Genomic DNA, 106,330 nt, shown 5'->3' with positions numbered 1-106,330 from the left:
CACAGCCAGCTTCATAAAATTGTTTTTAACCCTTTAATGGTCAACTCAACCATTTGGTAGAACTTACTGATATCTACTACATTCTATTGAAAAAATGTGAAGATGTTAAAGGGTTAAGTTAGAGGCACAGCTTCTTTAAATTACACAAAAATGAGCAAAACAAATCATGAAAATTACTTTTGAAAATTATATACTTTTTAAAGAAAAAACTAGAGTTGAAATAAAGTTTTGGCCAGCATGAGTTTTGAATATCTGCCTGTTTTGAGGCTTAATAAAAGAATATCTTAAAATAATGATATCATCAAGCTGTATGAATCAGTTTAGAACTATACTACATTTCACATTGTAGAGTTAACCAGGATAATGGGATTAATTTATCAAATATATTTTTAAAAACAGTTTTAAAGTAATGAAATGTTTAATCAGTTGATGAAAAAGGTTTGGATGACTGCAGACTTTTTGCACATGGCTCCTGCTACAGTTCTGGACTACTCGTAGGTTTTTTGTTTGTTTGTTTGCACCAACAAAAAGTAATAATATGAGAAAATTGGTGAATACAAGAAGTTTGCTTAATTCACTCTTACAAACCAGCAACAAACAAATGTGTTAGTATGAGTGGTTCTTGCATAAGGCTTGTTGTTCTTTGAGCTACTGTTTTCTGAGTATTTATCACACCTGTATCATAGTACTCGTGGGAATGAAGACAACCACCACGGCAATATGACATCTGACACCCATGAACCTGACCCCAATGGCCTGCACCCAAATGAGTGACCTTTGGCTGCCTTTTCCAGTACAGTTCTTCAATCCACATAGGTTTGTGCCCCATATGGTCCAAATTAGGTTGAAAATCATATTCTTTGACCTTGACATTTTGCAATAAAAATTTATGACAATTCCAGGGTCAACCTTCAGTGACATGCCGTTTGGTAGAAATCAGCATAAGGACCTTGGAGGATTACAAACAGACAGGCAGACATGACTTTGACCCCAATAATTGACCTTTGGCAAATTTGACCTTGCTGGGCAACAACAGAACCCATCCCAATGTGTAGTTTGGAAATTGGACTGAAAAAAAAAACACAATTTTTACGTTTGTCTTGAGGGCAATTGTTTGGTCAACCAACATGCACACAGAGATGAGCTACCCGCTATACAGGTGGCATGGTGGTTAAGAATGTAGTGAGAAACCTGCATTCACCATTAAACCTCCTAAGTTTACATTAAGCAAAAGTCATAAAAAGCATTCTTCAAACAATAACCCAGCACAGCTCAAGACCTGGGATATATCGAGTTGTCAAAAGGAGGCTTTCCTGAGGATAACACAGGATGGCCAGGTGTCATAAAACTGCCCCCCTACCAGGATTTAAGACTCCCCCAAAGTGCATTCCCTTACTGAGGAATTGAGTTCTTTTCAGATTCCAAAGCAAGATGGCTCCGACTCCTTTCTCATCTAAACACAGACCACAGAAAGACATATCTGTCCCCAAAAGTCCTAGAACTATGTCTTTACAGCACAATTCCTATAAAACCATACAACAGAAGGATTACCCTCAACGTTACAATCACAATGAAGTTCCTCTGGTCAAAATCGTCTACAGATTAACGGATTTCATGTTTTATGTTGAAATCCAAAAACCAGCCTTCCCAAGTCCGTGGAGCAAGAGTGACCCCTTGTGGACAAATTGCGCAGTATTATAAAGTGTAACCATATTTAAAAAGTTGTACTTTGTGTTGTAACCAGAAAACAAAGAAAGAGGAAAAGAAAAGAAAAGAACTAACCGTGATCATTTAATCTCACACATGGAATTTATATATATCCTGCATTTTTGCTCTGATCATAGATTGTAGAAAGTTTATCCAATGTGCTTTTTCACATAATGATGTTGTGTGGTAGTTCTAAGGAAATTGTCTACTAGAGTTTTGCAATACAGGACTTGCTTGGTTTTTTAAGAGGGAATTTAGGAAAGCAGACATTGATTCGTTATAAAACTAGACAAAAAAAAAAAAAACAGAAAAACTACAGTACCCAGAATTCTTGGGGGTGGAGTTTTTAACCCTTTAAAAGCATGCGCCCCTGAGAATCTCTCTCTCTTAAACTCTTCTTCTTACGCGCCGCTCTCTTCTCTTCCATTTTTGTTCTCTTCCGCTCTTCATCTTTTCTTGGGTCTAGACGCCGCCTCAGCCATCCAAAATTTTATGACCCTTTGTCTGCAACCACATGTTGCTTAAACGTATTTCTTGGTTGTGCGCGCCAAAAAAGGAATTACCTTTTTCATTTTTTCTACAGATAACTTTTGCTCAGCTTTTGTAAAGTTAAACGTGCCGGCGCATTGAACTTCCTTTGATGATTTGTCAAATTAAAACTTTTTTCTTCTTAAACTCCAAATTCCTCTCATGAAAATTTTTGATTTTGGCGAATAGAGAATAAAGACACTCAAACCTTTATTCTGACGATCCCAGACGACAAGCGCTGCAGAGGTAAAAACATCCAGGTCAGCCGAGTCATGCAGCGATTTGAACCGCCACCGTAAGTCACAGCCTAACAACAGAAAGTGTTCCCAGTAACCAACGAAACCGGGCGCAGTGACCAGCAGAGTCTCTTTGTCAAGGTCCCTAAAGCAGCTGTGGCGACGGACAGATCATCGACTGAAAACGAGACAATTCCCAGCATCTGACCTCACGGTTACCGATCTGCACTGCGCATCAAGTAAGACCTGGGTTTGGTATCAGAACTAAGCAGAGTGACTTATTTAACTCTATTCCCCAATATCTCACATTAATAAATACCAAAGTAAATTCCCTGCTGATTAGGACGAAATTCATTCTTAAATTCCCACAGCTAAACCAAACTACATAAACGTCATATAATCACTGCTCATTGAACTTTGTCATCATCAAATTGCTTACTGTGATATCTCCTGTTATTTAACTCCTGACTGAATTAAATAAATGTTTTAAATGCATGAAGTTCTCTGTGATTTTGTATGGTTTTACAGAGAGGGTCGGACGTGACCTGTAGAACTTACTACTGTAAGATTAGAGACTGATTTTAATATTTCCTATCAACTGACCCTAAAATCATAGATATTATAACCTTGTTATAATATCATTCAGTCATAGGTGGTGCCCCACAGTATTCGAGGGTAAAATTATCCACAAGTGATAATTTCAAAATATCCTAAAACACACATTCTTCCTGCTACAAGGAGCTGACCTGTCAATAACAGGACCTGGGTTCAGATAAATTGGACCCAGGGCCTATGCAGGACTTCTGCTACATGCACACAGCAGGTTTTGATGGAAACTGACCCAAGCATCTCAGGGCAGTAATGGAACAAATACACATACAAAGAAACAAACATTTCGCAAATTATAGTGTGATTATTTTGCTTATAGTTTCCTCCACCAATTTTCATGCTGTGTGTGCATGTGCGTGTGCATGCGCAGGTGGAGGTGGAATCACTGGAACTACTGAGAGTTACTAGCTGACCACCTCACCTGTCACCCTGACAGGCTGTTTGGTACCATCAGGAATAGTGGGTGTGGCCACAGGATGTTCTGCAGATAGGGTGCTTCCTGGGGAGTTCAGACTGGTGTCTGAAGGACACAAAAGAAGAAATAAAGTCATGTAGTTTGATTTTCTCAAAAAACTAACATGCAGCCTTTCTTAAAAGTATTCATTCTATTTAGTTCAGATACATTTTTGTTAGATATTTTTGATTTCAATGCTTTAATTAATGTATTGTTATATTCCTGCTAAGGTTATGTAAGGTTGTGTCTCACAGAAACGGTGCTCCCACCGTTTTTATGTTATTCTGCCTGCCAGTAAGTTTCTACTGTACTCTTGAGAAGGTCTCGACCTCTCTTATCTCTATGGGAAGACACAATCACTTCACTGTAAATATTTCTTCTGCACAATCTGATCAGAAAGTATAAACTAGTTATCTGAGTTGATTTCCATCTCACCCGCTATCTGAATGTGAACTTTGTGACTGATTGCGTTGGGTGGCTTAGTCATGCAGTGGTAAAAACCCATGTCTGCTTCTGTCGCAGAGTCAGTGTGAAGGATCAGAGTAAGATTGGGCTGGACTGAGGTGATATTGATCAAGCAAACACGGCCCTAGAAGAAGAAAAAAAAAATTATTATTCTTCAGTACCAACATTTCCGAAGACACGCAGCGTCTCAAGCATCTTGAAAAGTAATACCATCTAAGTTCAGCCTCAAAAACTGACCTTCAGAAACTGCACACTGCTGCATCCTTTAAAGTTAGTTTATATGCCAAACATATAATATCAATTGTGATTTTTTTTTTTTTTTGGCCTCTTGATCATCAGTGCATTAATTTTGATGAAAGTATCTGTGTAAAAGTGTAATGTACCTCATAGTTCTTCTCCCTCCACAGCTGGGCTGTGTGTTGGGCTCCCAAACATCTGAACTCACAGCTCAGTTTGAAGCTCTGTCCGGCTGATAGAACCATGGGACCTCTGTCAACAATCACAGATGTGTCACCACAACTACCTGCAGGATATACATAGAAAATGATCTCACACAACTATTTGTTTGTATATACGGCTGAGTGGATCCTTGTCATTTGATTGGTGGTTTGTATGTCACGTCACGTGACATGGATTATTCATCCCATTTGTGTTGCGTAGCATTTAGCAATGCAATTTTAGTTTTCCATTTAGCGTGCAAATTTGGTTCCATACATTTTGTACCATTGTACGAGGTCTGTTAGAAAAAGTATCCAACCTTTTATTTTTTTCAAAAACCTGATGGATTTGAATCACGTGTGCTTGCATGAGCCAACCTTGAACCTTCGTTGCGCATGCGTGAATTTTTTCACGGCCTGTCGATTGCGTCATTTGCTTGTAAACAGCCTTTGTGTGAGGATGGGTGGAAGTCTCGTCGTTTTTTTTTTTTTTTGCAAGGAAATGGCGGAACGACTGGAGCAGCGCGACTGCATCAAATTTTGCCAGAAAACTGGGCGACAGCCAGATGGAAACCCATTCGATTATTCAGACGGCTTTCGGTAACACAGTGGAATGTGCCGAAAAAGTGCTGATGTCCACCTCTTCCGCCAATTTCTCGGATAGTCACACGACGGTCCCACATCACACAAGCGTTCACTTTGGAAATGATCTGGTCATTTCACCATGTTGATGGCCGCCCGGAGCGGGCGCACTCTCCACCGTTGTGCGCCGTCTTTAAACCGGATATACCGCTCCTTAATCTGTGTGATGCCCATAGCATCGTCACCGAAAGCCGTCTGAATAATCTGAATGGTTTTCCACCTGGCTGTCGCCCAGTTTCTGGCAAAATTTGATGCAGTCGCGCTGCTCTAATCATTCCGCCATTTCCTTGCAAAGAAAAAATGACAAGAGACTACACCCGTCCTCACACAAAGGCTGCTTACAAGCAAATGACGCAATGGACAGACGTGAAAAATTCACGCATGCGCACGAAGGTTCAATGTTGGCTCATGCAAGCACACGTGATTCAAATACATCAGGTTTTTGAAAAAAATAAAAAGATCGGATACTTTTCTAACAGACCTCATACACTGTGAACCCTGCCCACTAGTGGGGGCAGTGTTTAGCTAAACATGCAGACCTTGTTTTGCTGACTGACGACGATTTGAAGGAGCTAACTGACAGTACTAATTCTTCTAAAACACACACACACACACACACACACACACGCAAACAAATCCACTGTAAGCCGCCTGGAGGCATGAAGAGCTGTTAGGAGGAAGTTAGAATGAAAAGCTGGACTAATGTGACATTTTTTCACTGCACTGACAAAGTACACAGTCATTTTTTTTTTCTTTCTTTCTTTTTTTGAAGTCAGTGCACTGCATCAAGGACTACATCATCAGAATTATTTTTGGACTCCTATTTAAAGTTTGTGTTTTATTGCCGATGTCAAATCAGCAGTGGAGCACCAAAATATAAGGCCCTTTTTCCGTTGCTTTGCCTCGTTGAATGGTATGTTCCCAGCTTTCATCTCATGAGATGTGCGTACCATTGAACTCATAAAACTTTCATTATTTGTATAATATTGTATTAAGAAGTAATATTCTGTCAACAGTTGCACAAAGGTGAGTTTTATACCTAAGGTGATAAATACTGTCTCCATCAAATTAAATTTGCCTGTGAGCTTGTTCAGGCAGACAACCCGAGCTGATTACGTTATATACACTGACATGCATCACCACAAAACTTCCAACAGAAACACACTGTGTACACATTTCACTAAACACTCCCTCCAAATTGGGTGAGCTATTTAAAATGCAATTTTCCAGCTCCTCTGCCTATCAAATGCTGCCACTACTGCTGCTCAGCCTTGTCCCCCACCCCACCCCAGCCATCCACCTGTGGGCTCCATTTGGAAGTTAATGTGTTTATCTAATCATTGCTCCCCAATTCACAAGCAAGCATCTGTGAGGCATAATGAGGTCAGCCAAACTAAAACTATGTATTGCTGCTGCAATAAATAGGGTAAAAACATAAGTGGAATGACTGAAATAAATCTCCTGAGACAACAATCTGTCATTCAGTGTCAAAGCAAAGAGTTTGTCTTTTTTTTTTTTTTTTTTTACTTTTATTTAACCATTTTAATTCCATATATGGAGTTGCGTCAAGAAGGGTATCCAGCATAAAACTAAAAAAAAAAAAAAAAAAAAAACGTAAAACATGCCAAATCAAGATGTAGATCCACCTTGGATCTGCTGTGTCGAGCCCAAGTGAAAACAAGGGAGCAGCTGAAGGGACTTACTTACTAATCCATTTACATAACATTTCCTGACACAGGACTTGCAATAAATGACATCATTATAAACATCAATACACAAAATAAGAAGGAATAAATAAATAAATATGTTGAGGGGTCATCTGTTATGGGGCTTTTGGGTCTTGTTTATGTCTGTCCGCTTATAGGCTCCTCTAGTCCTGTGCATGTTTGAGTCCAACCTTTAGGTCACCTTTGCTTGTGGTGTGGTATAACTGGTTATAGTTAATGTCTTTTGGTCTGTGTTTATTTCTTTATCAGTAGCTCATCAGGTTTCATGTGATATTTGCAGTTTCTTTCTCGGGTGTTATTTGGATATGAATTATGGTCAAGTGTAGTATTTCTTCTTCTGCTGACGTTTGTTCTCTGCTGCCCACTTGTGTTTTGGTTTTTATTATCACATGTTCTAATCCACCCTTGATTATGACACCTGTGCTATAATTGTGTACTTAAACCACACCCTTGTTCTCTTAACTTTGCCAGTCCATTGTTGTGTTTTACTCATCTCCTGTGAGCTTCCCTGGTTGTGAGTGTCTGGTTTTGGTTTTTTGCACTCCTTGTACTACTATTTAAGTTTTCTCTCTCATCTCACCTCCCTGATTTTCCCTCACCCTGAGTGGGTTGACTTTGTTTTTTTTTTTAATCTCCCAGATTACCCTCACCCTGAGTGGGTTGAAGATGTTTTTCTGTTGGAACCTGTGGCTTTTGTGTTGAATTCACCTTTTTGGAGAAATAAACTGCTGTGTTTTTTTCCTTCATACTTGTGTATGGGCTGACCTGCTCCACTCCACTGAAAGCCATCAAAAGCCGCCTGGATTTTACAAATGGTTATCAACACGGAGGTGTTTTTCCTGTGCCGCCACACCGCGCTGGCTGCATCCCGACGCACGGACACGTCTTCATTAAAAAAATCTCCTTTAACAGTGGAATATCCGGATAAAATGCTGAAACCGACTTCTTCTGAAACTTCTCTGTTCTCTCACGACGTCCTGGATCAATAGAGCCTGAAATGTGGAGGTTTTCAGCTTGAAACAGGCTGACGACTGCGCCTGGGAGCGCTGCGTGACGTCCCGCTGCGTGGGAAGTCCTTAAAGCGACAGTATCACCTCAAAATCTCTCATCAGCCGTTAACATTTTCACCGAAAACCAGCTTAATTTTTCGAACCGTGTCCACTTTGATGTGTCTCACAGGTTTAGAAAAAAGTTTGATCAAACAAAGCGCCAGTCTCTCAGCAACTTCTCAGACAAAGGAATTCCGACGAGGGGCTGGACGACTCCTCCCACAAGGAGTGCTCACAGGCGGATGACGTCACCGACAGGCGTGGAAAAACTCACACATGCGCACGAGGGTTCAAGCATGTCTGACGTAAAAATATATGAATGAAATCCATATAGTTCGTGAAAAAAATAAAAAGGACCTATACTTTATTGACAGCCCTCGTAAACTGCTTCCCTGAACTGTCCTCTGTAGAAAAACTGCTAAAATGAAAAGAACCCCTAGACTGTGAACCCCCAGTGTTTTTTCATAGACTGGACCACCAGGCATCACCTGTGCACAAGGAGCCCCCTGCCGCACCACCCAGTGTCACGTTGCTCTCCATGGGTTCATCTTCACTCATGCCGACTCAGCCCTCTCCCCAGTGGATGGCACTAGCCACCATCAGCGGCTCAGGCAGGGCCCCACGGATAAGGAAGAGGTGAGCACTAAGGCCATCAGAGGAGAGGCCCAGCTGGGAGCTGCGATGGCCACTGCCCCTCTTGTCCCTTCTTCTGGGCCAGCCCAGGGGAGACGTCCAGTCTCCCTATGGAGCCACCTCGGCGCTGCAGGGTGGGGGAGCCCTTAACAGCTGTGATTTATTTTACAGGTCTGTCAGTGAGCCTGGCAGCTCTGACAAGGAGACGGGAACACCCGTCGGCTCGGTTGACGCCACTGTGGGGAATCCCATTCCAACCCCTGATGATGTCACGGAGGAGTGAGCCACCTCCTCTACAGTGGATGCCCCTGAGGGGATGTTGTTTTTGTTCCCTGACAATGTCCTGGAGGATCCGCTGGGTTCGGCAGCCAAACTGTCTTCTGCCAGCAGGGTGGGGGCGGGGATAGATAATGGAGTTACACGGTAAAGCCATCAAGAATGGTGAAAAAGGTCAATTTCAGTTGGTACAGGGGTCAAAACATAAAGTTGCTTCAATTTTGGTGATGCAAATTATTGGTTGAGTTAACAGGGTTTAAAAAGGAATAGTTTGCACCATGTATCATGCTTAGTTATCATGTTACGGGGTAACATATGCCATAGAATCCAATGGATGTCGACATTGTTTGACCTTTACTTTGGAGACCAAACATTCAACGCAGTCAAAACTATTCCATTTATTAATCCAATTAGTTAAACCAATAATTTGCACCAATATTTACCAAAATTGGAGCAACTTTAATTTTCACCCCTGTATAAACTGAAATTGATCTTTGTCACCATTCTTTCTGTTTTTACCTCATAACATTAAGTCACAGATAGTGATAGAAAGGGAAGGCTGACTGAAGTAACTTGAAGACTGAGGAGGCCGGTTCTTCGGCCAGCAGGAGTTCGTTACCACAAACGGAGACCGGCTCGTTGGCTGGCTGTCAAGAAAATTTACCAAAAACCTTTTGACAAAAGACAGCAAATGAGACACCAAGGGAGTGATTTTCTTAAATCTTTACTATTTGAAGCTTCAAAGGTATAGTCATACAGATAACAGCATGTGCATTCTGCAAAGTACAAAAAACATCGAGTTTCACAAAGTTCATACCATGAGATTATTGAAAGCACAGTCACAATTTATATTTATTGCATGATCTTATGACAAAGTCCAGTTTCAGTTCCGTGTCCCTTATCCTGTATTCATCAAGAGGCAACAAAGTTGGGATATCTGCATATTTGCAGCAGGTTCTAAGGACAAAGGATCTAGTCTCAGCAAATTTCAGTCAATCATTAGGTCATGTACTTGTGAAAGTGTCTCGCCCCATTAATTATATCCATGGCCCTCGACCCACTTCAACCCACCTCAACGGCAGAGGACCCAGAGACACGAAGGTCACTACAGAGATGAGTGACATTGACAAGTTCAACACTTTCAACACATGTAGACTTCTGATGGCCAGGTCTAGGACACCATTGAAAGCCTGGATCTTGATCCAGGCCAATCGCAAACCCAGTCATGTACCCTGTAAAACATTTTGCTGTTAATTTACAATACGCCACTGGCAGCTGGGTTCCCAGCTTTTTATTGTTATTCTACAGTGCAACATACAACAGTTTCTTAATGTTAAAACATTACATTAGGGCCCCTTCACACATAGTACAAATGTGGTCAAATTGCGCATGAAGTGCAAATGAAGTAGGAATCATATGCAATACGTGTAAAATCGTAGCTGCCTCTAACGCTTCGTACACTTGTTCCTACAACTATTTGCACACACCAGCAGCTGAAAGACAGAGTGAGCACTGTGACAGCCCATCAAACCCTCTTGCAGCAGGTGTCGGCCAAATTCCAATTGACGGATGAACATCTAACACTGCTCACTTGGCACTTAGAAAATGTGTAGCCATTTGCACTATTAGCATGACAACAGTCAGTAGACAATCACTGTCAAGCTGGATGTGAAATTTACCTAAGTGCCCCATGAGTGTGGCTTTGCAAACAGACACAGTGACACATTGGTGTGTGCACTGAACTGACAGGAGTATGTCCATTGACAGTAGCGGCTGCGGAGATCTGTGTTTCTGAAAGTCACAGCTGGGGAGCACATATAGTGTTTGGATGGACATGAACTAACAACTGTCCACTGTGACGCACGTGTGTCTGCTTGCTGTCCTCATGTGGACAGTCATAAAAACATATATTGCTGTTGCAATGGGCTGCAGCGAGCGCGCGCAAGGCACGCACATTGACAGGCTACCCCAGGTGAAACGGACCGTCAGATCATAACATGCAGCGGGCGATCTGAATGTCACATCACCCACATGAGCTCTGTTCCACATGATGCGGTGTCTGTCCTGCAGCGCCGTTCACAAGACACGCGTCTCGGGCAGTACACATGCGTGGGGCCGGCTGGACATGCTGCCAGCAGATGTAGACATGATAAGAGCGCCCTGTTTCTCATTCATGTCATTTCATGACTGTACGTCTGTGACCATGGGTCATCTACAGAGGAACAGACAGATCATACTTGTATAGCCCGCTTGATAAGAGGGATTAAATAAAATGCGGTATTTTTATATGGTGTGTGATTGTATTTTTTATTAATACAACTATGTCCTTCTTGATATCAGACATTTTTCCACACCTTTCACAGGACAGCAATGATAGCTCAGTGGTAAAGTTTCTGACTAGCAATCAGAGCTTTTGGAAAGTGCAGGGTCGAATCCCGTGGGTGCCATGTATTTTTTATTTTTTTTATTTTTACAGCAGCACATCGCGCAGCTGCATGGTAGTTTTATAAATTCTTCATATTAACATATTAACATTAAGAGTTTTGGAAATATCTGTTTATAACTAATACATTGATTATTAATGTCATCCAGTAACAGGCGATGCTGTGTGTGTGTGTGTGTGTGTGTGTGTGTGTGTGTGTGTGTGTGTGTGTGTGTGTGTGTGTGTGTGTGTGTGTGTGTGTGTGTGTGTGTGTGTGTGTGTGTGTACTAAAATCAATGCCAACAGCTGCCATTGCTTACAGAACTATTCTGAAATGTCTGCAGGTGTTTCGTGCCAGCACATGAACCACAGGAAAACGATTGTCTGATATCCTTTGTGGAGTGTTTTTGACTTTTGGTTTTGCTCCCATTTTGTATGAGATGAACTCAAAGATCTAAAACTTTTTCCACATACACAATATCACCATTTCCCTCAAATATTGTTCACAAACCAGTCTAAATCTGTGATAGTGAGCACTTCTCCTTTGCTGAGATAATCCATCCCACCTCACAGGTGTGCCATATCAAGATGCTGATTAGACACCATGATTAGTGCACAGGTGTGCCTTAGACTGCCCACAATAAAAGGCCACTCTGAAAGGTGCAGTTTTGTTTTATTGGGGGGGATACCAGTCAGTATCTGGTGTGACCACCATTTGCCTTATGCAGTGCAACACATCTCCTTCGCATCATCCGTGAAGAGAACACCTCTCCAACGTGCCAAACGCCAGCGAATGTGAGCATTTGCCCACTCAGGTCGGTTACAACGACGAACTGGAGTCAGGTCGAGACCCTGATGAGGACGACGAGCATGCAGATGAGCTTCCCTGAGACGGTTTCTGACAGTTTGTGAAGAAATTCTTTGGTTATGCAAACCGAATGTTCCAGCAGCTGTCCGAGTGGCTGGTCTCAGACGATCTTGGAGGTGAACATGCTGGATGTGGAGGTCCTGGGCTGGTGTGGTTACACGTGGTCTGCGGTTGTGAGGCTGGTTGGATGTACTGCCAAATTCTCTGAAACGCCTTTGGAGACGGCTTATGGTAGAGAAATGAACATTCAATACACAAGCAACAGCTCTGGTTGACATTCCTGCTGTCAGCATGCCAATTGCACGCTCCCTCAAATCTTGCGACATCTGTGGCATTGTTCTGTGTGATAAAACTGCACCTTTCAGAGTGGCCTTTTATTGTGGGCAGTCTAAGGCACACCTGTGCACTAATCATGGTGTCTAATCAGCATCTTGATATGGCACACCTGTGAGGTGGGATGGATTATCTCAGCAAAGGAGAAGTGCTCACTATCACAGATTTAGACTGGTTTGTGAACAATATTTGAGGGAAAATGGTGATATTGTGTATGTGGAAAAAGTTTTAGATCTTTGAGTTCATCTCATACAAAATGGGAGCAAAACCAAAAGTGTTGCGTTTATATTTTTGTTGAGTATACTTTCACATTTTGATGGTAGAAAACCAGACATGTAGGTGGACAGTAATTTGTGATGTATTGATTGGAAAATTTGTTCATATTAACACCTTCTGCATTATATCACATAGAGTTTTTTGAACTTCTAACATGCAACCTTCAATCATGTTCACACTGTGCCCCCAAAAAAGGGTGTTTCTGTATTTTTATGTTTCAGGCGGCCTCAGGCAATTCATATCTAAAGTAAAATATTTATTTTTAAAATTAATCAGCAACAAGCGAACAAGAAGAGACATCAGATGGTGATCAGAATGTGAACATGATTTTTCCTAAACAGGTAAAGTGTAGCGGTTCATATTCATATAACTGCAAAGGATTCAGATGATGATTAAAAGCTGCTGGAGATCAGAGGTTTTTTTGAACAGTAACCAGTGAGCATCAAAATGAGGCTTTGAAACAACTAAAAAAGTGAGTGAACTGTTTGAATAGCAGTGGCACTTCCTATTATTACCTCAAATCTGTTGGTTTCCTGCTCAAGTTTCTTTCTTTTCCACTGCACTATTTGTGTCACAAGCAACAGATATTTATCAAGAGGAAAGGGTCAGCAGACGTGTGTTAGACAGTCAACACGCAGTCATTGTCATCAACATCATCATCATCATCATCATAGAATGGAAATCACCTTTTAATAATAATAAAAAGACTTTTTGTGTGTATTGGCTGTTTTTATGCAAATTTATATTACATTCAAATGCACATTATTATTATTTATACCACAATAGCACCAACTACATAAATTAAATTCATTTAAAAAAAGGTTAATATAGGAATCACATAAAACAAATGTAAATCATGAAGATAAAAAACTACTGATATTAAAAATTCAGTCCAGAAGACACTAATATAGATATCACCATAAACTGTCATAAAAAATGACTTTAATGAATAAAGTCATGAAGAAAAAGAAAAGCAGTACCTAAAAATAAAAGATATTGTCAGGGATTAATTTTTGTTTGTTTGTTTTGTGGATTCCTCAAAACTGACAAACTTGGTATAATATTTCTTGTTTGGATGTGTTGAGTGCATGAAGCTGAAATGTGTAACATCATATTTGACTGAAAAGAAATCTGAAATGTACAGCTTAGTAGTGCAGCAGATAACGGAAACAATCCTTCAAATGGTGATACAAGCACCAAATCCCCCACAAATACTCCTTAGATGTTACTCTTTTGAAAAAAAACGACTGTCCACTTCAATTTTCAAAGGCGGCTAGGTAGGGGTCAATTGAAGAATTACACAGAGTCAAAAATTGAAAGATGCTCCAATCATATTAAAAACTATACCACATTATTTGTCTGCTCACAAAGATTCCAAAAAGGTATCTGACTAAAATGACTATCTGTGACTGAATATTATGGGGTAAAAAGAGCAAGAATGGTGACAAAGGTCAATTTCAGTTTGTATAGGGGTCAAAGTTAAAGTTGTTCCAATTTTGCTAAAAACTGGTGCAAATTATTGGTTGAACTAATTGGATTAATAAATGAAATAGCTTTGATTGTGTTGAATGCTTGGTCTCCAAAGTAGCGGTCAAATAATGTCAACGTCCATTGGATTCTGTGACATGTGACATATGTTACTCCATGCAATGATAACTAAGCATGATACATGGTCCAAACTATTCCTTTATAAAACCTTATTAACTCAACCAATAATTTGCATCACCAAAATTGAAGCAACTTTAACTTTTGACAAATTGTAAATTGTGTACTTTAGATACAAACTGAAATTGACCTTTGTCACCATTCTTGCTGTTTTTACCCTATGACATTCAGTCACAGATAGTCCAAACTACGAGGGCTGTCAATAAAGTATAGGTCCGTTTTATTTTTTTCAAAACCTATATGGATTTCATTCATATGTTTTTACGTCAGACATGCTTGAACCCTCGTGCGCATGCGTGAGTTTTCCACGCCTGTCCGGTGACGTCATTCGCCTGTGAGCACTCCTTGTGGGAGGAGTCGTCCAGCCCCTCGTCGGAATTCCTTTGTCTGAGAAGTTGCTGAGAGACTGGCGCTTTGTTTGATCAAAATTTTTTCTAAACCTGTGAGACACATCGAAGTGGACACGGTTCAAAAAATTAAGCTGGTTTTCGGTGAAAATTTTAACAGCTGATGAGAGATTTTGAGGTGATACTGTCGCTTTAAGGACTTCCCATGGTGCGAGACGTCGCGCAGCACTCCCAGGCGCCGTCGTCAGCCTGTTTCAAGCTGAAAACCTCCACATTTCAGGCTCTATTGATCCAGGACATCGTGAGAGAACAGAGAAGTTTCAGAAGAAGTCGGTTTCAGCATTTTATCCAGATATTCCACTGTTAAAGGACATTTTTTTAATGAAAGACGTGCGGACGGGTCCACGCGTCGGGACGCAGCCGGCGCGTTGCAGCGGCACAGGAAAAACACCTCCGTGTTGATAACCATTTGTAAAATCCAGGCGGCTTTTGATGGCTTTCAGTGGAGTGAGTATATGAGAAATTGTTTAACAGCTGGACATGTTCCAACTTGTCCTTAAGGCTTCCAACAGAGGTGTTTTTCCTGTGGTGGAGCGTCGCGGCGGCTGCGAGCCGACGCGCGGACCTGTCCGCACGTCTTTCATTAAAAAAATCTCCTTTAACAGTGGAATATCCGGATAAAATGCTGAAACCGACTTCTTCTGAAACTTCTCTGTTCTCTCACGACGTCCTGGATCAATAGAGCCTGAAATGTGGAGGTTTTCAGCTTGAAACAGGCTGACGACGGCGCCTGGGAGTGCTGCGCGACGTCTCGCACCATGGGAAGTCCTTAAAGCGACAGTAATCACCTCAAAATCTCTCATCAGCTGTTAAAATTTTCACCGAAAACCAGCTTAATTTTTTGAACCGTGTCCACTTCGATGTGTCTCACAGGTTTAGAAAAAATTTTGATCAAACAAAGCGCCAGTCTCTCAGCAACTTCTCAGACAAAGGAATTCCGACGAGGGGCTGGACGACTCCTCCCACAAGGACGTGCTCACAGGCGAATGACGTCACCGACAGGCGTGGAAAAACTCACACATGCGCACGAGGGTTCAAGCATGTCTGACATAAAAACATATGAATGAAATCCATATAGTTTTTGAAAAAAATAAAAAGGACCTATACTTTATTGACAGACCTCGTATACCTTTTTGGAATCTTTATGTTAAGACAAATAATGTGGTATAGTTTTCAATATAATTGGAGTATTTTAAATTTTTACTCCTGTGTAATTCTTCAATTGACCCCTACCTGGCTGCCTATTGAAAATTCAAGTGGCCAGTCAGTTTTTTTAAAAGAGTAATGTCTATGGAGTATTTGTGCCGAATTTGGTCCTTACATCACCATTTGAAGGATTCCTCTGTAAATATTCTGTTGTCTACTGCACTATAGTGAACAAAATACATACATACATACATGTATACATACATACAGTAAGTTTATGCAATGGAGGAAAATGTTTGTGACTTTAGCCAAAAAACTAAAACCTATATGAGTAAACATCTTTCTATCATGATTATGACATTAACGTGATAAGGTTTCTAACTACTAATTGTGAAGTGAGATTGGTTGTGTTTTTAGACATGTCACTGGCTGGATTTTTGCATGTGCAAGTGCGTGATTGTGTAAGAAAACTTTATTTACAAAGTGAAGCACTTTTGAAGAACAGAAGTCACAGAGTGCTTCTCAATCAAAATAAACTAAAACAAACTAAGATTAAATAAATAACATAAAAATAAAACAACCACAGAATTATATGACTCAGTTAAAGCACCTGTACAACAAAGTTTTAAGATAAGATGTACAAACCCAAAATGTAAAACTCCCCAAAACATAAAATGCTGGCAAATAAAAATATCTTGCAAAATGTATAAGGGGTGTTTTCGGGGGGTCACCCCAACAGCTGCAAAATGTACAGTAATAATAAACTATGATGATAGGAAATAAAAATAAAAAGGTAAATTGTATACTTTAGGCAGATATCTCATTAAGCTCTTTATTTTTAATTACAGTTTATCAATTTTACATTTTGTGGTTGTACATGGCACAATGCAAAATGTTAACACAGAATAGAGTCTATACATGGGTGATTCTTTAACTACGGGCACTATTGGCCTTGTAAATGTAATTTCCACCACACCATTGCCTTACAATATAAAGCGCCTTGGGGCAACTGTTTGTTGTGATTTGGCGCTATATACATGTGCTCTGATGTCACTGTTTATCTCCATAGAAACTACCCAAACAATCTTTCATACAAACTGTTTAGGGACATTATAGTGTTGTGGTGGAAATTACGGCAATAGTGTGGGACAACTACATTTTGTTTAAAAAAATCACAACAGTTGTATGACATTGAATACCCCAATTATGTTTTGATTATTTTACTGATATTTTATTCAGAGATATTTTAAAACATTAGAAAAAATGTTTCTTTACCATTGATTTTTATCATTGAAGATCAAAAGTCTGGGTGTGGGACAAGCACAAAATGGCAATATTTGCATATAATGATGCTGAAAAAAGGTGAAAAAGTCATCATAGACTAATAGAACAAATGTCTTAACACACTTTCATTGTAAAGATAACTATAAAAGTGTAAAATTTCCCCTTTTTTCTGTTTTTCATACAATATGATCAAAGGACATAATAAGTGCCCGTAGTCTAAGAATCACCCACATTTGTCCAGCACTTTTACTTTTCTTGTACTGGAACTGTTAGAGCGACCCTAAAAATCTCCCCCTTTTACATTTTGCAAGATATATATATATATATATATATATATATATATATAGCATTTGAGGTTTTATGTTTTGCGGCTGCATATAAGATTTAAAGGAATTTACATTTTCTGCTGACCTAATGCCCAGATTATTCCAGGATCCCAAAGTCCAGGTTCAAAACTTCACTGACACAAATGGGCTTGTTTATGGAGAGCAAGATGCTAAAGTCCTAGTTGTGCAGTGAAGGCAGAACCAGTGTCACATCAATGGCAGGATAACCTTAATTGCTAACACTATATCCCAAAACCCCAACCCCTAATGTCCAGTGTGTGTGTGTGTGTGTGTGTGTGTGTGTGTGTGTGTGTGTGTGTGTGTGTGTGTAATAACTTGAGGAGAACCTTTGACCACCAAACATTACACATATAAGTAAAAAGGGTTTGTTTGGAAGGTTAAAGGTTTGAATATTAAGGTTAAGGCCATAGATGTCAAAGTTACATGGGGTATACTCATATTTCTAGGATTTAAATTTTTGATTCACTGTTGCTCTTAATTTTAGATTTCTACAGTGAAATATACAGTAACTCTGACCTTGAGCGTGGGTCCAGGACAGTACAATCATCAGTAGAAAAAAGACAGTTGTTTTTCTCTTCATCCTGTCTCTGTGCTGTTAATACCCATCTGTCACCTGAGAGTCAGGCTCAGGGTGCCTCTGGTTCCAGTCTTCGTTAACACCGACAGGAAGACTACAGACAGGAAGGTGTGGGACTAAAGGCCTACACAGGATGTACAGCTCTGCTTGTCTGAGCTGATGAAGACTGTGATAACCAGAGCAGAAAGGCTGAACATCAAGTGTTCAGAAGTGGTTGCAACCCATCTCTACATCTTCTGTAGTCTTACAAAACATCAGCACTATAAGTGCATTTCACATTTGTACAGGAACACAAAAACAGTTATAAGGAGACTAGGCTGAACAACATTTTTACTTGAGTCATGAATTGACAATAACAATTCTAATGTCAAGGTTTGGCTTCTTTTTGACAGCACATACTTCACCCAGTCCAGATGCAGGGAGCAGCTTTTCTTTATGTTGCTTTACTTTCAGGTCTACATTGTGATTTGAACATTGTCTACTCCCAATTCTGCATCATGTTTGGTTGATTTTATGGATCATATGTAAATTCAGGCATTTCTAGTTTGATAATTTGGTGCCTGCTTTGCCATCTCTCATTATACATCTATCTATATACAATTTTTTTATTTTGTGACTGTTGGGAAAAGTGTAGTGACACGGACCACAAACAGGGGGCGTAAATGAACGGACAATGGATCAGCCGAAATACAACAATTTAATGTTGTGAATGTGCACAACGGAAAAAACAGGACAAATGCAATTTAGAACAATAGTCAATAATACGAGGTGACGTGTGGGCAGACTCGAGGATAGAAGACGTCTGTCCAGAGAAGAGCCGGGGTCCCACACGATTTCCACTGCCCACGGATCTGGAACACACCGGAGCCGCCAAGTCCTGAATTCCCAGGTGGCCACCGTCTCCAGCTGTCAGATCGGTACTGCTGGCAGTGTTGTGTGGGCCACTGAAGAGGAGGTACTGCTGGCCCACCACCACCAGATGGCGCCCTGCTTGAAGTGCGGGCTTCAAGCACGAGAGGGCGTCATAGTAACCGGGAGTGACAGCTGTCACTTGTCATCAGCACCAGCTGTCACTCATCCACATCACCACCACCTTAAAAGCTGGACTGCAACTCCACCTCCCCGCCGAGAAATCAGCTACCTTGGAGGTAATTTCTCTGCTGACTTAAACTGAATAATAGTCTGAAACTCTTTTGCAGCCGTTTTCCTGTGGTGTTTCCTTATCTGCTGGATTGCGTTTGGTGTGATTAGCGACGGCTTTGCCTCACATCCCAACCAGATAAGTGGTTAAACAGGAGCTGCACGAGTGTGTGATTGGAGGTGGAGGTGCTCCCTCCCAAAAGAACACAGACTGTGGGATTACTGAGTGTGCGTACTCACACTCACCTGTGCTGTTTTTGTTCTCTGCCAGCAGTGCCAGGTCTGACAGCTGGAGACGGTGGCCACCTGGGGATTCAGGATGAAGCTCCTCTTCACCCAGGAGCGCTCTTCAGGTCCATAACCCTCCCAGTCCACCAGATACTGAAACCCCCGGCCCTTTTGACGGACGTCCAGGAGCCTGTGCACGGTCCAGGCAGGCTCTCCGTCTATGATCCGGGCAGGAGGCGGCGCCGGTCCGGGGATGCAGAGTGTTGATGTGCGGTAGGGTTGATACGGGAAACATGGAACACAGGATGAATCCGGACTGAGGACTTTGAGTATGGAGAATGGTCCAATGAATCGGTCCTTCAGTTTCTGGGATTCCACTTGAAGGCGGATGTCCTTGGTAGATAGCCAAACCTCCTGCCCGGGCTGGTATGCAGGGGCCGGGGAACGCCGGTGGTCTGCATGGCCCTTGGCCCTCGTCCGGGCTTTCAGCAGGGCAGAGCGGGCAGTGCGCCACACCCGACGGAGAGGTTGTACAGCCTGCTGGACAAGGTACTCAACGCCCGGGATCAAATCAATGGCGCAAATCGTACGGCCGATGCGGGGGGAGGAGTGAGTGCCAGATCTTTGCTGAAGACGTCAGCAAAAATCGTGGTACTCCTCAGGTACCGCCGTCAGATTGGGGGGGACTCTGACCTCCTCATTAGCTGGTCACACCGGGTGGAACCAAGGATCCTAAACATTCCCGGTTGGCAGGTTTTGCTCCACTGAGCCACAACCCCAGACGCCAGTCAATCCGGGGATTGTGTTTTATCATCCATGGGAAGCCCAAAATAACGCGGGAGGTAGAAGGTGTTACAAAAACACAATCTCCTCCCCGATGATTCCCAGACACAACCAATGTTACTGGCTGTGTCTTGTGTGTGATTAAAGGGAGAAGGGTGCCATCTAGTGCCTGTACCTTCAATGGTGAAGGAAGGGCCACTAGAGGGAGCCCCACTTCCTTTGCCCATCTGCTGTCCAACAGATTCCCTTCCGACCCCCTGTCCACCAGTGCTGGGGCGTGAAGGGTTAGATCCCCACTCAGGATCGTAACTGGGAGTCGTGCAGATTTACGTGCGCACCCCTCGTGCGTATTATGACCCACCCTTAGCCCAGTCTCTAAGGGCGAGTGTTGTCGTTTTGGCCGTTTGGGGCAGTTTTTCTGTATATGCTGTTTTGAGCTGCAGAGAAAACACTCCCTGCGGGCCAGCCTCCTCAATCTGTCATCTGATCTAATTTTGGCCCTGCTCGTTTCCCTAACAACGTCAGCAGGGGGAGCTGTTGCCACACGGAGCCCTCTGGCTGTGGAGCGTGGGGAAGACGGCTCCCTTTCGGACCCGGAAGGAAGAGGGACGGCTCGTGCCTGACCACGCCCTTCGCCCGCTCCTGTCGACGTTCTGCTAATCGGTTGTCCAACCGTATAACCAGGTCGACAAGCCTGTCAAAATCCCGTGGCTCATCCTTAGCCAGTACATGCTCCTTCAGGACCAGACACAGTCCGTTTATGAAGGCGGTGCGGAGTGCAACAGTATTCCAGCCGGACCTCGCAACCGCGATGTGGAAGTCGACTGCATACTCAGCTGCACTCCGACGCCCCTGTCTCATTGACAGCAGCACGGTCGAAGCGGTCTCGCCTCTATTGGGATGATCAAACACCTGTTTAAACTCCCTCACGAACCCAGTATATGTGGTGAGGAGCCGTGAATTTGTGCCTGAAGCCCGCCATTCAGGCAGGACGCCCTCTGGTGGTGGGCCAGCAGTACCTCCTCTTCAGCGGCCCACACAACAGTGACATATTTATAAACAAGAGCAATCTGAGATTTCTGGTGCCTGACACCAAGTCAAGTAATAATACTATCAGGCTGCGCGGAGGCGAGACACAGACAGAGGCTGGACACAAATGCAGGCTCTCAAACAGGACGTATGAGTAGAAAGGACTTTAATACAGGCAAGGGTTCGGTAAACAGGAAGGCAGTCCGGGGAGCAAAGGTACCAGGCAGGGACGAGACAGAGGACATGGTCAAAAACAAGCAGGGTCTGTACATGAGCAAACTAAGTTTTCAGAGCTGAGGCAAAAAGCAGGATCCAGTACACAGAGCAGAGTCAAAAACAGGGCTTGGCATGAACAGGACAAGACGAAGTGCTGGTAAGTGATTGAAATCAACAAACGAGCAGGGAGGAAGTGAACAGAAGCAATTTAAATAAGAACAGGTGGTAATAGGATAACGAGATACACGTGGTGGGAGAAGGACCTGGAAGGGGGGTGTGGTCAGGTGAATCCAAGCGGGGAAAAGAGATGCAAGAAAAGGCAGTGACAAGTGGGCAAGGAAATGACAGACAAATGGGGTGTGGCCAACAGTGATGAGGAAGTGCAGGTACAGGACATTAGTGTGCAGTGATCAGAGGGAGACTGTGATACAAATGAAACTGGGCGTGAATACAAGAGACCTGAGATGAGTGCAGACACGGGGCAGACAAAGACAGGAAGAGAGGCAGGTGTAAGTGAGCAGAAGAGAATTACTGACATGACAACTAATGATAAAGGAAACACGAACTGGTAATACAAACTAGAACAGGACTGAAAAGCAAACCAGAAGATAATAAACACATAAGATAAACTACATAAAAACTGAACAGAAAATAATGGGAAATTAAACACTGAAACAGACTGAGAAATAAACTGTAAGTAAAACAGAGACTAAGTGATAACAAAACCTGACATTAAGGTACTACAGATAACAGAAATGAGAGCAGCAAAAATAAGCAGATAATAACTAAATGATAAACAATGAAAACAAAGACTGTCTGAACCAAACACGAACACAACTGAAGCATGGCTCAAGTATGAAAAGAAACAAAGTGACAAAGCAAAACAGGTCAATAACTAAACACATGACAAAAAATAAAACAACTAAAACATCAAAGCAGGGGCAAAGGGTGGTCATATGAAAGGGGAAAATATGGAATCAAGGCCCAGATCAGGGCCAAACCGTGACAAACACAATTATTCAGCTTAAGGCATTCCGGCCTATTAGAAATGTCTGGAGAGTAAGTTCTTTGTTAAAAGTGGAAAATGAAGCAAACTTTTGTTCTGTAGAGATGTCTTTTTGGCCATATTTGCTACAGATGACAGCTGACTTTCCAAGCAGATCTTCTATTCCTAGCTGAGAAAATGAAAATGATCCAGAGGTGGGCAGAAGAAATGCTATAAGGACCTCCTGAAGCACAACCCCAAGAACTGCTCCATCGACTGGAAGACCTGGGAAGAACACATGAGGGAACAAGTCAGCTGGTGAGCAATGATCTGGGCTGGAGTGGAATCTCTTGAAAAAATGTGAATGGACAACACAGAGGAGAAGAGGAAAAAGAGGATGGAGAGAGAGCAAGATCCTGACTGGAAGAACCTGCCCACAGCAACTGTGTGCAGTGTCTGTAAGAAACAGTGCACATCAAGACTGGGCCTCTTAACTCATCTCTGCCTCTACCATCCTGTCCACGGATCAATCAAGAGACTATCTTCTTCACCACCGAGGGATAGCCACCACAACTGTGACATCACTGCCATTTGTGACTGCAGTCCAATCAATGTTTCCTAACACATTACAGTGCTTTACATAGTCTACATTATTATAATTATACCTATACACATCCTTATCCTACCTCTTCTCTATCTTTGTATGGAAATCCCACATTAATACACTGTGATCGGTCTTTCCACTCAGACATTATACCTCAGAATTACTAATATTGAACTCACTAGACAATATTACCACATCAAGGTAATTTGGTGTATCATCACCTCTTGTACATGTACAAGACGTGATGTACAACATGTACATGTTGGACCAAAATGATCAAAGTTTATCATAGGAGAGAGAGAAAGAATTCTCTGCATCATTTACAATGTGGTTTTCCCAGTCGATCCAATATAAATTAAAATCACCAGTAACTAATATTTTACCTTTACAGATTTTGCTTGCAATGCCAAATAACCCAAATACATTACCATTATGATCAGTATTAGCACCGCCATTTATCTCAACACCAAGTAAATTGTCATCCATAGATACATCTTTCATCCATACCCAAAGTTTATCGTCAGTGTTGTCTCATGAGTATTATGACACCACCTCTTATGTCAACAGTATCATTTCTTAAAAGCTTAGAAGTTTGGCTTTCATATAGTTAACACCCATTTGAAATGACTTTAGTTTTGTGTCATGTCTGTGATCTGCTTTTTTTTTCCTACAAAATTAAACAACTGAATGAACATCCTCCGAGGCCAGTGATTCCATAATTTTTGCCAGGGGTTGTATTGCTCTGTTTTGCCGCACACGGAGATTACATGTATTTTGGTAATTTAATTATGTAACTACACGTGATGGCAGTATTGCACCATCAGATTAGTTAGCTGTCATTAAACTTAAGAGAAGAAGTAAAAGGAGGAAGACGCAGCTATTCTTGAAGACATTCAGTGTAGTGTTCGTTCGTTGCTGCAGCTTTGTGCGCTGTATTTACGAAAATGGCGTAAGATCAGTGGTGAGACTTCAGCCAAACATTCACAGAAAAACATTCACAGAAAAACAAACGAAGCACACAAAGAAAGTCTGTTTGGGTATGTAAACTGGTTTTCGCGTTTTCAGAAATTAATTTGTTTCATTATTTATGTTTTTATGAATGACATTTTAAAGAAACTCGAAGTTGGGTAACACTAGCTCTAGCTGTTTTGCTAATGTTAAAATGTTTAGTTAGCTTCGCTCGCTAGCTAGTTGACAAGAAGACCGTTTTGTAAAAAGTATATAGTTAACAGTTAATGCTATCCATCGTCTTCATTGTTAACTGTAGCTAGTTGAAAGTAGCGTTGTGTTCTCTTACGTAGTTTGTAGTGAGCCACTTTCCCCTCATTGCAAGTGCATTTAATGGTCGCTACCGTCACTTCGAAATTTTATCAATGAAGCTAACATTATCGGGCTACAAAGAGGCCAAAAACGTACACTACACTGGATTAAATTCAGTTTGACATTTAATAAGTGTTTTAATGATTGGCTGCTCACTTAGGATTTGGTAAGATTCACAAATATCCAAAAGAGAACATCTTAAATTATTGACTGTAGAGGTGAGCCGTCTTGTTAGTTGGGTCATATTTGTTGTGGTTAACCACAACAATTTTCCTAAATTGTTTTATCAAGTGTAGTGAACTGGATGATAAGAGCTTGACGTTAGTAGAATGCCTGCCTAGTTTTTCAAGTGTCTACGATACTGTATGCAGTTGCACTCTGAGGAGCCACAGATACACAACACACATAACAGGAAGTCTTAAAAATGTGATAACGTTGTTCATTGTATTACATCTGATTACATACAAGCAATAGTGATCTTAGGAGCTATGACCCTGCAATGAGCAAGAAGACAAAACTGCATTCAAGCAAATACTCCTGCTTTATATGTGCCTGCCTGAACATGCCCAGACATATCCCAAAGTTGTGGCAACATTCCATTTTAAACTGTTATAATGTAATTATAATTAGGGCTACAACAGATGACTTTCAGAATCATTTGATAGAGAAAACAAGCAATTGATGAATCCATAAGTTGTACATCAGAGTGGTGGTCAAGTGGTTGGTTCAATTTATTTATGTGATGCCAAATCACAACATACGTTGCCCCAAGTCACTTTAAAATACTAGTTGAAACCATTAGAAAAGTTGAAAAAGTTGTACAAGTTTTAGCAACCCTCAACAATTTAGTGACAAAATTGACCTTTTATGATATCAAAATTTTTAATGCGATATCATGAGAGAAAATTAAGCTTCCCAGGATACCCTTTTGTATACATTGATACATAACCCATTACAGTGAATATCAAATAACTTTCTTAATTTATTATCATAGAAATTAGTAATAGTAAATAAATAAATAAATACAAATTTATTAATTCCTTTATGAGTAGGTATTTATAAGAATACTTTAGCACATGGTATCAGTGTGGAAGGTTCTCAGTTTAAAACCCACCCCTGCCACATTTCTCCATGTAATGTGGAGTTGCATCAGGAAGGGCATCCAGCATAAAACTTGTGACAATTAAACATGCAGATCCACCCTGGATTTGCTGTGGCGACCTCGAGTGCAAACAAGGGAGCAGCTGAAGGGACTTACTTTTTCTACATCCATAGGCTGTCATAAAATAGTGAAAAATGTGAATCAGTGTTTTCCAGAACCAAAGACCATGCCTTCAAATGTCTTTTATTTGATAGAATAGTTGATTAAAAATGAATTATTGTAGTTCTAGCTATAATACCGTATTTTCCGGACTATAAGTCGCACCGGAGTATAAGTCGCACCAGCCACTTTATGCATTATAAAGAAAAATAAACCATAAATAAGTCGCACCGGAGTATAAGTCGCACCAGCCACTTTATCCATTATAAAGAAAAATAAACCATAAATAAGGTCCCCTGGACTATAAGTCCCATGGACATACAGGTATGTTAACATGAAAAGTTCAGATGATAATATTGTGACAGCTACCGTTTTCGGATGCATATTTCACCAGTCACAACTTGTAATCTGCAGAGTATGATTTTCTTTTTGGTGGCATTTTTTCGGGCCTTCTCCGTTGTCTTGTTATGTTATCAGTAACGTTAAAATTTTTATTTTTCTATGGTAGTCAGAAGTCGGAGGAACAAGTCTGGACTTGAATGTCTCTACAGAATCGGACTGTTTTATCTCAGTAGGGAGATCATTCCACAAAGTGGGGGCATAATAAGAGAAAGCTCTGTGGCCTGCAGACTTTTTATTCACCCTCAGGACACAAAGTAGTCCTGTGCCCTGAGAATGCAGAGCCCAGGCCGGTACATAGGGTTTGCTTAGGTCAGCTAAGTAGGGATGTTCTAGTCTGTGAATAATTTTATAGGTTAATAACAGAACCTTAAAATCTGACCTCACAGAGACAGGAAGCCAGTGAAGAGATGAAAATGGGTGTAATGTAGTTGAACTTTCTGCTTCATCTCAAGATTCTGGCAGCAGCATTTTGAATCAATTGGAGACCCCTAATGTTGGACTGTGGTAAACCAGAAAAAAAGAACTTTGCAGTAATCCAGTCTAGAAGAGACAAATGCATGGCTCAGGGTCTCTGCATCAGCCATAGACAGGATTGGACGAATCTTCGCTGTGTTTCGCAGTTGGAAGAAATCAGTCTTTTTTTAAATTTTCATTTATATATACTCAACAAAAATATAAACGCAACACTTTTGGTTTTGCTCCCATTTTGTATGAGATGAACTCAAAGACCTAAAACTTTCTCCACATACACAATATCATCATTTCCCTTAAATATTGTTCACAAACCAGTCTAAATCTGTGATAGTGAGCACATCTCCTTTGCTGAGATAATCCATCCCACCTCACAGGTGTGCCATATCAAGATGCTGATTAGACACCATGATTAGTGCACAGGTGTGCCTTAGACTGCCCACAATAAAAGGCCACTCTGAAAGGTGCAGTTTTATCACACAGCACAATGCCACAGATGTCGCAAGATTTGGGGGAGCGTGCAATTGGCATGCTGACAGCAGGAATGTCAACCAGAGCTGTTGCTTGTGTATTGAATGTTCATTTCTCTACCATAAGCCGTCTCCAAAGGCGTTTCAGAGAATTTGGCAGTACATCCAACCAGCCTCACAACCACAGACCACGTGTAACCACACCAGCCCAGGACCTCCACATCCAGCATGTTCACCTCCAAGATCATCTGAGGCCACCCACTCGGACAGCTGCTGAAAAAATCGGTTTGTATAAGCAAAGAATTTCTGCACAAACTGTCAGAAACCGTCTCAGGGAAGCTCATCTGCATGCTCGTCGTCCTCATCGGGGTCTCGACCTGACTCCAGTTCATCGTCGCAACTTTGCACAGCCATTGAAGAGGAGTGGACCAACATTCCACAGGCCACAATTGACAACTTGATCAACTCTATGCGAAGGAGATGTGTTGCACTGCATGAGGCAAATGGTGGTCACACCAGATACTGACTGGTACCCCCCCCCCCCCCCAATAAAACAAAACTGCACCTTTCAGAGTGGCCTTTTATTGTGGGCAGTCTAAGGCACACCTGTGCACTAATCATGGTGTCTAATCAGCATCTTGATATGGCACACCTGTGAGGTGGGATGGATTATCTCAGCAAAGGAGAACTGCTTACTATCACAGATTTAGACTGGTTTGTGAACAATATTTGAGGGAAATGGTGATATTGTGTATGTGGAAAAAGTTTTAGATCTTTGAGTTCATCTCATACAAAATGGGAGCAAAACCAAAACTGTTGCGTTTATATTTTTGTTGAGTGTATATATATTAGCACCAAATCACAATAGAGTTGCCTCAAGGCGCTTCACATAAGTAAGGTCTCACCTTACTAACCGCCAGAGCAGCAGTGCTAAGGAAAAACTCCCTCTCAGGAAGAAACCTTAAGCAGACCAGACTCAAAGGGGTGACCCTCTGCTTGGTCCGTGCTACAGACATAAATTACAAAACAATTCACAAAACGAATATACAGGAAATGCAGTTGGTGCACAGGAAAGGAGGGTCTCCAGCACGAATACCACCCCCATCTCTGGATGGAGCTGCACCTTAAACAGAGAGAAAAAACAGAATCAGGCATCAGAAAGACAAAAAATACAGTATAATGTGCTAGCATTAAACAACAAGAAAAACAGGAAATACTAAGGTGATCGTCGGCCACTAGCCCTAAGCTTCACTAAAAGACCCAGAATTTAGGTAAAGTTGAGGCTGCGGCACGCTCCATTTCCTAATAAAATGAATTAAAAGAGCAAAAAGCATAAAACTATACTATGCCAGTATGCCAGCCATACGAAAGGGATAATAAGTGCATCTTAAGTCTGGACTTGAAAGTCTCCACAGAATCTAACTGTTTTATTGACGCAGGGAGATAATTAGTCCTCGTAATATCTCTAATGTCTAGGTCATAGGACAAAATCACCCCAAGGTTCCTCACTTTGTTAGTGATGGACTATACGTGAGCCTAAGTTAAGCAGGATTCTCCTCAGAAATTTTTAGTATAGCGGGACAGTTGCCAACTATCACCCGAAGCGGCGCGCAACGCTTCTACTTGGGGTCCCATCTGAACTTGTGTCCTGAATTCCTAAGACAAAAATGAAATCTTTTAGTGCTGTTTCAGGTCTGACTCTGTGCTGAATTGTTGATTAGTGAAATTAATCTAAAATGTTTGTGTTTCATTGAGACACTGTATACATGATACAAATATACAATGAATTCATTTAAAAGAAAACAGAAAGACATTTTAAAATGTGGGAGATTCCAGAGGGTTTTTTTTTTTAATACATTTCCCCTGCATGATTTTCAATTTGAAAAGTTTGAATTCCCAAGTCACAGTATCACCAGGCTGGGGGCATTCACTTCAAAGTGTGAAAATCTCACCTTGTGTCCCTAACATGTGGTGACGCTTCTGTCTGTGTCGCAGGATGCTGTTTTAATCCTGCCGTGAACATGCACATGAATGTCTCTATGACACTTTTTTACAGGCTGCGGACACGCAGGTGGATTTCTTACATTGGAAAAAAGTCAGAATACATTATTTTCAGGAGATAATGGACATTCTATGTAACGTGCCAGAATCCTGAGAGAACTTTGTGAGGAGCTCCGCGACACCGGCTGGTGATTGCACATGTTGGAACTTCTTTGGTGGAGTTGACTTTACATATTTAATCTTGGAAAACATTCTACAAGTGGGCGATTGTCCATTTTTTTTTTTTTTTTTTTTTTTTTCTTTTCAGTGGAGCTGGTAGGCTTTATTTTTATTTTACTTTGAGAGTCTGTCTTGATGTGAGTCTGTTCTGTAATGGAGCAACATGCACCGTGTCACGCACTGTATCACGCACCATGCACGTGCAATGTACATGCGGACCTCTCAGCTGTTTTTCAAGCTGATATGTCTGAGCATGCAGATGTATTTTAGTTTTTTCAGTTATATCAGTGACAACACTTATAAGCATGCGCAAAGCTGAGCCTCTAGCAGACTGTTTTTTACAAGTTGCGTTCATGATTAATGGACGTGCATATGCACTAAGTTTTCTCAAAGTGGAATGCGGCTGCTGTTTTTACCATGACTGTAACATGTATTTAATAAAAGTTGAAGCACGTTCAACGAGCCAGTCTGCACAGTGTGAATGGGTACCCCTAAATGCCTTATTTTCACATAAATTGATGCAATCCACTACTGTACACTCTTGGACCAGGACCAAGCCGACCAAGCGCTCCCCCCTAAAAATCTGTCCACCCTGTCTGCACTGCGCATGCATCAGTTCTTTGCGTCAGTCATGGTTCACCAATTATCACCTCTTTTCTGCTTAAAATTGCACTCCAGTCATCATCTATCTCAGCGACAGATATCTGAAGTTTTTGTACAACAATCATTTCCTCATAAATTCAGCATTATTTCATAATACGAGGTCTATTAGATAAGAAACCGACACTTCTATTTTTTTTTTAACTATATGGATTTGAATGACGTGCGATTACACCAATCATGCTTGAACCCTCGTGCGCATGCGTGAGTTTTTTCACGCGTGTCGGTGACGTCATTTCTCTGTTGGCAGGCCTTGAGTGAGATGTGGTCCAGCCCTCTCGGCTGAATTCCTTTGTTTCACACGCTGCTTGAGACGGCGCGTGTTGCTTTATCAAAATTTTTTCTGGACCTGTGAGGAATATCCGAGTGGACACTATTCAAGAAATTAAGCTGGTTTTCAGTGAAAAGTTTAACGGCTGATGAGAGATTATGGGGTGTTTCTTTCGGTGTAAGGACTTCCCACGGAGCGGGACGTCGCGCAGCGCTTCCAGGCGCCGTCGTCGGCCTGTTTCGACCTGAAAACATCCTAATTTAAGGCTTAATTCACCCAGGACGTCGTGAGAGAACAGAGAAGATTCAGAAGAGGCCGGCATGAGGACTTTATGCGGACATTCCACTGTTTAAGGACATTTTTTAATGAAAGACGTGCGCGCAAATTCGCCGAGTCATTTCCGTGACGACTCGGTGAATCTGTGTGCGCCGCGACAGGAAAAACACCTCCGTGTTGAAAACCATTTGTAATATTCAGGCGGCTTTTGATGGCTTTCAACAAGTGAATAACTGAGAAATTATTTAACAGCTTGGGCATGTTCCAACTTGCCTGTTAAGGTTTCCAAAGGAGGTGTTTTTCCTGTTGCGACCCACCGCGGTCGGGTCCGGCCCGACATGCGACTCTGCCCGCACGTTCTTTCATTACAAAATGTCCGAATAAACTCCTCATGCCGACTTCTTCTGAAGTTCTCTGTTCTCTGACGACTTACTGGGTCAACAGAGCCTGAAATGTGGAAGTTTTCAACTTGAAACGGCGAGACGCTGCCACCTCGAAGCGCAGATCGCCGTCAGGCGCCATGGGCCGTCCTTACGGCGACACTACCAGACCAAAATCTCTCATCAGCCGTTCAAATTTTTACCGAAAACCAGCTGAATTTTTCAAATGGTGTCCACTCAGTTGTGCCTTACAGTTTTGAAAAAATTTTGATCAAACAAAGCAGCAGTCTCTGAGCCATTCCTAAACAATGAAAAAATCGATGAGAGGGTGGGCCACTCCTCACTCAAAGACTGCCCACAGGTGAATGACGTAACCGACAGGCGTGAAAAAACTCTCGCATGCCCACGAGGGTTCAAGCACGTCTGATGTAATCACACGTGATTCAAATGCATATGGTTTTTGGAAAAAAAATAATAAGGTCGGATACTTTTCTAATAGACCTCGAAAAGACAGAGGAAGTGATCATAGCACAGCAGCCAGATGAGCTGCTGCTGCATTCACTGCGCCTCCGTCATTTCAAAACATCAGTAGCAGCTCGCCGATTACTGCCTTGCTTCTGCTTAAAACTGACTTTAAAATGATTTAAGAGGTTTTACCTTGTTATCTGATGATTAATAATCACATAATTCCCTTTGATCGCTTTGCGCAATGAAGGCAGGGCAGACCAATTTTTAGCAGGGGGGGCCGTTCAGTCTGCGATACTGGCAAAAATTCAGTGTACTTTGCATGTACTAGTAAGATATTTTTGAATTATTAATGTATTTAATAGGGGCATCATGGTGGCATAAGACAAGGTTCAAAGTTTGAGTCACAACTTTGTGATGTTTGTGTGTCAAAATTATTGTCTTGCTAAATATATCTATATCAGATACTTTCACTTTTTCTAATAGAAAATTGTGTGTACTGTCTGATGGTAACAATTACAAAGGTCTACTACGACTGCAAGCAGTCATATATGGGCCCTCGTGTCCACGCCACCGCCTCCCTGGGCCAGTGCAATTTCTGTTCAGGCACCAAACCTCTTCACACAGATCAGGTTTCAAGCAAATCAGTCAATGCATAAAGGAGTTATGACAAGTTGATGGATAATCGACTAGGTGGCGCTCACAGCACAAATAGAGGGGTCAGGTGGTTACGGGGCTGACCCTCATGACACATGTGAAGTTTCAAATCAATTAGTCAAAGCATGAAGGAGTGATCATGACTTGATGTTCCATGGTGAAGGGTCAAAATAACACCACCATAGCGGCCACACCCTTCGACATAGAGAAGAGCATTTGATAACCTTTGATCAGTATAGTCTCGATGTTCTGAAAGAAATTTGAAGTGCATTGGACAAAATCCCAAGGAGGAGTTCATTCAAATACAGTGGGCCTCATGTATCAACGTGCGTACGGCGATATTTGAGCGTATATGGGGTGTACGCCAAAACGGCTGCACTACTTGGCATTTATCAATGTGGTCGCTGGCGTACGCTGCGCTGAAAATATACACCAGGTCGAGAGGTGGCGTAAATTATACACCAAAAAGAACCAGCGCTGGAATCGACATAAAAATTAAAATCATCAACATGATAAACAGTGCCATCATACAAATCAATGCATATGTTACATACATAACACTTTCCTGATTATACTACATAATAATCAATATAAATCCCACTTTTGCGGGATTGCTGGTCTATCGAGCACGATCCGTGGCCACAGCTCTGACCGCAAAGAAAGCGCTGCTCGCCTTTTTCTCCAGAGCCTGGAGCCAGAGCACCGCTGAGCTTAACATTATGTGGTGTGATCGTTTTAGACAATGAAATCGATAATTACAACTGTAGTGTTGTCATTCCCTTAGCCCGTGCTGCAATCAGGTTTTGTCTTCTCCATTCGTTTGTCACAATAAAATAAATAAATACATTTTAAGAATAAAGAATTCCAAAAAAATAGACGTGTCTTATTATTTGAGCGAGCAAATATCCACATGTCAAGAATTATTGACATGTGAAAAGAGAATACAGTGGTCTCTCGCTATAACGCGGTTCGCCTTTTGCGGATTTCTTTAGTCCAATTTTGCATGCTTTTTTTACAGTGTTCTGTGTTCTGCGTGACTGTTTATAAGAATCTTCTCGCCCAGAAGAAAAAAGAGCGCCAACAACTACTCATAACTGTGTTTGGCACTCGGAAACAGACACCTGCAGCCAGGTGTGAGTGGAAAAAGGCGCGGTGTCAGGACGCAGAGGCGCGATCTGTGAAATACTGGTCAGTCACTATAATAATTTCTTATGTGTCCAACCTCGTAGGTTGATCGTTAAAATGAAATTCGTTAGTTCTAAAAGCCATCATAATTATTTATAGGAAAATGTTCTATTTTTATTTCTCAAACAAATGTTTGGGCCTGAAAACAGGTTGGTCTTATTTTTCTACTAAGGTTTGAACTTTGAGAGTGTTTACACATGAGAGAAAAGTGAGAAAATGTTCATGCCTGATTGAGAAAGTGTATAAAGTGGTTTTACAGGGCTTTTACAGCTTTAAAACATCTATAATAATTGTAAAAAAATAACGCTGACTACGTCACGGTTTCGCGTATTACGGGCTATTTTTAGAACGTAACTCCCGCGATAAACGAGGGACCACTGTAACACTTTTTTGATTATACTACAAAACAATTGATACGACAGCCGCTTTTGACGCTCTATTGGCACGCGTCGTGATTGGTGGAGTTCTTTTTCTTTGCCGTCTTCCTGGCTTCCATGTCGTAAAATGAGGGTGTGTCTGAAGCGGAGTCTGAATATTTATGGGAGTGTTTATTATAATTACGATTGTTTTCACCCGCCGCATTTATCAAGGTCACGTCGGGCGTACGCCGGAACTGGGCAGGTGCGCACTGCTTGAAACATGTCACGGCAACTTTGGTGTACTTCAAATTTACACCGTAAATTTACGCCACAAGTGCGCAACTTTGATACATGAGGCCCAGTGTGTGGAAATCACGCCAGAATAGAATAGAATAGAATCTTTGTCATTGTAGCATGTACAACAAAATAAAAAAATGCTAGATCAGTCAGTGCAACACGCAACAACATTCAGGTCATATAAAGCTACAAGACTCTAAAACTATAAAAGCATAAAAAATATATCTAAATAAATAATTATAATACAAACTAGCAAACACTCAACCAAACATTCAACATTAATTGAAAAATCCCTTAGTTGTACTGGCAGCAGTATCACACTTTGGCTTTATTGAGTGTGGTTATTGCTGTGGCGTAAAGCTGTCTCTGAATCTATTTGTCCTTGTTTTGCACTGGTAAAAGGACACCAGCAATTTCTGTGTGATGTTATTCTTCCTGAGCACCCCCCAAAAGTGCAGTCTCTGCTGGGCCTTTTTCAGCAGCTCAGAGGTGTTCACGCTCCAGGACACATTCTCCTCAATGTGGACTCCCAGGAAACGGAAGTCTGCCACCCTCTCCACACAGTCCCTGCACCTCGTTCCTGTCGGCAGACTCATCCCATCTGGAGATGAGGCCCATCACTGTGGTGTCATCGCAAACTTGACGATGGTGTTACTGTGGTGGGCGGGGGTCCAGTCATAGGTGTAAAGAGTGTAGAGCAGGGGGCTTAGCACACAGCCCTCTGGAGAGCCGGAACTGAGGTTGAGCGCCGTAGATGTGTGGTGGCCTACTCTGACTCTCTGGCTGTGTCCAGACAAGAAGCTGTTTATCCACATGCAGGTGGAGTGTGAAAGACCCAGGACCCCCAGTTTGTCCACCAGTTTGTGAGGGAGGATGGTGTTGAATGCAGAGCTGTAGTCGACAGAGAGCAGCCGCACATAGCTTCCCTGCTGCTCCAGGTGGGACAGTGCAGCATGGAGGGCTGTGGCTACAGCGTGCTCTGTTGATCTATTTGCTCTGTACGCAAACTGATGGGGGTCAAAACTGTGGGGCAGGAGTGATATGATGTGACCCCTGACCAATATCTCAAAGCATTTCATCACCACTGGGGTGAGTGCAACTGGCCGGTAGTCATTAATGCTGTAGATGTGAGGTTTCTTGGGCAGGGGGATTATAGTGGAGGACTTAAGACAGGATGGGATAATGGACTGGGACAGGGACTGGTTAAAAATCCTGATGAAGACTCTAGCCAGCTGGTCTGTGCAGTCCTTTAACACCCGTCCTGAGACGGCATCACGTCCAGCAGCCTTTCTTGGGTTGATGGCCCACAGAGTGCACCTGACCTCGTGCTCCTCCACTATGAGAGTAGGGCTGCTGTGGACCGTGGGGTGTAGTGTAGCTGCCTATGGTGGCTCCACCTCAAAACAGGCAAAGAAGAGGTTCAGCTCCTCTGCCAGTGTGGTGTTGCCTTGAGCAGCTCCAGGGTTGGTCCTGTAGTTGGCAAGATGCTGGACATCCTGCCACACCTGCCTGCTGTTATTGCTGTCCAGGTGGTCCTCAGTTTTCCTCCTGTAGTTCAACTTGGCCTCTTTGATGCCTCTCTTTAGTTCAGCTCAGGCCAAGCTGTAGAGAGCACTGTTGCCAGACCTGAAGGTGGCGTTCCTCTCCCTCAGCAACTACTGGACTTCCCGGGTCATCCAGGGCTTCTTGTTGGGATGGACCCGGATGCGTTTATCCACTGTGACAATGTCTGTGCAGCAGTTCTTAATGTAACACAGAACACTGTCTGCAAACACCTCCAGATCTGTATGTTTGAAAACTTCCCAGTTGGTCCTGTCGATGCAGTCCTGGAGCAGCTGAGAGGCACCTTCCGGCCAGGTCTTGTGGTGGTAAGAGCAGTTTTCCTGAAGGGGGGCATATGCAGGGATTAAAAGCACAGACGTGGTCCGACTGGCCCAGCTGTGGTAGTGGTATTAGCTCCTCTCGTAGTACACTTAACATGTTGAGGAACTTATGTTGAATTATGAGTGTTTTTTGCCAAAAACAGGCAAAATGGCTGATTTTGGTGGGAAAAAACTTTTTCATGTCACATGTTAAGCTCTGTTCATCAGATGTTCCATGTGTATGATTAATGCTGCTTGTACACATTGGCAGGGCACATTCCTGACATTCTTAACGTGACTTAATGCATCTGAATAGGTTTTTTAATAGTGCGTGTTGGTGTGTGATATTCATGATTTTCATGGAGCATGTTTTTGGCTGTCAAAAAAATCTTCCACGAATGTCACGCACCACCCTCATTTTGCCTCATGTCGTGGAGGTCGCAACTGAGCGTGTTGATCCATCTTGATTAGTGGTGATCCTTAATAGAGCATGACAGTGTTCTTCTCTGACATGCGCACAATTAAACCCTGTTGCACCGCATTCAGTTTCAGTGCTGCAGTATGCTGAAGGACAGTGACGCCAAGTCAACTAAGTCTTGTTCCAGTGCTCATCAGCGCACTCCTGCAGGTGTTCCACCTGCTGCTGCTGCTGTGCCTAATGTTTGGGAAAATGAGCGAGACGAGCCGTGTGGAGCCACACATCTGGCTCTCTCATCTCCTCCTCTCTGGGTCACTCCATGGCACAGAGCCCAACTAAGCATGCAATCATAGTTCTTCTGCTGTGGATAATCTAGATTTTGAGGAGCAAACTGGAGCAATCTGAATTGTTCAGCAGCTGATGGTAGGATGTGTGTGTGTGTGTGTGTGTGTGTGTGTGTGTGTGTGTGTGTGTGTGTGTGTGTGTGTGTGTGTGTGTGTGTGTGTGGAGACAATTTGCCTCATTCACCATGTGACAAAACGTAACAATGCACTGTTCCGTGCAACAGCACGGAACATTATTCTTGACCGTGCGCAATGGTTCATGATAATTCGCCAGCAACACATGCCATTAATTGTAATGTGTGGTAAGAGGTTGCAGCAGTTCCTGTGGACACCTGACGCCTCTGCCTCACATCATCGCATTTGTGATCAGCAGCCAAGAATGTATAGTTCATGGCGTTCATGACTTGTTGTCTTTATGTGTAAGTGCAGCATAAAATTGGCTATACAGTGGTCCCTCGCTATATCGCGGTCTCGCAGTTTCGCGGATTTTTTTTAGTGCAATTTTGCATGCTTCTTCTTTTTTTTAACTGTCTGCTGTGCTTAGTTGCAGCCAAAATCTGGCAACAGGTCCAGAGACTACACTCGCTGTTTTGATGCAGAGCACTCCAGCAGCGAAGAAAAAGCACGCACATTGTGTTCTGCGTGTGTCTGTTTATAAGAATCTTCTCGCTCAGAAGAAAAAAAAGAGCGCCAACAACTACCCATAACTGTGTTCTTCACTTGGAAAAGACACCTGCAGCGAGGTGGAAAAACACGCTGCGGAGCGGCGCCACGACGAAGAGGCGCGATCAGAGGAATACTGGTCAGTTACTATTAATAATTTCTTATGTGTTCAACCCCATAGGTTGATCGTTAAAATTAAATTTGTTAGTTCTAAAAGCCATCATAATTATTTATAGGAAAACGTTCTATTTTTATTTCTCAAACAAATGTTTGGGTCTGAAAACAGGTTTTGATCTTTGGTTTCATTCTATAATACTGGACTTATTTTTCTACTAAGGTTTGAACTTTGAGAGTGTTTACACAGGAGAGAAAAGTGAGAAAATGTGTGTAGTGAGGGGTTTTACAGCCTTAAAACATCTATAATAATTGTAAAAAAATAATGCTGACTACTTCGCGGAATTCACCTATCGCGGGCTATTTTTAGAACGTAACTCCCGCGATAAACGAGGGACCACTGTAGCTAATGTGCTTGTGATTTCCTCTTTCGAAAAAAAAAAGTATACTAAAGCTTTTACAGGATGTCATCATGTCAATCCTCAGAAGCCAGTGGGCATTTTTTTTTTATATCTTCATCACAGGGTGAGAATCTTAATTTCAGTTCCTCCTGTAGTCATAATTTTCAAGATAGCTTTATGTGCAATACATAATTCTGAAAAGATTTTAATGGAGAAGAAAATGATACCAAAAACATCTATATTATTAACATTAGATAAGAAATAAATACTTATTTACTAATCCTACCTCCTTATTTTTTGCAAATGTCTCAAAAATACATGACATTGTAAAAACAACAACAAAAAAACTTACTAGGCTTCATTTTTTTTTTATCACAGAGTCTCCAAATTTGAAGTGGATAACTACAACCCTGGCAAAAATTATGGAATCACCGGCCTCGGAGGATGACCAAGCAGAGGGAAAAAAAATATGGAATCACTCAATTCTGAGGAAAAGATTATGGAATCATGAAAAACAAAAGAACGCTCCAACACATCACTAGTATTTTGTTGCACCACCTCTGGCTTTTATAACAGCTTGCAGTCTCTGAGGCATGGACTTAATGAGTGACAAACAGTACTCTTCATCAACCTGGCTCCAACTTTCTCTGATTGCTGTTGCCAGATCAGCTTTGCAGGTTGGAGCCTTGTCATGGACCATTTTCTTCAACTTCCACCAAAGATTTTCAATTGGATTAAGATCCGGACTATTTGCAGGCCATGACATTAACCCTATGTGTCTTTTTGCAAGGAATGTTTTCACAGTTTTTGCTCTATGGCAAGATGCATTATCATCTTGAAAAATGATTTCATCATCCCCAAACATCCTTTCAATTGATGGGATAAGAAAAGTGTCCAAAATATTAATGTAAACTTGTGCATTTATTGATGATGTAATGAAAGCCATCTCCCCAGTGCCTTTACCTGACATGCAGCCCCATATCGTCAATGACTGTGGAAATTTACATGTTCTCTTCAGGCAGTCATCTTTATAAATCTCATTGGAACGGCACCAAACAAACGTTCCAGCATCATCACCTTGCCCAATGCAGATTCGAGATTCATCACTGAATATGACTTTCATCCAGTCATCCACAGTCCACGATTGCTTTTCCTTAGCACATTGTAACCTTGTTTTTTTCTGTTTAGGTGTTAATAATGGCTTTCGTTTAGCTTTTCTGTATGTAAATGCCATTTTCTTTAGGTGGTTTCTTACAGTTCGGTCACAGACATTGACTTTTTAGATGCAGACTAATGAGCAGATCTGATTTGATGCAGGTGTTAGTTTTGGGGATGAAAATTTACAGGGTGATTCCATAATTTATTCCTCAGAATTGAGTGAGTCCATATTTTTTTCCCTCTGCTTGGTCTACAAAAGTAACCGTTACTGACTGCCACAATTTTTTTTTTTCTTGATTTCTTATAGTGTTTCTTAAAGCCAGAAAGTTGCCATTTGAAATGACTTTAGTTTTGTGTCATGTCTGTGATCTGCTTTTTCTACAAAATTAAACAACTGAATGAACATCCTCCGAGGCCGGTGATTCCATAATTTTTGCCAGGGGTTGTATATTGTTTATAACAAGTTTACTTTGAATTATTTATTAAAGTGTCCAAGTTGGAGTGTAAGTTTTTTTTTTTTTTTTTTTTTTTTTTTTTTTTTTTTTTTTTTTTTACAGCATATTTTGCTAATTATAGTGTTAAGCTCATCAGTATATTTCAAGACTTATTTAAATTTTAATAGCAGAAGAGATGCAGAGGTGCCCATTTTAAAGTTTCCAGTTTTGTATTTAAGTCCACAAAGGTATACACAATTAAAATCAAGTATAAAATAAAGTTCATTTTTATTTTATTTTACAGAATGATTGAAAGCAGACACCATGCCAAGACAAATAGGTTCATACCTTAAAACCTGTCAAAAAATACTGTTAGCAAGTCATATGCAAGCAGTTTACATGATACAAAACAAAAACAAAAATATCAATCCTATCTTAAATCAGAGAGGGCAAGCTGATAATAAAGACTACCTATTTGGAGGGAAAAAAAATTTTTGATACCATGCTATTAAACGGCTTGTAACTTCATGATAGTTGGAGATTTTGCATTTTTAACTACACCTTCTGATTCCTGAGAATATTTTACTCTATAATAACATATTTTTAATAATTTAATTGAAATTTGATTTTTTTTTTTTTTTTTTTTTTTTTTACCAAAATGTCACAAAGTTGTGAGTCAAACTCTGAACCCTGTCATAAGCAGTTGGCATGCTTGCCTGCTCAATAGAATGTACCAAGTTCAAGAGCATCTGTGCCACATCCTCCATGTAAATCTGGGGTTGTGTCAGGAAGTGCATCCAGTGTGAAACTTATTCCAAATCAACATTTGGATCAGTACCAGATTCACTGGCATGACCCTGAGAAAAATAGATGTAGCCAAATGAATGTTTATTAACTAAATTAATAAGCTTATCCTGTTTGTTGTGTCCACTTTGCAGGATTCCTTTCACCCAGTGGCCAAATCCTTCACTTGGTTTCCTGCAGGAGCAAGCAGTTTTGTGTTTATGATGGAGTCCTGGCCTCGTTGCAAAAGTGGATAAATCTGTTGCAAAGGCTGAAGCATTAATTGGAAAGTGTTCTGAATCCAAATAAACTGGCTTTTGAATTTACCTGTTAAAGTGAAAAAGCTGAAAATCTGACAGACCAAAGGCAGTGTCGTATATTAAGCAATATTTGGACATAAATGATTATCAGAAAAGGATGACTTAGGCATTTATTTATTTAAATTATATGCCAACCAGATATGGCTTTTCTTTATACTAAAGGTGTATGCGTATTCTGCTGATAGTAAGTTGTCATGGTGGTCTTGTATGCCTGCCCATCAAGCTTAGCTTCAAAGTTTCAAATAACATGTTTGCATATAGATAGCTCAGTACATCAGGTGAAATATTAGTTTTTTACTGTTCTTTCCATCATCACATCTGACCCCTTCATGGGGGTACAAAGTAAATCATAGAACCCCCTCACCCCCTTCTATCTAGTTTCTCTTTTGTCCATTTATTCATCAATCTACTCTCAAATCTTTCTAAAACTATCGGGAGTTAATTCATAAAGCAGTTTTTTAATCAATCATTCACTAAACCCTGGATTTAAGCATTTGTCTTGCCTCATGTTTATTCCTCAAACAACTTGTCCTGAGCCCCCTTCACTTTATTCCGTGCAGTTTTCCTCTGAATTCATCTGAGTTGTAAATTGCAGCTTGTTAGCCACTGTCATTTCTCCCCAGTCAAACTCTATGCCTAGCTTATCGTATGCTGGCTCAGTATAAGCCATTCTAGTATCTAATCATCAAGCTCACAGGCAGCTATCTGTTTTAGTAGTTGTGTGTGCATGGAATTGGCTTAACCGTGGAGAGGCCAGGCTACCACAAGTTAATGGACTTTGACAAGCGAGGAGGAGGAGGAGGTGGTGGTGGTGGTGGAGGAGGAGGAAAGGCAGAGACTGAGGAGGGGAAGAGGATGTCTGGAAGGCCAAGCAGCCGATCAGGGCATGGTGGGCGTAGTGCTGGCTCTAACTCTGGAGTGCTGATGGTTGGGCCAAACTTCCGGGTTGGAAAGAAGATTGGCTGTGGAAACTTTGGAGAACTGCGACTTGGCAAGAACCTGTACACCAATGAATATGTGGCTATTAAACTGGTAATACGCCTTCCCCTATGTTTTTGTAGGATTGGTTGATGCCACAGTTGTCTGTTATTTTTAGATTTATTTATTTTTAAGATCAGTTGCCTATCTCAGTTATATATCTCAAATAAGTTGTTATGCATAGTTGTTATGTAACAGAAGTAATCTTTTGTTTCATTACAGCTAAATCAATATGTTGACCTCTAAAAGGCACTGCAGATAATCACATGTTTGACAAGTGACTGATGGTTTATCCATCATAATTCCATTTAAAGACCAAGGATATTCTCTTTTTCTGTCTAGGAGCCAATTAAGTCACGAGCTCCACAGCTCCACCTAGAATATCGTTTCTACAAACAGTTGGGGAGTTCAGGTGACAGCTACTCTCTCAGTTCATGCACTTTATTGTTCTGCTTTTAGTGGAATGAAATGTATTTGTAGATTTGTATTCCATTACTATTAATGACGATTAAGTAATTTTATAAATGTGATGTAAAGTTGAATTTTGAGATCCTGTGTATTTTAATCCACATGTATTGTCTCACCTGAGTCTATAAAACGTTGTGATCAGCAGTTGTTACCATCCTCTCTTGACAATTTGATATGTCATTTCTCCTAATATGCAAGGATTACATCAGTTCTGTTTTTGTGTTCATCCAGAAGGTATACCCCAGGTGTTTTATTTTGGGCCATGTGGTAAATACAATGCAATGGTTCTGGAGCTATTAGGACCAAGTCTAGAAGATCTGTTTGACCTCTGCGGCAGGACATTTTCTCTAAAGACTGTACTCATGATAGCCATACAACTGGTAAGACATGCAAACATTCATATGCCTGTTTTAAGATTGGACATGATGTACTGACACTTTGTGTTCATCTATCACTGTTGGTTTTGGAGTCATACTTTGTCTTGAAATCGTTGTGATTGAATAGGATGAATTTTACCCAGTTTTCAGTACCCAGGGTTGCAATGATGCTGATCTACTTTTCAAGGTTCCAGGTGACCATCTCAAGAATACATGGTGTATTTATACCCCCTGCAAATAAAGTTTGGATGGTGGGCATTGGGGAGAATGGAAACGGAACCATACGATCAAATAATCAAATATGTACATACTTTTAACCCCCCCACCCCACACACACACACACACACACACCTTGCAAACCATTTTGTGGATACTGATGAGCTTTTCACACTGTGGTAACACAGTGCCCTCCAAAGGTAATGGCGACACTTGGTATTTCACACATTTTAAATTCATTTGTTTGTCATTTCAGATACTAAAAGTAAATCAGGCTTCTCAATATAAAATTTCCTAAAATTATCTTCCTTAAACTCAAGCTCAAAGCAAATCTCTACAAATCTCATACTAATAAAAAACATTTTATTAGGAAGACATTATGACAACATTATGAAGAAATACAAATATTATGGCACTCTATGGTAAATCTGCATGGAGTAGACAGTTATCAAAAACTGAGTTAATGTGCAAGAAGAAGAGTGAGGAAAGCCACCAAAATACCCAGGCAACCCAGAAGTCTGAGATCTTCAATGGGAGATAATTGGAGTTTTGCTGTTGTCCCCCTTCCCCCCCTTTAAGTGTATTTGTCAGTTACATGTGCAGAGGTTGACACGTTTGTTAATTCAGGTTTTTCATCACAAAGGATTTACTGCTGCCTTTATATAATGCATGAAAGTAACTTAACTGCACCTCTCTTTGAGAACTGGCTGCTCCAGACAAATTTACCATACAGGAAACAAGCATGAGTGTTTTCTGACTTCTGGCAGAATTCTGTCTTTTTCCCCCTCCCAAACTATCATTTTTGAAATCAGTGTAAATCTGTTGATAAATTTTAAAATGTGGCGGTGAGATTGGGCTCAGCATTCACTGTTGATGATCACATATTCAGCAGTGGGGGAGTGCTTGTACTGTGAACATGCCAGGGAATTGGCATGTTCACAGTATCAATCAGCAGTATTTTACTGTAAAATACGGTTTCTACTTCTGAATAAAAAGGGTTTTTTCCTTCTCTGCCCTTTTTGTGAGTTGATACAGGAGATTTAATGACGATTTGCAAATTGATTTTGCATATTTTACACTGGATGCCCTTCTGACCAAACTCCACATGACATGGAGAATGGATATGGGTGGTCTACTGAATGGCTGATGTAAATAAAAGGGGTTGGGCAGTGGGGTTGTTTGTTTTGTTGATCTTATTCATGAGATGGAGTGATTACTGTTTTTTGTCTGCATGTTTTCTCTGAAGACGACAAGTAACTGAGGTGGATATAGAGTTGGGCTGCCAATTTGTAGACCTGGGTTTGGTTACCTGTCATGCTACCTGTCTGTGTCCTTGGATATTATCCCAGTCATCCATCCATTTTTAAACCTGCTTATTCCAGTTAAGGGTCTAGCTGTGCTTGGTACACCCTGGACAGGCTGCCAGTCAATAGCAGGAGATGTGACACAGCTCTAAATGGATACCAGCCTTAGATGGAGAAATGACCATCATTGGACTGGCATGCCATCGAGTTTGAGTTCAAGACTGTCATCCATTTCATGTTTACTTTACTTTGTTGCTCTGCTACAAATTTTTCACAAAATGCTTCAGTTCTGCCATCATGTACACCACCATTCAAAGGTTTGTACGCACTCTCCCATTTAGTTGAAACCTTTGACTGGTAGTGCATGTCTGATCTGGTGTTGCATAACAAAAGCAATGCCTTGTGCAACACCTGGCAAAAATTATGGAATCACCGGCCTCGGAGGATGTTCATTCAGTTGTTTAATTTTGTAGGAAAAAAGCAGATCACAGACATGACACAAAACTCAAGTCATTTCAAATGGCAACTTTCTGGCTTTAAGAAACACTAAAAGAAATCAGGAAAAAAAAAATGTGGCAGTCAGTAATGGTTACTTTTTTAGACCAAGCAGAGGGAAAAAAATATGGAATCACTCAATTCTGAGGAAAAAATTATGGAATCATGAAAAACAAAAGAACGCTCCAACACATCACTAGTATTTTGTTGCACCACCTCTGGCTTTTATAACAGCTTGCAGTCTCTGAGGCATGGACTGCTTGCCAGATCAGCTTTGCAGGTTGGAGCCTTGTCATGGACCATTTTCTTCAACTTCCACCAAAGATTTTCAATTGGATTAAGATCCGGACTATTTGCAGGCCATGACATTGACCCTATGTGTGTTTTTGCAAGGAATGTTTTCACAGTTTTTGCTATATGGCAAGATGCATTATCATCTGGAAAAATTATTTCATCATCCCCAAACATCCTTTCAATTGATGGGATAAGAAAAGTGTCCAAAATATCAACGTAAACTTGTGCATTTACTGATGATGTAATGACAGCCATCTCCCCAGTGCCTTTACCTGACATGCAGCCCCATATCATCAATGACTGTGGAAATTTACATGTTCTCTTCAGGCAGTCATCTTTATAAATCTCACTGGAACGGCACCAAACAAAAGTTCCAGCATCATCACCTTGCCCAGTGGAGATTCAAGATTCATCACTGAATATGACTTTCATCCAGTCATCCACAGTCCACGATTGCTTTTTCTTAGCCATTGTAACCTTGTTTTTTTCTGTTTAGGTGTTAATGATGGCTTTCGTTTAGCTTTTCTGTATGTAAATCCCATTTCCTTTAGGCGATTTCTTACAGTTTGGTCACAGATGTCGACTCCACTTTCCTCCTATTCGTTCCTCATTTGTTTTGTTGTGCATTTTCGATTTTTGAGACATATTGCTTTAAGTTTTCTGTCTTGACGCTTTGATGTCTTCCTTGGTCTACCAGTATGTTTGCCTTTAACAACCTTCCCATGTTGTTTGTATTTGGTCCAGAGTTTAGACACAGCTGACTGTGAACAACCACATCTTTTGCAACATTGCGTGATGATTTACCCTCTTTTAAGAGTTTGATAATCCTCTCCTTTGTTTCAATTGACATCTCTCGTGTTGGAGCCACAATTCATGTCAGTCCACCTGGTGCAACAGCTCTCCAAGGTGTGATCACTCCTTTTTTAGATGCAGACTAACGAGCAGATCTGATTTGATGCAGGTGTTAGTTTTGGGGATGAAAATTTACAGGGTGATTCCATAATTTATTCTTCAGAATTGAGTGAGTCCATATTTTGTTTCCCTCTGCTTGGTCTAAAAAGGTAACCGTTACTGACTGCCACAATTTTTTTTTCCTGATTTCTTACAGTGTTTCTTAAAGCCAGAAAGTTGCCATTTGAAATGACTTTAGTTTTGTGTCATGTCTGTGATCTGCTTTTTCTTTACAAAATTAAACAACTGAATGGACATCCTCCGAGGCCGGTGATTCCATAATTATTGCCAGGGGTTGTATAATGCTTTTAAGAATTGTGTTGTTTTGAAAGAATGCTACTTTAATAATGAATGCCCCTTTAAAAACGCACACACACTACACTACCGGCAGTTGTTATGTTTTAAGATAAATCCACATTTGTGTTTTGCTATTTGACTATTTTTCTCATTCTGCCTTCTCCATTAGATAACGCGAATGGAGTTTGTCCACACCAGGAGTCTGATCTATCGAGATGTGAAACCCGAGAACTTTCTTTTGGGAAGACCTGGATCTAAACGTCAGCATACCATCCACATCATAGATTTTGGCCTGGCTAAAGAATATATAGATCCAGAGACCAAGAAACACATCCCATACAGAGAACACAAGAGTTTGACTGGAACTGCAAGATATATGAGTATCAATACGCATCTTGGGAAAGGTGAGTCTTATCGTAATACTCTAATTATGGAGTGTTACTGGTTACTATACATGATTTGTTCTGTTTGATATGGTGCACAGTAAACCTACTTGTATACCAGTGTACTGTGGGGTTATGACAAAGCTGCTGTTGCCTCACTGTCTCTTGCCTTTTGTGCCATTAGTACAGATGGAGTCATACGTGTTTAAAGGTACTGCTAATAGCACATTTTCCAAAATTTACTAGCTCTTTATTGTGACAGGTTGAGGGTGCCATTGTGAGGCTTTAATTATTGTTACCAAGCTAACAGTAATCACCTGAAAACACACTAGAGCAATGGCAACACAATTTGTCAAGAAGTTCTTTGAAAAACTGCATGTCTACAATAGATTGCTCACTTACCTTTACAGTTGTGATAAAGGACTCTAAAGGAGAATGGCTCAAAACATTGATGTGACTTGGTAACATCATCATGGGTTAGTAGACCTGTTTACTTCAAAGGGCACTATCCACATTCACGTAAAACAACACATACACACGTGGAGTTCAGTTCTTTGTTTTGACTACTCCACTTGCTGCGTTTTGTGGAGTTCAGTTCTTTGTTTTGACTACTCCACGTGCTGCGTTTTGACTTGACACAAGTTTTAAACTGGATGGCCTTCCTAACGCAACTCCACATGTACATGCAGAATGGGGCATATGTGGCCTAACTAACTAACTGGTGATCTTCTATTTGGGCAACAAGCGTGCTACCTGCTTGCATCACTGTGTTACCATGAGTGAAGTCAGGATAAACACTCAGGATGTAGCTGAAAAAGTTGAGCAGTATGTTTTCCATGCTCTGTGTGTACAGTATTTACAATTCAGGTTGTTGTCGGCAAGTTTAATGGAGGAATGTTTTCAGAGTAAGACTAAGGATGTCAAGATAGGCTCTGTAGATGAGTGCTTTACTTAAAACACATTTAAAGACAAAAGGGAAGGAAAAAAGGCAATAATGTGGATGATCTGTCAGAGACGATAAGACAAATTAGTGTTGAAAATCAACACATCAGTGATGCTTGGTTCACCTATCTCAGAGAAGGGATAAGAACTTCCCAAACTTCATCCAAGAATTGAATTACTTTGGTACCTCTGGTTTGATGACATCTACATAAGGCACACGCCAGTTGTTGATACCAACACGCTAGCCTAGCAGCTTTCTTCAGTACAAGTGTTCCAGGCCCTCTCTAGGATTTTGTCCCCACCCCTACGGTAGAGGTGCTGTGGAATGTCTCTTGCTTTGCAGTCTTGACTCAGATGATGGAAAGAGGCTAACATTCAGTGTTTCGCACTTGTGAATCTTGCGCCGTTTAGCGGTCCGTGACTCACGCAAGGGATCACTTTCAGGAGAGTTTTGGTTCAGGGCACAATGTAAACAAAAGGTCATGAATTGTGGACAAAAAGACAACATCGGGACACGGCAGAAGTTCATCACAGGTGCTGCACCTCCTCTAGATAACCCTCTCAATTTGGGAGAATGTGTCATCGTCATAATTGCCTGTGAACTCGCTGGATCAATGCCATCGTTGTCCTCATTAGTCATTGTTTACATGCGCTGTGAGATGCTGGAACTCTGCTGGCACTGTGGTGCATTCTGTGAAGTGCAGGGGGCCGCCAGGGGCATTATGGGAAACGGTAAAGTACCGAATTAAAGCACTTGCTTATGGCCCAGTCACACAGCACACGACGATTCCTGAATGAAGGGGGAAAAAGTAAAAAAAGTCACAATTCGTTGTACCTCAGTGCTCTGGATACGAAAGACATTCAAGCAGTTAGATTATTTACTATAGATTTGACTAAAACCTTTGGCAGTGTGAAGCATAATTAAAGGAAACGGCTTTTTTTTTTTTTTTTTAGAAAATGGTTCACAAAGGGTAGTGTTTAATGGAACGACCTATTTGTTTGATTTATTTACAAGTGACTTGGAATTGGATGGATGTAATGGTCACTTACAAAGTATGCAGATGATTGTACTGTTATACAACCCCAATTCCAATGAAGTTGGGATGTTGTGTGAAATATAAATTAAAAACAGAATACGATTTGCAAATCCTCGTCAGCCTATATTCAATTGAATACACCACAAAGACAAGATATTTAATGTTCAAACTGATAGACTTTTTTTGTTTTTGTGCAAATATTTGCTCATTTTGAAATGGATGTGTGCAACACGTTTCAAAAAAGCTGGGACAGGGCAACAAAGACTGGGAAAGTTGATGAATGCTCAAAGAACACCTGTTTGGAACATTCCACAGGTGAACGGGTTAACTGGAAACAGGTGAGTGTCATGATTGGGTATAAAAGGAGCATAAGGCTCAGCCATTCACAATCAAAGATGGGGCGAGGATCACCATTTTGTGAACTGCGTGAAAAATTTGTCCAACAGTTTAAGAGCAATGTTTCTCAACGTTCAGTTGCAAGGAATTTAGGGATTCCATTATCTATAGTCCATAAAAATTCTGAGAATCTGGAGAACTTTCTACTCGTAAGTGGCAAGGCCAAAAACCAACATTGCCTGCCCGTGACCTTCGATCCCTCATGCGGCACTGCATTAAAAACCGACTTCATTGTGTAAAGGATCTTACCGCGTGGGCTCAGGAACACTTTTGGAACATGACTCTGAAAATACTTTAGTTCCTTGTTGTGGCTGAAGAAACGCAACATTTTAAAAAGCAGTCCCACTGTGTTTGTCTGCTCTCTGTGCATTTCTCAGTCTGAACCAGAGGATGCTGGCGCTTTGTGCCACAACAAGAAAATTAACTTATTTTGAACGTTGAAAGAGTCACAGCTCCTCATTCATTCATATCAGCGTTTAACACAGGTATCAGTCAACTCTTCAGCATTCTCCATGTGATGAAAATCCCATGATTCACCAAGACAAAAATTAAATTAAAACTAGAGCACCTCACTCACAGCGCAAAGCTCCACCAACACTCGTCAGGTTTTTGTTGTTGTTTTGATGTTTTTAAGTTTAGGAATTGTTTTCAGATAATTTTCACAGGACATTGCTCTGCTATGCAAAATTCGTCATTGCTTTTTGGCACTTGGTTTCTTTATTCTTCACTTTGTTTTTTTTTTTGTAAAGGGACCGTGTACTATAAGAAAACATAAATGTTTCCATTTCATACAGGTGTAAAATTGGAGCCTCCATCAAATTTTGGTGGTGTAGGTAAATCTATAACAAAAAAATGAGTGTGACTGTGGCACTTTTGTTTGAGATATAATGCAAAATATACATTAAATGGGTTTTCAAAGTTAAATTTAAATGGCCCCAAAATCTGTAATCCAGATAAGATCCAGTTCAAACTTTATCAGTCGATGAAGGATGCCATCCTACTTAAAGTGTCCCTGCCACGCTGTGACGTTTTTACATATTCTTGAAGAATAAAAAAATATTTTTCCACGTTGTCTTTGTTTTTTTTACCATAAAATTACACTGAACAAGTATTTAGACGTTTCGTTACCCATCTGAGAATTTGAATTTTCCGCCTCTGAGTTGACCTACTTTTTCGCTGCGACGGATGTGACGTCATTCGAGTAGATGTCTCGCAGCGCCGCTGTTTACCAACACGGCAGACACGGACAGCGAAGGCATAGTGCGCGATTATAGCGAAGATTTAAGTGATATATCGATTGTTTTTGAGGAAGTTTCTGATGAAAGGAAGCCACGGTAAAAATAATGGACGGCTCCAAACCGTGTATGTTCCAGCCGAACGTGACAGAAAGAGGATGAAGTGCAGCTGACAGCAGCAGCGTTGAGGAAGACGATATAAGCTGCTGAATGGTTTGTTCACTCACTCACCATTTTCTTATAAAAGATCATTTATTCCTAGCACGGTGTGTTTGTGTATGAAAAAAATATTTGAGCAGCACAGGGTGCTTAAACTCAGGAGTTTTTCTAAAATCACTGAAAATAGTTTCTGTACATTCTGTATATATTTAATCATTTATAAGTCAGTTTCTTGTGATTGCTAATTCTTCACTTTTTATTCCAAGCAAATGATTACAAAGCTGTAGACCCACATGGGATGGGAAAAAAGATTTCTAAATAAAAGAAAATTTTACTTCAACCCCTGGCAAAAATTATGGAATCACCTGCCTCGGAGGATGTTCATTCAGTTGTTTAATTTTGTAGAAAAAAAAAAAGCAGATCACAGACATGACACAAAACTAAAGTCATTTCAAATGGCATCTTTCTGGCTTTAAGAAACACTATAAGAAATCAAGAAAAAAAAACTGTGGCAGTCAGTAACGGTTACTTTTTTAGACCAAGCAGAGGGAAAAAAATATGGAATCACTCAATTCTGAGGAAAAAATTATGGAATCATGAAAAACAAAAGACCGCTCCAACACATCACTAGTATTTTGTTGCTCCACCTCTGGCTTTTATAACAGCTTGCAGTCTCTGAGGCATGGACTTAATGAGTGGCAAACAGTACTCTTCATCAATCTGGCTCCAACTTTCTCTGATTGCTGTTGCCAGATCAGCTTTGCAGGTTGGAGCCTTGTCATGGACCATTTTCTTCAACTTCCATCAAAGATTTTCAATTGGATTAAGATCCGGACTATTTGCAGGCCATGACATTGACCCTATGTGTCTTTTTGCAAGGAATGTTTTCACAGTTATTGTTCTATGGCAAGATGCATTATCATCTTGAAAAATTATTTAATCATCCCCAAACATCCTTTCAATTGATGGGATTAGAAAAGTGTCCAAAATATCAACGTAAACGTGTGCATTTATTGATGATGTAATGACAGCCATCTCCCCAGTGCCTTTACCTGACATGCAGCCCCATATCATCAATGACTGGAAATTTACATGTTCTCTTCAGGCAGTCATCTTTATAAATCTCACTTGAATGGCACCAAACACAAGTTCCAGCATCATCACCTTGCCCAATGCAGATTCGAGATTCATCACTGAATATGACTTTCATCCAGTCATCCACAGTCCATGATTGCTTTTCCTTAGCCCATTGTAACCTTGTTTTTTTCTGTTTAGGTGTTAATGATGGCTTTCGTTTAGCTTTTCCGTATGTTAATCCCATTTTCTTTAGGCGGTTTCTTACAGTTCGGTCACAGACATTGACTCCAGTTTCCTCCCATTCGTTCCTCATTTGTTTTGTTGTGCATTTTCGATTTTTGAGACATATTGCTTTAAGTTTTCTGTCTTGACGCTTTGATGTCTTCCTTGGTCTACCAGTATGTTTGCCTTTAACAACCTTCCCATGTTGTTTGTATTTGGTCCAGAGTTTAGACACAGCTGACTGTGAACAACCAACATCTTTTGCAACATTGTTTGATGATTTACCCTCTTTTAAGAGTTTGATAATCCTCTCCTTTGTTTCAATTGACATCTCTCGTGTTGGAGCCATGATTCATGTCAGTCCACTTGGTGCAACAGCTCTCCAAGGTGTGATCACTCCTTTTTATATGCAGACTAATGAGCAGATCTGATTTGATGCAGGTGTTAGTTTTGGGGATGAAAAATTACAGGGTGATTCCATAATTTATTCCTCAGAATTGAGTGAGTCCATATTTTTTTTTCCCTCTGCTTGGTCTACAAAAGTAACTGTTACTGACTGCCACAATTTTTTTTTCCTGATTTCTTAAAGCCAGAAAGTTGCCATTTGAAATGACTTTAGTTTTGTGTCATGTCTGTGATCTGCTTTTTTTCTACAAAATTAAACAACTGAATGAACATCCTCCGAGGCCGGTGATTCCATAATTATTGCCAGGGGTTGTATATCTGTTGTCAAATTTTATCAGGCATAATATTGTAGAAAAATGTTTATGCTAAATGGAGACTTTCCTGTCTAAAATACACATACAGAATATCTGTAATCATAAACTGTATCACATCTAATGTACTTTGAATGAACAGACGTCTGAACAAAAAACAGGCTGTTCAGTTTACATGCATATGTATATTTGGAAAACACAAAAATGTCAATGTTCTGTTTTTTTTTTTTTTCGTTTTTTTTTTTCTTCAAGTGCTCATGTGAACACAGTCAGCCGATGCTACTCGTGATCGAGTCTCGCTGTTGCAGGGAAATTTCTGCAGTCTTGGCGGAGATGCAACGTGGTGGTGAAAATCCTCAATGTGTCTCCATTGTGTGTTTGGATGCAGATGTCCTCAGAGTGGCACACTATGCCTACATGATGCTCCACAGTACGAGTCAGCACATAAAATAGTTTGAAACTTTCATTTACATGGTTTATAGAAAAAAGTAAAAAATATTCAAATACAAAAAGAATGAACTGTTGTTTTGAACATCAATCCATGCTAATTTTTGTTGCAGAAAGTATCGTCATATCGCATATCAGCAATTTGTGCGGTTGTGCTGGGGACACTTGGAAAAGCACAGAAGGGTGCCACTACCAGCTTGTGTTGTATTCAAAATGAGTACTTTTCCATCACCATCATCCAACTACACTGGCTTCCAGTTTCCTCCTCTGGAGTGAGGGATCGGGCTCATCGGTGGTACCTGGTCCGCTTGGCAGCATCAGCCTCAGCTTTGTGCGTTCACGTTGGCTGCTCATTGGAAGAGGATCATTGGTGGGGATTTCTGGTCGGTTTGGTGTTTTGCAGATCTGAAGAACCTCTTTTGCTCTCACTCATATAGACTGAATAAAATGTTTTTTAACAAATTGTAAAACACTTCTCATTTGAATGAAACAATGTGAAACTTATGTGAAATTGTATTTTTATTCATTTTATCATGTTATATAAAAATATACAAATCTGTTTTGTTTTTTGTTTTTTTCCCCATTTTCCACATATCACATGTTGGATATGTGGCTAACTTTTTCACTGTGAATCCTCCTCTTTTCCATTAAGGAAAGTATATTCTGAACCTTTGGTCTCTCTTGCTTTGTCTGCTTTTGTTGTCTCCCTGCATTTTCATTAAAATGAAGGGTTGCCACCAAACTCCTAAAACAGAAGTTAAAACAACATTAATAAAAACATTGCTTATATACATTAAAAATGCTGTTTGAAAGTTAGGGTGTTATTGAGATAATAGACAACTGACCTGACCCTGAGATGAGGAGACTCGATCACGAGTGGCATCAGCTGACTGTGTTCACATGAGCACCTGAAAAAAACAGAACATTGACTTTTTTGTGTTTTCCAAATATACATATGCATGTAAACTGAACAGCCTGTTTTTTGTTCAGACGTCTGTTCATTCAAAGTACGTAGATGTGATACAGTTTATGATTACAGATGTTCTGTATGTTTATTTTAGACAGGAAAGTCTCCATTTAGCATTGACAACAGATATAGAAGTAAAATTTTCTTTTATTTAGAAGTCTTTTTTCCCCATCCCATGTGGGTCTACACCTTTTCAGATAAAGATTTGCAATCATTTGCTTTGAATAAAAAGTGAAGAATTAGCAATCACAAGAAACTGACTTATAAATGATTAAATATATACAGAATGTACAGAAACTTTATTTTCAGTGATTTTAGAACAAACTCCAGAGTTTAAGCACGCTGTGCTGCTCAAATATTTTTTTCATACACAAACACACCGTGCCAGGAATAAATGATCGTTTATAAGAAAGTGGTGAGTGAACAAACCATTCAGCAGCTTATATCGTTCTCAGCACTCCTCCTGTCAGCTGCACTTCATCCTCTTTCTGTCGCGTTCGGCTGGAACATACACGGTTTGGAGCTGCCCATTATTTTTACCGTGGCTTCCTTTCATCAGAAACTTCATCTTCTTTAAAAACAATCGATATGTCACTTAAATCTTCGCTATAATCGCGCACTATGCCTTCGCTGTCCGTGTCTGCCGTGTTGGTAAACAGCGGCGCTGCGAGACGTCTACTCGAATGACGTCACATCCGTTGCAGCGAAAAAGTAGGTCAACTCAGAGGCGGAAAATTCAAATTCTCAGATGAGTAACGAAATACTCTAAATACTTGTTCAGTGTAATTTTATGGTAAAAAAAAAAAAAGCAAAGACGTAGAAAAAGCTTTTTTTTAATTCTTCAAGAATATGTAAAAACGTCATAGCGTGGCAGGGACACTTTAATGCTTAATATGAAAGAAATTCCGTCTTTTTTGACAGAGCTATAAATTTTTGAATATTTATTCAGTATTAAAGGATAGGTATTTTTCCAGACATTTGACCTATGACATTCAAAATTTAATCAGTTCTTGCCTATCGGTATGAATCCTCTGTTTAAAAAAAAAAAAATCCATAATGATGTATGAAATTGTGGGTTACACGCTGTTCACAAACAAACAGGTGAAACTATAACCTCTTCCAACTTTGTTGGCGGAGGTAAAATGTCAGATTACTTTCTTTGGCCTCCATGTGGTGGGGCTAGGAAGTGCAAAAATGTTCACGCTCCTGATGCATATCAGCATCTACATGCTCCCCCTACCAGACAAAAGGGTTCTGCCAGAGGTGGAAACGCAAGTCAAGCCAGACTTAACCATTCTGACCCGTGTCATACTGACATGGACTCTCAGTATAAACAGGGTTGTCGGCACTGTTTATACCAAGCTGGCTAAATCATCACGGTATGACAGCTACATAACTTATTCAATGAATCCAGTGTAGTCGCCAAATTTTTCATAAGTTGGCATACGCTGGCTAAATTGTCACGCTGTGACAGGCCCATAAGGAAGGATACCCAAAGTTAAGACATCTTCTGTGAATCTTAGAAACAGACCAAGCAATGGACCTAAAATAAATAGATTGATTTAAAGAGAGTTTTTTGTTTTGTTTTTAATTGCAATGTAGTTCTGCAAATCCTTTGATTTTTAGTTTCAGGATGATGTCATCAATTTGTATTTTTAAATGTGGCATTTGTTATTTATTTTTAGCTGATAATTAAAGACATTTATATTGAACAAAAGTACCTCTTGGATGCCTGCAGCTGGAGTTAGGTTATATAAAAGCATGTTTTGAAGGTTCATATTCATAGAAAACATTGGTATGTATATCTTCATGAGCATGCGTGCATTGATTAGCGTTGCCAACCACAACATAAGCCATATTGTCCAACTGTACACTCAGTATGCACTTGCTGTCCTATTTAGCTAGTCATAGGGGTGTTTAGAGTCACCTGCAAAAGAGCAAAAATTATTATTAAGAGTGCCCTGAAACCTATAACGTACATACGAGGTCTGTCCGTAAAGTATCGTACCTTTTTATTTTTTTTCAAAAACTATATGGATTTCATTCATATGTTTTTACGTCAGACATGCTTGAACCCTCGTGCGCATGCGTGAGTTTTTCCACGCCTGTCGGTGACGTCATTCGCCTGTGAGCACGCCTTGTGGAAGGAGTGGTCCCGCCCCCTCGTCGGATTTTCATTGTCTGGAAATGGCGGAATGAAAAGGACTTTTTTTCCATCAGAATTTTTTCAGAAGCTGTTAGAGACTGGCACCTGGAAACCATTCGAAAAATTTATCTGGCTTTCAGTGAAAATTTTACGGGCTTCACAGAGAATAAGGACTTTAACTACAGGTTTAAGGACCCCTTTAAAGGACGGTCGGTGCGCCGAGCTGCGACGACGCGGCACAAACCACTGGATCATTTCTAAGCTGATGGCTCTGTGGATACGAGACCGTCGTGTGCTCTTTCTCTGGTTATCACAAGACCTGGACATCAGCCATTTTCCGGCAGATTTCACTTTAACAAGAGATTTTGTCATGGAAAGCCGCGCGGAGGCTTCGCGCGTCACGACCGATTCGCTGATGAAGCGAGACAAAGGAACACCTCCGTTTCGGCGTGTTAGAGGACAAGTTGGGACATGTCTATCTCGGCTTTCAGTGCTTACCAGTCGAGTGAGTATAAAAGAACTTGTGGAGAGCTGGTCTCTTACATTCAGCGCTTATTTTTCTGCCCGTGTCAACTGTGGTCAAACCTGACCCATGCTTTATTGAGCCAATTGTAAGTGATCATTTGGTCATCACTCTGCTCTTCTCTGTGCATGCATCTTTCAGTCACTTTCTGTACGTCCTAGACACACACACACGTACACACACTAGATGTCTGTGGCTGCTTCACTGTTGAGGTGCACTGACAATTGATGCACATTTGCACGCACATCGTCATGACAATCCCACCCGCTGCATTCCCAGCTGGACGGCGTGCTTTGTTCCACCGACTGCCACATGCTCTGCGCTGGACGCTGCGTATATAAAATAATTATTTCGTAGCGGATTAATCATTTTCTCTGCAAGTTGGCTGCTGAAAACGGCTGTAATCGCTGCCTGAATCACAGAGGAGCGCTCCAGCTGGAGCTGTTCACGCACCGAACAAGCTGGAAAAAGCATTTGGAGCCGTCTAAAAAGGTAGTACTTGAATGGGAGACCTCTTTGGAACACCAGCAGCTGTGTGTGTTTTTCCAGGTAAAACTGGAGTTGCGTTAGGAAGGGCATCCAGCGTAAAACTTGTGCCAAATACCTATGCGGATCTGACTGTATCTGCTGTGGCGACCCCGAACAATAACAGGAGCAGCTGAACTGACAACAACAACAACATCATTGTCATGGCTTGGTAAAACAGTTGCATATTTTTTTCGTTCTTGTGTGCAGCTGTGAAAGTATGTTAATGGCAGATTTAGCGTCTCGTTATAATCCTTCAGAGAAGCTGTGCTCTGATCAAAGTCGTGCAAGTGTCAGTGGGCCTTTAATATTCCAGCAAGTCTGCATGCATAATGAGGCCACTGTTTCTGCACTCCCACAAGTAAAAAAAACGGCATAAATGTTTGCATATCAATGAAGCTTTTGAAATGACAGTTGTAAAGGTACCTTGACACTTGCATGAATTTGATCCCCACACTGACATGCAGTCGTGCATGCCAATGAGTAAACTCACTGTAAACTATTGTAAACTGTGTGAAGCTGCGTGCCAATGTGCAAGGAAAATTTTGAAATGTTCAAAACTTCTGGCACCCATTAATTTTGTGAACTAGTTGTGAACATTGTGCAGCCTGTTCGAAAATACTGTCATTGCGCATAGGGCATCTTAATTTGAAATTGAGATTACAACGAGATGTTACATCTATAATAAACATACATTATCTAACTCATAAGAAGACATGAAAATACTGTTTTACCAATCCATTACAATATATTATAAATAATTACCTTTGAGACAATATTCCAAATGTGTTCTCCACCACACGACCTGTACGAAACAACATGCAGCTGTAGATAATTTGAATGAATGAATGAAACAACTCTACAATGAATGACGAGAGGGGTGGACCAGTGCTCACTCAAAGCCTACCCACAGGCAAATGAAGCAACCGACAGGCGTGGAAAAACTCACGCATGCGCACGAAGGTTCAAGCTTGGCTGACGTAAAAACATATGAATCAAATCCATATATTTTTTGCATAAAATAAAAAGGTCAGATACTTTTCTCACAGACCTCGTGTATATATATATATATATATATATATATATAATATAGAGGTATTTCACGTGTTTTAATTTGTTCATGGCATTTCAAATACAAAAAGTAAATCAGGCTTCTCAATATAGAAATTTCTAAAATGATCTTACTTAGACTCAAACTGAAAACAAATCTCTACAACTTGATATAAATTAATTAAAAATATAAAAGCCAAGATGATGACTTGCATAAGTAATTAGCCCCTTTGGTATAATACTTGTAAATAATAAGTTTAATTGCCAGTTTTCTTCAGACAAGTCGGGATGGATACATGAACATTCCCAAGTCACTGAATGTAAATGATCACTTACACTAATGCATCTGCATTGCCCTGTAGACGTGGTAGTTGTTTTTGCCTCCCCCCCCCGATACAGTATAATCAGGTTCACACAAACTGCCTCAGAATCTTGATAGCTCTCTTACTTTTAGGTCTATATTATCCTTGTCTTTTTTCTTTCCCCAGAGCAAAGCAGACGGGATGATCTCGAAGCTCTAGGCCACATGTTCATGTACTTTTTACGAGGCAGTCTACCTTGGCAAGGACTTAAGGTGAGAAAGTGGCTAACAGGTCATCCAGCTGCCTAATCAGTGGTCTAAAATTGTCATTTCATTCCCTTCTTTCACTTTGATGAAATGATCTCTGTTTATTTGCATTACAATTATTGTTTCTTATTACAAATTAATTTCTTACCGTCTTCGGTCAATTAGGCTGATACTCTTAAAGAACGTTACCAGAAGATCGGAGACACAAAGAGGGATACGCCCATCGAGGTCCTCTGTGAAAGCTTCCCAGGTCTGTGTAGACCCACACCTACTTTTCTGTCTTAAGGGTTGTGTGATTTCCGTATTTTACAGTCAACAGTTGTGTTGCTAAAGTTGAGTCAACATTGATTAACCGCTGGTGAAATGAAGCAATGGAAGAAGAAAATGGTTTCCAGTGAGGAATAATCTGTATTTCCCTGAATTAGTGAATGTGCTGCCAACAGACGCCTCATACGTGTCTTTTACAGAAACACTTTGCAACACAACAGGTTGCAATTAAACAGAAACTATCGATGCAACAATAACACGTGATACAGTTTCCACTTAAGTGCAAAATAGGAAATAAAAAGCACATGCTAGATCCAGTCAGTCATATTGACTAAGCTCACATTTTAACAAGAAAAGAGATGACGCTACAGTACTCTTTGAAGTCCTTATAGCTTGGATTATCTTCCTTTTTCAACTTGACCATCAGTGGTTTGTAATATCGGCAGTCCAGATGTCTAGAAATCCATGGTGGAAACCATAGTTTTTCTTTGTTTGTTGATGATGTTGCAAAGTGAAAAGTGTTTTCAGTGGCGATGTTGATATAAAAACCTTCACATTTAAGGCCTTTGGCGAAACAACCCTGTGATGTACAACCCCACCTCTCCACCCTGTTATAATGTGGAGAGAGAATAATACAGAAAAAAATATTTTCATCATATAGTGTATTCATTGCAATCAAACACTCTTCTATATGGAATTTAATTTAAACTCAGAATGTGTTCAATTCACATGTCCAGACTTTTGAACGTTAATGTATGATGTTTTCTTGCATAAGAAACACTTTTTGTGTCTTTGTTTCTTCTACCTCAGCAGGAGATTTCATTGGTTAACATTTTTCCTGTACTCTTTGTGCACTGAATGCTGCTGGATTGTGATTTTGTTTTTTGTTTTTTTGTTTTTTGTTGTTTTTTTAAACTAGGTCTTATGTAGAATTTTTTTTAGGGTTATTTATTTATTTTAGTTATTTATTTTAATTGTGCTTTTAAGAGATTGATTTTAATCTCATTGTCATGGTCAGTATTTTTTTCTGGTGTCATGTACAGTGATAATAAATGAAATCTGAAATAACACTGAAATACAAATTGAGTCTGGATGTAGTGGAAAATTACAGTCTTGAAACTTTCTGGAACCATTTTGGGGACAATTCCTTTGGAGAGCTAAACAAAAATGGTGGCAGATATAAAAAAAAAAATACAACCCCAATTCCAAAGAAGTTGGGACGTTGTGTAAGTTTTTGTGCAAATATTTGCTCATTTTGAAATGGATGCCTGCAACACATTTCAAAAAAGTTGGGACGGGGCAACAAAAGACTGGGAAAGTTGATGAATGCTTAAAAAACACCTAATTGGAAATTGATGTTGTGTGGGCCGCCAGAAGAGGATGTACTGCTGGCCCACCACCAAAGGGCGCCCTGCCTGAAGTGCGGGCTTCAGGCACAAGAGGGTGCTGCCGCCACGGACACAGCCGGGAGTGACAGCTGTCACTCATTGTTCATCATCGCACTCCATAAAGACCAGACGTCATCTCCACCTCATCGCCGAGATATCATACTTCATTGGAGGTAATACTCTCAGCCTTTTTGTGAGATTTATAAATCTGTTATTGTGAGTGTTTGCAGGAGAACCGGTCGTTTTTGCGGAGGCTGTGCAAGACGGCGCTCCTTTTCATCTGAGACCGCTGCAACATATTGAGTGAGAGGTGGAGGTGGCATTCCCACCGCTGTTGTTACTGGGTGTACACACACCCACACTTGACTGTCTTTGTTCTTCGCCAGCAGTACCAGATCCGACAGTCGGGGACGGTGATCACCTGGGAATTCGGGACTTGGCGGCTCCAGTATTCACCAGGTTCTGTGGGGGCGGAAATCGTGTGGTTCCGGCTCTTCTCAGGACAGACGTCTTCTATTCTCGAGCCTGCCCACACGTCACCTTTGTAATTTGACTGTAATTATATTCTGAGATTGTCTGTATGTTCGTTGTGCACGTTTCACAACATTAAATTGTTACCTTTTGGCTCATCTATTGACCGTTCATTTGCGCCCCCTGTTGTGGGTCCGTGTCACTACACTTTCACAACAATTGAAGTGTCATGATTGGGCATAAAAGCATCCCCAAAAGGCTCAACCATTCACAAGGAAAGATGGGCTGAAGATCACCACTTTGTGAACAACTGCATGAAAAAATAGTCCAACTGTTTAAGAACAGTGTTTCTCAACGTTCAGTTGCAAGGAATTTAGGGATTCCATCATCTACAGTCCATAAAATAATCAGAAGATTCAAAGAATTTGGAGAGCTTTTTACAAGTAAGCGGCAAGGCCATAAACCAACATTGAATGCCTGTGACCTTCTATCCCTCAGGCGGCACTGCATTAAAAACCGACATCATTGTGTAAAGGATCTTACCGCGTGGGCTCAGGAACACTTCGGAAAACCATTGTCAGTTAACACAGTTCGTTGCAAGTGCAAGTTAAAACTCTACCATGTAAAGAGAAAGCCATACATCAACAACATCCAGAAACGTTGCTTCCTTCTCTGGACCCGAGCTCATTTGAAATAGACAGATGCAAAGTGGAAAAATGTGCTGTGGTCTGATGAGTCCACGTTTCAAATTGGCTTTGGAAATCATGGATGCTGTGTCCTCTGGACAAAAGAGGAAAAAGACCATCCAAATTGTTACCAGCGCAAAGTTTAAAAGCCAGCATCTGTGATGGTATGGGGGTGTGTTAGTGCCCATGGTATGGGCAACTTACACATCTGTGATGGCATCATCATTGCTGAAAAGTACATCCAGGTTTTGGAGCAGCACATGCTGCCATCCAAGCAATGTCTTTTTCAGGGACGTCCCTGCTTATTTCAGCAAGACAATGCCAAGCCACATTCTGCACATGTTACAAAAGTGTGGCTTCGTAGTAAAAGAGTGCAGGTACTAGACTGGCCGGCCTGCAGTCCAGACCTGTCGCCCATTGAAAATGTATGGTGCATTATGAAGCGCAAAATAGGACAACAGAGACCCCGGACTGTTGAACAACTGAAGTTGTACATCAAGCAAAAATGGGAAAGAATGCCACCTACAAAGCTTCAACAGTTAGTGTCCTCAGTTCCCAAACGCTTATTGAGTGTTGTTAGAAGGAAAGGTGATGTAACACAGTGGTATATAACACTGTCCCAGCTTTTTTGTAATGTGTTGCAGGCATCCATTTCAAAATGAGCAAATATTTGCACAAAAACAATAAAATGTATCAGTTTGAACATTAAATATCTTGTCTTTGTGGTGTATTCAATTGAATATAGGTTGAAGAGGATTTGCAAATCATTGTATTCTGTTTTTATGTACATTTTTTCACAACTTCCCAACTTAATTGGAATTGGGGTTGTATAACGGTACAGTTATTATTATTGTTATTTCATTAGAGCAACCAGGATTATGTATTCCCATTTTTACAGGAAACTAAGGTCATGTTCAATTAAATACATTTCTTTGTGTGTTTCTGTTTGTGTCTTGGCACAGAAGAGATGGCCACCTACCTGCGGTACGTGCGCCGACTGGATTTCTTTGAGAAGCCCGACTATGACTACTTAAGAAAAATCTTCACGGACCTCTTTGACAGAAATGGATACATCTTTGATTACCAGTATGACTGGAGTGGAAAAGCACTGGTTAGTGTTGAGGTGCTGTCTAATTTGTTGTGTGAACAACAGCTGTGGAATTATGTAGGGAAACAATTTCACAACTTTGAATTCAAGTGTAGATGCACTCCTGCAGATAGCCTTAATGAAAAGTCTTTCAAACCAGGTTGCTGACGGACAGCAGGGCACCACTGACCAATTGGAGCACATGCTGTGTCAGTAGCAGTTAAAAATTTTCTCGGGTGCACCCTCTACTTAAACAGTGTTGAAAACGGGGCCTTGCTTTGATCTTTGGATCTCTGTATTACTCTGTCAGCAGTACTTTGCTAAGAATATTAGACATTTTTGCAAAACCTATGCTGCCTGATATAATAGAAATGTGAATTATGGCTAAAGCTGTGCACACAAACCATATAGGCAACTATCACCATATTTTTTTCCATGATGCTGTCTGGAGTTTCCTGCCCCTCACATCTATACATTAAAGGGGTTTAAACCATCGTTGAATCCCGGTGATCACTGTGACCTCTCTTCCGGTAGATGTAGTAGAGAGGGTCTTTTGTTTTCAATTTCTGGATACCTGAATTACTGAGGATCTTAAAATGGGAAGTAAATACATCTGCTGTGGTTTAAAAAAAAAAAAAAATCCACTAGCGGCCTAACTTTTTACGTACGCTTAAGAAAAACAACCTGTCTGCTGAGCTGCTCAAGGTCTTTTATTACTGTTCCATTGAGAGTGTTTTAACTCATCATATCACTGCATGGTTTGATAATTGCTTTGAAAATAATAAGAAATCCATCAAACGGGTCATAAGAACTGCAGAAAAAAAATCATTGGAATCTCTCTGCCCTCATTGGATGACATTTTCAGGACCCGCTGCCTCCACCGAGCAAGCAGTATTCTGCAGGATGGTGCACACCCCTCACATCACCTCATCTCTCTGCTCCCATCCGGCAGGTGTTACTGGGCCTTCAAAGCCCACACCACAAGGCTGCAAAACAGCTTCTTTCCTAGAGCCATTACTGAACTGAACAGACATGCCCCAGTTCCAGCCATTGCTCCAATCAGGACAATGGGGGGGGACATGTGCAATATGGATGTGTGAGTGTGTGAGTGGGTAAGTAATGTGTGAATGTGAGCATTATTTTTGAGGATGCACAAACAAATTTTGTTGTTCTGTTTTACTGTACAATGACAACAAAGGTGATTTTGATGTCACTGTAGGGTTTGGCTGGTTGCATAACAATACCAGCCACTCAAGGCCTCAAATTCAGCTGCGGCAGCCCACCAGGGCTTCATGATGAGCTGAAAATTTTTTACACTTCTCAAAAGATTTCTAATGTGCTTCTGTAAAGTGTCAGGGAACCGCTATAGCTCCTCCTCCTTCTCAGTGACACAAAATGTGCACAAATGTGTATAAAATGGTGCTTTAACATTTTAAATAAGTGATGTAAACAAACATTACAGTAGCCACTGCACTTTTCTCAGTAGTCAAACAATTTTATAATCATTTTACGTATGACAGCAACCAGATAATGTTCTGCAAAAGTTATCACTGATAAGTAACAATCTAAAGTAAGTCTCTTCAACTGCTCCCTTGTTTTCACTCGGGGTCGCCACAACATATCTGAGGTGGATCTGCATGTTGAATTGGCACACGTTTTACGCCGGATGCCCTTCCTGACCCAACTCCACATTACATGAAGAAATGTGGCAGAAGTGGGGTTTGAACCAGGAACCTTCCGCACTGAAACCAAGTGCTAAAGTAGTATTGTAAAAACCTACTCATAAAGTAATTAATAAATTTCTATTTATTTATTTACTATTACTAATTTCTATGATATTAAAATTAAACTACCAATTCTTTGATTAAGACGGTTATTTGAGATTCACTGTAATGGGTTATGTATAGCTGTATAAAAAGGGTATTCTGGGATGCTTAATTTTCTCATGATATCACATTCAAAATTTTGATAAACGTCAATTTTGTCACTAAATTGTTGAGGGTTGCTAAAACTTGTACAACTTTTTTGAATGGTTTCAACTATAGTATTTTTAAAGTGACTTGGGGCAACATATGTTGTGATTTGCCATTACATAAATAAATTGAACCAACTACATTGAGTGAACTTTGTGAAAGTTTCTGATGTAGAAAATTTTACCTAATCAGTGCCAGTAATGTATATGAAAATTGTATGTGTATTGCTAAATGACCAGTGAAGTCTTGAAAACCAACATTTGGTGTCTTCCCCAAGGATTAATTCAATCTTCATTGCGTCTGAAAGGTTCTTCATAGTAACTAAGCAAACTCTGAAATCAGGCAAACCGGGCTGTTTTGTCACTTTTGTAGCTCACTATTGTCAGCGAATCAGCAGTCATAAAGCTGCATTAATCTTAGGATATTTCTCACTGTTCGTCCTGTAGTACCACAGTGCCATCCAAAGCATGTCTGATGTAAAATATGTAAACAGAAAAGTTTAGTGACTAATTGTCTGAACCCATGTTAACCTCACTGTCTATGTGTAGCCCACTCCTGTTGGTCCAGTGGCCAGTGACAATCCACTTCAGACCAGCAACCGGGAGAAAGTACTGCAGCAGACCAAAAACCAGGTACAGTTTCATTCTTTCCCCACTGTTAAATATGAAAATACGAACTGTTCAAATATGAATTAAATTTGTCTGAAATACACTATTTATTGGCATCGGCCAAATACAGGCACATTATCTTCAAATATATTTTTATGCCATTTATATTTGAAAATCCTTTCTCTTCTAAAGTCTCATCTAGACATGTGCACAGTAGTTAATCCAGTCCAATGGAATTTAGGTGTCACTTGTTCCTCCCTTTACAATCCAGACAGGACCAAATGTCCAAAGTATTCTCAGAAAGACAGTACTCTGTACAAGTTCTACCCAAAAAGATTTCACCATAAAATAGTGATTGAGCAAAAATCAAATGAGATTTTTTTTTCTTCTTCTTCCTGAAAGAGACTCATCAAACCTGATTCCTCATATGTGTACTGCCCAGTACTTAACTAAACAAAGGCAATTTGTGTTAATTACACAGTAAAAAGAAAACTAATTAAATTCAGCCTTTTCCTTTTTCTTTTTTTTTCCAATTGTAGGAGCAAACATAAAAGAAACTACAGTATGTAGTTTTATAATCTGAAAGAGATTTTTTTAATTTTTAAAAATAAAATTTGGTCACCCAAATGTTTGCCATATTAAATCTGTCCAAGACATTTACATGATATTGTGTCAAAAGTTCTTAATTTCATTTCTTTGTATCATTAAATGGTAAGCAGCCCTTAGGTCTCTCTTCATTCATGTCTGTCAGGGCTCAGTTTGTATATTGTAGGTTTTATTTCATGATGGCATGCTCAACATAAAAAGTGTAGAGTGGCTGGTTTTGATGAAGTGCTGTTGGGAGATATTTGTGGCTTTAACCAGGTGACCACTGTTCTATAAAGGGAAGCAGAATGGGAGATAACATTCTGTTTTCAAACCTTCTGTAAAGGTTTGAAAACAAGTACTTGATCAGAGCCTCATAAATGGACTGCATTTATAAAGCACTTTTCCATCTGATTCAGAAGTTTAAAGCACATTACAATGATGCCCTGCATTCACCCACCGATATCAGTGTGCTGACATGCAAGCTGCTCAACTGCACACCAGGAACAACTGAGGGATTAAAGACGTTGCCCTGGGGCCCTTAGTGATTTTCTGGTCTGGCAGGGTTTGAACTGAGGATCTGTTGGTCTCAAGCCCAATGCTTAGCCACTGGACCATCACCTCCTCATAGATACAATTTCATACTCTGATGAATCTGGATCGTGAAGGTTAAAAATACCACGTATCCCATCACTACTGCCGGTAATGTGCACTTAAGCAAGTCCCTTACTTTGTAGTGACATGCAGTCAGCTCTGTATGTATTTGGACAGTGACGCAATGTAGTTTTTCCTCTGTAGATTGCAATGGAGTTGAAACAGTCAATATATTCTTGTAGTGTAGACTTTCTGCTTTAAATCAAGTGGTTTAAAAAAATCATGTTAACCATTTAGAGATTAATGTTATTCATATACACAGTGCCTCTATTTAAGGGGCCAATAAATAATTGGACGGATTAAATATAACAATTATCTTCTGTTTAAAAAGAAAAAGAATCATCACTTTACAGACACTTTTCTTTACACAAGTCAAGGACATAGATACATGAATATTTACAGATTTTTATTTATTTATTTATTTATTTTTAGCCACAGGTGTATATGAATGAATCATTCAGTCAGTCAATCAACATTTATTTCTTTAGCCCGTTACAGCAGCCAAATGGTGTCCAAACTGTTTTGCAATAAAATCAAAAAGTCAAGAATTTGAATAAACGTTGAATCAGAAAGTGTTAAGCCTGGTTCACACGGCAAGATAATTACGCCTATATTTGATCCAGTCTTCCCCTTCCAACAATCTTAAGGACGTCCCTACAGTCGTGATGACACTAAAGATAATCTTATCGGATATTCCTGCCGTGTGCGGTGTGTTAAGAGCGCTCTGATCTGCTTGGAAGGACGTCGGGGCGCTCCGATTGCAAATCGGGGTTATTCAACATGTTGGATTGTCTTGGCCCGATATCGCAGCGTGTGTGGTGTTCTCTGATCACAAATGAGCACACAGCCTGCTGAATGTGAAGTGCAGCCAATCAGAAAGTGAGGTGATGGACGCACAGAGAGAAATCTAAAATCAAACAGCTGTTCTGACTTACCAGAAGTCCAGTGGTTGCGCTGTCTCCACTCCTTTAAAGAACGCCTTTTCTTTTTCTTTTTGTATCATGTATCTCCTCTGTTGTAAATTGTCCACAAAGTATCTCCGTTTGTTTACTCTGAAGTCACATTTAATCTTGAGAGCTTTAGCAAGATTTCCTGTCTGACCTGGGAATGTTCCTGTGTGAAATCTGTTCGTGTGTGGTGTGTTGTTTTTACCGTGTGGCTGCACACCATTCACTGGACAACCAACACTGTTAGATCTTTGATTTTTTTTTTTATTACCACATGTGTGGTCTCAGGTTTTGGAAACATACAGACAGTATTAAAATACTGCCGTGTGAACCAGGCTTTAGCTGAATGTAACTTGCACGATGTCAGGAAAATTGATTGAATTTACAGTTCCATAACCTGGCTGCACAGGGGATTAGTTGTTAGCACTAATGTCTCACAGCAGCAAGGTTCTGAATGAATATTGCATAACCTGCACTTTTATCAATGAAAAGCAATACTACAAAGTGCAACTGTCATGTTGTTGTTTTTTTTTTTTGTCATTGATTCACATTATTCTGTGATGGTATATGTTTTGTTCTGTTGAAAAGAAAGTATTCAATGACTGAATTGTGATCTTAGCATATCGCCCCTGGAGCTGCACTGTTTGGTCTTGCAAAGTCAAACTACAATCTTTGTGTGACTTCAGAGAGGTACACTGATCAACTGATCATGTACATCAACAGGGTTGCTGCACTGAGGTTCACTCCATTGTTAGTCTTCACAAGTAGCTTCAGTGAAAAAAAAACATTTTGTTGGTGTCAAAAAGTTTGCATGAGACACACGCTTCATGGTGATCCGACGACAGGTTAGAACCAATTCTGAAGCAGATGAAGGGAGCGGATGTAACAAACTCTGTTGGAATGCAGGTCTGACTAAAAAAAATCTAAAATGCCCCTGCTTGAGTCCTAATCGAAACCAAGAAAATGGACCATATTACTCCAGTTGAGATCCTTACACTGTCTCCCTGTTTGTCAGAGGATAGATTTTAAAATTAACCTGTTAGTCTATAATGCCCTTAACTCATTGAGCATGAACCATCTAGAACACTGAGGCTGTCTGAGACAGGTCCGCTCTCTGTTCCTAGAGTTAGAACTAAACATGGAGAAGCAGCATTCAGTTTCTATGCCCCCATATCTGGAACAAACTCCCAGAAAACTGTAGATCAGATGGCACACTGAGTTTATTTAAATCAAGGTTAAAAACTCACCTGTTCACAGTTGCTTTTAACTAGATTATCTTAAACCTAACAATGATTGGTTCTGATGATTTTTAAATTGCATCTCTTAAGTTTCTTGTTTTCTTATTCTGTCTATTGTCTCTGTAAAGTACTTTGAGTCGCCTTGTTGTTGTTGTTGAATTGTGCTATATAAATAAATTTGCCTTGCCTGCCTAACAGGAACGGAATTCCCCACAATTTACAACAACCTATTAATATTAATAATAATAAATGGTTGTGTATATTTATTAAATTAAATTTTAGCCCTTCATTGGAGTAAGGAGGTATAGAAAATAAATGTATGAATGACTGAAATTAAATAATTAAATATAAACTCCCAGGATTTTGGCAGCATAATTGTAACAACAGATTGGTTCACACGCACATAGGTATTTTTATTTCGTTATAAGCTCACGTTTTCCACCTTAGTTCTTAAAAAAAAAAAACAATTCAATCTGTGCAAGCACTCTCTAAAAAAATTATTCACATGAAAAGCAACTGCTGTAGCGGCCCTGGGCCATGCTGTCCTGTTCCTAATTGGTGTCTCAGAGTGGGGTCTGCCAGCCCCTCACTGTGTAAGTCAGAATTACTTCCACGTTTTTCTGTCTTTGCTGAACAGTCACAGCCCTGCATTGTTGTAAAGCACAAATGTATGCTCATGTGTGTGTGTGTGTGTGTGTGTGTGTGTGTGTGTGTGTGTGTGTGTGTGTGTGTGTGTGTGTGTGTGTGTGTGTGTGTGTGTGTGTGTGTGTGTGTGTGTGTGTGTGTGTAATGTGTTCCTGGAGCTGATCTCAGTCATTTGTTTTTGTTTTTTTTCCTCTCAATAGAGGCTTTGCACGTGACGTCACAGGTCACGTGCAGGGCGGTGCCACGTGTAGCTGAAGGTCAAGTTTAGCCAGTCACAGTACACTTGGTTGTGTAAACAAGCCATCTCAATTCGTCCTTCCTCTGTTTTTCACCATTTTTTTTCTGCCATTACACCATGGGTAGGGCTATAAATAGTAAAATAAAAAAATGCATCATGAAAATATTACTCATTTCATTACAGAAGCTGTGACAAGACCATGAAAAAAGTGAGTTGAGTTTTCTCCACAATCCCACAGCAGCATACACAAAATTCAGTAAAGTTAATGATGAACATTATCACTAAGGGTAGGGTTAGAAATGGTAAAATAAAAAAAATAAAAAATAAAAAAAACACATCATGAAAATGTTACTCATTTTGTTGCGAAAGCCACAGCAGGACCACAAAAAAGTGTCTGCTGAGTTTTCCTCCACAATCCCACAGCAGCGTGCACAAAATTCAATAGTTAATGATGAACATTATCACTAAGGGTAGGATTAGAAATAGTAAAATAAAAAAATGCAGCATGAAAATGTTACTTATTTCATTACAGAAGCTGCAACAGGACCATGAAAAAAGTGAGGGTTGGCAGAGTTTTCTCCACAAACCCACAGCAGCGTACACAAAAAAACATGATGCGATAAAGGAAATCTGAGATCAGATTCGGATTCAGCACCCCAGAATTACCCCAAATTAGTTCTCAAAGTCCATGCTAGAAATGTATTTATTTTTGTTGTTGTTGACCAGTGTAATTTATGTTGTGAGGATATTTGTTGCTTATTCCGCCAGCAGCTCCAGTAAAATGTCTGATCGCAGCCAAACTCTGCCAAGGAATGGATTATTATCATGGCCTGCCGGATTGGAATTTTGTGTCACCTTCAAGCACAGGCTGATTGCTTTCTGTTATGCATCTTCAAGGCTTCATTCTTGCCTCCATGATTGTTTTGGTCTCACTAACATCTTGTGGATCACAAGAGTATGTTTGACAGTCATATCTACTCTTTTAGCAGAAAAGAGTAAACATCACTGCCAATCAACCTTTTCCGTCAGCCACAGTCTGAAAATAAACTCAACACTTATCAATTAATAACAAAAATATAACTACTACTTTTTGTTTGTGTTTATCATGGCATTACAAGATGGCTTTAGAGGTACATACTACCACCTACTATATTGGAGTGTGTGAAATAATGGTACTAATTATTGTAATTCTACACAATACAAAATGTTAAACAATAAAATGAAAAATAATATACTGTATTTTCTGGAGTATTTTTTTGTGTTTTTTTTTTTGTTTGTTTGTTTTTTTTTTTACTAGTTTGGCATGTCCAATGCAACTTATACTCTGAAAAATATAGTAATCAAAATGTACAATATCTTCACACTTAGGAAATGGCACAAGTTTGATCATTTTAACACGGTCATACATCACTTTAAAAAGACTGAATGGGAGCAGTCTGTAAGTGCTGTAGTTTATTTATAGCCTGAAACCACAAAGTTGATGGGCCGATTGAATGGTGTGCTTGCATGGTTTTTAAATGAAAAACACTAGCAATTTTGTCACCGCTCTTTACCGGGGGCGAAGACGAGTACCTCTTCTAGTATACAAATAATGAATGCTTGTGAGTTCAATGGTACGAATATTTCATGAGGTGAAAGATGGAATGATCCATTCAAAGAGGCAGAGCCGAGTTGAATGTTATGTTCCAGCTTTCACCCAATTTAATATTAATTCCGTTGAAAGAATGACAAAACATTCATTATTTGTTTTATATAAAAGCTAAAATAAATCCTTGTCATTTGAAATCTTATTAATTTCTAAACAACACAAAAGGGACTTACATTTTTTGTTTTCCACTGGTGCTTTGACATTAACAGTCCAACATGAACTTGAAATTGGAGTCCAAAATTGTTCTCAGTCAACTTGGAAAAGCAGTTAGACAGTTGATGTAGTCCATGATGCTGTGCACTGACTTCATGTACTTAAAAAAAAAAAAAAGACTTTATGTAGTTCATCACAGTGTTGTATAAAGTACCAGAAAATCACACTTAAGTAAAAGTACAGATACCTATTAAAAAAATGACTTTGGTAGAAGTTCAAGTAACCGATTGAAATGCTACTCAAGTAAAAGTCTTAAAGTCAGGGGCGTCGGACTGGGGGGGGTAAAGGGTACTATGTACCCAGGGCCCAGAGCATGGGGGGGCCCACAAAAAACTGGCATTAAATATGTTTTTGTGTTGCATGTTATTAATGTCCATACAATTCATGTTGTAAAAGAATATAATTAGAATGAAGGTATAAATGTTGCAAAACATAATTCTGCTCTAACAATAATATTGAAAGATCTCTGAGGGCCCTTCCACCCCTGCACAATTGTACAATGGTTTAGTCCAGGCGCACAGGCAACACTCCCCCCCCACACACACGCACATCCCAAACACATCTCACAGAAAGAGGAGGTGTTTAGTAGTGCTGAAACAACTAATCGATTTAATTGATTATTAAAATAGTTGTCAACTAATTTAGTCATCAATTAGTTGTTAAATAACTTTGTTTTACCGCACATGTTTAGTTTCTTCCATATAAATCAACCATTTCTGCAGCGCGGCTTTGCTTTGAACCTTGAACCAATCGAAGCAGTGATTTGATTTCATTGTTACATGGTTCTATCTTTTCTGTTGTTTTGTTTCATTAGGTTCTTTTTGTCTCTTTCTCTAAAATTGTATTGTAACATTAGTCTATTATTATTGTCTATTATGTAGACTATTATTGTTGTTGCTATAATATATGAATAAAAATAAATTTAAAAATTACAATTTGACTCTTTTACAACAACAAACACAAATCAACACAAACGTGCTGTTGCGAACAGCTTAATGCTAACTTTAACATTGAAAACGCCATAGACATGCTAACGTGTTAGCATCAGTCCCGTTTTTACGTTATAAAATACATTTATCAGCTGTTTCAGAAGACCATAACAGGTCGGTTTAACATAAAAATATTAAATATTACTCACAGACATATGCTCTTCGGGGTTTTAGCGGGAAAAAAATTAGGATAAAGCGAAATAAAATCCATGAATCGTAGATCGAAGCACTGCTTCGACCTGCAAATCACTGCTTCGATTGGTTCAAGGTTCAAAGCAAAGCCGCGCTGCAGAAAAGTTGATTACAGACCCTCTGCAGGTCTGTAATCAATGTAGAGAAATGATAATTTTCCTGACAAACACCCCACAAGTGCGCAACTGCAAAAAAGCCTACCAGACATGCCTCATGACAAATCGGCCTGACGTTGCAGTAACTAGTAATCAGTGGTGTCTCTGGCTGAAAACACGACCGTTTTCGTGTGTGTGTGTGTGTTTTGTAACGAGTTGGCGCATAGAAAATGTATCGGAGTAGAAGTATGCAATTAATCAATCAATCAATCAACTTTTTTCTTATATAGCGCCAAATCACAACAAACAGTTGCCCCAAGGCACTCCATATTGTAAGGCAAGGCCATACAATAATTATGAAAAACCCCAACGGTCAAAACGACCCCCTATGAGCAAGCACTTGGCCACAGTGGGAAGGAAAAACTCCCTTTTAACAGGAAGAAACCTCCAGCAGAACCAGGCTCAGGGAGGGGCAGTCTTCTGCTGAGACTGGTTGGGGCTGAGGGAAAAAACCAGGAAAAAGACATGCCGTGAAGGGGGGCAGAGATCGATCACTAATGATTAAATGCAGAGTGATGCATACGGAGCAAAAAGAGAAAGAAACAGTGCATCATGGGAACCCCCCCACAATCTACGTCTAAAGCAGCATAACCAAGGGATGGTCCAGGGTCACCCGATCCAGCCCTAACTATAAGCCTTAGCGAAAAGGAAAGTTTTAAGCCTAATCTTAAAAGTAGAGAGGGTATCTGTCTAACTGATCTGAATTGGGAGCTGGTTCCACAGGAGAGGAGCCTGAAAGCTGAAGGCTCTGCCTCCCATTCTACTCTTACAAACCCTAGGAACTACAAGTAAGCCCGCAGTCTGAGAGCGAAGCGCTCTAATGGGGTAATATGGTACTACGAGGTCCCTAAGATAAGATGGAACCTGATTATTCAAAACCTTATAAGTAAGAAGAAGAATTTTAAATTCTATTCTAGAATTAACATTAAGGTCGGAAATGTAGTGAAGTAAAAGTGAAAGTAAGCTGAATTAAAAAAAAACTCAAGTAAAGTACAAAGTCTCCCAAAACGTACTTAAGTACAGTAGTGAAGTATTTTTACTTCATTACTATACAACACTGGTTCCTCAGTCCAGCGAAAAATCACAGAAATTTGTCCAACTTCTCATCCTTACAGCTCTTCATGCCTCCACACTGTTTACAGCGTAGTGGATTTGTTTTTTGTGTTAGAAGAATTAGCAGCGTCAATTAGCTCCTTCAAATCATCGTCCGCCATCAATACAAACTCTGCCATTTTTAGCTAAATGCCACCCCCGGTAGTGTGAGCATGCGTGGTGTTAGGGGCGTGCAATAGCAAATTTCACATAGCATTAAACTGCACGCTCAATCAATTCAATCAATCAATTTTTTTTTATATAGCGCCAAATCACAACAAACAGTTGCCCCAAGGCGCTTTATATTGAAAGGCAAGGCCATACAATAATTATGTAAAACCCCAACGGTCAAAACGACCCCCTGTGAGCAAGCACTTGACTACAGTGGGAAGGAAAAACTCCCTTTTAACAGGAAGAAACCTCCAGCAGAACCAGGCTCAGGGAGGGGCAGTCTTCTGCTGTGACTGGTTGGGGCTGAGGGAGAGAACCAGGAAAAAGACATGCTGTGGAGGGGAGCAGAGATCGATCACTAATGATTAAATGCAGAGTGGTGCATACAGAGCAAAAAGAGAAAGAAACAGTGCATCATGGGAACCCCCCAGCAGTCTACATCTATAGCAGCATAACTAAGGGATGGTTCAGGGTCACCTGATCCAGCCCTAACTATAAGCTTTAGCAAAAAGGAAAGTTTTAAGCCTAATCTTAAAAGTAGAGAGGGTGTCTGTCTCCCTGATCTGAATTGGGAGCTGGTTCCACAGGAGAGGAGCCTGAAAGCTGAAGGCTCTGCCTCCCATTCTACTCTTACAAACCCTAGGAACTACAAGTAAGCCTGCAGTCTGAGAGCGAAGCGCTCTATTGGGGTGATATGGTACTACGAGGTCCCTAAGATAAGATGGGACCTGATTATTCAAAACCTTATAAGTAAGAAGAAGAATTTTAAATTCTATTCTAGAATTAACAGGAAGCCAATGAAGAGAGGCCAATATGGGTGAGATATGCTCTCTCCTTCTAGTCCCCGCTAGTACTCTAGCTCAAAAGAACTATTGCATGGTCAATAGAGAGCTGGCTTCTGTTATTCTTATCTACAAGAGTCGAGATAGAAGTCAGACTACCAGAGCAAGAATTTTAGCTGAGGAAGCTTTTGCGATTAAAAGCGAAACGTCCTCACATCAAGCAACTCAGTCCAGTCGAAGATTCAAGCTTCTCTACTATGGAAACCACCTGGAAAACTGAGAGCCTTCACAGAAATATTGCACAGTCAGTGAAACACAATGGCAAATAGTATGAATAACCCATGTCATGTGACATACAAGCCACTAATCAAATGACAAGGATCCACTCAGCTGTTATATAGTTATGGGTGGGGTTGCTTTTATTGATAGCTAGCAAGTGCAGGTGTCCCACTAACAGTTGCTACTAGCTGATGTGGACCAGCAGTGTACCTCTGACCTGTCTGAAGACACACACACACACCTTCAACCGCTTAATTCAATTAAGGGTCACAGGGGGCTGGAGCCTATCCCAGCAGTCATAGAGTGTGAGGCGGGGTCTGTCCGTACATTTTATTACAAATATTTGAGACAGTGACTTGCTGTGTGTTTAATTGTCCAAATGGATCATCTAAAAAGTCTATGCTGCAGTATTTCTTTGAAGTGAAACTTTTGTGTTTATTTATGTGTTAGCGCTGTTAACAGGTATCAGTAGCTTGGTGTTATTAGTGCCATTGCTATTACACTGTTGCTGTGAAAATGAACCGTTCATAATTTTTAATATCCACACCCAAGCTACCCATCATGAAAGCCACATCCTAGTGTGCAAAAATAAGTTTTAATAAAACACTTGAACAAAGGCTATTCTCTTAGATTTACTTGTTGATAATGCTGAGGTGTGCTGCACGTTTGGGCTTCCTTCATTCCTCTACCTTTTTATCAATATGGGAACATCCAAGGCCTCTCCATTTGAGCTTAAACTGCTCTTCCTAAAAGCTATTGCTGATGTCACAGAGGGTTTATCCAATTTAGATACACAGTCTATCAGGAAGCAATACCCTTTTATATTAGAATGGTTTTGTGTAAGACGCATGTCTTTACTTTGGCTTTAATTTTATTTTATTTTTATTGTCCATTTTATTTTCACATAGTATGTGTTTCATACCATTTTTCCAGTGTTTTGAATTTTCATTTGTTTCAGATATGCATCTTTTTTTGTTCTTTTTACCTTTAACCAGATAATAAATCCCATTGAGATCAAGACCTCTTTCACAATGGTGACCTGGCCAAGAAAAGCAGCAGCAAACAACATACAAGTCAAACCAAATAACAAAACAAAACACAATTACCATAAAATACAAATACAAGCAGCTGACCAACGGACACGTTATTTTTTGCAATAACAATGTAAACTGCAACAACAATAACAACTCATGTTTTAAGACACATACACACACTGCTCAAACGATTTTCATTGTCGATTGTCCAGTAACGAACAAAAGGCTGCCAGCAAAACCAGCCCAGTCAGTTTCAGTTCCGATTGAAGGGCATTCCAAGAAGAGGGGGAAGCAAAACTGGAGGCGGTCCTTCCCCTTTCCGCTTGGACACGGGGAACAGAACAATTCAAAATGTCATTAGAATGTAAGGCATAGAAGCTTACAGTTACCCACAAAAAAGTAGACAAGTATATAGGAACTAGCCCAATAAGAGCCTTATACACCAAAGTCATCCAATGTGTGTGTCATCTTACTTCCATGCCAGCTTTGGCATAAAGTTCACAGTAGTGGGTAAGGCGACTACTACCAGTAATAAATCTGAGAGTACAATGATAGAATGGGTACAAGGACTGTAAACAAGTGTTTGACGCACACAAATACACAATATCACCATAGTCGAGCATAGGCATGAAAGTAGAATTTATCAGATGCTTCTGAGCTCTGAGGGAGAAACATGACGTTTCATCCTGTCCCTCCTGTGCTTTCCTGCAATGTTCCTTCTGACACTCTTCTCCCTACATTTGGTTTTCTTCTCGGACTGTCCTCCTCAAATTTGTTGCCAGTTTAATTTATATCTTGTTTGTGACAGACCTCTTCCTTCAAATCCCCCCCCCCCCCCCAAATTTGTAATTACATAGTCCTCCACCTTTTCGTTTCTCTTCTGATCACCTTCATGTCTCCTCTAGTCTCCAGAAAGGAAAGGCAGTGAGTTCCAGCCCACCCCAGTGACCAATCAAGAGCTGCTGGGCTCTCATCTCACTGTTGATAGGCTGAGAGGGTCTGTCCAGGTACTGAGAGGAAGGGTTAGCTCTGTCAGCTTTTTGTCTGCTTGCTCGCTTTGTCTAAAGGTCTGCTCTTACTTTGCAGCAGTGTTGACCTACAGTCTGTTCCTCATACTTTCAAAAAGTTCATGAACATGGATCTGTTGTCATTTTAATTCTTTATAAATTCTTTTCATCATAAAAGGCTTTTGCAGCTCTTCAGTTTATTTATACAGTGCTTCACAGGAGTAAAGTCTAAGGGTAAGGGTAAAGCCCTATAGAAGAACTCTAATATAGAACTCTTATATAGTAGAAGAGTTCTTCTATAGGGCTGTATGGTTCACTCTTACCCACCCCTTGAGCAAACACAGTGGCAACAATGCTAAGAAACCTCAAGCAAAGCAGACTCAGTGGTATGTCCATCTGCTTTGGCAACACTAACAATAGAAAAATAACTAAACAAGTACAACAAATAAGTGTCAAACATGCAAAGACAGAAATGTTGCAGCAAAGCAACCATATACAACCCCGATTCCAATGAAGTTGGGACATTGTGTAAAATGTAAATAAAAACAGAATGCAATGATTTGCAAATCCTCTTCAACCTATATTCAATTGAATACACCACACAGACAAGGTATTTATTGTTCAAACTGATAAACTTTATTGTTTTTGTGCAAATATTTGCTCATTTTGAAATGGATGCCTGCAACATGTTTCAAAAAAGTTGGGAGAGTGGTATGTTTACCACTATGTTACATCACCTTTCCTTCTAACAACACTCAATAAGTGTTTGAGAACTGAGGACACTCATGAATGGGTATAAAAGGAGCATCCCCAAAAGTCTCAGCCATTCACAAGCAAAGATGGGGCAAGGATCACCACTTTGTGAACAACTGCATGAAAAATAGTCCAACAGTTTAAGAACAGTGTTTCTCAATGTTCAGTTGCAAAGAATTTAGGGATTCCAACATCTACAGTCCATAATATAATCAGAAGATTCAGAGAATCTGGAGAACTTGTTGTGTGGGCCGCTGAAGAGGAGGTACTGCTGGCCCACCACCACCAGAGGGCGCCCTGTCTGGAGTGCGGGCTCCAGGCACCAGAGGGCGCTGCCGCCTTACGAGAGCAGTCAGGGTGACAGCTGTCACCCATTACTGGACACAGCTGACTCCACTCAGCACGGAGGTATATCATCAGGACGGCGTCTCCACCTCAGTGCCGAGATATCGCCTTAAGATTGAGGTAACGTTCTCTGCACGCATATTCTGCATAACCAGATAAGACTTGTTAAACCTTTTCAGGACAGCTGACTACTGAAAGCTAATTACTTGGATAAGTACTCACCTTCCTGCTGTATAGTGACAAGAGGTGGAGGCGGCTTCTCCCCTCTCCGTTTACTGGGTGCTGTCGCATCCACACCTGTGTGTTTGTTGCTCTCTCCCGCCAGCAGTACCGGATCCGACGAGCGGAGGCAGTGGCCACCTGGGAATTCGGGACTTGGCGGTTCCAGTACTCCCAGGGTTCGGTGGCAGAGGAGATCTGGGTGGTTCCGGTTCGACTGGGACGGACGTCTCCTACCTTCGAGCCTGCCCACACGACACCAGCGGATTTCGACCTAAACCCCAAATTATTGATTGTTGTATTAGTTGTGCTCGTTTCACAACAGTAAAACTTGTTATTCACCTTTCTCCATTGTCCGTTCATTACGCCCCCTGTTGTGGGTCCGTGTACCTACACTTTCACAACAGAACTTTCTACATGTAAACGGCAAGACTGAAAACCAATGCCCATGACCTTCAATCCATCAGGCAGCACTGCATTAAAAGCCGACATCATTGTGTAAAGGATCTTACTGCGTGGGCTCAGGAATACTTCAGGAAACCATTGTCAGTTAACACAGTTCGTTGCTACATCTACAAGCGCAAGTTAAAACTCTACCATCCAAAGTGAAAGCCATACATCAACAACATCCAGAAACGCTGCTGCTTTCTCTGGGCCCGAGCTCATTTGAAATGGACAGATGCAATGTGGAAAAGTGTGCTGTGGTATGATTCCACATTTCAAATTGTTTTTGGAAATCATGGACATCGTGTCCTCTGAACAAAAGAGGGAAAAAGCCATCCAGATGGTTACCAGCGCTAAGTTCAAAAGCCAGCATGGTGTGTTATTGCCCATGACATGGGCAACTTATACATCTGTGATGGCACCATCAATGCTGAAAGGTACATCCAGGTTTTGGAGCAGCACATGCTGCCATCCAAGCAACGTCTTTTTCAGGGACGTCCCTGCTTATTTCAGTAAGACAATGCCAAGCCACATTCTGCACATGTTACAACAGTGTGGCTTCGTAGTAAAAGAGTGCAGGTACTAGACTGGCCGGCCTGCAGTCCAGACCTGTCGCCCATTGAAAATGTGTGGCGCATTATGAAGCACAAAATACGACAACGGAGACCCCGGACTGTTGAACTACTGAAGTTGTACATCAAGCAAAAATGGGAAAGAATTCCACCTACAAAGCTTCAACAATTAGTGTCCTCAGTTCCCAAATGCTTATTGAGTGTTGTTAGAACGAAAGGTGATGTAACAGTGGTAAATATACCGCTGTCCCAGCTTTTTTGAAACGTGTTGCAGGCATCTATTTGAAAATGAGCAAATATTTGCACAAAAAGAATAAAGTTTATCAGTTCGAACATTAAATATCTTGTCTTTGTGGTGTATTCAATTGAATATAGGTTGAAGAGGATTTGCAAATCATTGTATTCTGTTTTTATTTACATTTTACACAACATCCCAACTTTATTGGAATTGGGGTTGTACGAGAGACCAATTTTCACAATAACTGATTGCCCAAAAACAACAAAGCTGGAACAGGCAGAGTCTAAGTGTCGTATAATTGGTGGGTTAGTGTTGAAAGCCATTTCAGTCACAGAAGGAACAATTTCAATTTATTTTTATTTATATAGCGCCAAATCACAACAGAGGTGCCTCAAGGCACATTCTCCAGAATTTGTCTGTTACATTCCTCAAAAGGTGCTCATCCTCAGCACACTCTGGATTTACACAGTTCCCTGTAGATGTCACATGCCCCAGTCTGTGAAGGATCATGGAGGATCACTTGGCTAGCTGATGGTTGGACAGAAGGATCTATGATATTCTAAACTGCATTGGCAGCTACCATCCACCTCATCAGCAACTTAACCTCTCACAGAGAACAAAGCAAGAACAATCAACCAGAATGAACAGTTCACAGTAGCACCATCTCACAACAACCACATAACAATGTGGTCTGATGAGCTAATGTCTTACTGACACTTGCTTTATCCGTCTCGCTGTCTTTTGGCTGCAGTTTACAGGTAGAACCTCTTCTCCTTCAGTTCTTGAAGTATCGTGATTCTGATGGTTCTGTTTGCTTCATCTAATCATTTCACAGTTCTTCCTGCAGAATTTATAAATTTTAAATTTTAGGTAAAATTCACATTTTGGGGGGGGGATGGGGGGGTGAAAACTCTGAAATTCACCTGAAGTGCATCTTCATTTCTTGATGGATTTTGATTCTGATAGTTTTGTTTGCTTCATCTAAGCACTATTCACATTTTTCCAATGAGAAATTTAAAATTATAGGAAAGTGTAGACTTTCTGGAAGGTGAAAAAAAAAAAAAACTAAAATTCACCCAAAATGCTGCTTTTCCTTTGGTTTATGATGTGCTTTAATTCTGATGGTTTGATTCGTGCAAGCACAGTTCAGTTCTTTTTCAATTATAGTTTTGGGAAAAATATAGACTTTTTGTGGTGAAAACGGTGAAATTTGCCCAAAATAGGGTATCTTCCCTAACTACATGGTTGCTGAGAAAAAGCTTGTCAAAATACAGTGGGGAAGATAAGTATTTGGCCCCCTGTCAGTTTTGCAGGTTTTCCCACCTACAAAGAATGGAGAGGTCTGTAATTTTTATCGTAGGTACACTTGAACTGTGAGAGACAGAATCTAAAAAAAATCCAGAAAATCACATTGCAGGCTCTATTTTGGTCTCATCTGACCACATGACCTTCTCCCATGCCTCCTCTGGATCATCCAGATGTTCACTGGTGAACTTCAAATGGGTCTGGACATGTGCTGGCTTGAGCAGGGGGACCTTGCTGCCCTGCAGGATTTTAAACCATGACAGCATCATGTGTTACTAATGTAATCTTTGTGATTGTGGTCCCAGCTCTCTTCAGGTCATTGACCAGGTCCTCCTGTGTAGTTATGAGCTTTCTCAGAATCATCCTTACGTCACAAAGTGAGAGCTTGCATGGAATCCCAGGCCAATCCCAGGCCGAGGGAGATTGACAGTCATCTTGTGTTTCTTCCACTTTCTAATAAATAATCATAACAGTTGTTGTCTTCTACCAAGCTGCTTGCTTGTTGTCCTGTAGTCCATCCCAGCCTTGTGCAGGTCTACAGTTTTGTCCCTGGTGTCTTTAGACAGCTCTTTGGTCTTGGCTATGGTGGACAGGTTGGAGTGTGATTGATTGTGTGTGTGAACAGGTGTCTTTTATACAGGTAACAAGTTCAAACAGGTGCAATTAATACAGGTAAAGAGTGCAGAATAAGAGGGCTTCTTAAAGAAAAATTAACAGGTCTGTGACAGCCAGAATTCTTGCTGGTTGGTAGGGGGTCAAATACTTATTTTATGCAATAAAATGCAATTTAATTATTTAAAAATCATACAATGTGATTTTCTGGATTTGTTTTTAGATTCTGTCTCTCACAGTTGAAGTGTACCTACGATAAAAATTACAGACCTCTCCATTCTTTGTAGGTGGGAAAACCTGCAAAACTGACAGGGGGTCAAATACTTATTTTCCCCACTGTAAGACACCACTCAAGAACATTTACATGTAAAGATTTTGGACGAGAACCTCAACTGCCAACAAAAATATTTAGAGCTGGGGTATGAGTCAGTTTGTCTTTGTTGAAGATACGTCAGTGGTTTTGGACTGGCTGTGATGAAATTGGAGCATTTCCCATACATTTTCTTTTTTGTAATGGCCCACCACAGTTGCTCCGGCTGTGGTGGCACATTGACCTTCCTTTTTTTTCAGCTTAATTGTTCAGCTACATGCAGAGCCTTGATTGACTGCTTGTCTCCCCTCCCCCCCTCCTTTTTTTTATTTTTTTTTTATTTTACTTTTTTATTTATTTATTTATTTTAAGGAATGAGCGCTCGCACCCAGTACCTTCCTTGCTGGTTCCCTCTCCACATCTGCAGTATTTTTCCAGTTGTCCAAAATCACTTCACCTGCATCCAGTGCCTGTCTCTCCACCTCCTGTCAGCTTCTGCCACCTGATCCCTGGTCCAGCTCTCAATCTCTTCCTGTTCGTCACCTTCAAAGTCATTCTACAAACCACTGTCTATTGCTGTCTGACTACGCTGTCCCCTGCTGCCACCTTATTATAGTCTCCAATTTGATTCCGACTTGCATTTCTGACAAAGAATGCAGTCTACCTGTGTGGACCTTCCTCCACTCATGCATCACCCTGTGCTCCTCCTACTTCTGAAAATAAGTATTCATGACAGCCATTTCCATCCTTTTTGTAAAATCTCCTACCATCTGGCCTTCCACATTCTTGTCCTCTCCTTCAGTGGTGGGCACAGTTCCGCTAATCCGCTAACCGCTAATTATCTAAGATAATGTTTTCATTATCGGATTATCTTTTCAGATAACTTTGAAAACCATCATCGGACTAATTATCTGCCGATAAGTTTTGGTCCAATACTTTTTAGACCACTAACGTATTTTTTATTTAACGAAGCTGAATAGTTATAAACATCTATTAAATCTAAAATCTGTTAAGCACTTACCTTAAATTTTAAGTTAAATGTTTTATAGTGGATGCGCAGTTCTGTCCTTCGTAAACAGAGGAGAGCTGTTCTAGACGAAACTGCTCTATCCTCTGCAGGCAAAGGAGAGCTGGTCACAAAATAGAAAAAAGGCTCATTTCTTTTGGCCCCATACTAATACGCTGGCAGTATCACCCAAGTCATCCAGAGGCATACCGCTTTAACTTATGGTTAAAATTTTAACCAAACTAATTTCAGACAAGTTATTTAAATTAACGTCACGTCTGAAGTTTTATAAAGTGAAAATATCAGATGTATGTTTTAGTTTTAAAGTAATGCACTAATTTTGAAGGTTTTAGTGTGGACATGCTGTGCCCAGGTGCATTATAGCTACCTCAGTACATTCACGACAGAAGAAATGCATTTGAGATGCTCTGATCAGGCTCCACACGGACAACAGCATTAAACTCTTTGTATATTGTGCCTAAAACTCATGTGAATATATTCTCTGGGTTTATAGATGTTGTTATTGTGTTTGTTTTATGTAAAAATGCCAGAAGAAGCTTTGGTTGCTCCTCCATTATTTTCAGTTGGAATCATTGCAATCGATTCCTGTTTGCTATTAGAGTCCTGCTTATGTCAAACACTGTCTGTCGTCTTTGTTCCAGAGTAATATATATAAGATGTCTGAAATTCATATTAAATGTAGCAGACACGCATTATCTGGAATTTTGTTTTGGCACGTTTTCAGGGTTGCTACTGCCATCTACTGGCCAGCAGTGTTCATGGCAGTATTTGCCCTAGTACTGAGCATCCAGTAATTGGCAGTGTATTTATACAGTCTATTTATTTTGACACCAGTTATATCAGACAGTTATCTAATTACAACTTGGCTTTTTCTTTTCTTTTTCTTTTTTTACAAATTAAAAAATGGCATATTTTACAAAAGCACATTTATCTGTAAACACCAACACACACGACATACCTCACATTAACGTGTTGGTTTACATAGAATGAATGAGTCAACCAATCAGTGTTAGCGGAGGCACATTTTACCCATAATCCTTTGCCATCTGTCTGTGCTTGTTACAAAACTTCAGAATTAGTGCATTATTCAACATTAAAAGATATATGTTATATTTTAACTTTGTACAAATGACAGAAATGACATTAATGGAGTTATTATCTCAGTATTAATTTTATTTATAAACCAAACCATAAGTCAGCACTGCTTTATTTTCCAAGACCTCCGCCTCATGGCAACACTGTTAATGAGTAGAGTTGAGCTCCGCCACTCCTCTTAACTGCTTCGCTGCTGGAAGCTATGTAGTAAACAGGAGCTTCCAGTAGTGGGCAGGGCGCACAAAGACAGACGTTCTGACTCATTGTTTAGGTCTGTAGTTGCCTTTGATACTGCCAGAAGTGATCGTGGTGTTTAAACTCAAAATCAGCTTGTTAGTAGTTGCAAGTGTACAGGAGACAATACTGAAAGTTATCAGTTATCTGTAGCTTCTGATAAATTTTTGGGTGGTTTATCGGCTTAGCTTTATTAAAGATAACTTTTCATTTTGCTGATTATCTGTCATCGAAGCTAATTCTTTGGTTTGCTATGCCCACCACTGCTCTCCTTGATATTATATCTACAGTTGTATGAAGAATTTGGGGCACCCCTGATAATTTCCATGATTTTCCTTTTATAAATCATTGGTTGTTTGGATCAGCAATTTCAGGTAGGTATATCATATAGCAGACAAACAGTGATATTTGAGAAGTGAAATGAAGTTTATAGGATTTACAGAAAGTGCAATAAATTTTTAAACAAAATTAGGCAGGTGCATAAATTTGGGCACCCCAACAGAAAAACATCAGTATTTAGTAGATCCTCCTTTTGCAGAAATAACACCCTCTAAACACTTCCTATAGCTTCCAGTGAGAGTTGGGATTCTGGTTGAAGGTATTTTGGACCATTCTTCTTTACAGAACATTTCAGGTTTGTTGGTTTCCGAGCATGGACAGCCCGCTTAAAATCACACCACAGATTTTCAATAATATTCAGGTCTGGGGACTGAGATGGCTATTTCAGAATGTTGTACTTGTCCCTCTGCATGAATGCCTTAGTAGATTTTGAGCAGTGTTTATGGTCGTTTTCTTGTTGAAAGATCCAGCCTTGGCGCAACTTCAACTTTGTCACTGATTCATGAACATTGTTCTCAAGAATCTGCTGATATTGACTGGAATCCATGTGACCTTCAGCTTTAATAAGATTCCTCTGCATTACAGCATCTCTTTGTGCAAAGTGCGCTGTATAGTTGAACAATGCACAGAGACACTTTCTGCAGCAAGATCATGTTGTAGGTCTTTGGAGCAGGTATGTGGGTTGACTATGACTGATCTCACCGTCCTTCACTTAAGCTTATCTGCGATATTTCTTGGCCTGCCACTTTGGGCCTTAACTAGTACTGTGCCTGGGGTCTTCCATTTCCTCACTATGTTCCTCACAGTGGAAACTGACAGCTGAAATCTCTGAGATATCTTATTGTGTCCTTCCCCTAAACCATGATGTTGAACAATCTTTGTTTTCAGGTCACTTGAGAGTTGTTTAAAGGCTCCCATGTTGCCTCTAATTAGAAGAGATGCAAAGAGGAGAAACATTTGCAAATGGCCACCTTAAATACCCTTTCTCATGATTGGATTCACCTGTGTAAGAGGTCAAGGGTCACTGAGCTTACCAAACCAATATTGCGTTCCAATTAGTGCTCAGTGTATTCAAATCAATAAAATGAAAAGGGTACCCAAATTTATGCACCTGCGTGATTTTGTTTAAATAATTATTGCATACTTTCTGTAAATACTAGAAACTTAATTTCACATCCCAAATATCAGTGTGTTTGTCTGCTATATGCAGTGATGGGCACAGCTAAGCAAAAAGTTAGCTTTGATAACCATTAATCAGATAACTGAAAAGTTAACTTATGTCAACAAACCGATAAACTGCTAAAAAATTATCTTTATTACAGATAACCAATAACTATTAGTATTGATTTGGGCATGGCCACATCAGATTACACTGTCAGCTTCTGATAAACCAATTTTACTTTAAGCGCTGCAGGGGCTGCTGGGTAAATTCAAGGATCACAAACACAAAGAACACATGAAAAATGAATAAACAAACAAATAAAACCCCAAACACTGCCATCATCTTTCAAAAGCAGTAAAACACAGTATTAGAAGTCACAGTTTCTCGATATTAGATACAGAGTCATTGACAAGCTAAAAGCTGCCGCTTTTTTCACATGCTTTGAACCCTGTGGCTTGAACAATCAAAAAGGTTTGCCGCGGAATCATGTCACTTCCGGTGAAGTGACCAATCTGAAGGCGACTGGCCGCCCGATGAAAACCACCTCGGGCTGCATTGATTGGCTTTTGAAATCAGCTGGTTTTGTTTTGTCTCTAACTTCCTTGTAATAGCCAGCTGATAGCTCTCACTGCCTGAAACAATGAGATTTACACACCAAGCTGACCTGAAATGAACCGTTGTACATTAAATTGACTTTATTGACAAGTCTGACCCTGTATTGAGGTCAGCGACGTTTTCATCGGCCAGAAATGGCCACCAGAGGGTGGTCCGTGTAAAGTCTGCGGCAACCCATACGTCTATTGATTGGCAGAGTAAAAGACACATGTAGTTAATATAAATTCTTACCTGTTAGTTTCAGTGGGATTCATCTGAAAAAATAATTGTCCTGAGATTATCCAAAACGGTCTAAACGGTAAAGAAACGTTCCAGTCTGTACAGAGCTGTGCCATGAGAGCTCCTCTGTCCCATCGAGTCTTGGTGATACCGTCGGCCACAAAGAAATAAAATAATGTTAAAATGAGTACATTTTGTTTTTGCAGTGGACGATAACACTTCCTCTTCTTCTTTCGGATCCAATGGCAGACGGCACCAGCTTAAGGTGCATTTACTGCCACCTGTCGGGCTGGTGAGTGATCACTGAGATTTTACAAAACCTTAACTCCTCCAGTGTCCCTTAGATATTTAAATAATTCTTTTTGCCCGATGTGTGATGGGTTTTGCAGCACATTTCCAAGGCACAAGGGACGGAAACACTGTAACGTCCAAAGTGAACCTGAACTACACTACCCACAATGCTTCCTGCGTCGACCGGCCAATCATGTTTTGCGCTTAATGATGACATCATCAGCAAGTGACAGCCAGTCTGCCATAAATAAACACACAACAGATGGACTAAAATGTTTGATTTTAGGGTTTACAAAAGTTTTTGAACATTAAACTTTGCTCACTTTACCAGCAAAAAAATGTTATCGGACTGAAAGTTATCGGAACTAAATTTATCGGAAGATAATTGGTCCGATGATGATTTTAAAACTTATCTGAAAAGCTAATCCACTAGCAAAAACATTAGCTTCGATAATTATCTACTATCAGATTATCTGAACTGTGCCCACCAATGGCTAGATGATATATTTAACTGACATTTCTGATCCAGACAACCAATGATTTATAAAGGAAAATCATGAAAATTATCAGGGATGCCCAAACTTTTGCATACAACTGTACCCATTACTTCCTCGTCACCTTTGTTCCCTTCACAAACATGCCCATTGATGTCTGCTTCAATTAACACTCTTTCATCTTTGGGTATATTCTCTCCCACATCATTTATCTCAATCCATAAACCTTTCTCCTTTATCTTACAATCTAACTGTAGGGCATATGCACTGATGACATTTATTGTCACCCTTTTATTTTCCAACTGAACACTCATCATGCTGTCAGATACTCTCTTAACCTCCAACACACTCTTAATATTCTCTTCCTTTAAAAATGACCCGAACACCATTTCTCCTCCTTTCCACACCATGATACAACTTGAATCCACCTCCAATGCTCCTGGCCTTACTGACCTTACACTTGGTGTCTTCTACCACAGTTTGTCTACCTTTCTCTTCTCCATCATGTAAGCAAATTCTCTCCCTTTACCAGTCATACTCCCGTTCAAAGTCTTAAATCTCATTTTCATACTTCTAATTTTTCTCCTCTTCTGTTGCCTTTGGACACGTTGTCAGCATCTTCTTCCTCCAGCAGTAGCCCAATTCCTGTCGACACCTTATTGGACAACAGCACCGGTTGCCCAACAGGTTTATCTCAGACCTCGACCAGTTCAGTATGGAAATTTGATTTGTGATCTGCATGTTTGGTTTGTCAAAATTTATGCTGAATGCTCTTCCAGATGCAACCCTACTCATTTAACTGGGCTTGGAAAAAGCACTGCTAATGCACTAGCTTGTGCATCCATTGTGGTTGATTTTATTTTATTTTATTTTTCTGCTTCTAGACTGCTATCCCTAATTTAATTAATTTTTTTGAGTGAAACACACTCAGAGATTTTTACCTAAATGAATGGATCTAATCCATCATGGTTTTTCCAGATGCTAATGCTTTGTATCTGTCCAAACTTGGGACAGGCACCGAATTGCCTGGTGCCCCTTCCCAAACAGGTACTTTCTCTGCTAACATTAATTATAAAAACTAACTTCACCTAAGTGTTAAGTTATGGGTTTTTTTTTTTAGATTATTTAAAGTGAATGACCTCTACTCACCTGTCTTCTGATGGTGCATGTTTCATGTCTAGCACACAGTGGCTGGATCATTGCACTTAGGTCACCTGCTGTAGCTGTGCACTCCTTGTGCTGGCAGGGGACCTTTCTGTAGGCATTTGGAAACAGTGGTGCTGATGCAGCACCTTATATTCATTGTCTTCATCACACATCTCATATCTATCACACACACACACACATGCACACCCATGAATGTGCATGCACGTTCAAATAACTTGCACACATTCAATATACTTTCCAGGTTATGGCAAACTTTGTGTGCTGTTATAACTGTTTTTATAGTCATATTACCTTCTCCAGTAAGAGTTTTTGCTTTTGTAGGTTGTTGTCCTCTTGGGGTTTTGTTGTTGTTAGGTATGTAAGTTCTACATTCATTCCTGAGCATTGCTCAGTAAGAGTACCACACATGGTACAACATGATGAGGTGGTGGCCAGCTTCAGCAATTAAATACTGTATATATTCTTGAAGGTGTGAGTTGGCTGTGACTCACACTAGATTAAAAAATACAGACTTGGATAGAGGAGTGAATGCCACAAACATACCTTCATAATACAGACAAGAAGAGGGAATGCCATCGTCTCTGTCCATTTTATTTCTAGTAGACTGAACTGTCATAGTCTATCCACCAGGGTTGGGAGGGTTACTTTAAAAATGTATTCCGATACAGTTACTAGCTACCTGTTGAAAAATATAATCAGTAACGTAATCCAAGTACCATAATATTAAAGTAATGTAATTTGATTACTTTCAATTACTTCTGGATTACTCCAATATCAAATATGCTAATACAGACAAAAGAAATTAAATATAAATAGTCTTGACTACATCAACAACAACATAATGAAAACCATTAAGTAAATACTGTCAGTAAGGAGGCGTGGTCGCCATTTTAATTCCGGGCAAGTTAGTGATTTGCGTGCATAGAAGTTCAAGAAACAGGTGGAATATGCCGGAAAGCTGCGCATGTTGGCAAAGCCACAAACGGAGGAACAAGGGAGACAATATTTCCTTCCATAAGTAAGTGGTTTTGGTTATTCTTGTCACTTTGTCCATGATATTTGGATGATGAACAGCTGTATGTCTCCTGCCGTACCTGTGTCGCCCGATGACACGGACCATTAACTCTTCACTTATGTCTAGTTGATATTTTCCACTACTAGACCAATGTCTAGTTAAAATACTTGTCATTAGTGATTTAAATTGTTCGACAAGACTGGGGATTTTTTTAAATTTGCACCTTAAAATAATGAGATTATAATGACCCATGCTGTGCCGCTCACCGTCACACCCACACATAGAGATGTGTACCCACACCGCTGACTTCATGAATGAAACTCGGTCAATAAAGGATAATTGTGTAAAAATATAATATGTATATAAATGTATAGAGGTGCACCGATCGATCGGGCACCGATCATTATCGGCCGATCACGCCTTGATCGGTTTGATCGGTGATCGGCAAAATGCGCTGATCAAAAGGACCGATCACAACAGTGCAGGCAGTAGCGCAGGGAGCGCTTGGTCCTGTCATGACACGCTTTCCTCTGTGACGTAAACTCATTTTGACTTCTGATATGGGCTGGACGGACAAGGAGAGCAGTCGCCATCATCTAATGTAGTCCATGTCCGTCCAGCTCATATCAGAAGTCAAAATGAGTCAAATGGCTCTGAGAGATCTAAATAGACTGCTGTGTAATGAGTGGAACCACACTGCCATCTAGTGGATATCCAGTGTGCGTGAGTGTGTATTTGTGAATCAGTAGGTATTTTTTATTTTTTTTTATATGAGTGTAGAGGTACAGAGAGTACAAAGAAGATTTGTTCATTTGATTTGCTTATATTGTGAACTGCCATGATACTGGAATTAACAACTAAGTTCGAAATTAAAAAAAATTGATTGAATTGATTGATTGATTTGTTTGTGGATCTGTGGATTTCACGAAAAGAATGTCTCAAAATTACGTCACAGAGGAAAGCGATGAATGCATGTAATTGATGATCCGCAAATGCTGAAACTCAATTCACAAATACAATTTCCAGTTTTACAAATGTAATTTTTTTTTTTTTTTTTTTTTTTTACAAATTAAGTTTTATATTTGCAAATACAACATTATTTGCAAAGACCAATTTACAAGTTACAAATATGAAATTTGCATTTGTGGATATCTGAACATCAATGAGACAATTTTAACCCCATAGAATGAGGGCTGTATTTTACATTCTCAACGTATTCTCTGTAGGCTGTAACGTGAGCAACATGAAACATGGAAAAACAAAGCTTGCTGGTAGACCAAAGTCAGTGTAATAAAACAAAAGTTAGCAGTTTATTCTAGTGTCTTTATTTGAATGCATGTTTTTTGTTTTCATCATTAAGTTTTAATGCAAAAATAGTCCTATACATTAGACCTATATTCTTATTTTGGGCATGATCCAAATATGTACTTGATCGGTATCGGCAGATCAAAATTTCAGTGATAGGTGATCGGCCTAAAAAATCCTGATCGGTGCACCTCTATAAATGTATTGTAATAGTTTTAGGAGCTGCGCTGCGTTGAACAGCAGCTGCTGCAGGACGCCTCAGCTCAGCAGCTTGAACAGCGCAGATCCGTGTCACTTTCAACACTAATATTTGGGAATGTGTATATCCGAGTAAGCTTAATACTTTCCTGACATAATTTAATGTAATTTAATTTTACTGGCTCAATACCCAGGTCAAAATGGCATTTTAACACGTATTTTGCGAGCATTTTTCTGAGTGTGTTCAGTCGTGGATCTCCTTGGAAAATGCATTAACATCCGAGTACTTCATAAATATTTTGCCCGGTGAGGAGACGTCATGTCGCTGTCCATGAAGGGACATTTTCGTTTCAAAGAAGAAAAAAAATTATATACAGATAATATCATAAAATGCATTAAAACTGTAATCCTGCGAAGTAATCCCCATTTTTACTAAATATACCTGTAATCTGAATGTCTTTTTTTTCTGTAACTGTAGCGGAATACAGTTACCTTTTTTTTTGTAACGCCGTTACATGTATTCCGTTACTCCCCAAGCCTGCTATCCACATAACTGAGTAAAGACATTTACCTGCCAAGCTGTCAACTTATTCTGAAGGGATGGAATGTTTTGAAGAAAAGAAGTGGGTGAAGTGTGTGTGGCACTATTTGTGGCACAATACAACAATAAATAACACTTCAAATAGATCAGCATGGTGGGACAGGGGCAGTACTGTGGTGCATACCGTTTTGCATGTCTACGTCCCAAATAGTGTCACCAGTTGAAGGTCACCCATGTACCCAAATCTCCATGCAGTTGTGTCTGAGTGGACATTTGGCATTAAAGGTCTACAAATACACACAGATTCTTTTTTGTTTAATGTGGCATAAATTATGTTGCATAGAGGTGTTTAAAACAACACAGACATTTGACTGTCTGCATGTTTTTGGTGTCAGTAATGAAAAATAATAATAATAATTCCAGTAATGTCCTCATATTTTTAGCCTGCTGTTACATTAATGTCAGGAAACAAGTGGTGCATGGCAGTAATGTGTTGATACAGCCTGTATTGAGTGTGGCAGCTTTTATTGACTGTCTTGGACACAAACATGCCAAACCATATGTCTGGACTCGCCATGTTGAAGTCTGTTTCTCACCTCCAGGTTATGAGTTCAGCTAATGGGGAGCTAAATACGGATGACCCCACTGCAGGACACTCCAATGCACCAATCACAGCCAATGCTGAGGTGGAAGTAGCTGATGATACCAAGTAAGGACAGGCGCAACTGCACACACTGTGGGGTTAACGGCACATTGATAACTACTGGTCGCTACAGGGAAAAGCTCAAAAAAAAAAAAATGCTTGTACCATAAGGGATGTACTGATTACACCGTTTTAAAATGATGAAATTTAGGAAATCTATGTAACTGATTAGTTGAATTTGTCTATATGCTAATAAGTAAGATTCTGCCACTGCGAGTCAATAATCAATCACACTTATGCCCCAACATTTTTACTGTTGATGTGTACAAGTTTGAAACCAAACAGGTTTATGACACCGACTTGATACTTGGCTAGATTTTCACCTAATCCTGAATGCAGATGTATGTTGTTCAGTTTCTTTAAAATGTGTTAAGTTACTAGTAGACCTGAGCTGCATCATGGATGTGTTTAGTCTGTATCAGGCAATTGCATACATCCTCAAACACCTGGGGTTGCACCAAGTGTCATTACAAAGTGAAATTTTTGTCTGCAATCTGTAAAAATCTTGCACATCTCTACATCTTCTTTTGTCGTTTCTGAAAATTCACGTCTTTATACAAGAACTGTTTTGTCTCCCATGTGTTTTTTTTTTAAGACGTGCGTTGTTTCAAAATGATTTCACGACAGTCTTCTTTTAAGAAAAAGCAGATTTGAGAAGTGGCATGTTTGTAGCATTAGTTTCCACATTCCTTGGGAGTACCTTTCATAGCACGTTCCCTTATGACACAACATATTATGGATGAGATGAGTAAACCCTTTTTTAGATTCCATCCTCGGAATAGATGAACCCGCTAGACGGCACTAAGGCCCATGCCTCTGGCTGCGCAATGACTGGTCTCATGCTGAGGTGTCATTCATTTCACAGCAGTGCCCAAGTCCTAATTTGTTTCTTTAAATTTGCACACTTGTCAGTTTGACTGCAAGTATAATATCTAAGCCGTATTACTTCTTTCAAAAGACATCTAAAAAGTTATCAAATCACTCTGGTAATGCACCAAATCAAAGTCAAATTTATTTTATGTATTAAAATACTAGAAATTAAATATATTCATAACATTATTGTTATGAAGTATTTTTACTTTCTTCACTGTGCTACTAGCATTCTGCCTCATATATTGAATTGCATTCTTATTTGTTACCACTTTACCTTTCAATGGATACTACACATAAGCATGAAGTAATCAAATTCTAAGGTTTATTTAACATGCACGGACTGGCAAAAAGAAGCATTTTGCTGTCATGTTTTGTGATTGCCCTGTACTCTTCCAATATAGAGCTGTTTAATCCATGACTGTTTTCACGATCAAGCTAAATACAGGATTGATTAAAATCTTTCTAGTCCAGAATAAAATATTGAATGCAAAACATTCCAAAAATAGGCCCCGGGTTTAAAAATGTCAGTTCTTTTAAATAAAATATTTTATATAATGGTTGAGTGAATCCTTGTCATTTGATTGGAGGCTTGTATGTCATGTGACATGGATTATTTGTACCATTTGCCATGTGTTTAATTGACCGTGCAATAGTTCTTTTTTAGCATGCAATTTTGGTGCTATATGAAATGTGCTTTTGCACAGCCTGACCATCACACATTCTCACACTACCAAGGGCGGCATTTAGCTAAACTTGGTGGAGTTTGTTTTGCTGGCGGACGACGATTTGAAGGATCTAATTGACACTGTTAATTCTTCTAACACAATAATAATAATAATAATAATAAAAATTAAAATCCACTACACCATAAGCCATCTGGAGGCATGAAGAGCTGTTAGGATGAAAAGCTGGGCAAATGTCCAACGTGATTTTTCGCTAGAGTGAGGAAAACCGACAGCAGTCTGTACACGAAGTTGGTAGACGGCATCACAGACTACTGAGAACAATTTTGGGCTCCTATCTAAAGTTCGTGTTGGTCTGTTAAGCACCAGTGAGGAACACAAAAGTGTAAGTCCCTTTTCTGTTGTTTATAAATTAATAAAATATCAAATGACAAATATCTATTTTCATGGTTATGTAAAACAAATAATGAATGTTTATCCATTCTTTCATTGGAACAACTATTTCATAAGGTGAAACATGGAACATACTAGAGCTCGACCGATATATCGGCCGATATAAGCCCTTTTCAAACTACTCACTATCGGCCAAAATTTTGCCAAAAGAATGCCGATAATTTCTCAGAAACAGAACAGTTACTGAAATAATGTTTGTGTCGGCAATGTAAAATGTCCTTGCACCAATTGTCCAGTAGATGAAGCTCTGACTCCATTCAACTGAGAGCTGCTTACACCCCTGCTTAAATGTGTCCATCACCACCCCCCGTAGTTCGCTGTCATGTGTTATGTTTGTAGGATGGCCCAAGCAGAGGATCACCCCTTTGAGTCTGGTCTGCTTGAGGTTTCTTCCTCAGAGGGAGTTTTTCCTTACCACTGTTGCTCTGGGGGTTGGTAAGGTTAGACCTTACCTGTGTGAAGCACTTTGAGGCAACTCTGTTGTGATTTGGCACTATATAAATGAAAATAAATTGAAATTGAAAAAAATTGTCACACTGCACTGATCGGCTGACAAAAGCATACAAGTAAGTTTATAAGGATGTTGTTTGTAATAACTTTGCGATTACATTCACCCCACATTTCTCCCATTTCAGTTCAACTCAGTTTGATTAACTCAGTTTATGTAGTAATTTGTCAATTGTGCTTCATTGCGTTGGTCAAGCTTTTTATTAAGCCCGCATTGTGTATACCTTATTTCTAACATGAAAAACTTTAGTTTACTGCTAAGAGGTTGAAACATTCAGATTCACTGGTCGTCTGGAAGGGTTCTGGGAATTACTGCTGTTCGCCATTAACCCTCTGGGGCTGACGCCGTCGTATACGATGGCTGGGACCAAGCTTTACTAAATTGTAAATAACTTTTTAATGATATGAGATAGAAACTTCCTTTTTTTTTCTTTTTTCTTTTTTGCTGAAAAGTTAACTCCGCGGACTTTCGATCCACTGTTGGCCATCTTGGTACTCCTCATAAAAGATGTGTGATGACATGCGCAATGTGAGTGTCTAATCGGAATTGATTCTCCATTACATGTTTTTCCAAAATCCAATCATAGGGCAGATTTACCTCATGTGATATGGCAAAGATCATTTTCAGGAGTGATATCTTACTAGTTGGCTGCTCCATTTGCATTTTTGCATTTTTGAACTTGAAAATTCTCTGTTATAAAGTTAATCATATGAGGACAACGCTTCAGCTTTTAGCTCATACCTTTTTTGTTAAGGGTCCAAAAAAGAACATTTTATTCATTAAAAAAAAATAATAATATCTGCTGATTTATCGGCTATCGGCAAATCAGCCAGTTTATCGATTATCAGCATTTTTTTCCATCCATATATCGTTATCGGCATCAGCCTCAAAAAATCCATAGTGGTCGTGCTCTAGAACATACCATTCAACGAGGCGAAGCTGCCATTTTGTTTTGTTTTTTATAAGGTAAACAAAGATCATTTTTAATACAGTTATCAATTTCCCTTTGTGCAACACGGCAGTAGTACAACCCCAAATCAGAAAAAAGATAGGATGGTGTGGAAAATGCATATTTAAAATGCCAAACAAATGCAGTAGTTTTACATTTACTTTCACTTTTATTTCATTGCAGACAGTTTGAACCCAAAATATTTCATGTTTTGTGTGTTCAGCTTCACTGAGAGCACCGGATCCAGCTCCATTGCCACCGTGCTTATGAAGTGGAGAGAGATATTGCACAGATAAATCTTGTGTTTTCACAGGCAAATCTATGACTTATGTTTAATTAATCCATTGTCAACTCTGGGAGCATGCGCTGGTGTCGTGACTAGTTGCATTCACACTGTGTAACCACCCAGCAGACAAATGGTCCATCCCCACCTCTTGAAAAGATCCATTTATCTGCAGCCGCTAGGTAAAGCGTGGCCATCCTTCTTGGTCCTCAATACTCAGGCACCTATATGATGACATGATTTTTCATTGGAGTGAGGAAAGCAGACGGCAGTCAATACCACAACTCTTCTCTTGGCACCCTGTCATAAGCTTTCTCTAAATCCATAAATGCACAATGTAACTGCTTCTGGTCTTTTCTATACTTCTCCACCAGTATTCTCAGAGCAAACATTGCATCTGTGGTGCTCTTTCTCAGCCTGAAACCATATTGCTATTTACAGATCTTAACCTGTTTTCTAAGCCCAGCTTCTACTACTCTTTCCCATAAGATCATGCTGTGGCTGATCAACTTTATGCCTCTATAGTTACTGCAGCTCTGCACGTCACCCTTGTTCTTAAAAATAGGAACCAGCACACTTTGTCTCCACTCCTCGCATCCTCTCACTTTCCAAGATTAAACAATCTGGTTAGAAACTTCACTGCCTTCTCTCCAAGACATTTCCATGCCTCCACTGGAATGTCATCTGGACCAACTGCCTTTCCACTCTTTCATCCTCTTCTTAACTGTCGTCACTTAATATTTAGAAATTCCTAGCACTTCCTGATTTACTCTCTCCACATCATCCAGCCTTTTCTCTCTCTTATTTCCTTCATTAATCAGCTCCTCAAAATACTCACCTCCACCTTCTCAACACACTCTTCCTGCTTGTCAGCACAATACCATCTGCATCTTTTACCACCCTAACCTGCTACACATCTTGTCTAGCTCTGTCCTGTTGTCTGTCCAATTTGTATGTCCTTTTCTCCTTCCTTATTATTCAACTTCTTGTACAGCTCACTAAGTGCCTTTTCCTTAGCTTTTGCCACTTCTCTCTTCGCCTTATGCCGCATTTCCTTGTACCACTGTGTCCTTTCTTCATCTGACTATCCCAATTCTTTTTTGCCCAACTCTTTCTCCTTATGCTTCCCTGAACATCATCGTTCCACCACCAAGGCTCCTTGTCTTTCTTCCGCTGTTCAGATGTCACACCCAGTACCTTTTTAGCTGTCTCCCTCACAACATCTACAGTACTTTTCCAGTTGTCCAGAATTTCTTCCCCTCCATCCAGTGACTCTCACCTGCTCACTGAATTTCACACAACATTCTTCCTCCGTCAGCTTCCACCATCTGATCCTTTGTTCAGCTCTTATTCTCTTCTTCTTCACCTCTAAAGTCATCCCACAAACCATCCGATGCTGTCTAGCTACACTGTCTCCTGCCACCACCTTACACTCTCCCATTTCTTTTAGCTTGCATCTCCTACACAGAATGTAGGCCACCTGGGTGCACCTTCCTCTATTCTTATGTCACCCTGCTCCCATTTTTAACCCCCTGGATTCCAGGATATACGAGGTCTATTAGAAAAGTATCCGACCTTATTATTTTTTTCAATCAGACATGCTTGAACCCTCGTGGGCATGCGAGAGTTTTTTCACGCCTGTCGGTTACGTCATTCGCCTGTGGGCAGTCTTTGAGTGAGGAGTGGACCACCCTCTCGTCGATTTTTTCATTGTTTAGGAATGGCTCAGAGACTGCTGCTTTGTTTGATCAAAATTTTTTCAAAACTGTAAGGCACAACTGAGTGGACACCATTCGATAAATTCAGCTGGTTTTCGGTAAAAATTTTAACGGCTGATGAGAGATTTGGTCTGGTAGTGTCGCCGTAAGGACGGCCCACGGCGCATGACGGCGATCTGTGCTTCGAGGCAGCAGCGTCTCGCCGTTTCAAGTTGAAAACTTCCACATTTCAGGCTCTGTTGACCCAGGAAGTCGTCAGAGAACAGAGAACTTTCAGAAGAAGTCGGCATGAGGAGTTTATTCGGACATTCCGTTGTAATGAAAGAACGTGCGGGCAGAGTCGCATGTCGGGCCGGACCCGACCGCAGGGGGTCGCGACAGGAAAAACACCTCCGTTGGAAACCTTAACGGGCAAGTTGGAACATGCCCAAGCTGTTAAACAATTTCTCAGTTACTCACTTGTTGAAAGCCATCAAAAGCTGCCTGAATTTTACAAATGGTTTTCAACACGGAGGTGTTTTTCCTGTCGCGGCGCACACAGATTCGCCGAATTGTCACGGAAACGACTCAGTGAATTTGCGCGCACGTCTTTCATTAAAAAATGTCCTTAAACAGTGGAATGTCCGCATAAAGTCCTCATGCCGGCCTCTTCTGAATCTTCTCTGTTCTCTCACGACGTCCTGGGTGAATTAAGCCTTAAATTAGGATGTTTTCAGCTCGAAACAGGCCGACGACGGCGCCTGGAAGCGCTGCACGATGTCCTGCTCCGTGGGAAGTCCTTACACCGATAGAAACACCCCATAATCTCTCATCAGCCGTTAAACTTTTCACTGAAATCCATCTTAATTTCTCGAATAGTGTCCACTCGGATATTCCTCACAGGTCCAGAAAAAATTTTGATAAAGCAACGCGCGCCGTCTTGAGCAGCGTGTGAAACAAAGGAATTCAGCCGAGAGGGCGGGACCACATCTCACTTAAGGCCTGCCCACAGGGAAATGACGTCACCGAAAAAAAACCCCACGCATGCGCACGAGGGTTCAAGCATGATTGGTGTAATCGCACGTCATTCAAATCCATATAGTTAAAAAAAAAAATAAAAGGGTCGGTTTATTATCTAATAGACCTCGTAATTGGCTGTTTTTGACTACTTTTGGTTTTACCTTCATAATTTACCTTATTTGGTCTCATTTTTTTTCAGCACAACCTCACCTGTTTTTCTTTCATTCTGACATACTATATTAACACAGTGAACCTAAATTCAAACGAAAACATAAAATCAGAGTAGCAAAAAGCTTTTTTTGACTGTGAAAGCCAGAAACATGTTTAACGAACCAATTTTATAACTTAAAATGTAAATAAAAATTGTAAATTTCAAAACATGTACAAATGTTACAAACAGTTATATATGACTATTAACATTTAATGCAGGAAATGCTTCAGGTGTTTTTTTGTGCAACTACAAAACAGTCAGATGTCACAATAAGATTTAGAATGTAAATATAAATTGTAAATTTCAAAAACATATGTACAAATGTGCAGGAAATGCTAATGCTAAACTATTCACAAAAAATCAGATGTCAAAAGTAAGATGCAACACAGATTATTTGTGCCACTCAATAACACAGTTCCTGTCCAACACAAGACACAGGGGCACATCACAGGCCTGACACTTCCCAGGGTGTGTCACTCCTCTTGTTGTCCACCGGGAGGCAGCATTGGCACCTCAGGTTGCCTTTGTTGGCTTTTTGGCCAGAATCTGTGCCTGTCTCAATTGGCACAGGAATGTGATTCTGGCTCCTGCTCTGAGAGACACCTGTCTTGTCTGTGCCACAAAGCTGACACATCAGCTCCACCTCAAAGTCTTTGTGTGTCAAAGGCTGCACTTGCACTTGCTTGACACTGCTTATGTCACAGTGCAAGATGAATGCATTTGTGATTACAGTGTCAAGGAAGTGCAGGAACATAGTCCTGTACCAGTGAGCAGTTTATCTAATGGGTGGAGTAATACTGAATGAGCTCGTCAGACCAGTCGACTCCACCATGTTTTTATTATAGGCCATGACTGGGGTAGGACAGGGAATGTCTTTCACTGTCCAACTTCCATCCTTTCCATCCTTCACCCTTCTCCACACTATCTCACCCAAAAATGCAGGATGGATGGTGGAGCACATGGACACCTCCCGTGTGTCCATACACTTCACAAACACCAGAGACCCCTCTCCACTCCAGAGGGTTAAAGTACATGTTCACCACAGCCATTTCCGTCCTTGTTGCAAAATCAACTACCATCTGCCCTTCCACATGTGTACTCTGCATCTTTAATTTTCCCTTGTTTTGCACTGGATGCCCTTCCTGACGCAACCCTCCTCATTTATCCGGGCTTGGGACCAGCACTCAGAATGTTCTGGCTGCACATCCCATGTTGTTGAGTTTTAACATACATACACACAAGACACACACACACACACAAATGTGATCACATTAATATCCCCCTTCTTGCCACACAACCATTTCTATAATTATTTTAAGAGCTGTCAGGTGATTATAAAAATAAATCTAATTAATTACAAGGTTTGCTATTAATGAATCTAAATTAATCGCATGTATAGTTTCTTTGAAAGCATCACCCCTCAAATTGCATAACATACACAGGCTCGTTTCAGAAACACAAAAAATCATTTGAAAAAAAAATGCTTCTTAAAAACAATTACAGAAATCATTTTAATGGATAAAGGAAACCGAGCTAAACAAATACAGATTTTGGAGAATCATAGTAAAAGAAAGAACGTAAAGCTGGTCAGCCTGAAAGAACTATTTGGAACAAATGTGATGCTCCTAAACTGCATAAAAAAGATTTTTATGGAGGGGCTCAGCATCGATATTGACCACAGATTTGAAATTGAACGTACCCTCACCAAATATTGCAGAGTGGCCACCCAGACCGGTTCTGATCCGCTTTTTGGGACAAGGTGATCAGCACAGCCAAAGCAAAGCACGACTTGGAGTGCGAAGGATGTCGACTTTCACTGTTAGCTGGCTGAGAACAGAAAAACATTTACATCTGTGAAACAAAACTACAAGAGCTACACGTCAGATATACGCTGACTTTTCTAGCGACACTACGCATCAGGTGGAACGGGAAGAATGAAAGCTTCGCAACAGCTTCAGCAGCAGAGAGATTTATTAATGAGATATCAGGAATGAACAAACTGAGTTAGAACAGAACTATTAAGAAAAGAGCCACGTACAAGTGAATTAAGCTGTCGACAGGAGAGTGACTTGTTAAGCAGACAGGTGCGGGTCTTAAAGGTCACCCACTGCTTAGCCCATTCTACCAAAAAAGTTTACAGAACACACCACAACAGCAATTGATGAGAGTCCATGCAGGCGTCCAGTCCACCGTCAGGAGGGGAGGGGGTTATTATTATACTGCTTATCATTTGAAATAACCAGACTCTCTAAACATTGGAACAAATGGGTGGAGAGGATTAGATGAATATAGAGCCATATCTATGTTATCCTTATGGATGGATGGATGAGATTTATTGTCATTGTCATTACACGAGTGCAACAATGAGATTACGTCCACGCTCAAATTACCACAGACAAGATACACCAATTAATCCACAATTATTACTTGTTTACTTGTTAATAATGGCACACATCAGAATTAAGACAACACATATACATTTGACATTGTTTATGTGCACTAAACTTGAAATAGCCCATTTTCCGAATTGAGGCGATGTGAGTGTGGGAGAGCCGCAGCAACATGTAGTCACACCGCCGCCAGCTTGGGGGGGATGAGGACAGGAGGGGGTAGGGGGGAGGTGGCAGCATGCTTTCAGTCTCTGTCCATGTGTGAGTCAAATGAGTCAGTTTCTGTCAGTGTGTACTGGAGTTGGAGAAGTTAAGAAGGCAGCTGAATGTTCACCAAGGCCATAGAAATTCTTCTGGAGGAAAACAATGGGGCATTTTGTCCTTCAGAGGCTGATAAGCCTGCCATGTTTATGGTTGAGCAGTGAAAAACACCTTTACAGCTTCACATGAACAACCAGATCCAATTATGAATATTCCCTGGTCTCCAACATCTTTCTTTGCAAGGTGTGCATTTCCGCCGAGATGTTGTCCATTTTGCATCTGAGTTCAAGGATTAATGCAGTCTGACAATGTATCGCCTTGCCCAACTCATTAATCATGACGGACAGGTGAGGGGTCATGGTTCTGGTGGCAGCCGTCTTGCCAGTTTTCCGGTAGGTCAGGGCAGCACATAAACCAATAAGTACCAGCCATCCTACAATGAAACCAAATATAAATAAATCCTTGACGTCCTCCACAGAGAATGGTGCAAAGCATGCGACACGCCAAGTCTCCCAGGAGTCAAGAACATAGCCCGCGGGGTAGGTTCCATCTGGGCATGCAGGGTCCCCCGGCCCTGATTTCCTTGTTGAAAAAATGGTGTCAATAGTGTTCAGAGACCAGATGATCAATTCCATGGTTAATCCAATATAGTTTGACAGTCTGGTGAAGTAGGGGACTTGAAGGTTGGAGCAGAGATAGAGGAGAGAGGAGGAGATGCAGTTGCCCTCGCCGGAATCCCAAGAAGAATATAATCCTATTGATGTTTTATGGCAAAGCCCAGAATATACAACAAATCTTTGAGGTGCGGCTCCATCCAGAAGTGGGAGTGGGTGTCTTCTTCTGCAAGCCTCCCATCGTGGATGCCAGCATGAACGGCCAAAATCTCCTGTGTATTTGTATTGTCCGGTGTGTCGGTAGCATGGCCTAAGCAGAGGTTCACCCCTTTGAGTCTGGTCTGCTAGAGCTTTCTGTCTCAAATCATCAGAGGGAGTTTTTCCTTACCACTGTCGTCTGTGTGCTTGCTCTATGGGTTGGTAAGGTTAGACCTTACTTGTGTGAAGCGCTTTGAGGCAACTTTGTTGTGATTTGGCACTATATAAATTAAATAAATTGAAATTGAAAATATATTCTTAATCATGCAAGAGATGTCTGGGTCATTGTTCATAAAATCTAAAGTTGTCAACCCATGTTCAGAAATATTCATCATTATGGAATAACACTGCCTGTTCATGTAGGAAGGTCAGTGGTGTGCTGAAGGTGGTGGCATACACACTATTGGGGATCTTTACAAAGAGGGTGTTTTTATGTCCTGTGGAGATCTGTCTGAACATTAAGGCCTTAAGACCAAAGACCAGTTTTGGAGGTATTTACAGCTAAGAGATTGTGTGATCTCCAGGCATAAAATTGCTAGTAATAGCAGTCTTAGGTATTTGAGTCTGCCACAGCAGTGTCACACAGCCTCACAGCTTTATTAAATTATCAGTAGTTTTGTGAGCACTGACAGTACTAATATAAAAAGGCTCTGGGAGAAGGATTTCGGAGAAGAAATTGAACAACAGATATGGTTGATTACTCTAGCAGAATGTGACAAGTATATAAAGGACGCAAAAGGGAAATTGACTCAGTACAAAATACTTCATCGGTATTATCGTACACCAGTACCGTTACATAGAATGAAAGTAATGCCTGATAATTTATGCTGTAAATGTCGGATAGCACCTTGAACTTTTTTTTATTGTATTTGGGAATGCCCTCAAATTGGACTATTCTGGACTGAGTTGTTGGATATTCTGATTGGATGGTATGGCTCTAGGATTCCTTTGAGTCTGTATCTTTTGTTTGTTAGGGGATAAGTCCCAAGTAATAAATTTGTCAAAGTCTACTTATTCAGTTATTATGACCAGTATCATTACAGCTTTAAGGATCTTCTTAAGACACTGGAAAACAAGCAAGGTTCCGGATATGGAAGAATGACTAGGTGCAATTGTGGAAGCAGCATCATACAAGTGTCTGTTCAACAGACTGATAGGGGAAATGGATGATGCGACTTCATTATGGAATAAGTTTTGGACTTATGCAAGAAGGTTTTCTGTTTAGTTAATACTGAAAATTTTAGTATTCTGTGTCCTTTTTGGTTTGCTAATAAAACTTAAATTTTAAAGTGAAATTCCAGAAAATGACAACCTTGTCTGTATTTGTAGAAGTTTTGTGAGTCATCTTTTTGCTCGGGGAGGTGGGGTGAATGAATTTAATTGGTGCATTATTTATTTAGAGCCAATCAGCTATTCAGTGTTAATAGACAGGGCAGTAAAAACTCAGTGTATCCCTGGCGTCCCCTACTGGTCGACCGCGGGCTGAGTTCCAGTCAACCGCATGGAGAAAAAAAAACTGGACTCATTGGCAGGATTAAGTGCTGCTATATCGGACTGATGCAGAAGGTGGCAGCAATGCAACAGTAAGGATGCCGGCTGCCATTAAACACCAAAGAAGAAGAGTGACTTTGTCACTAAATTTAGCAACTATTCAGACCCCTCCAGCAACTTTTTTTTTCCTTCAAAAAAGTGATTAGTGAGAAATCTAGTGACTTTTCCTGGTGTTAGTAGAGACTTTTGGAGACTCTGATATGAAAGCATATATTTTTCCTCGATGAGCAGCGGGTGTTGCCATCCTAAAGCTCAGAGGAGACCGCCCGCCTCCTCCATTTGCACGGAAAAGAAGGCACATAGCCAGCAGGGAGTTACGCAATTTCATTGGCTGAGAAAACTAAAGTTAAAACAAACAACCAAAAGAAAAAAAACAAAAACAAAAGTAACTCCCCTAGAGTGTCTTTTTTGGGGTTACTTGTCGGTTCAAAGTCCAAGAATCTAGAAAGTTCATTTGTATTTCTAAACATATGCAGGGTGGTTTTTTGTTGTTTGTTTGTTTTTTGTTTTGTTTTTTTAACTCACTTTTTGTCATTCCCACAATGTTATTCCTCTCTCCTACAGCATCAGTAACAATTGCATGTGCATATATATACAGATTCTTTATCGTCATTGTAACCAGTACAAAGAAAGTTAAGGTGCAAGCCTTTCAGTGCAAATATAAACCTGAATAAACCTTGTGCCAACTTGAGAGGTCTGAAGAAAAAAAGAAAAATAACCATAAAATTTAACCAAATGAAAGTATGTCCAGAGCCCAAATTAAGGAAGAAAAGAAAAGACAATTATTCAAATTAGGCAACGACATCATTTGCTGTTACGGGCCAGTCCTCGGCCTACTTGTGCTCATTCTTTGCACCGTGCACATTTACTTAAAAAATCTATTATTATTATTATTATTAAAACTTTATCTTTGTAGTGGCGTTCAGTATGGCTTGGTAGATCTCAATACACTTTCAACTTTAAAAGTAGATCTTGGTTCAAAAAAAGGTTGGGTACCCCTGGTGTATTCCTTCTTGTTGCCACTGAACAGGTAAAAATGTCATTAGAAGTGTCTGCTTTCAGATCCGTTTCCCTGTGGACCTGAGCGTGCACGTTTATTTCAATAAATGTAAGTAAACTTTTTAACAGTCTCTTAAACAGCCAGCTGCCTAGATGTCCTCCTCCTTTGCTGCTCTCCAATGAGGTATCACAACTGCTGCAGAGGGTTTCTTTTTTTTTTCAGCATGCGCTCCAAGCAGCATGTTGCACAAAGGGTTGGCATCATTCTGTGTTGCCAAACATTGTTCTCTTTAATTGAACACACTCACTCACTTATCTTCAACCGCTTACTCCAATTACGGGTCACTGGGGGGGGCTGGAGCCTATCCCAGCAGACATGGGGTTTGAGACAGGGTACACCCTGGACAGGACAGTGGAGCAGAAAAAGGCAGACTTGTGTGAAAGCAGTGTATTTCACAAGAACTATCAGAAGGTGAGGTCCGTGATGACTCTGTTTGTGTTCCTAAATCAAGACCATCTGCTTCAATGACATGACAACCTGAATATGCACATCATGAATGGACAGCATTTAAATAGATTTTAAATAGTTTTCCCCCTCTGCGCTGATGCAGCCACTCAAAGTGCTTTACAGTGATGCTTCATAATTTCTCACACACACAGTGCGCCCCAGTTGCACCTTGGGGATTGAGTACCTTGCTGGGCACCTTAGTGAGTTTCCCGTTTGACGGGGAACCGAACCAAGGATTCTCTGGTCACATTCATGCATGGTTGGACAGTGACACAATTTTGGTAGTTTTTCCTCCTTTCAAGTTAATATGCAGTTCATCTGTTTTCAGAGGCCATAAGTAATTGGACAAACTGTGTGACAAGCAGCTGAATTTGCATATGGTAGCTGTTCATAGTTTGACAATATGAGGTCAAAACCGGTCTTCTTAAAAGTGAATGAGGCCTTACTTAGTCTGAAAAAAATATCAGACAAATAGCAGAAACTAAGACCAAATGCAATTTTTTTTTTCTGTCTGTTGCAGGTGCTGCTGTTTCTTCAAGAGGACAAAGAGGAAAACTCTCCAGAGACACAAATGAAAGCTGGAGATGACACAAACTGGAATCTTCTGTTTTCACCACGTCTTTCTCCTTCCTGTGAAATGTCCTCTTCACCTTCAGCGCCTCTGCAGTCTAAGACACTGGTCTAAATCAGGCCGTCTGGACTCTTTACAGGCACACACAGTACCACGTTTGCTGTCTGTGGACTGGCTGTCCCACTGATAGGTTTTTATTGTATTTATGGTTGCAAACTGCAGCTGGCCTTTAAACTGGATCGTCACAAACGTCTGTGGGGAAGAAGTGACCAAAAATCAACAAAAGCATCCTGAGTGACTAAGGACTGGATTCAGTGGATTTTCTGCTTCTGTTGTTTTTATTGTCACCCCTCAGCTTCCGCTGGCTGGTTCAGAGGAGGGTATTCATGTAGGCAGCTGGGAGGGACACATGGTCAGATCAGAATAACTGGAAGCAGTTAGACTGACAGAACACACAGGTATAAAAATATGCTGCACAGACTTTATGGACAAACATACAGATCTTGCACATTGTCTGTTTTATTCCCTGGAATCAAAGGAATGACAGTCAGGAGTTTGGTTATTTTCCAGTAACACCGTCTGTTGGGTACATTCACATTTTGGAAAGAATTTTAAATATATATATATATATATATATATATATATATATATATATATATGTATAAATACTTTATTTTGTTTTATTTGGTAGCTACATGTTGACAGTTTGGATCCTGTTTTTGTCATTTGAGTTATTTTAAAAATATTTGTTTTGTAGCTTATGTGTTCCCAAAAAAAGGATTTTGTTTTTTTATTTGTTTTTCAAATTGGAATTTTAGTTTTTTTTTTTCCTTTTTGTTTGTTTGTTTGATATTTTTGTTGGGTTTTTTGCTCCCCTCTGTCTCTCTGGGTTTGAGGACACAAAGTTGGTAA

At 40.3% G+C, this 106,330-nt stretch overlaps 1 protein-coding gene and 1 long non-coding RNA gene across 5 annotated transcripts; both read left to right on the top strand.

The window, feature by feature from the left end:
- The first annotated feature begins 23,931 nt into the window (after positions 1-23,931).
- LOC117521585 lies at positions 23,932-40,754 on the top strand. Its single transcript, XR_004563981.1, has 2 exons — positions 23,932-24,110; positions 40,100-40,754. It is a non-coding gene; the product is annotated as an uncharacterized LOC117521585 (long non-coding RNA).
- Positions 40,755-40,846: 92 nt separating this feature from the next.
- On the top strand, positions 40,847-106,024 carry LOC117521584 (casein kinase I-like). 4 transcript variants are annotated; one of them, XM_034182910.1, is made up of 11 exons: positions 40,847-41,296; positions 41,585-41,654; positions 41,942-42,090; positions 45,814-46,048; positions 57,958-58,043; positions 58,203-58,287; positions 61,815-61,960; positions 64,458-64,541; positions 76,285-76,386; positions 91,489-91,595; positions 105,368-106,024. In XM_034182910.1, exons 1-11 carry the CDS (start codon positions 41,036-41,038, stop codon positions 105,420-105,422), a joined length of 1,380 nt encoding a protein of 459 aa, XP_034038801.1. In that variant the 5' UTR covers positions 40,847-41,035; the 3' UTR covers positions 105,423-106,024. The 4 variants fall into 4 exon arrangements, with proteins under 4 accessions (XP_034038801.1, XP_034038800.1, XP_034038804.1 ...); XM_034182909.1 differs by having other exon boundaries at positions 61,812-61,960; XM_034182913.1 differs by lacking the exon at positions 76,285-76,386.
- Positions 106,025-106,330: the final 306 nt, after the last annotated feature.

Source organism: Thalassophryne amazonica, chromosome 12, assembly GCF_902500255.1.
Source record: "Thalassophryne amazonica chromosome 12, fThaAma1.1, whole genome shotgun sequence".
NCBI classification, from domain to species: Eukaryota; Metazoa; Chordata; class Actinopteri; order Batrachoidiformes; family Batrachoididae; genus Thalassophryne; species Thalassophryne amazonica.
Note: the sequence above shows the minus strand (reverse complement) of the source record. Positions and strands in the feature narration are given on the sequence as shown.

What these genes read in the sequence shown, in the direction of transcription:
- LOC117521584 (XM_034182909.1), top strand. Translation starts at nt 41,036, where the DNA reads ATGGACTTTGACAAGCGAGGAGGAGGAGGAGGTGGTGGTGGTGGTGGA. An exon ending in ACTGGAGTGGAAAAGCACTG is followed by an intron (nt 61,961 to 64,457) that starts GTTAGTGTTGAG and finishes GTCTATGTGTAG; the next exon opens with CCCACTCCTGTTGGTCCAGT. An exon ending in GGCTGAGAGGGTCTGTCCAG is followed by an intron (nt 76,387 to 91,488) that starts GTACTGAGAGGA and finishes TCTCACCTCCAG; the next exon opens with GTTATGAGTTCAGCTAATGG.